This window comes from Sturnira hondurensis, unplaced genomic scaffold (genome assembly GCF_014824575.4).
Source record: "Sturnira hondurensis isolate 20B ecotype Veracruz unplaced genomic scaffold, ASM1482457v3 Scaffold0008380, whole genome shotgun sequence".
Lineage (NCBI taxonomy): Eukaryota > Metazoa > Chordata > Mammalia > Chiroptera > Phyllostomidae > Sturnira > Sturnira hondurensis.
The window spans coordinates 1,293,468-1,437,646 of NW_028081011.1; the positions used below are offsets into that span (position 1 = coordinate 1,293,468).

General features: G+C 43.5%; 3 protein-coding genes across 4 annotated transcripts; 1 reads left to right on the forward strand and 2 right to left on the reverse strand.

Moving 5' to 3' along the window:
- Window positions 1–11,195: 11,195 nt before the first annotated feature.
- Window positions 11,196–90,306, forward strand: BAZ1B (bromodomain adjacent to zinc finger domain 1B). Of its 2 annotated transcripts, XM_037054754.1 has the most exons (20): window positions 11,196–11,668; window positions 27,197–27,313; window positions 30,966–31,110; window positions 35,631–35,832; window positions 37,173–37,294; window positions 40,137–40,334; window positions 50,297–51,998; window positions 57,191–57,329; window positions 58,194–58,327; window positions 61,265–61,370; window positions 62,088–62,186; window positions 69,369–69,546; window positions 71,249–71,431; window positions 80,403–80,550; window positions 81,624–81,771; window positions 83,416–83,531; window positions 86,386–86,534; window positions 87,678–87,781; window positions 88,070–88,442; window positions 88,975–90,306. In XM_037054754.1, exons 1-19 carry the CDS (start codon window positions 11,562–11,564, stop codon window positions 88,425–88,427), a joined length of 4,455 nt encoding a protein of 1,484 aa, XP_036910649.1. In that variant the 5' UTR covers window positions 11,196–11,561; the 3' UTR covers window positions 88,428–88,442; window positions 88,975–90,306. The 2 variants fall into 2 exon arrangements, with proteins under 2 accessions (XP_036910649.1, XP_036910648.1); XM_037054753.1 differs by having other exon boundaries at window positions 88,070–90,306.
- Window positions 65,939–67,204, reverse strand: LOC118992793 (glyceraldehyde-3-phosphate dehydrogenase-like). Its single transcript, XM_037054766.1, is given in 2 exon segments — window positions 65,939–66,427; window positions 66,430–67,204. Coding segments are annotated over 2 exon segments (999 nt in total). The 5' UTR covers window positions 67,133–67,204; the 3' UTR covers window positions 65,939–66,131.
- Window positions 90,307–94,064: 3,758 nt separating the features above from the next.
- Window positions 94,065–96,443, reverse strand: FZD9 (frizzled class receptor 9). The gene has a single exon (XM_037054778.1). The coding sequence runs from the start codon at window positions 96,186–96,188 to the stop codon at window positions 94,413–94,415; it is 1,776 nt and encodes a 591-aa protein (XP_036910673.1). The 5' UTR covers window positions 96,189–96,443; the 3' UTR covers window positions 94,065–94,412.
- Window positions 96,444–144,179: the final 47,736 nt, after the last annotated feature.

Genomic DNA, 144,179 nt, shown 5'->3' on the forward strand with positions numbered 1-144,179 from the left:
GACGCCCTTTGAAGTTGTGCTGTAGTTCAATTGGTACATCTGTTCCTTTGTGCACTGCATGCAACCAACTGGTGTGTGTTCTACAGCTCCGGGTCCTTAGGGGGCATTCGCCAGTTCTGTGTTTTGTTTACTGCAAAATACACATAACATAAAGTTTATAATTTTAACCATTTTAAAGTGTACAGTTCAGTGGTACTAAGTACATACACTGTGCAATCATCACTGCTTTCTACCTCCTAGCTATTCACTACCTCAAACAGAAACCCCATAGGTATGGACCTGTGAAACAGTTGCTCCCCATTTGCCCCTTCCCTGAGGTCCTGGCAATCACTAATTTGTTTTCTCTCCATTAGTTCCTTTCTGCTCCTGGTTTCTAAGGAAAACTAAATAGAGTCATGGTTGAAAATAATTCTATATTCTGTATATTCAAGAATTTCATTTCAGTATTTTCTAAAGTGATTCCTCAAAAAGATTTTATTTTTAGAGAGAGGGGAAGGGAGGGAGAGAAAGGAAGAGAAGCATCAATGTGTGGTTGCCTCTCATGGGTCCCCTACTGAGACCTGGCCTACAACCCAGGCATGTGCCCTGACTGGGAATTGAATCTGTGACCTTTTGGTTTGTAGGCAGGCACTCAATCCACTGACTCACACCAGCTGGGGTCATTTCTCTCAGGGGCTTCAGGTTTCTGAGGTGAGACTTGAACCCAAAATCTGCTGTCCTATTTTGTTATACCTAGTTTGCTTGTTTTTAAAAAATTACTTATTTTTATTTATTTATTTATTTATATTTTATTTATTTATATTTAGAGGGGAAGAGAAGGAGAGAAATATCAATGTATGGTTGCCTCTCGTGAGTCCCCTGCTGGGAACTGGCCTGCAACCCAGGCATGTGCCCTGACTGGGAATCGAACCGTGATCGAGTGGTTCGCAGGCCCACACTCAACCCACTGAGCTACACCAGCCAGGACAAAAATTACTTATTTTTAGAGACAGGGAGGGAGGGAGAAAGAGAGAAACATCAATATGTGGTTGCCTCAAGTGCACCCCCTACTGGGGACCTGGCCCTCACTGATTTTAGGCCCTCAACCCAGGCATGAACCCTGACTGGGAATTGAACTGGCAACCCTTTGCTTCGCAGTCTGGTGCTCAATCCACTGAGCTACACCATTTAGGACATGCTTAAAAAAAAATTAGCCCTGACTGGTGTAGCTCAGTGGATTGAACGCAGGCCTGTGAGCCAAAGGGTTGCGGTTTGATTCCCAATCAGGGCACATGCCTGGGTTGCAGGCCAGTTCCCAGCAGGGGGTGCATGCAAGGCATCCATACAATGACATTTCTCTCCCTCTCCCCTTCCCCTCTAAAGATAAATGAACAAAATCTTTAAAAAAATTTAATGTAATGTACTATAAAGTTGTCAAATTATCACAGATACTGGAATTGTACATGGTACATAAAATAAGTATGCTTTAATGTGTTTAAACAAAGAAAGTTGCTCTGGCCAGGTAGTCCACTTGGTTAGAGCATTGTCTCAACACACCAAGGTTGTAGGTTCAGTCCCTGGACAGGATGCATACAAGAATCAACCAATGAATGCATAAATAAATTGAACAACAAATCGATGTTTCTCTCTCAAATCAATCAATAAAATCTTAAAAACAGGAAGTTATTGAAAGTATAATAAGTAAGATCATAAAAAATGACCAGATTTGGAAAAGAGCCAAAATAGAGTTTCTATAAACGAGAAACAATTTATTGAGATCAAGTGTCACAAAAGGAAGGCAGGAGAGAAACCTAAGAGAAAACTTGTTAGAAAACTAACAAGATAGTGATTGACATTTGTAGTTACATCATGACTAGGGGCTAGGACTGGGAATGGGAGGCTAGGAACTCCATCCCTCAGGGGGCTGAAAGACTGGCTCAAGGGCTGGACTTCTCCGTGGAACTACGTAGTGCAGGGGCCCCCAACCTTTTTGGCACCCGGGACCAGTTTGCTAGCTCACCTGCTGCTCACCTCCTGCAGTGCAGCCCAATTCTATGTGGGGACCCCTGACGGAGCACAGTGTGGTAAGTGCTGGAGTAGAGCCCACACAGGAACATGTAGAAGGATGGAAAAGGTGCAATGGAGACCACTCTTTTCTTACATTGACTTCCATTTAATTTTTAATTTTTTTTATTTTTAGAGAAAGAAAGGAGGGAGAAACATCAGTGTGTGGTTGCCTCTGGTGCACCCCAACTGGAGACCTGACCTGCAACCCAGGCATGTGCCCCTTACTGGGAACTGAGCTGGCGGCCCTTTGGTTCGCAGTCTGGTGCTCAATCCACTGAGCCACACCAGCCAGAGATGACTTTTACTTTAGCACAACTTAATTAATATTCTGAGAAATTCAGGCTAAGACTCTAATACCATCCTAGAATCTTGATGCGGGTAAGGGTTAGGAGGAGGAGTAAAAGAGAAAGGGAAAAGGCATGCTATAAACAAATAACTTGTAAATTTCCTCAAGGTAATGATAGGCCTAATATATAGGCATATTTGAATTACTAAGAAAAATCTATATGAACCCAGTCACTAAGTTCATTGAACATGAATAAGCACTGAAAATCAATAGAGCTTGATGGATTTTTACGCAAGAGAACTTTGGAGTGTGGAAAAGGTAAGTGCATGGGAGCAAATTTGCTCATTATCTTGGAAAACAGCATTTGTTTTACAAATGTTTGTTGAAAGCATGCCCTGGCTTTTCTGTAAAGTACAGCTGGTGGACACATGGTCTCCGCCGTTCTGGAGCTTGTGGTCAGGTGAGGCAGAGAAGCTAGGTAGGAGCTTGTGCTGTGGGTGTGGTGAGGGTAGAGTACTGCTGGGGCTCGGAGAAGAATCTTGGAGACTTCGAGATCAGAAAAGTGTTGGTTTTTTTTATAAGAGAAAGTTAATTGAGAAAGTCACAGAAGTGGAAGTGAGCTTGTAGGTTTTGTCAGTTTGTCCCCTTACTGGTGATGAGTTTGATCAGTTAGCTAAGGTGATGTTTTCCAGACTTTTCCACCTTTAGGATGCTTTTACGTAAGTAATCTGTAGGAAGTGATCATTTTAGGTGGTTCCCCAACAACCTTTCACCCACTGATTTTAGCACACACTGATGATCTATTTCTGAATCAATTACCTCATTGAAGGTTGCAAAATGGTCATTTTTGTAAATCATTCTTTTCACACTCACTGACAGCATTCTGTAAAAGATTTCCCTTCTCTTTCACTTTTGTCTTTTTTCTCTGAGTTTCATTACGGGCCCATGGATTCCTTTTATCTATCTTTTTTATCGATTTTATTTATTTTTAGAGAGAGGGAAAGGGAGGGAGAAAGAGGGAGAGAAACATCGATGTGTGGCTGCCTCTTGTGCACCCCCCACTGGAGACCTGGCCAGCAACCCAGGCAAGTGCCCTGACTGAGAATTGAACTGGCAACCCTTTGGTTTGCAAGCTGCCACTCAATCCTCTGAACCACACCAGCCAGAGCGTGGATTCCTTTTATATTCAATGTGTATTATATTAAATTCATTACTGTCAACTTTTTAAATGTTCAAACTCCTAGAATCAGCCAGTTTGTGGCTCCTGTGTCCTTTTGACATGTCCCCATCATCATTTGAGCAATTCCTTTCTTTTAGGCACAAGATATTCCTGAGTCACCTTGAACTTTGCTATCCCCAATCATTTTTCCAAGGAGCCCTACCTCCTTATAGTGGGAAATGGTATTTAGAAACCTAGATAAGCCCTGGCTGGTGTAGCTCAGTGGATTGAGCGCGGGCCTGCAAACCAGAATATCGCAGTTTGATTCCCAGTCAGGGCACATGCCTGGGTTGCAGGCCAGTTCCCAGCAGGGGACATACGAGAGGCAACCATACATTGATATTCTCTCCCTCTCTCCTTTCCTTTCCCTCTAAAGATAAATAAATAAAATATTTTTTAAAAAAGAAACCTAGATAAACCTGGCTTTGCTGAGTAAGGAGTTTGAGGGATGTAGTAGAAAGACCTGACAGAGTGTGGAGGGCCTTAAAGGTCAGGCTAGATAGTTGTGTTTTACTCTGTTGGCTTTAGGGAGCCAACCACTGGAAGCCAAGACCAAGAGAGTGACGTAATGTGCAAGATCCTATGGAAAGGAAAGCAAGGGAGGTGGGGGCACAAATTGGAAGGACATTGCCCACATGATATTTTTGCACATATTGAGAGGAGACATTCAGTTCAGGAATACAGTGAGAAGGTATAGGTACATAGAAAACGAAATAAAAATAGACTGAAAGCAAACCAGGGAAAATTAAAAAAAGGAAATAAAATCAGTTCACCATGTGGATCATATGTGAATAATACATAATTATGAGTTATACACAATTTTTATTTAAGGAACTACAATATAATTATTTTGAGAATATCCTTATATATGTATACATGTATATAGTGTTTCTGGGGGAAGGAGAGGGCTAAGTTCTCATCTTCCACTGGAGAAAGTAAGCAGGTAATATTAAAACGGAAAAGTTAGCCCTGACCCATGTGGCACAGTTGGTATAATGTCATCCCGCAAAGCGAAATGCTGCAGATTCGATTCCAGATCAGGTCACCTGCCTGCGTTCTGGGTTTGATCCTCAGCTGGGGGCGTGCAAGAGGCAACCTATTGATGTTTCTCTCCCTCTCTCCTTTCTCTAAAAATAAATAAATAAAATCTTTAAAAAACCTGAAAAACTAAAGAATAGCATTATATATGTTATTTAGAAATATGGAGGTAACACCGGAGGAAATAGCTTTACAAATCAAAAATGGCTGCCCCGGGGGAGCAGGAAGTAGATGAGGATGGGCTGCTGGGCTGCTTTTTGTAGAACTATTTGGTTTGTTGTTGTTGTTTTTTAAACTGTTGATATGTTTCCTTTTTGGAACTAAGTACATTTTACTATGAAAGACATAATTTTAATATAATTTAAAACATTTTAAAACGAGGAAGTGATAGTAGTAGTTTTGGCTAGAAATAATAAAGGCCTGAAGTAGGAGGGTGGGGATAGATCGGGATCTTAGGCAGGTAGAGTTGGTTTTATACTGGGTTTTGCTTTCCATGGTCTCTGCTACCCAAGGTCAACTATGGCCTGAAAATATTAAATGAAAAATTCCAGAAATGAATTCATAAGTTTTAAATTGCATGCCTTTTGGAGATTGTTCTGTCTCTCTTGGGACAGGAATCATTTTTTTGCCTAGCATACCCATACTACACACTGCTCGCTGGTTAGTCACTTAAGTAGCCCTCTTGGTTACCATTGAAGTATTTGTATTCAAGTAACCCTTATTTTACTTAATAATAGCCCCAAAGCACAAGAGCAGTGATGCAGGTAATTTAGATTTGCCAAAGAGGAGCAATTAGGTGCTTCCTTTAAGTGAAAAGGTCTGGCCTGGCCTGGTAGCTCAGTTGGTTGGAGTGTACCCCATGAACCAAGGTTTAGATTCAATCCCTGGTCAGGGCACATGCAAGAATCAACCAATGAATGCATAAATGAGTGGAACAACAAATTGATATATCTTTTTCTCTCTTCCTTCCTCTCTCTCTCTCTCTAAAAAAAAAAAAGAAGAAGAAACAAATTGTTTTTTTGCCCTGGCTGGTGTGGCTCAGTGGATTGAATGCCAGCCTGCGAACTGAAGGGTTGCCCATTCGATTCCCAGTTACGGCACGTGCCTAGGTTGCCAGCCAGGTCTCCAGCTGGGGGGTGTGCGAGAGGCAATTGATGGATGTATCTCTCACAAATCAATGTTTCTCTTCCTCTCTCCCTCCTCCCTTTCCCTTCCTCTAAAAATAAATAAAATCTTTAAAAAAATAAGTATTTAAAAGTGATAAGGTATATATGTATAGGAAAAAATGTGGGGTGTGTTAAACAAAAACTTTTATGGCCGAAATTTTTTTCTAAAAGAAAGGTTTATTAAGCCAAATATAACCAGAAAAAGGACCAGATCCTGAAACATGAGTTCTAAACCACCAGTAGCAGTGCTAATTGGAGAAAAACATATTCACAATCTTAGGGTTGATGGCTGCCTCTTTTGTGCAAATAGTTTGGAAAAGACAGATGTACATTGTTTTGAAAGAATTTACATTAGCTGTAGATAGTGGGAGAAGGTGAAGCTGGGGCTAGTTCAGACTCCATGAGGAAGAAACATTTGTTACTTTGTATTGGTTGTGGGTGATCAGGAAAGTTCAAGTGTAAACAAGAAGTTGAACTTCCTGGTAGGAATTACTCAGCTATTCTCTTTAGATAATCCAGTGGAAATAGCCACCTAGAGGTTCATTCAAAGTTTTAACATATATTTAGGAATGTAAATAGTCTTTTGTTGGTTTTGCCCTTTGTCTGTTGACTGAATAATCTCTAGTGTCTCCTCCTTCCACTCTCAGGTCTACTGTAATTTAATTTAGGACTTCTCAGAATCTTCTCTCTGTCATATATAGGCTTCGGTACTATTTGTGGTTTCAGGCACCCACTGGGGGTCTTGGAAATTTTCCCCACATATGGGGTTAGTGGGGACTACTGTATCTGGTTGACCCTATGATTGTAGAGCTCAAGAGCTATCAAGGCAGAGCCTAAGAGGTTGTGAGGAAGGTGGGGTCCTTAATAGAAATAAAACAGCCCTGGCTGGTGTGGCGCAGTGGATTGAGTGCCTGCCTGTGAACTGAAAGGCTGCAGGTTCGATTCCCAGTCAGGGCACATTCCTGGGTTGCAGGCCTGATCCCCAGTTAGTGGCATGTAAGAGACAACCACACATTGATGTTTCTCTCCCACTCTTTCTCCCTCCCTCCTCTCACTCTGTAAAAATTAATAAAATCTTTAAAACACAGAGCAGATATTGGAGGAAAAAAGATAATAAACTATGGTTTGGGGATGTGTTGAGTTTGAGGAACCAACAGGATAGTCAGGAAAAGACTGGCCAGAAGATGGAACTGTCTAAGCAGGGCTTTATGTCTGCATCAGCAAAGGATGGGTGTCTGGCAGGGCACAGCTCCACATGACACTGACCACAAAAACAGACCCTGCCGACTGAGCTCATGTCATAAAGCTATCCAGTGGAGATCTGCATAGGGAAACGTGCTACGTTTCTGCAGTGTTACTCCTGCTGCTAAGCTTTCCCAGTCGACTTTGACCAGTAAATACTCTGGTGTACATTCCTGGAAACTACACATTTTAATCTCTGCCCTTTATTATTCCTTATTCAAATGTTGGGACAGAAAACACACTAAACAACAAATTTTGCTAAAATTATGATTAAAACTTAAGAATTCAGCAAATACATTATATGGGCTGGAACAATCGGGAAAAGGTATTAGGAAGAAAGTGTGAAATTCAAATGCACACAGGAGAAAGAAATATACTTTCAGCAGTGGGGAATTCTGGGAATTAGGAGGAAGTGGTTTACTTGGGGCTTGCCTAGACTTAGGCACCGCACCGAAGACTGGATAGGATGTGTGAACTTGGAAGAGTCAACTCAGAAGGTATTGTAGGCAGAGAGAGTCAATGAAAATATTAGAATAGAAAACTGTTAAGTTGCATTAACTTAGTCTCTCCCCACTTTTTGACTCCTTCAGGACAAGATGTTAAAATATTATGCAAATCGGTTACATTGTAAATTTGACCCATAGAAATCGAGGAAATCCGCCCTGGTTGGGTAGTTCAATTGGTTAGAGTATTGTCTGGATAAACCAAGGTTGTGGGTACAATCCCAGGTCAGGGAACACACAAGAAGCAACCAATAAATGCATAAATAAGCGGAACAACAAAATCAATGTTTCTCTCTTCCTCCTTCTACATCCCTCCTTCTCTTAAAAAATAAATAACAGGATATCCACCAAGGAAGAGTCACATTAAAGTTTTTTTTAATACTGTTTCTTCATGTTGTTTTCCTTTTATAGAGGTGGGTGGAGACAGAGAAAGAGAGAAAGAGAAACATTAATTTGTTGTTCTATTTATTCATGCATTCATAGGTTGAATCTTGTGTGTGTCCTTGTCACAGATGGGCACAGGTAACCAGGTTCTTGGTAATCGTGGACAAAGACTTGAACCGAACACACAAAGAGTTTATAGCATAAAGAGAGAAGGCAGATTTATTAGGCAATAGTACACTCCACAGAACATGGGAGTGGGCAGACTCTGAGCAGAGATTGACCTCAGGGGCTGGAGGGATTCTATTCTTTTTTTTTTTTAAAGATTTTATCTATTTTTAGAGAGGGGGGGAGGGAAGGAGAAAAAGAGAAAGAGAAACATCAATGTATGGTTGCCTCTCACACACCCTCTGGGGACTTGGCCTGCAACCCAGGCATGTGCCCTGACTGGGAATGGAACCTATCACCCTTTGGTTTGCAGGCTGGTACTTGATCCACTGAGCCACATCAGCCAGGGCTGGAGGGATTCTATTCCTATAAGGCAGATATTTCCTGGCAAGTTTGGGTGGGCTTTTATTGTGCACATACAAGTAGTTATATTACTTTAAAGCTACTGTGAATGTGGCCTCCCCAGATTTTCCTTGATTGGCCACCAGAGAAGGGGGTCCCACAATGTTATATAATAAATACTATTATAATGAAGCAGGGGTCATGTAGCATCTTCTGTTTAGGTGCATTCATGACTCACCATGATTCAGTGCTTTTCCAGATTTGGAACAACGGGGCTTAGAACAGGGTCTCCATCTGGTATCGAGGTCCTTTATCTTAGCCCTGGGGCACCTCGGAAGTTTCCTCCTTCCTGTCTCCTGCCTTACCCTGATTGGGGATGAAACCAACCCACAACCTCAGTATATTAGGATGACTGAGCTACTGGGCAAGGACCTTAATATTTTTGGTTTAACTCTTTCTGTTTTTGGTCTTTACTATGTGTATAGTCTACTATTAGGTATCTAGTCCTCCAAATGTCTATCCCATTAGTCATGGAGTCTGTGCCTCTCAAATCTGTCAGCCTGTTTCCACTGATCTTGTTACATTTGAGGCCCTTGGTTATCACCGCCATGAACTACTGCAGTTGTCTTCTAAGTGGCCATTCCAACCACCACAAACCATGACCGGGGTGATCACTTCTTTTGCCACTCCCATCTTTTGATGTTTTCTGCCTCAAAACCCCTACTTTATAGGCACATGTCCTGAATTTACTAAGTCTGACCTGCTGATCCCTCTGCCTACGATGTTTGTTATCTCATTTTTCTGCCAGTGCTACTCATCTTTTCATAATCAACTCAAATGCCACATCCTCTGAAGTTTCTTCTAATCCTCTTAGAAGAAATAGCTACTGAAGAAAGATGAGCTCTCTTCTCTGCTAGGTGATCAGAGGAAGGTTCCTACAAGTGGCCTCTGATCTAGAACTTACCTTATACTAGGGGTATATTTCTCACTTCAAGGTGAGAAGAAAAGGAAAAAATGTCTGGTATTAGCATGCTGCATTCATAGACATCTAGCAGTCTAGACCTGTTGAACAACCTGCGAAGGATGTTCTGGGGCCACTGAAATCTTTGACTCAAGGTAGACAATTTAACAGGGAGACAGTGTATTTCTGATTGCATTGACTAGCTAAACAGATTCTGGACTATGTTGGTATAGTCTGCCTGGAGAAGCAGCCAAAATGTCCTCACTCCCCAAGCACAGTTATTGCTGTCTTACTGGGCACTTTGGTGAGCACTCATCACAATCAAATACAACTAGATTATTTTTTTTCTCTTTTGTATTTATACATTTTTAGAGAGAGAGAAATATCGATGTGCAAGAGAAACATGGATGGGTTGCCTCACACATGCACCCCAACTGGGGATGGGGCCTGTAACCTAGGCATGAGCCCTGACTCTGACTCTGGGATCGAACTTGTGACCTTTTGATTTAAGGGACTACCTCCAACCAACTGGCCTGGACATTTGTCTCTTATTTTTTCAGGGAAGTCTGTCTTTTTAAAAAGATTTTACTTATTTATTTTTAGAGGGGAAGGGAAGGAGAAAGAGAGAGAAATATCAAATGTATGGTTGCCTCTCTTGAGTCCCCTGCTGGGAACTGGCCTGCAACCCAGGCATGCACCCTGACTGGGAATCGACTGGTTCGCAGGCCCTTGCTCAATCCACTGAGCTACACCAGCCGCGGCCAGGGAAGTCTGTCTTATNTGTGACCTTTTGATTTAAGGGACTACCTCCAACCAACTGGCCTGGACATTTGTCTCTTATTTTTTCAGGGAAGTCTGTCTTTTTAAAAAGATTTTACTTATTTATTTTTAGAGGGGAAGGGAAGGAGAAAGAGAGAGAAATATCAATGTATGGTTGCCTCTCTTGAGTCCCCTGCTGGGAACTGGCCTGCAACCCAGGCATGCACCCTGACTGGGAATCGGACCGCCATCAACTGGTTCGCAGGCCCTTGCTCAATCCACTGAGCTACACCAGCCGCGGCCAGGGAAGTCTGTCTTATTTCTTTCCCTCATAGCACCCAACACAGAGCCCTGGATGTTTTAGGTACTAGTAAAGACGATTTGAAGAAATGGATGTCTCTTTAATAGGTATGTCCTTTACTAAGAAGCTTCCACGTTATCCTTTCCAGCAAGCCCCTAGAAAGGAGCATCACACTAATACCCATATCCCAACCACACTCTCATCCAGCATTAACCTTTGGGGTTGGCAAGGCGGGGGCTCAAGTTGTTCTTTAGTTGAACCTCTTTGCTTGGGCAAGGTTTTGGAGTTACTTACCGCCAACCCCTCCTCCCATCTGCTCTACCCGCGCATCCCCGGGCGTGGCCGAGCGCTGCGCCTTTAAGAAGGGGGCGGAGCACAAGTGGAAAGACAAAGCCCCTGGCCGCGCGCTCCCCCTTCCCCCCTCTCCAGCGCACCACACGGACAGTGGTGCCCGGATGTCGGTGTCGCCGTCGGTGACAGATGGCGCAGTGTCTATGTGTTAAGGGGTTTCTCTAGCCTGCCCGCCTTAAATTCCTGACTTTACGATTCCCCGCTAACCTCACTTTCAACTCCAATGCCGGACGCCCGCACGGCTGTCACCGTCGCTTACATAACGTGACCTTTCACCTCTTCGTACTGCCCTATAGTGCTCTGCAACCCAACTACGCGGTCGGGGCAGGGGGCGGGAATCCGAGTGCCGAGCGGCAGCTCCTCAGAGCCAATAGACTGTGAGCCCGGACCAGCTTCCCGCCTATTGGAGCATTCGCCAGCGGCGCAACAGGGGAGCAAGTTAGTGTGTATGCTGGCCCGGCGCGGGGGAGGAGGGGAATCTCCCGCCATTTTTCAATAATTTCCTCCTGTGCAGCTGAAGAGTCGTGACTGCCGAACGCGGGACCGGTAGCGGAGGTTGGCTGGAGGTGCCAGGCGGCGCATCGGTGTGTGTTGGAATTCTGCGCCATTGCGTCCGGCTCCATGGCCTTCGCGCTGCCGTGCCAGTAGTGAGGGAGCCGAGTTCGCGCCGCCCTCTCACCCCTCCCCTCCCCCACCCTACCCCCAGGAGCCAGGCGCTCGCTCCGGGCCGCGGGGCCTAGTGTTGCGCTTAGGGCTCGTGGAGCTGTTGTCGCCTTTTCTCCTGTCGCTGCCGCCGCGATGGCGCCGCTCTTGGGCCGCAAGCCTTTCCCGCTGGTGAAGCCGCTTCCCGGTGAGGAGTCGCTCTTCACCATCGCGCACACTCAGGAGACCTTCCGCACTCGGGAGTATCCTTTTCTACCCGCGCCGGCCTGGCCGCCTGCGGGGTGGGGCGGGGTGGGCCGGGGTGGGCCGGGGGTTCGCCGGGCCTGGGGGCCACGCAGCCCCACGCCCGTGGCAGCTGTCAGCGTGCCGGACGCGGGCGGGCCTACACCCGGAGCCCGACTCTGCGGTTCTGAGGGGTGGGCGGGGGTGCGGACCGGCTTCGTTCAGGGCGCCACGGAGCCCCGCGCCCTCCATCCCTTCCCCGGCTCGGCACTTTGTGCCCCGGCCTCGGTGTCGGGGAGCGACGCCCCGTACGCGCACACACACACATGCACTGGGGTTGGTTGGCCTTAGGCCCAGGTACCACGGAGAGAGGGGTTTCCTTTGCTCTTTAATTTTAAAATTAAACCTTCAACTTAAGTTTTTGAAATTGTACCCGCGTGGTCTCGTGGTCCGGCTTGTACAAGTCTCGACTGCGTTATACCCTGGTCTGTGCCGGGGGCACTTGTGCTTTTCTCTTCCCGAACTGATTCTAGGCTGTTGATGAACTGACAGGATTGTGAGGCACAAAACCAACCAAAAAGTTCCAGACTTAAGAGTAGAGGAAAAGAAGAAAAAAGTACGTTGGAGGAGCGGATACTTTCTCTAGGCAGGCACAGGTTTGAAATGTTGACGATTTAGGAAGAGATTGGTATTTGTTTTTAAGTAAAATTAAAAACATACCAGGACCCACTTAAAGTTTTTTTTTGATGTAATTTAGGAGCTTGAGGCTAATGTTTTACATTCTAAGCATTCTTTTTAATGATTGTTTCTTGCACGAGCTTAATTTCTTGGTTAAAAGTTGTACAACTTTTATTTATTTTATGGATACAAGTTAAGTCCTTTTTGATGCGTGAGTGTAAAAAAAGGTTTTTGAACAAAACTTTAATGTACAAAAAACTTCAAGAGTGAAGGCTGATGAATTTAGTTTTTTCAGCCCTTTCCCTTTGGAAGGACTTGATTTCCTTTTTTCTTTTTCTTTTTTTAGTCCTCACCTGAGGACATGCTTACTGATTTTTAGAGAGAGGGGAAGGGAGGGAGAGAGAGGACGGAGAGAAACGTCTGATGCGACAGAGATAAATCTGTTGGTTGCCTCTGCAATGTGCCCCAACCGGAACTGAATCCACAACCTAGGCAAGTACCCTGATGTACTGGGAGACCCTTCAGTTTACAGGACAACACTCCAACCAACTAGCCACACCAGCCAAGGCAGAACTTGATTTCTTGTAGTTTCTTACTGCTTTTGTGTAGAAGAGGAAGTGTCCATGTAGGGATATCATTTGATTTTATTTTGATCACCCCTTTAGTGTAATACTTTATAGGACAATCTCATTCTTGTTAGAGTGCAGTTTGTGACTGTTGAGTGTTTTATGTATAAAGGGGCCTGGAAAGTGAGTCCTTGCTGTTAAGAAATCTCTTGAAATATAACTATAGCGTCTTGGAGCTGAATGGGTCTTGGAGATTCAGGTGTTCCTGCCTGCTTTGCTAGGTGGTCCCAGAGAATTGAGGTTGACACAGTGTAAATGATGAGTGCTTACAGGAGTAGAATTCAGTGCTTTTCCTACCTCATCCCTGTACGTAAAAAAAAGAAAAAACATGGACCCTGACGGTTTGGCTCAGGGCGTCATTCTGAAAAGCAAAAGATGGCAGGTTTGATTCCCAATCAGGGCACATGCCTAGGTTGAGGTTTCAGTTCCTGGTCTGGTTGGAGTGTGTACCATTGATGTTTCTCTCTCTTTCTCCCTTCCCCTCTCTCTAAAAATAAATAAATAGAAATTTAAAAAAAACAGTGCTATTCCTTCCTCTTAATAATGTCACCTTTGTGTCAGTTTGTGGTATAAGGTCCATTTAAGGGTGAGGTGGGGGTGGTAGTCTGCTATTTTTTTGTCCTGTTAGGACTTTTGGATTGCTTTGGAGAAGTACTCTAGCTCTACTAAGTATAGCATTATTCTAAAGGCGCCCTACTCTAAGAAAAAACAATACTCCAAACATTGGGAGTAAAAGAATTACTTGCAAGAATCTTTCATATCCTTTTCAGATGTCTTTCAGATATCTTTTGAGCAGTTGAACTATTATCAAATGTTAATTTTTCAGGTCTGATTCTAAAGGAGTATAGGCATAAATTCTAAGTCTGTAGTAGGTACATCAGTACCTACATCAGAATCATGTAAAAATGGCAGTAGCCACCTAATTTAGAACTGGCAGCACAGGCTTTTTCATATCATTTACTGAAATCATTGAAATAAAATGATATATATGAAGAGTTCCTCTTAATGATGACTATTGAAAACTGAGGGCTGAAACTTTTTTTAAAAAATTGATTTTAAAAAGAAGGAGAGAGAAACAGACTTTTGTTATTCCAGTATTTTATGCATTCATTGGTTGATTTTTTTAAAAAAATTTTATTTATTTCCCTGGATGGTGTGGCTCAGTGGGTTGAGTGCTGGCCTGCAAACCAAAGGGTCACTGGTTTGATTCCCAGTCAGGGCACACACCTGGATTGCCAGCCAGGTTCCCCAGCAGGGGGTGCTAAAGAGGCAACCACACATTAGTGTTTACCTCTCTCCATCTCCCTCTAAAAATAAATCAATGAGATTTATATATTTTTTAAAACAAAGATTTTTAAAAGATTTTATTGATTGATTGATTGAGAGGGAGAGAAACATTGATCAGTAGCCTCTTCCATGCAAGCTACTGCATAAAACTGGTGACCTTTTCAGTTCACAGGCCAGTTCACAGGCTGGCACTCAAATTCACTGAGCCACACCAACCAGGACTCATTGGTTGATTCTTGTATGTGCCCTGGGGAGTTCACCCATGGCCTTGGTGTATTGGGACAACACTAAACAACTGAGCTACCTGGCCAGGGTAGAAGCCTGAAACTTAAAAACTGGTATGTATTTAATAGAAATCTGCATTAAAAAATTCCCACACCAGTACTTACAGGATGCTTTTAACAGGAATTCTTAAAGAAAAAAAGACATTTTTTGTTTTTAGAGAGAGGGAGAGAGAAAGGGAGCAAAGAATCGACATGTGAGAGAAACTTTGATGAGTTGCCTCTCAATAATGCCCCCAACTGAGGATCTACAGCCCAGGCATGGGCCCTGCCCATGTGGCCCAATATGGAACTGAACCTGTGACCTTTAGGTTTCAGGCTGGTAGTTAATCCACCCAAGCCACACCAGCTTGAAACGGGAATCCTTAAATTGTGTTACATGTTGGGGGGGTGGGAAATTGCTCACTTGGGAATGTCTACAAGTAGAAGCACTTTAAATTGTGTTGTGTGGTTAGCAGGTTGGCATAGTTCTTTATTAGGCAATCAGATTTTATAGAGGAGAACAAGTATGTGGTTGGGAATAGCTGCCTTTGAAATACTGTTATTTCTAGTTCTTAATTTATATTTACAATTATTTTTAATGCTATTGATACTTTAATTTTCTAAGTACTACTTTTGACTGCATGTGATCCTATAACATATTTATATGATTTTTATTGACTTAAAGCTGTGAGTGTTGGTATGTCCTTAAAGGCATTATTGTATATCTTTATTAAACTTACAGTGGTAGTTGTGAATGAGGCATACATTTAATGACTAGGTATTATATATTATTGATGACTATGTTTATTGTACTGTGTCTTTGCATGTGTGCTACATTACTCCCTAGGCAGCACTACAGGCAGGACACTAGATCTTAGTTGGAAAATTACACTTTATCAGAGTTGGTTTTTTTCTTCAAAATATTTTATTTATTTATTTTTAGAGAGGGAAGGGAAGGAGGGAAACATAAATGTGTGGTTGCCTCTCGTGCACCCCCTACTGGGGGCATGACTTGGCTCAAAACCCAGACTCACCCTCAGTAGGAATTGAACTAGTGACCCTTTGGTCTGCAGGCTGGTGCTCAGTCCACTGAGCCATACCAGCCAGGGCAGCAGAATTTTTTTTTCTTCTATTGATTCTAGAGAGAGGGAGGGAGAAAATGAGGAAGAGAATCACTGATGTGAGAAAGACATCGATTAGTTGTCTCTTGCATGCACCCCTTCTGGGGACTGAACCTAACCCATTACCCATGTGTGTACCCTGACCGGGAATCAAGCATGACCTTTCAGTTTACATGATGACACTGGCCAGGGCTATCAGAATCAATTCTTTTTTAAAAATATTTTATTTTATTTTAGATCAAGGGGACAGGATGGAGAAACAGACTGGGAGAAACATCAATGTGTGGTTGCCTTTGGCACACCGCTTATTGGGGACCTGGCCCACAACCCAGGCATGTGCCCTGACTTGGAATCGAACCAGGAATCCTTTGTTTTACAGGCTGGCACTCAATCCACTGAGCCACACCAGCCAGGACCAGAGTCAATTCTTTTTTTTTTTTAATACTAATTTTCTTTTTATTTTTTTAAAGATTTTTTTAAAAAAGATTTTATTTATTTATCTTTAGAGAGGAAAGGAAGGAGAGAAGGAGAGAAACATCTGTATGGTTGCCTCTCGTGAGTCCCCTGCTGGGAACTGGCCCGCAACCCAGGCATGTGCCCTAACCAGGAATCAAACCGTGATTGTGTGGTTCTCAGGCCTGTGCTCAATCCACTGAGCCACACCAGCCAGGGCCAGAGTCAATTCTTGGTGTGATTATTTGACAGTAGGATGTGACACTGACTGTATTTAAGTGAAGATGGGTTCTAAGGAGGAACTGAACCTATAAGCACCCTGTTAGATTAATATTTTTGTTGTATTGTTTTAAATAGACTAGTTTCTAAGCCTAGAAACAAGTGGTTAACTTTTAGTTGGTGTAATGAGGAAGGGCTATTAGAATATGGCCAGAATAGTTTGACTTGAATAGAAAAACATGACTAGAGCATGTTTTAAGAGTTGGAGTTAGGTTGTTCCAAGACCGGATTTTATTGGACAGTGAAATACTGAGCTCTTATATTGATTTTTTTATTATTTAATTTTTTAAAAAGATTTTATTTATTTATCTTTAGAGGGAAAGGGAAGGAGAGAGGGAGAGAAATATCAATGTATGGTTGCCTCTGGTGTGTCCCCTGCCAGGAACTGGCCTGCAACCCAGGCATGTGCCCTGACTGGGAATCCAACCACGATTGTTTGGTTTGTAGGCCTGCGTTCAATCCACTGAGCTACACCAGCCAGGGCGAATTTCTTTAAAGTAACATAAGAGTTACTTAAAAATATTTTACTTATTCTTAGAGGGGGGAAGAGAGGGGGAGAAACATCAGTGTGTGGTTGCTTCTTGCACACCCCCCACTGCAGACCTGGCCTGCAACCCAGGCATGTGCCCTGACTGGGAATTGAACTGGCTACTCTTTGATTCTCAGGCCACTACACAATCCACTGAGCCACACCAGCCAGGGCCATAAGAGTTATTTTTAACTTAATGACAGACTGGTCCAAAGAGAAAAATAGGACAAAAAGCAAATCTTGAGTTGGCGCTTTGTTGTCTCCCCTAGAACTCTTATAGTTGTGTTTATTTAACCTCCATACTTTTACAGACTACTTCCTTGAAGGCTGTCAAGTACTTTATTGAAAGAAACAGCCCTAGCTGGTGTTGCTCCATGGATTGAGTGCCGGCCTGTGACCTGAAAGGTGGCTGGTTTGATTTCTAGTTGGCACGTGCCTGGGTTGTAGGCCAGGTCTCCAGTTGGGGGTGCATGAGAGGCAACCACACATTGATGTTTCTCTCCCTCTTTCTCCCTCCCCCTCTCTCTAAAAAAAATAAATAAAATCTTAAAAAAAGAAAGAAAGAAAAAGTCCTACAAGGCTAAATAGAACAAAGAAGCAGCATATTGTGGTAAGGAGGTAGCCCTTGAACTCATGAAAAAGTTGATGTTTAATGAGATAGTCTAGAATAGTCTAGAACTTGAAAATGTCTTATTTACAGCTTACACAGCCTTTGGAGAATTGCTTTGACATTTTCTCTGCAATTATATGTGCAGCAGCCACTGGAGCATAAAAACCTTAATTGGCACTTGCTCTCAGTGGTTATTTGAGAGTGAGTGAATTATTTTGGTAATCTGAAATAGGATTTAGAGGTAGCTGACTCAATAGCCTTCTAGTCAACTTTTTCTCCTTTCATATTCATCATATTCTCTCACTTTCTTTTAACATAAGTCAGAGTAATAACCAGAAGAAAATTATATAAACTTAAAAATACCCAGTGTTAGAGGTTGTTGTAGGGATTTGTTTTAGACAAATTTGTTTGAAATTAATCTAATTTTGATGATTAATTAAGAATTTTGTAGCCCTAGCTGGTGTAGCTCAGTGGATTGAGCGCGGGGCTGCGAACCAGACGATTGCGGTTCGATTCCCAGTCAGGGCACATGCCTAGGTTGCAGGCCAGTTCCTGGCAGGGGTCAGTTCCCAGCAGGGGATGCACGAGAAGCAACCGTACATTGATGTTTCTCTCCCTCTCTCCTTCCCTTCCCCTCTAAAGATAAATAAATAAAATATTTTTTAAAAAAAAGAATTTTGTATTATTGTCAGGGCATTCATTTCTAGATATAAACCTTAGGTTTTTAGTGTTGTCCAATTCGAAATATAATGTGAATCACATGAAATTAAAATTTTTCTTGTGGTCACATTAAATAAAGGTAAATGGGTTAAAAAAATGAGAGACACATTTTTCTTATTCTAATACCCAGGCTGAAGGAGCAGTCCCAGTCTGCATGTGCCTTTCTACTGGTTGAAATAGCTGGAGGAAACCCTGATGGCTTTTTAAGCTTATTCCTGCAAATGGCATCTATCACATCTACTCACATCTGTTGGTTAAAGCAAGTCATGTGGACAAGCCCAGCATCCACATGGAGGAGAAATTTTTTCTCCCTTTTTTTTTATTCTCACCTGAGTATATGCTCATTGATTCTAGAGAGGGGGAGAAGGGGACAGAAAGAGAGAGACAGACAGACAGACAGACTTTCATGCCAGGGAGAGAAACATTGGCTGCCTCTCATAGATACTGTGACCAGACCAACCGGCAACCTAGGTACGTGCCCTGACTGCGAATCAAACATGTGACCCTTCAGTTTATGGGAGGATGCTCTAACCAACTGAGCCAGGGCTTTTTGTTTCTGTTAATTCCTCACCCAAAGGTATGTTTATTGATTTTTATAGAGAAAGGAAGGGAGAGGAACATCAATGTGAAAGTGAAACATTGATCGGTTGCCACCTATACCTGTCTCAACTGGGGATTGAACCTGCCCCTTTTTGGTGTATAGGTGATGCTTCAACTAGCTGAGCTACCTGGCCAGGGCTGTTTTTCCTCTTCACTTGAATTATTGCAAACCACATGGCAGTGGGTGGAGATGTAAAATTCTCTGATGGAAGGGAGGTAAATATTCATAAAAAATACAATCTACCCTATTTCAGGGTTTCAGGGGATGTATTTTGGGGAAAGTCACTTTTTAAAGAAATGACAATATTTTTTTAAGATTTTATTTATCTTTAGAGAGGAAGAGAAGGAGAGAAATATTGATGTGTGGTTGCCTCTCATGGGTCCTCTGCTGGGAACTGGCCTGCAACCCAGGCATGTACCCTGACTGGGAATCAAACTGCGATATTCTGGTTTGCAGGCCCGCGCTCAATCCACTGAGCTATGCCAGCCAGGGCGGGAAAGTCACTTTTAAGTTGAGATCTGAAGGATAATTAGAATTTAGCAAGATGAATAAGAGTGCACTATGTTCTTAGAAGAGTTTGTGAATTTGAAAGTTTCTCTATTTAAAAAAATTGAAAGATGACTAGAGCAAAGAAGTGGGAATGGAAATGGAGTTCTCACCTAGTGGTGAGATACAGAAAAGGGTTCCATCACACTGATCCTTGTAAGATAGGTTGAGGAGTTTGGGCATTACTTTACATTTAGTGAAGGCTGTTGGAAAATTTGAACAGGAATGAAGCAAGTGTTTAGGTTAGGAAGATCACTGTGGGTCAGTGGTGAGAATGGATCTGCCACTAGATTTGTGAAGTTGTCATTAGATAATTCAGCCAATAGATAATGGTGGTCTGAATAAATTTACTAGTCCTTGATGTGTAGAGAAGTACAATAGGTAAATATCAGAAATAAATCATTATAAATAGGCTGGACAGAATTTGGTGATTGGGAAGGAGTCAATGATAATATTTTGGTTGTTACTAGGTTAGTGGTGTCATTCTCTGAACTCTGGGAGAGGAACAAGTGTTTATTTCTTTTTTTGGCTGGGAGTGGGGAGGATGGGATAGGAAGTGAAATGTTTAGTTTGCATGTTCTTTTTTTAAAAAAATATATTTTATTGATTATACCATTACAGTTATTCTATTCCCCCCTTCATTTCCCTCCACCCTGCACACCCCTACCCCACCATTCCCCCCCCTTTAATTTATGACCACGTGTCTCAAGTTCTTAAGATTCTATATTTGCCCTCCTATTCTTGCCCTCCCCCCTATCTATTTTCTACCTACTGTCTATGCTCTTTTAGTTTGAATGTTCTTATATTGAGTTGCTGTGGATATCCAAATGGAGATGTCTGTGTTACTAGTATGTATGTGGTCCTGGAGTTCAGAGAGAGTAGACTAAACTGGTGATAGAAGTGATGAGTGTCTAGATTGTGATTGCAGTAATGTAATGGAAATGGATGAGGTCAGCCAGACTAAGATTGCTATCCTGATAACAATGATTTTCAAAGGAGGGTGGGAAAAATATGTATCTGGGAGAAGGGACTTTAATTGTTTGGAAAACCGTAAATCATTAATATTTGGTATTTAAATATGTACTGCTTGAAAAAGGTTTCCCATTTTTTCCCTTAAAATAATAAAAGTAACCAAATACACCTCAACAAAACCTTATTTGGTGTGAATCAGGATTGTTTCCCTGTTTGGAAACATGTTTGCATTTCAGGGGGCCTGAGGGCAAATGAGATTTGTAAAGTAATCAGAAGAAGAAATGGCTTTAAAAACAAACAGAATTGAGAAAAATGGACATTAGGGTGAGAAACACAAAGGACCAAACAAATAAGATTGAGATGCAGAAAGGACCAAACAAATAAAATAGGATGTTATGGTGAGAGGCACAAAGGACCACAGAAGAGGAGGATTACCAGTGAGCCAATTAAAATGTTTTGTCTGGATGAGAGATGAGTATCAGAGAGGCCGGATTTAGTTAACGGCTCTGTTGTTGGAGAGAAAGGACTGAATTGAGAAATACGTGAGTGGTTGCAGTTAGGGACTGAAAAAATGAAGATGGTTTTCTGATTTCTTATTTGGGCATTAGGGCCATTCAGTGAGACTGAAAATACCTATTAAGAAATAAAGTTTGGGAGAATGAGGTGTGGTTAATAAGAATTACGCTTAGCCCTGGCTGGTGTGGCCCAGTAGATTGAAGATGGGCCTGTGAACCACAGGGGAGCTAGTTTGGATCCTGGTCAGGGCACATGCCTGGGTTGTGGGCCAGGTCCCCAGTTGGGGGGTGGTGTGTATGAGAGTCAACCAGTCAACATATCTCTCACACGTCAGATGTTTCTCTCCCTTTTTTTCTCCCTTTCTTCCTATCTTTCTAAAATAAATACATAAAATCTTTCTTAAAAAAAAATTAAATTTAGCCCTGGCTGGTGTGGCTCAGTTGGTGGGGCGTTGGCCAGCAAAGTGAAAGGTCTGCAGCGTGAATGCCTGGGTTGCAGGTTCGGTCCCTGATTGGGGTAGGTATGAGAGGCAGTTGATGTTTCTCGTCCTCTTCCTTCATTCCCCTCTCTCTAAAATAATAAATACATAAAAATCTATAAAAAGAACTTAGAAAAAGTTGGGTTTGAGATATCACTGCGTCATCCAGGTGATCCCAGTACATTGTTGACTATATGGGTCTAGATCAAGGTGAATGGACTGGGCACATTTACTTCTAAAAATAACTAATTAAAAAATGTAATGTTCGTTGTTTAGGATATATTCGTTAATATCATTTACATTCTCTGGTTACTCAGTGAATTTCTTCAATGAAGCTGAATAACTATTAAAATGTTAAGCTTTTTATATTTCAAATAAATCCACTTACTGGTTGTCTTTACCTCCCTTCCCCCAGTGTGAAAAGACAAATAAAAACAAAACACATCTTATTGATTAATTAGTTATGGTAATAGGAGCCATGCTATTGCTATCTTTCTCTATACTGTAGTCGCACCTTTCCACAGGGAATTAGTTCCAAGACCCCCAGTGGATGCCTTGAAACAGTATTGAAATACTGAAGCAGTACCAAACGACTGTCCAGAAAAGCCCAGCCATTGTCAATATAAGGAGAACAGTTTGTGTACTACCTATGTAACCTGGCAGCCAAGGACAGTGGGTTGGAATATACATGTGTGAACTGTAATAACTTTACTAGTCAGTTAGGGCATAGATGCCATTGAGTAAGCATGTGTACTGTGTGGTTGTCTCATTCAAAATGACTGAATGAGTAGAGCCTCGAATCTGCATCAAGTTTTGTGTTAAGCCTGAACTTCCTCTGTGGAAACCATTGGGATGATTCAGTTGTCCACCAGCCGCTACGGGCATCTGGTGATTGGCAGCCTCGTCAAAGCAACACACCTTTCGATCATAATATCTCGTGCAGAGTTTTTTAGTGAAACATCAAATCATCCAGGTGACTCAGCTCCGCTACAGCCCAGATTTGGTGCCCTGTGACTTCTGGCTTTTCCCAAAACTAAAATCACCTTTGAAAGGGAAGAGATTTCAGAGCGTCCATGAGGTTCAGAAAAATACACAGGGCAGCTGATAGCGATGGGGAGAACTGTGTGAGATCTCATGGTGCCTACTTTGAAGGGGACTGAGGCCCTTTTGTCATTGTCCTGTGTACAGTGTATCGTGTATCTTCAGTAAATGTCTTTTTCTTTTTTCTTTTCTTTTTTTAAAGATTTTATTTATTTATCTTTTAGAGGGGAAGGGAAGGAGAGAGGGAGAGAAATATCAATGTATGGTTGCCTCTGGTGTGTCCCCTGCCGGGAACTGGCCTGTAACCCAGGCATGTGCCCTGACTGGGAATCGAACCACGATTTTCTAGTTCGCAGGCCCACGCTCAATCCACTGAGCCACACCAGCCAGGGCTAAATGTCTCTTTTTCATATGTGGCTGAATGCCTTCTGGACAGATCTCTCGTATGCTATGTCTTGCTATGTTTTTTGTTATTTACATACATCTGATAAATTTAAGGCTTCTCTTTGGTAGTGAATTGCCCGCAGTATTTCTCTTGTGCTTTAAAGCCATTATTAAGTAAAACAAAAGTTACTTGAACACAAACACAGCAATAACCATGATGGTCGATCCAGTAAGAGATGGCTACTGACTGACTAATGTACCTGAATACACTGGACAAAAGAATGATTCAGGGAGTGGGATGGCACAAGATTTAAAATGTATAAATTGCTTATTTCTAGAATTTTCCATTTAATATGTTTGAACCACATTTGACAGGATAGCTGAAACTAGAAAGCAAAACAGCTAAGGGGGACTAACGGGTTTTTATAAATTTTCAATGATTGGATTTATATAAATTTGTATGGAAGTCTGACTTCTGGTTTTTACTTTTTCTGTATTTTAATTCTTTAAATATTAGCGCGAACCCCAGTGAGAAAAAGAGACTTGTTGCTTTGTTTCCATCAGATCTGGAAAATGATGCAAGAGAAGGTGTTTTTACTATTGGCTAAAATAACTATTTTGGATTACCTCTGAATTTGTTCCTGTTAGTCTTTTTATTGATCATAACCCTGGAAAACCAAGAATCTTCACATATTAAAAAGGAATTACTAGCCCTGGCTGGTGTAGCTCAGTGGATTGAGTGCAGGCCTGCGAACCACACCATGGCAGTTCGATTCCCGGTCAGCACATGCCTGAGTTGCAGGCCAGTTCCCAGCAGGGGACTCTCCAGAGGCAACCATACATTGATATTTCTCTCCTTCTTTCCTTCCCTTCCCCTCTAAAGAAAAATAAATAAAATCTTTAAAAAAAAAAAGGAATTACTGTCCTGACTGGTTGGTTTGAGTCAGCTGGTTGGGTGCTTGTCCTGCAAAGCAAAACGTCTCTGGTTCAATCCCAGGTCAGGGCACGTGCCTGGGTTTTTGGTTCAGTTCCTGGTTGGGGCGTGTATGAAAAGCAGCCCACCAATGTTTCTCTCTCACATCAATGTTTCTCTCCCTTCTCCCTCCCTACCCCTCTCTCTAAAAATAAATAAATAAAAATTTACAGCAATTCTTTATTTGTGAGGTAATATTACAGAGGGAACTGTTCAAATACTTTCATTTCAACCTCTGTAAAATAAAGTCACTTGGAAAGTACAGAGATTGGCAGCTAATTCTCTAGTTGTGGTGTCAGTTTATTTTCTTGCATAGTATTTGTTGTGCATAAAAGTGTATTAGCTAATTATCATTTGAATTTAAATGTGGCTGGCTGATAGTGAATTCAAGTTGGGATGTTGTAGAAAGTTACCATATATATGGCACTAACTTATGACGTCCCCTTTCATCTCTCATGATGACTAGACAATGACTGGTAAATGACTTGTGAATGTATTACTATTGTAGACAACATAAGACTGAATAAGGGGACTTCCGCCAAGATGGAGGCGTAGGTGGAAACACTGGGCCTTCTCCCACAACCAAGCTTGAATACAACAAAGGTTTGTATTCAAACCTTTGCAGCCAAAGAACAGAAAATTGAACTATATGGAAGTCTGGCAACAATGAACCGCTTAACTGGGACTGGTAAGAGGGGCGGAGCCAGCAGTGGAGCAGGGACAGGCAGGAAAGATCCCCCAATCCCAGGCGCCTAGGCAGCCAGGGTAGCATCGGGTGGACCCAGTGAGGGTGTGGGGCGGCAGGCTGACCACAGTCACACATTTGCATGCAGATAAACCAGCAGAGGAATGAGCAGTGAGACGGACTGCACAGGCCCCAGCGGTGAACCCATTGAGGATGCAAGGCAGCAGGCTCACCGCGGTCACACATTTGTGCGCACTGAAACAGACTGTGCAGGCCCTGGTGGCCAGAGGCAGCAGGGGGGCCCGCTATTGCTGTCCTTTGACCCTGCCCCCACATACAGTGTCACAACCCAGCGACTAAGTGGTCTGGCCCTGGTGAACACCTAGGGCTCCATTCCTCATATGTAATAGGCACGGGCAGTTCAAAATATGGCTCAAGAACTCAAAGCCCCAGAGCCCATAACTCTAAGCAAAAAAGAAATAGCCAACCTCTCAGATGCACAGTTCAAAAGACTGGTGATCAGGATGCTTACAGAACTGGTTGATTTTAGTCATAAGAGGAACATATGAAGGCTAAACTAATTGAAATGAAGGGAAATGCACAGGAAACCAATAGTGATGGCGAGGAACCTGGACTCAAGGGGGTGGACCAGAAGGAAGGAAGAAATGACCAAACAAAAAAGTGAAGTTACAAGAATTCCAAAAAACGAGAGGCTTAGGAAACTCCAGGACATCTTTAAACGTTCCAACACCCGAATTATAGGGGTACCAGAAGGGGAAGAGGAACAGCCACGAGTGGAAACTTAATAATAAAGAAGAACTTCCCCAATCTGGCAAAGGAAATAGACTTCCAGGAAATCCAGGAAGCTCAGAGAGTCCCAAAGAAGTTGGACCCAAGAAGGGACACACCAAGGCATATCATAATTACATTACCCAAAATTAATGATGAGAGAATCTTAGAAGCAACAAGAGATAAGGGGACAGTCACCTACAAAGGAGCGCTCATCAGACTGTCAGCGGATTTCTCAAAAGAGACCTTACAGGCAAGAAGAAGCTGGAAGGAAGTATTCCAAGTCATGAGATCCAAAGAGCTACATCCAAGACTGCTCTGTCCAGCAAAGCTTTCATTTAGAATGGAAGGGCAGATAAAGTGCTTCTCAGAAAAGATCAAATTCAAGGAGTTCATCATCACCAAGCCCTTGTTACATGAAAATGTTAAAGGGACTTACCTAAGAAAAAGAAGATAAAAAATATGAATAGTGAAAGGATAGCAAACTCACAGTTATTAACAACCACACCTAAAACAAAAGCAAACCAAGAGGACAGCTAGATCAGGAGCAGAACCATAGAAATGAAGATCACATGGAGGGTTAGCAACAGGGGAGTGAGGGAAGAAGTGGGGAAGATACAGAAAATAAGTAGCATAGGCGGTAGGTAAAAAGGAGGGAGGGCGAGAATAGTAGGGGAAATATAGAATTGAACTTGAGACACGTGGTCATAAACTAAAGGGGGGGAATGGTGGGGTAGGGGGTGTGCTGGGTGGAGGGGAATGAAAGGGGAATGGAACAACTAGTGGTATAATCAATAAAATATTTTTTAAAAAGACTGAATAAATATTATATCAAAATTATTTTTAGGACTTTATGGAGTTTTTTAAATCCCAAGAATCAACAGGTATTCCAAAAGGTAGACTAGAAGACTTAAGTGGAACATTAGCAGATGCACAAGGTTATTTCAGACTGCCTGTAACACTGGTCTAGTCAGTCTCATCTTAGTGTGGAAATGATTCTTTTTTTAAATTTTTACTTTTTAGATTTTACTTATTTATCTTTAGTGGGGAAGGGAAGGAGAGAGGGAGAGAAATATCAATGTATGGTTGCCTCTCATGTGTCCTGTGCTGAGAACTGGCTTGCAACCCAGGCATGTGCCCTGACTGGGAATCGAACTGCGGTTGTTTAGTTCGCAGGCCCGTGCTCAGTGCACTGAGCTACACCAGCTAGGCCTGGAAATGATTTAAACTTGGTGAGCATCTGAGTTGTGTAATAATTCCACATACCTTAAATTCTTATTTCTTAATGACTTTGTCTTATTTCACCTTTATTCTTTCTTACAAATTTTTAGTACTGTGTGTGTCTTGTGAAATGAAATTTGGATGAATTGAAAAAATCACATTTGTACTATAAAGTATTAACATTTTTTAATTTGAAAAACCCTGATTTGTTGTCCCACTTATTTTTTAAGATTTTATTTATCTTTTTAGAGAGAGGGGAGGAAGGAGGGAGGATGAGAGGGAGAGAAACAGATGTGAGAGAGAAACATGGGTCAGTTGTTCTGACTGGGACCAAGCTGCAACCCAGGCCTGTACCCTGACTGGGAATCCAGCTGGTGACTTTTTGCTTTGTAGGACATCACCCAACCATCTGTGCTATACTGGTCAGGGCCTACGTATTTTTGTATTTATTAGTTTATTCTTGTATGTGCTCGGACCAGGGATCAAATCTGCAACCTTGGCATATTGGACTGACTCTTTAACCATCTGAGCTACCCGACCAGGGCTAAAGGTATTATTGTTTTATTTGTAAAATGTAGCAAACTGTTCTGATCGTAATTTAGTCTTATTCATCTTGTTTGGATTTACCATTTGAAAACTGACTTCAGTTTTATCTTGTCATGCTGTATGTCATAGAAAGAATACTATATGTTTTTTTCTATATATGGTAAGTTTGTGGGGTATGGATTAGTTGTCTCTGTTGCTTGAATATTGTTTTCCTGAGCCCCCACTAACAGAGAATATGAAGCCCGCTTGGAAAGGTACAGTGAGCGCATTTGGACGTGTAAGAGTACTGGAAGTAGTCAGCTAACACACAAAGAGGCCTGGGAGGAGGAACAGGAAGTTGCTGAACTGTAAGTAATAAAAACATTGCTATTCTAGTACCATCTTTGAATTATTAGGAAAGGGGGGATAGTAACAGTAAAGCAATGTTTGTGTTAAAATTTATGGGGCATAAATTGGAATATATTACATTAGTATACTGGGTTGGTGTTTAAGTGCCCTTGCCTAGTGGAATGTTGCTAGTAACAAAGGGTGGAATATGTAGTTGTATATATACTTATGTAGGTATTTACTAGGCTTTTGAGTGCTCTTGCTCTATACCTTTATCTTGTAAATATTTTGAAAATGTGGTTCTAAGCAACAGAAACGAATATATATATTTTAGAAGTAATGTGGAGGTGTGAATAAGTGGCAAGTTTTTCTTAATTTTGTGGTCATTTGAAATTTGAGATAGAATTTACAGCAGCTATCAAAAATAAATATGGAGTTCCAAGGCCATTTATTTAAGTGGGGCTGTTGAATGAGGAGTCTTAAGAAATACTGTCTCTATTCAGAGTGCCTGCTTGACTAGGTGTTATCTCAAAGGAAAATACTCAGAATTTGGGCAGTAGAAACATGCAAAAGATAAGTAGAAAATATGGATGATAAATTACTCTTGGGAATTTGAAATAAACTTTTTCTGTGGACTTCTCATTTACTTGTCTTGATAGCAGATAAGTAGAGAGCGTATAATTCTGTTCTTCTGGTTGTATTATAATAACACTGGGTTTAGTTGAGGTTTTAGTTCTAGTTATGGCTAGAGCACAGACTAATAATTAGTCAAGGTTTTTAACCTGGTGCCTGTTTTTTCTTTTCTTGGGTCACTTACTGTCATTCTGTTTTAGATTAGTGTTATTTATGTATGTGTATCTTTTAGTGTACTAGACCAGCGGTCAGCAACCCTTTTCTGTAAAATGGCAGGTAGTAGATATTTTAGGGTTTGTGGGCCATATGGTCTTTGTTTCAGCTATTTAGTTCTGAGGTTATAAAGTGAAAATAGCCACAGATAATAATACATAAATGAATGAGAATGACTGTTCCAATAAAATTTTATTTACAAAAACTGATAGCAGTCTGAATTTGGCCCATGGGTTGTTGCCTCCTATAGTAGCCTCTAAACTTCTTGAGGGCAGCTCTCATATTTTACTTTTTGTTGAATTTGTTACAGTACCTAGGCACAATCCTCTTCACTATGTAAGTACTATTTGCTGTTTGCAAATAGAGATAATACTACTTTCTTTTACATGTGTCTTTGGGACAAAAAAGAGACTAACCCGGAGTTGTTAAGGGAAAACTTCATGGGACTTTATGAAGATGGTAACATTTGAAGGATAGTTTGTGCCATATTATAGAAACGAGATGAGACATTTGTATTTAATTCAGTGAGTAGTGCGAGGATAGCAATAATTTTGAACAGAAGAACAAATGACAGTTTGGATGATTGAGGTTGGGCTATGAGAAGATTAATCCAGAAGCAGTTTGTGGGATGAGTAAAAAAGGAAGAGACAGGTGTGAAGTCTGTAGGCTAGCTAGGATAGTATCATGGTATTGAGAATAGAAAGAATGAGGTGGGTTCTCTAATTCTTCCTGAAAAGAGGGTTGTTTTTGGCTGTAACTTTGGCAAATTGCTGCATACTTTGTTCTTAATACACATTAGTGTATTAGATAGTTTTCAGAAGACCTGTAGTAAAGAAACTAGCTTGGTTTAATGTTGTGGCTTTCAAACTTGACCTTAGAACTGATAACATTAGAGGGAAGTTCTGAAGAAGAACACACTTGGGGATTGTTTTATGTGATTTGATAGCTCATAGAAATAGTGGGTGGTGGGAATAATTACTGACTAGTTGTAAAAATATAGGTTTTACAACTTTTAAAATAGTAAACTTTTCTGATTATAAAAATAATGCATACTTGTTATAAGAATGTAAGTAATACAGTTAGTAAAAGAATCTGAACGTCATTGTCCACCTTCTTAGAAATAACCACAGCCAGTGACGTTTTCAGTTAAGTAACTGGGAGACTTAAAGAGAGTGAATTTATAGGGGCCAAAAAAGGTCTCATGAAATTGAGGAAGTCTGAGGACATCTGGGAAGGGTGATTAAGCTGAGAGGCAGGACAGCGGGGAGAGGACAAAGGTAGGTGAAGGCAGGGAGACTAGAATCTTACTGATGGTGACTGGGGAATGGCAGATAACTGGGTTAAATAATTGTAAGGGAGTATTATGATAAGAGATTTTAAGTCTAGCAGTCATTTGGTGCAACATTTGTAGTTACGAACATCAGAGAATGATTGAGAATATTGGAATATGAAAATAAACCCTTGCCCTGGCTGGTGTAGCTCAGTGGATTGAGCACAGGCCTGTGAAGCAAAGGGTCACTGGTTCGATTGCCAGTCAGGGCACATGCCTGGGTTGCAGGCCAGGTCCCCAGTAGGGGACACATGAGAGTCAACCACACATTGATGTTTCTCTCCCACTCTTTCTCCTTCCCTTCCCCTCTCTCTAAAAATAAATAAATAAAATATTAAAAAAAAATAAAATAAACCCAATACTTGCATTTGCCTGAATGTTCTTATGACTCTTCCTCCCTTTTCCCCACAGCACATATATTAAACTCTGGGGGGAAGGAGGGTGCAAGGCGACTAAATAGTAATGGGGAAAAATACAATAAAAATTAAATTAAAAAAAAGACAAATGCTAAACTCCTTAGAATTAGAATCTAACTGCTATCCTCCATTAAGTTTGCTTCCTATTTGCTGCTACCATCAAGAATCCAGCAATAAATATATTTCTGTACACATGATGGTTTTGATAATTGTTGCCAAATTGCTTTCCAAAAGAGTTAAAACAGGCTATCAGCAGTGTATAAGTGTTACTGTACACTGTTTATTTGCCCATATTGGGTATGATAATTAAAATTCTTTTTTGCTAGCTTATCAAGTGAAAGTAGTATATCATGGTTTTACTTTGCAAGGACTTGGAGTTCAAGTCATGGTTCTAGCATGTTAACTCTTCCTGATTTATTTTCCTTAGTCATAAAATGAAAATCTAGACAAAATTTAGGAGAACTAAATGAATAAATGTATGTGAAAACATTGTTGACTCAGACATAATATAAATAACAGTCATTAGGGTGTCCTAACTGAAAAAATGGGAAAAGGCAATGAGTAAAATAATTTGTACCTACAAAGGGAAGTCTACCGCAAAAACAAACTACTGGGAAAATGACCATCGTTACTAATGATGTGCCTATTATTTTCACTGTATAGATGAGAAAATTAACCTGGATAGGTCTGTCTGACAAAGCTGTTTTTTTTTTTTTTTAAGATTTATTTATTTTTAGAGGATGGCAGGGAGAGAGGGAGAGAAACATCAATGTGTGGTTGCCTTTTGCATGCCCCCCACTGGGGTCCTGCCCGCAACCCAGGCAAGTGCCCTAAACTGGGAATTGAACTGGTGACCCTTTGGTTCCCAGGTCAGCACTCATTCTACTGAGCCACATCAGCCAGGGCTGACAAAGCTAGTTTTAAGTTCTTTCTTTTTCCTTTGTATCACTTAGTTTTTAATCTTTGTATTCTCTAGTGCCTTGCATATAGTCGCTAAAGAAATGTTTGAATGGACCGGAATTAAAACTCTGGATAGGTTTTTTTGCATTTTCTTTGGTAATTAATACTGTATTTGTTTAGTTTGAAGGAAGAGTTTCCTGCCTGGTATGAGAAACTTGTTCTAGAAATGGTTCACCATAACACAGCCTCCTTAGAGAAGTTAGTAGATACTGCTTGGTTGGAGATCATGACCAAATACGCTGTGGGAGAAGAGTGTGACTTTGAGGTAAGTGTCTTTTTTTTTTTTTATGTGATTTGACTTACCATATGTCAAGGTTGGAGCTTCTGATGTAGATTACAGAATACATTTCTGTATGTATAAAATTGTGTTATATGAAGTCTTCTCAATATCAGCATGAGGACCAAATTTAGAATACTAGGCTATTCATTTTATATAATGTCTTACAAAGTCTGCACAGATATGTTGAGGTTGTAAACAGGCTCAGATATTTAAATGGATTGTTCACATTGTTATGTAAATTATAGGTGATTTCATCTGAATGTAATGAAATATCTAATAGTGGCCAGTACTTTTCAAACTTCAGCCTAAATAAAACCAATCATCCTTAAACTTTGAAAAAACTGAAGAGTAAGGAATGCTTCCAAACTCATTTTATGGAGCCGTCATTACCCTGGTACCAAAACCAGATAAAGACATTACACAAGAACGAAAATGATAGGCAAATATCCTTGATGAATATAGATGCTAAAAATTTCAATGAAATATGAGCAAACTGGATTCAATGATATATTAAAAGGATTATACATCATGACCAAATGGGATTCTTCCCAGGGATGCAAAGATGGTTCAACATCCATAAACCAATCAATCATTGTAATACATCACAAGAAAATAAACGCTAAAAATCAGAATGGTCTCAGTAGGAAAAAGCATGTGACAGAATTCAACATACGTTCATGGTTAAAACTCAACAGTGGTTATAGAAAGAACATCTCAACATAATAAAGGCCATATGCGGCAAATCCACAACTATCATACTCAATGGTGAAAAGCTGAAAGCTTTCCCTCTAAAATCAGGAACAAGGCAAGGATGCCCAGTCTTACCACTTATAGTCAACATAGAAGTGGAAATGCTAGCCATAGCAATCAGACAAGACAAAGAAATAAAATTCATCTAGATTAGAAAGGAAAAAAAGTAAAACTCTCATTACTTTCAGATGACATGATACTATGTATAGAAAACCCTAAAGATTCCATCAGAGAACTATTAGAATTAATGATTTCAGTAAAGTTTCAGGATACAGAATCAGTCTACAGAAAATTGTTACATTTCTACATAGCAATAATGAATGATCAGAGAAAAAGTGTCTTTTAGATTTTATTTATATTTAGAGGGGGGAAGGGAGGGAGAAAGAGGGAGAGAAACATTGATGGGTGAGAGAGAAACATCCATCTGGTGCCTCTTGCATCCCCCCAACCAGGGACCTGACCCCATACCCCAGGCCTGTGCCCTGACTGGGAATTGAACTGGTGACCTTTTAGTTCACAGGCCAACACTCAATATACTGAGCCACGCCAGCTAGGGAAACAAGAAATTAAGAAAAATCTCACTTACAGTTATATCATAAAGTATAAAATACTAGGAAGAAATTTAACCAAAACGATGAAAGACTTGTATCCTGAAAACTATGGCACTGACAAAAGAAGTTAAGATACAAATAAATGGAAGGATATACCTTGCTCATGGATTGGAAGGATTAATATTATTAAAATGTCCTTACTATCTAAAGTAATATACAGATTCAGTGCAATCTTTATTAAAATACCAATGTCATTCTTCTCTGAATCAGAACTACTAATCTTAAAATTTGTATGGAACCACAAAAGACTCCAAATAACCAAAGAAATGTTAGAATAAAACAAAGTGGGAGATAATTGTGCACCCTGATGATATCAAACTAGATAACAAAGCTATAGTTTTGTAGTATAATCAAAATAATATGGTACTGGCATAAAAACATATGGAAAACAATGAGATAGAATAGAGCCCAGAAATAAATCCTCACTTACATGGTCAATGAATCTACAACAGAGGAGGCCAGGATATGCAGTGGGATAAAGACAGTTTCTTCAATAAATGATATTGGCAAAACTAGACAGATACATTAAAAAAACTGAAATTGGACCACTTTCTTATACCATAGACAAAAATAAACTCAAAGTGGATTAGAGACTTGAATGTTAGACCTGAACCCCTAAAACTCCTAGATGAAAACATAGACAGTAAAGTCTTTGGTATGAGTCTTTGCAGTATCTTTTTATTTTTTTATTTTATTTTTAAAGATTTATTTATTTATTTATCTTTAGAGGGGAAGGGAAGGAGAGAGGGAGAGAAATATCAATGTATGGTTGCCTCTCGTGCGTCCCCTGCTGGGAACTAGCCTGCAGGGAACTGGCCTACAACCCAGGCATGTGCCCTGACTGGGAATCGAACCTCGATCATGTGGTTCGCAGGCCCGCGCTCAATCTGCAGTATCTTTTTAGATGTGTTTTCTCAAGTGAGGGAAACAATAGAAAAAATAAACAAGGGGGACTACATCAAACTAAAAAGGTAGCATTACTAGTAATAGCCAAGATATGGAAACAACCTTGAGTAGTAGATGAATGGATAAAGATGATGTGGTAAAATATACAATGGAATATTATTCAGCAATAAATGAAATATTGCTGTTTGCAACTACATAGATGAACCTAGAGGCTATTATGATAAATGAAATAAGTCAGAGAAAGCAATTCTGTACGATTTCATAAGTGGAATCTAGAAAAAGACAAAATAAGTGAACTGACAAAATAGAAACAGACCCATCGATATAGAGACAAAGCTGATGATTGACAATAGGGAGAGGGTGGAAAAGATGGAAATTTTTAAAAAAGAGTGCAAAACAAATGAGTTGTTTAAAAAAGAAATAGGGTGGTACTGTATTCCTATTTTGGATAGAGTTTTATTCACAAGTTTGATGTTATTACGATAGGTTGACAAAGAATCTCACATAGATAGACACACATAGACATGAGGATAGACAGAGAAAAACAAATCAAGAGAGATATATGTAAATATAAGGATGCTTTTCTTAAAAACCTGTCAACCTTGCCAGTCTGCCTTTCTTGGGAAATGATAGCTGGTTCAGCCTAACAGGGAACAGCTGACTAATTGACCTTGAATGATTCCTTGTCCAAAAAGTTTGACTATATAACCACTGCTTCAGGCAAGGAGATGATAAAGCCTCATATCAGGTGCCAACTTGTGGGTCCAGTTAACCCTCAGCTTTGGAAAAGGGACAAAAATTCTTGCCAGCCTGGTCTATCAATCCTCTATGATTCCCCCTTAAAAAAACATTTGGAAAACTTCTGAATATACATTCTTGGGCTCTATCTCCTAAGAGTTTGGTTCAGGAGATTGAGAGTAGGTTCTAAAGATTGCCAGTTCTACCAGATCCAGGGAGTGGTGATGCTAACATTCTGGAGACAACACTTTTTGAGTAGCATCAGTTCAAGCAATGAAGACACTTGATAATCTCACATAAAAAGCCTTGGAGGAAGGCAATTCCTAATTTGGTATACAGGCTGAATAATTTTGTGAAGGACCTAGACATTTTATGGGCTCTGGCCAGGTAGCTCAATTGTGTAGAATATTGGTCTGATACTCCAGGCTTGTGGGTTCAGTCCCCAGTCAGGGCACATGTAAGAATCAACCAATGAATGCATAAATTAGAAGAACAATAAATTGTTTTTTTTTCTCTTTCTGTCTCTCCCGTCTTCTCTCTAAAGAAAAAAAAAAAGAAAGTGTGAAATTGTTTTGAATTTTGATAGAGGTGGAAAGGTAATTAAGTGAAGAAAAGATAGTCTTTTCAATACATGGTTCTGGAATAGTTGTATATCCATATGTATAGTTGATTTTTTTATAAAATGGAAATTCTTGAACAATAATTGCACATATTTGTGATTTGTGTAGTGATTGCCCTTCAGCTTAGTACATTGATAGATGAATTTTAAACTAGATTGTGTGCATTTTATTTTTATTTTATTTTATTTTATTTTTTAAAAGATTTTATTTATTTTTCTTTAGAGGGGAAAGGAAGGAGAGAAATATCAATGTATGGTTGCTTCTCGTGAGTTCCCTGCTGGGAACTGGCCTGCAACCCAGGCATGTGCCCTGACTGGGAATGAACCTCGATCGTCTGGTTCGCAGGCTCACACGCAATCCACTGAGCTACACCAGCCAGGGCTGCATTTTATTTTTTAAGATGTCATATTTTACTGGGTGAAAAAGGTAAAGGGATTAAGAAGTACCAATTGGCAGTTACACAGAATAATCACAGGGATATAAAATAAAGTATAGGGAATATAGACAATAATATTGTCATAACTATTATGATGTCAGGTGGGTACTAAACTTATTAGGGGATTGCTTTGTAATGCCTAATCACTATGCCGTACACCTGACACTAATACAATATTGAATGTTAACTAATTGAAAAGTAATAAAAAGAAGTACCTGCCTATTGTAGAAAAAGAATAAATAAATGAATGCATGGGAGCAAAAGATGTCATTTTAAACCTAGAAGTCTAAGAAATAAAATTTTAAAAAATCACTGTACTTAGTACCTTAGAGTTTCATTGAATTTTTCAGTGGGATGGAATACATAGGACAATATAGTCTAAACATTATCTTTAGGTTTCTAGTTCTTATTTATTATCTCTGAATCTCACTGCTGTATTTGTAGGTTGGAAAGGAAAAAATGCTCAAGGTGAGGATTGTGAAGATTCATCCTTTGGAGAAAGTGGATGAAGAGGCCACTGAGAAGAAATCTGATGGTGCTTGTGATTCTCCCTCAAGTGACAAGGAGAATTCTAGCCAAATCGCTCAGGAGCATCAGAAGAAGGACGCAATTGTCAAAGAGGATGAAGGAAGGAGAGAAAATATTAGTATGTATGATGCTAGCTTTCCTATGTGACTATTTTATTATATACAAATATTTTAGGTTCTCTAGCAATTAAATTTGTAATTGAGTTTTGTGGCTAGACATGCTTTTTTATGATTCAGAAAACAACTAAAATATCCACAAAGTGAGTCAAGACTTAAATCACCCTACACAATTAAGACCCCCAGGAAGTCATTTTCTCTTATTAGAAATCTGTGTTCACAGACACAGAAACAGAGATCACAAGTAGCTAGGTCAGAGTAGAAGGAGCAAATTGTAATCTGTTTCTCTTTGCACTGCAAGCCAATTGTGGTGGTTTTAAGATACTTCCTTTTATCTATATTCTTTACCTCAAGTCCCTGTCAGATGGGGGCTGCCAGTTTGGTTAGTTAGATCAAAATCCTGTTTCCATAGTGCCTACAAGACAAATTCTGATCTCTTTAAAGGGTATACAAGGTTTTTTACATTTACCCTCGTACTTACGGGGAAATCTTCCTCTTTAATTTAATTTATTTATTTAATTAATTTCTTTTTGAAGATTTTATTTAATTTTTAGAGAGAGAGAAAGGGAGAGAAACATCAGGGTGTGGTTGCCTCTCCCATGCCCCCTCATTGGGGACCTGGCTGGCAACCCAGGCATGTGCCCTGACTGGGCATCAAACCTGCGACTGACTGACTGGTTCATAGGCCAGCACTCAATCCATTGAGCCACACTAGCCAGGGCTCCTAATTTGATTTTTTTTTACTGTACTCTAGATTATATTCACCCATATCTCATTACTTGCAGTGTCTGGACAAGTCATATTTTCATTTTCATCCTCACCTGGGCATATGCTTATTGATTTGAGAGAGTAAGGAAGAGAGGGTGGGGGAGAGAAACATTGATGTGAGAGAGAAACAGTTATTGATTGTCCCATACATGCCCCTACTAGGGACTGAATCCCCACGCAGGCATGTGCCCTGACTGGGAATTGAATTTGCAACCTTTCAGTCTATAGGATGACAATCCAACCAACTGAGCCATGTTTGCCAGGCCAAGTCATATTTTTTGTAGACCTTTTCTGTCTGTCTCCCTAAGTTAGACATTGCTGCTCTTCCATGTTATTTTTCTATATCCACGCCTACAATAGAATTTCCACATTTTATTATAATTATGATAGATTCAACCCATAGACTTTAGCTATTTAGCTAGTTGAGGTAAGAATTTTATGATTCATCTTGGTGCCCCATCAGTCAGTGCCTGGTGCAGAGTAGGTGTTCAGGAAAATAATTCTTAATGAATGAATGAATGGGTAGAATTAAAAGAATTAATGCCTTTCACTAATTTTCTGTTGGTTTGACTAGATGACAGAGCACGTAGATCGCCACGAAAACTACCTACTTCATTAAAAAAAGGCGAAAGGAAATGGGCTCCTCCAAAATTTCTGCCTCACAAATATGATGTGAAACTACAAAATGAAGATAAGGTTAGTTGGCACTTTATATTAATCCTCTTTCATGTAGTAGATGCTGTTTAAGGAAATACCACAGGGTTAGTTTTGTCAGAAAAATTTGCTAAATAAAAATGTACTTTTACAATACGAAAATTCTGAGTGTTTTCTAGTCGTAGTAATTATGACTTTAGATTGTATTTTATTTACTAGGAGATTACACACTTTTTCCTTTTGATAGGAATTATTAGGGTTAAGAGTAATTTGCATTTGAGCTTCAAACTTAGTTTTAAAAATAAGAACTTGTTTCCAGCAGTTACAGACTTTCCAAGGTAGTAGCTCTTCCTAGTTAAAAATAGAACAATTTGTAATGTAATTAAATTCAGAAACTGAGTCAACAATAACCAATGTCTTTACAGGGAATCTGTGGAATTAATAACCTAAAATAGTAAATACCCTTAAAATAATCAAGTGCTGTGTTTTATTGATTCTAAGGTGTTCATGTTTCATATTACTTTATTTATTTTTAGAGGGGAAAGGAGGGAGGGAGAGAAGGAGAGAAACATCAATGTGTGCTTGCCTCTCATGTGACTCCACTGGGGACCTGGTCTGAAACCCAGGCATGTACCCTGACTAGGACTTGAACCGGTGAGCCTTTGGTTCACACGCTGGCACTCAGTGCACTGAGCCACATCAGCCAGGGCTGTTTAACTGTTTTATGGAAGAAAGAGCTAAGGCCTGAGAAATTTAATAATTGAAGTTTCTAATTTAGTAAATGAGATTGGGAAGGATTATAACCCAGATCTTTTGCCTCTTTAGGGTGTTGTTTTTCTACCTTGGAATGTTGACAGATCTTGTTCCATTTTGACTCTGTTTTATAGATAGTGATCTGAATACATACTTGGATTGTTAGGGTTTTTTTATGTTTTAAAATTAGATCGTAAGTACAATTATTTACTAAGTTTCTTCCCTTCTATTCAGCAAGTTAGCTAGTTGAAACATTCCTAATTACTATTTGTATTATTGTTGAGTGTAAAATGTAATAAATACTGTTCAAAGGAAGACAGAAAGTACAAATAAGAAAAAAGTAGCCTTGGCTGGTGTAGCTCAATGGATTGAGCATGGGCCTGCGAACCACACAATCGCGGTTCGATTCCCAGTCAGGGCACATGCCTGGATTGCAGGCCAGTTCCCGGCAGGGGATGCAGTTCTCGGCAGGGGGCTCAGGAGAGGCAACCATACATTGATATTTCTCTCCCTCTCTCCTTCCCTTCTGAAGATAAATAAATAAAATATGTTTTAAAAAAGAAAAAAGATATCTCTGATCCCATACTCAGAGATGATGATTGATGAATATGGTGGTTTTAAAAGTCAGCTTTTTACTGACTTTTAAAAGTAGGAATAGTTTATATATACTATTTTATAGCTTGCTTTTTTCATTTTCTGTCTGGTAAGTATCTATAATATAATTACATGTTCTTCCAAAATAATATTCTCAGGATGTGGGGTTTATGATAGTTATCATGGGGGTTTAAGAAAAATGGATTTCTTCCCCAAAGCAGCCAGGAGTTACCTTTGAAATGGTTTGCTGTTCACTTGACCCAGAAAACCCCACAAAAATCATACAAAATCAAGAGGTTCAGATCTTTATGTTCACTTTAAGAACACTCGTGAAGACGATCGAGGTTCGATTCCCAGTCAGGGCACATGCTTGGGTTGCAGGCCAGTTTCTAGCAGGGGCCAGTTGCCTGCAGGGGATGCACAAGAAGCAACCATACATTGATGCTTCCTTCCTGTCTCCTTCCCTTCCCCTCTAAAGATAAATAAATAGAATATTAAAAAAAAAAAAAAGAACACTCGTGAAACTGCCCAGGCCATCAAGGGTATGCATATCTGAAAAGCCACCAAGTATCTGAAGGATGTCAGTTTAAAGAAGCAATGTGTGCCATTCTGTCCTTATTGTGGTGGAGTTGGTAGATTTCCCTAGGCCCAACAGTGAGCCTGAACATAGTGTCAGTGGCCCAAAAAGTGCTGAATTTTTGCTCCACATGCTTAAACATGCAAAGAGTAATGCTGAACTTAGGGTTTAGATGTAGGTTCTCTGGTTATTGAGCACATCCATGTGAACAGATTTCCCAAGATGTGACACAGCTTACAGAGCTGATGTGTAGTTTAACCCACGTGGGAGTTCTCCCTGCCACATTGAGATGATCCTTACTGAAAACGAGCAGATTGTTTCTAAACCAGAAGAGGAGGTTGCACAAAAGAAAAAGCTATCCCCGAAGCAACTGAAGAAACAAAAACTTATGGCCTGGGAGTATATTTAGCATAAAGTCAATAATAAAAGTAAAAACAGAAGAAAATTAAAATGTAGAATCCCAGGTTCCTCTACCAGAGATTTCTCTGATTCAGTAAGTTTGTAGTGAGGCCCAGGTGTATGCATTTTAATTGCACCCCAGATGATTCAGATGTTTGTCCTTATTGAAAAATGTGTTTTTTCCTCCCATGGCTGCATGGTAGCCATTATATGGATATATTTTAATTTAAAAAAGGAATCCCTTATTAATGTACTTTTTTAGTCTCCCCCCCCTTTTTGTTTTTAATAAGCAGTTAATGATGACTATCCATTTATTTCTAAATTTTTAATAAGAGAAATTGTTGGTTCAGTGAGTATACACATTTTTAGGGCTTTGATACATATTGAAAAATTGTCTAGGGATTAATTAACACTCTGAAAATTATTTCTTCTCTTTACCTATTTTATACCCACGTTTTATAGATGGAATTGCGATTTTTCTGGGGAGAGCGCAAATTTTTATTCTCATTGATTAATTGCTTTTTTACCCCTGTGATGAATTATTTATATTTGTTAACCTAGATCATCAGTAATGTGCCAGCAGACAGCTTGATTCGTACAGAACGCCCACCAAATAAGGAGATCCTTCGATATTTTATACGACATAATGCCTTACGGGCTGGAACTGGTGAAAATGCACCTTGGGTGGTAGAAGATGAGCTGGTGAAGAAATATTCCCTGCCGAGCAAGTTCAGTGACTTTCTACTTGATCCATACAAGGTAAGGTCACTATTAATTTTTAGACAGCAGGATAGAACTCTTACATGAATTTATTTTCTCAGATGGGTTCAGTCATATTAGATTTATAGCAAATTTTGAACTCTTAACATCAGATAAGGAATTTAAAAATTTTTGGATTTAATCTATTTCATGTAGGTCGTGTGTTGTGTGAGGTTGGTAGGGGAGAGGATACATTGAGTGTCTCCCCTAGTTCAATTTATTTTTACTATGATTATCTAATTAAAAAACAAACTACATACATGTGCTTTTTTGCCTCAGATCCTTCTTGGAATGAGGTATGGTATAAACACAAAAATATTTTGCAAATTGAATCCCAAAGATGAAAACTGATTTTATACATCAGAAAAGATGATCAAATAGACTGCCCACCTTGAAAAGGACTTGGAATGAGTATTGCTTTGTATAACAGGTTAGTGGGAAATCTAGCATTTCCCTTTTGAAACATTATTTTTTCTTTAATTATCTTATTTGATCTTCAGAACATTCTTATGAAGTTCTGTGGTATGTATAAATACATTAGTCTTACTTTCTAGGTGGGGAAACGTAGGCTGGTCTAATTAAAAGCAATAGTAAGTAAATGACAAAAGACAAGACGTTGGCCTCCAATTTCTGATTGTCTTTTCCATCTTAGGGTTTTTCTAGTAAGATTTTAATGTAGGTTATGCCAGTATTTATGCTTCTCGTGTTGGTAAGTTTCCTTATTTGCATACTGATGTTTTCATCTGGGTTTCTGGGCCAGAATGCAAACAAGAGAGCTGCTGGTCCATTAAAACTAAGTGAGGTGCAGGATTTCTCCCCCCTCTCTTGTTTTTAATTATGAAAAACAAAAGATATCTTGAGTCATAACTAAATTATTTCAATTACCTTAGTTTGATTTTGCTGACAAAAGTGTGTTGAGAAATAAGTTTATTTCTCCAAACATTGATAAAGTCCTCTAATCATGCTTTAACATTAAACATGTTTTTGTATTCTAGAACAGCATGATTAACCATTAGCTTTTTTAAAAAATATATATCTTATTGATTATACCATTACAGTTGTCCCATTCCCCCTCTTCATTCCCCTCCACCCTGTACACCCCTCTCCCACCATTCCCCCCTTTAGTTTATGTCCATGTGCAACAAGTTCTTTAGATTCTATATTTCCCATACTATCTTGCCCTCCCCCTCTCTCTGTTTTCTACCTACTGTCTATGCTACTTATTCTCTGTACCTTCTCCCCCCTTCTCCTCCTCCCACTCCCCTGTTGCTAACCCTCCATGTGATCTTCATTTCTGTGTTTCCGCTCCCGATCTAGCTGTCCTCTTGGTTTGCTTTTGTTTTAGGTGTGGTTGTTAATAACTGTGAGTTTGCTGTCCTTTCACTATTCATATTTTTCATCTTCTTTTCCTTAGATAAGTCCCTTTAACATTTCATATAATAAGGGCTCGGTGATGGTGAACTCCTTGAATTTGATCTTATCTGAGAAGCACTTTATCTGCCCTTCCATTCTAAATGAAAGCTTTGCAATTTTCCATGGAACTATAGTAAACCTAAATTTTTTCCTTCAGTATTTAAAAAACTTTTTTTTTATTTATTGATTTCAGAAGGAGACAAAGGGAGTAGAGAGAAAAAAAGAAAAATTTGTTGTGCCACTTATATATGCACTCATTGGTTGGTTCTTACTATGTGCCCTAACCAATGGGCCAGGGTCCTGGGATTGAACCCACAAACCCTGGCATATCAGGTACATGTGATAATCAGCTGAGATACCAGGCCAGGGCACTAATATTTTTATTTACTGAGGGGGAATTTTAATTCATTGTAATTTCATTGCTGTTATATTTATAACTGGATACAGCTTTTGGTAGTTATAACATGAGGTTACTATTTTTACTATATGAGAGTCCTGTATAAAATCATGTGAATGGGTTTTAGACTCTTAGGCCATTTGAGTCCTTTAATATTTTCCTATTTTTTATTTTATAGTTGTCTTTTATGTAATTTTAGTAGTAATTCAAGTATGTGAAAGACTGAGTATTTATGGATCAAAAATCTGTGGTTTATTAGAGTGAAAAAACTGATTCATACTTTTTGTAGGAGTCACACTAGAATTATAGAAACTTGTATCTTGAAAAGCAATTTTTGAAGAAATCAGCTACTCAAATTTTCTTTTTTTTTTTTTTAAAAAAATTATTTATTTATTTTTAGAGAGAGGGGATGGGAAAGAGAAAGAGTGGGAGAGAAATATCAATGTGTGGTTGCCTCTCTTGTGTCCCCTACTGGGGACCTAGCCTACAACCCAGGCATGTGCCCTGACTGGGAATTGAACCGTGATCCTTTGCTTCACAGGCCTGCGCTCAATCCACTGAGCTACACCAGCCAGGGCTCAAATTTTTTAATGAGGGCTTAAAATATTACCTTAATGAAATTTGGCTATAATTCAGATTGAGACTGTGAAGTACAAACTTGTATAGACTAAATTGTTATGGGAAGATAGTAATTCTACTTAGTAAGAGAAATTGAGACTCATGTAAAATACCCAGTCTACAAAATTAAGAGTACATACGCATTATCTTTTTACGTATTTTTTGTGTCTTCAACAATAACTTATTATTTCTCAATAGTAACTGTTGGATATTTCTCTGACTTTTGTCTCCTGAGTTTTGCATAAAAGTTTTTTCTTCTTCTTTGTAAAATAAATTTTCTTAAAGGCCCTTTGGCATCTCAGCTAAGACAGGAGGATACAGTAAAGGATGCATAGAAAAGTAGACCATGAAACAGTGCTTTTGGATACTTTCCTCATTTAATGCATTAAAAATGAGAGTGATCACACATGTCCACTTACCTTAAAAGTAGTAGGTTAAATAAAAAATGTTTTCTGACTTTGTTGTCTTTGGGTTTTGTAGAATTTAATGTTCTGTTAGGCTGCTGAACTATAACTATTGTTCAGAGAGATGAGGCTTAGAGGAAGCGAGTTCTGAGTAATTTTTTTTAGGAAAGGAATGGTGGGGAGAGCTTAAGTGGCAGAGGAAAATCAGTTTAGAGGTATGGAATTTTGAATTGTCATTTGTGTAGGGTTGAGTGGGATGATGAGGGTGTTTGTTGTCTTGCAAACTGAAGAATATAGATTACTTGAACAAGTAATCAAGTAATCTGAAAGAGCTTGTCAGAACAAGCTCTTACTCATTTTATATTCTGTTACGTCTAAAAAAGAATAGGTGAGTGGCTGGCAAATTCATTTCTTTAAGACATTCTGCTTGTTAACGAGAAAAATGCTACTGACAGAGTTTAGGGATAACAATTTTTTGTAGGCCTAATGACTTGGAGGAATGATTAATAAAGTAGTTGGGTAATAACTCATTTAAAATGAAATCAGCCATCTTAGCTCATTTCCCCCTTGTAATACATGCAGCTTTAGTGTTTTATTCTATCCATAATGTTTGAACTCCTAGTTTTAACTGTTATATCCTGGTAGGGAAGCTTTTGGGTAGAGACATAACAAGAAAATAACACTTTTAAAGACATTTGGAATCCTGAAATAATGTGGGCTAATTTATTATGGTTCTTAATACATTTTATCTATTCATTTCTTAATTTAATCTTGCTTGTATTTTTTCCCATTACCATTTAGTCCCCTTATACTCCCCTCCCACCAGCAATCACCACACTGTTGTCCATGTCCATGAGTCCTTCTTCCTTTCTGCTCAATCCCTCCACTGCCTAATACTCCCCCACTCCCCAACTGTCATCCTGTTCTCCATCTATGAGTCTGTCCACGTTTTCTTTGTTAGTTCGATTTGTTCATTAGATTCCACATATGAGTGAAATCATAAGGTATTTGTTGTTCTCTGGCTTATTTCACTTAGCATAATGTTCTCAAGTCTATCCATTCTACTGGAAAGGGTAAAATTTTCTTCTTTTTTATGGCCGAGTAGTACTCCTCTTAAAACATTTTACAAACGTTTTATTTTGCAATAATTTCATATAGAAGAGTTGACAAAATACAATAATTTCCCCTAAAGTAGATTGTACTCTTCACCTCAATTTGTCAAATGTTGTTACCACATTTGTTTTATTATTTTCTCTTTATCCCATATACACATTATTTTTTTGAGACATTTGAGAGTAGGTTATAAGACAGGATGCTCTTTTATACAATACTTCATTATGTGTTTCTTAAAGATAAGAATATTTTCTAATACAGCTCAAGTACAGTCATCAGAATCAGTAGACTAACATCGAATCAATAGTGCTATTATTTGACCTACATTTCTTACACAGATTTTGCCATTTATCACAGTTAATGTCATTTTAGCCAAAAAAAAATTTTTTTTGTTTTGGTTTCAATGAGGATCCATTTACTTAGCCTCTCAGCTTCTCTTTGTCTTTCAAAAACCTTGATGTTTTTCAAGAATACAAACCAATTATTATACTCCTTAATTTGGGTCTATTTCCTCATGATTAGATTCAGACTATGAAATTTTGGTAGAAATACCACAGAAATGATGTTGTATTATTCTCAACTGAGTTATACCAGAAGGCACATGATGTAATTAGTATGTATTTTATTTTATTTTTTAAATATATTTTTTAGAGTTTTATTTATTTATCTTTAGAGGGGAAGGGAAGGAGAGAGGGAGAGAAATATCAATGTATGGTTGCCTCTCGTGCGTCCCCTGCCGGGAACTGGCCTGCAACCCAGGCATGTGCTCTGACTGGGAGTCGAAACATGGTCATTTGGTTCTCAGGCCCGCACTCAATCCACTGAGCTACACCAGCCAGGGCAGGGCTAATATATATATGTATGTATATGTATATGTATATATATGTGTGTATGTATGTGTGTATATATATATGTATGTATATGTATGTATGTATATGTATATATGTATGTATATGTATACACACACACACACTTTTTTAAAATTTATCTTTAGAGGGGAAGGGAAGGAGAGAGGAAGGAAACATCAATGTATGGTTGCTTCTCCTGCATCCCCTGTAGGGAACTGGCCCCTGCTGGAAACTGGCCTGCAACCCAAGCACGTGCCCTGACTGGGAATCGAACCGCAATCGTGTGGTTCGCAGGCCTGCTCTCAATCCACTGAGCTACACCAGCCAGGGCAGGGCTAATATATATTTTAAAAGACGTTTCTTATTTGCTCTGGCTGGTATGGTTCAGTGGATTGAGAGCTGACCTGCAGACCAAAAGGTTGCTGGTTTGATTCCCAGTCAGGGCTCATGCCTAGGTTGCAGGCTGGGTCCCCAGCTGAGGGTGTCTATGAGAGGCAACCAATTGATGGTCTCTCCTTCTCTTTCTCCCTCCTTCCCCCTCTCTAAAAATAAATAAAATATTAAAAGAATATTTTATAGTAATTTAACAAACTCACTGATTAAGGCATCTAGAGATTGAGACAAGACTAATATGTGGATGTTGCCTTGAAACTCCTCTAACATGATTCCTTGGGTAAGTGAGAAGAATGAAATAAGAGTTGAGTTACAGAGTGCCAAATTTTTCTAATTTATGGTTCTTGCTGCTTCTATTAAGTTAAATTTAGCATCTGAATGAACTGCTATAAAGATTTTTTAAAAAATTTTTATCTTACTTACTAGATTTTCTTATTTGTTGTAGGGATTTGTTCCAGGTAACAGGGAACAAGTATAGTATATGCTGTTTTTCTTACATCCACTCATGTTGCTAAGACAGAAACATTTTTTCATGTTTAGCAATGAGGAAGGGAAAACTGTAATATTGCCAATCCAGCTGCCCATTCTTTTCTCCCTTCCTAGTCACTATTCTAGTAGATTACTTATGCTGAATGGGCATTAGGGAAGACCCTTAGCACATAAGTGGTTTTATACTTTTTCAGATCCCCCTGAGTCCAGCCATGCCAGCTCCCATTTGGCTGTGATTGTCCCCAGTATTCCCTATGCTGAGATCCAGTTACTGAAGGACTGCTCACTCAGGGAGCTGGCCTGTTGGGAGGGGGTTGGGTGAGTTAAATTTCTTTCATTTTTAAGAGAAAAAAAATTACACAGTGTGACTTGGCACACCTTATGAATGAAAATGGGTAGCTGGACCCTTTCATGGTTAAGACATCCCAGCTATTTCTTGCATCGTTTCTGAATAACACAATGCTTCTAAGTAGAAGAAATTTAAAGAAACTTTAATATTAAATTTGATTTTTTAAATAGAAAGAAATGTAACCAGTAAATTAAGTGGCCCAATTATAATAGATTATTTTAAAACAGTAAAAATGAAAGTCTCACATTAGTCTTCTTTTTAGTGATAAATTTCACTTTAGAATGACTTTAAATATAACCTGTCACCCTGATCATTAGAAAAATGGCAATCTGTGTGTCTGTACTCTGAAGATTTTCCAAAGCTATTGAGGCAAATGGTTGGTTAACTCTTGGGAGGCACATATTTGTTTTTAATTCCTGGCAGGGTAGTGTTCACGGCAATTTTCAATCTATGTGCTGTGGCACACTGGTGTGCCAAAAGAATTTTTAAAACATCCAATACTTGACTAAGAGGTCAGGGTCACTGAACTCTTTTCCCTTAGATGTGAAATGAAAAAATGACAACCAACACAATAGCTCTCTGGTGTGAATGAATCAAAATTATGCCTACTTTTTTGTTAAATTGGCAAGAAATGTATTTTTTGGTGTGCTGCAGAAATTTTAGTAATTAGTTTATGCGTGCTATGAAATGAAAAAGATTGAAATTAGCTGCTCTGTGATTTTTTTAAAGATGTTATTTATTTATTTTTAGACGGGAAAGGAGGGAGAAAGAGAGGAAGAGAAACATCAGTCTGTGGTAGTCTCTTGCACACCCTTATTGGGGACCTGCCCAGAAACCCAGGCATGTGCCCTGACTAGGAATTGAACCAGTGACCCTCTGGTTCCAAGGCTGGCACTCAGTCCACTGAGCTGCACCAGCCAGGGCTCTTTGTTTTTTAGAATGGTCTTGAAATCTGTTTTTCTTTGGAGTATTGGTATTGTCATTATCCAGGAGGAAAATGGAATCTTGCATTAGTTATCTTTGCTTATTGTTTTTGACCTTTTGCAATTTATTTCTGGGGAACAAGAACTGGGGAATTCTACTTCTGTGAAAAACATCCCTTGAAGCACTGATAGTGTTTCTATTTTGTAAACTACAAAATCACTTTGTCGTCCTATACTGAGGGTGATAGTTGAGGAACAACCAATTTTAGTCAGGCACCAAAACCAGCCAGCTAGAGGAACAATAACCTGCAGTTGACTGTAATTCTTAAAAGGCAGGTTGGCATTTAAAGTTATAGAACTTGGCCAGAAGAAGGATTTTTTAAGTATAAGCCCACTTACTGGAATTGTGTATCATATTTATACCTCTTGTGCTGCCTTGGTTCTGTGAGTTTGTTTTTCTGGTTATATTCTTTTCTTTGTTAAAGAATTTTTTAAAATCTTTACCAGAACATACATGTTTTTATTGATTTTGTTGGGGGAGGGAGAGAAACATTGATTGCTTCCTGCACATGCTCCAACCAGGGATCAAACCTGCAACCCAGGTATGTGCCCTAATCCAGGATTGAACCCACAACTTTGTGGTTTACGGGGTAGTGCTATAATCACCTGAGCCACCCAGCCAGGGTTCTGATTATATTCTTAATGTTTGTAAAATTAGCATTGTAGTGTAGCTTATTAAGTTTTACTACACCTGTTTGTTTACTCCTAACAAGAGCATTAGGTGTTCTTCTATATCATCTTTGGGATTTATTTCATCATAGCCATTTCCCTATAGCCTTTTTAAAAGGGCTCATAATTTCATATTCGATAGCCTTTAGGTGTTTCCTTGCCTACAGTCTTACTTCACACTAATTTGTCTTACCCACTACCTCCAGAATGCTTCTTTACATGTTGCTGTTATTACGTTAGTTCCTTCCACTCAAAAACCTGAAGTTTTTAAGAATTTAAGTATTTTGGATGTTATCTAGTCTTTCTCTTAATCACTTGAGACAGTACATTTTTAAAAAATTGTCTGTACCTTTTCATTGCTGGCTGTTATTTCATTTAATTTGTGTTTTAGCTGCCAGTTGTTTGTTTTCTTTTTAATTGTATTTTTTAAAGCATAGAAATCAAGTGTTTTTTGTTTGTTTTGTTTGTTTGTTTAAATACACAGGAACAGTGGTATTACGACAAGTTGACTGGTTCTAACCCATTAACAAATTCTATGTAATAGGAATAAGGTGCAAGGGTGTCCAACCTTTTGGCATCTTGGGGCCACACTGGAAGAAGAAGAGTTGTCTTGGGTCACACATTAAATACATCACAACACATAATCACAAAAAAATCTTATAATGTTTTAAGTAAATTTATGATTTTGTGTTGGGCCACATTCATAGCTGTCTTGGGCTGTGGGTTGGACACCGCTAAAGAGGTTTGAGGAGACAGAAGATGCGTATCTAAGAAAGTGTAAAATGAATGGGCTAAGGAAATATACTGTGATTACTGGGTGGCATTTAAGACCCATTTGAAGTACTTGGTTACGACTTTAAATAGTACTACATGCTGTGATTGTATGTTTTTCCTAGTCATGATTAAGCTGAATACGTGCAGGCCAAAAGCAACTAGATAAAATAGAGCAAGGGAGACAAGGAAAGTGTAGTTTTGTGCAAGATTGATTATAATGATTAACTGTGGAATTTAACCTGGGCAAGAAGGGCTGGGAAGTGTGAACATGATGAAAATGTGATAAAATTCATAGATTTAAGATCCTTGAGAGATTGAAGTATTACAGAGTTGGGGTACTAGAGGGAGTGAATTAGAAAGATGTGAGTGGATCATCGAAGAGAAAATTATATGAACTTGAGAGTTTAGAGGGCTTATAAGTTACTCATATATTCATGGGTATGAGTTCTTGAGTTATGGGGAGAGGTCAGAGGGGAGTTTGAGGACCTGTGAGGCCAGGATCATGAGGGTTCTTTATTTGTGAGCAGTGTGTCTTTGTTGTTGTTAGTATACTTACTGGTATAAGAAAATATGCTTCTGAATTTAGACAAAAATGCTTAAGTGGTAAATTTTAAACATAAACCTTAAGAACATAGAATACTCCCAGCTGGAACAAAGGCTTAAAGATAAAAACCCAGTCATCTTAAGAGCAATGCTTTTTATTTTATATATATGTATATTACATATGTGTATGTGTATATTTAAGTCTTTATTATATTTTTTCCATTACCATTTAGTCCCCTTATACCTCCTTGCTCCCAGTAATCACCACACTGTTGTCCATGTCCATGATTCTTTTTTCCTTTTCAGAGCAATGCTTTTTTTTAAAAAGTTTTATTTACTTTTAGAGAGAGGGGGAGAGAGGGAGAAAGAAAGAAAGAAAGAAAGAAAGGGAGAGAAATAGCAATGTGTGAGAGATAATACCAGCCAGTTGCCTCTCTGTCGCACCCCTAACTGGAGACCTCGCCTGCAACCCAGGCATGTGCCCTGATTGGGAATTGAACTGAATAGACCTTTTGGTTCGCAGGCTGGCACTCAATCCACTGAGCCACACCAGCCAGGGCTGTAGAGCAGTGATTTTTAAATTTCTTACGTGTTCCCATTATTCTTAATCTGGAATCCATAGAAGGATTCCGAAATTGTATGCATAATGTTTTTTTCTGGGGAAAGAGTTCACAATTCATTATATTTAAGAACTGCCAATCTGTATATAAACAGAAAACTAGTTGCATAACAAAACTGTCTGGTGGTGAGTGTAGACACTTAAGCCTGGGTATGAAGAAAATGTTGTATTGGTATGGCTAAAACATTAGCTAACTTCGTTGCTTTGATTTTTCAGGGATATAGTGTCTATGAAGAGGAATGAATGTGTAGTTTTACCTGAATTCCAGAAAGAGGGCCTTTAGGATACTTAAATATTGCTTCTTTAAATTAGTTTTTAAAATTAACTTTGTTCCTATTCTTAAATTCTAGTATATGACTCTCAATCCTTCTACTAAGAGGAAGAATATTGGATCCCCAGACAGGAAGCCTTCAAAGAAATCCAAGACAGACAACTCTTCTCTGAGTTCACCACTAAATCCTAAGTTATGGTGTCATGTACACTTGAAGAAATCCTTGAATGGTTCACCACTCAAGGTGAAGAACTCAAAGAATTCCAAATCTCCAGAAGAGCATCTGGAAGAAGTGATGAAGATGATGTCAACCAACAAGCTCCATGCTAACTTTCACATTCCTAAGAAAGGCCCACCTGCCAAGAAACCAGGGAAGCACAATGACAAACCTTTGAAAGCAAAAGGCAGAAGCAAGGGCATCCTAAATGGACAGAAATCCACAGGGAATTCCAGATCTCCAAAAAAGGGCCTGAAGACTCCTAAAACCAAAATGAAGCAGATGACTTTGTTGGATATGGCCAAAGGCACTCAGAAGATGACACGAGCCCCACGAAATTCTGGGGGTACACCCAGGTCCTCTAGTAAACCTCATAAACATCTGCCTCCTGCTGCCCTACACCTTATTGCCTACTACAAAGAAAACAAAGACAGGGAGGACAAGAAGAGTGCCCTGTCCTGTGTTATCTCCAAAACAGCTCGTCTTCTCTCTAGTGAAGATAGAGCTCGTCTCCCAGAAGAATTGCGAAGTATTGTTCAAAAACGCTTTGAGCTTCTAGAGCACAAAAAGAGGTGGGCCTCTATGTCTGAAGAGCAACGCAAAGAATACTTGAAAAAGAAACGAGAGGAGTTGAGAGAAAGGTTGAAGGAGAAAGCCAAAGAGCGGAGAGAGAAAGAAATGCTTGAGAAACTAGAAAAACAGAAGCGATATGAGGACCAAGAGTTAAGTGGCAAAAACCTCCCAGCATTTAGATTAGTGGATACTCCGGAAGGGCTGCCCAACACACTCTTTGGGGATGTGGCTATGGTGGTGGAGTTCTTGAGCTGTTACTCTGGGCTGCTCTTACCAGATGCTCAGTATCCTATTACTGCTGTGTCCCTTATGGAAGCCTTGAGTGCAGAAAAGGGTGGCTTTTTATACCTGAATAGAGTGTTGGTCATCCTCTTACAGACCTTATTACAGGATGAAATAGCAGAAGACTATGGTGAATTGGGAATGAAGCTGTCGGAAATCCCTCTGACTCTACATTCTGTGTCAGAGCTGGTACGGCTCTGCTTGCGCAAATCTGATGTTCAGGAGGAAAGTGAGGGCTCAGACGCAGAGGACAATAAAGATACAGCACCATTTGAGGATAACGAGGTACAAGATGAGTTCTTAGAGAAGCTGGAAACCTCTGAATTTTTTGAGCTAACATCAGAAGAGAAGCTACAGATCTTGACAGCACTCTGCCACCGGATTCTCATGACATACTCAGTGCAAGACCACATGGAGACCAGACAGCAGATGTCTGCAGAGTTGTGGAAGGAACGGCTTGCTGTATTAAAGGAAGAAAATGATAAGAAAAGAGCAGAGAAACAAAAACGGAAAGAAATGGAAGCCAGAAATAAAGAAAATGGAAAAGAGGAGAATGGATTAGGCAAAACTGATAGGAAAAAAGAAGTTGTGAAGTTTGAGCCCCAGGTAGATATGGAAGCTGAAGACATGATTAGTACTGTGAAGAGCAGACGACTGCTTGCCATTCAGGCTAAGAAGGAACGGGAAATCCAGGAGAGAGAAATGAAAGGTAAAATCTTGTCTTAAGAGAAAAAGGGAAGCCCTTTAGAAGATAGTAAACATAAGGAAATTACTGAGGTAATGGTAGAATCTCTGTTTGTCATACCTACTAGTAGTTACTTCTGTATGCAATAATTCAGACCTTACTATGTATGTAGTATGCTAGCAGAAGTGTTCGGCTTAGCATTCTGCAGTTAATGATAGTTTGACTTAGATTAATGTGATGTTGACATCTTTTCTGGTTTGGACCAAATCCACAGATAGGTGTAGTGGAAGTAACATGACTTGGGAATTGCTGATATGGGTTCAGACTCCAACTCTGACTTAGTTATATTCCTTTGGGCCAGTTACTTATGCCTCATATGGTTGTAAAGATTATTGTAATAATTGAACGACAAAGTCTTTGAAGTCTTCTGCACAGTTGCCAAATTAGATAATAAATGTTTTGGACTTTGGTAGCACCATCAAACTTGAACTTTTAAATAAACAGCTTTATTAAGAAATAATTAATATACTATGCAGTTCTTTCATTGATAGTGTCCAATTCAGTGTTTTTAAATACATTCAATAGATAATATGCAATGTTCACAATTTTAGAACATTTTCACTATCTCAGAAAATAAACTGCATACCTTTTAGCTATCATCACCCCTCCTACCCATCCTCTCCAGATCTAAGCATCCACCCATCTACTACTGTCTCTCTAGGTTTGCCTATTCTGACATAACATATAAATGGAATCTTATAATAAGTAAGTGATCTTTTGTGACCTTCTTTTACTTAGCATAATGTTTTTATAGTTTATATTGTAGCATGTTTTAGTAGTACTTCCTTCTTTTTAATAGCAGAATACCATTCCATTGATTGGATGTACCACATTTTATCAGTTGATGGACATTTGATTTGTTTCCACCATTTTTGGCTCTTAGGAATGATGCTGCTGTAAGCGTTGCTGTACAAGTTTGGGGGTGTGTGTATTTTTTCATTTCTTTTAGGTATATCTGTGGGAATGTAATGGTTGGATCTTATGGTAACTTTCTATTTAACCATTTGAGGATCTGCCGGACTGTTCTTCAAAGTGGTTACAAAATTTTACTTTCCTACGAGCAGCAGATATGGGTTCTGATTTCTCCACCTGTGTGCATCCTCACCAACACTTGTTATTCATGTGATTTTCATTATTGTGAATTGGTATCTTATTATGGTTTTGATAAGCACTTCCTGATGTTGAGCATCTTCATGTGCCTGTTGGTCATCTGTATATTTTCTTGGGAGGAAGGCTAATTCAGATCTTTTGTCTATTTTCAAATTAGATTATTTGTCTTTTATTACTGAGTTGTAAGAGTTCTTTGTGTATTTTAGATGCTAATTCCTTCCCTGTCAGATACATGATCTGCAAATATTTTCACCTTTTTTATGTGTTGTCTTTTTACATTTTTGGTAGTGTTTATTGAAGCACAGATTTAAAAACTTTGATGAAGTCCAATTTATCTTTTTTTTTCCCTCCTTTGGTTGCTTGTGGTTTTGGTGTCATATCTGTTGCCAAACAGATCCATTGCCAAATCCAAGGTCATGAAAATTGACCCCTATGTTTTCTTCTAAAAGTCTTAAAAGTTTTAGCATATACATTTAGGTCTTTGATTCATTTTGAGTTAATTTTTGTCTATGGTATGAGGAAAAGGTCTAGCTTCATTCTTTTGCATGTGGCTATCCAGTGATGTCCTATTACCATTTGTTGAAAAGATTATTCTTGCCCTGGCTGGTGTAGCTCAGTGGATTGAGCGCGGGCCTGCGAACCAGATGATTGTGGTTCTATTCCCAGTCAGGGTACATACCTGGGTTGCAGGCTTGTTTCCGGTTCCCGGCAGGGGACGCACGAGAGGCAACCATACATTGATATTTCTCTCCCTCTCTCCTTCCCTTCCCCTCTAAAGATAAATAAAAATAAATAAAATATTTAAAAAAGAAAAAAAAGATTATTCTTTACCCGTTGAATGAGTTTCACACTGTTGTCAAAAATCATCTGACTGTTGATTTATTTCTGGACTCTTGATTCTGTTCCATTGATCTATACATTAGTATTACAGTGGATTGATTACTGTATTTTTTTTGTAATAACTTTTGAAGTATGAGAAGTATGAATTCTCTTATTCTTTTTTCAAGATTGCTTTAACTGAGTTCTGGGTTTCTGGCAATTTCATAGTAATTTTAGAATCAGCTTGTTAATTTCTACAAAGAAGTCATTTGGGATTCTGGTTGAGATTGCTTTGCATCTATAGATGAGTTTGGGGATCTATACATTAGAACTATAGATTTGTTGCCATCTTAATGATATTTTGTCTTCTGATCCGTGAATATGAGATGTTTTTCATTTATTTAGACTTTAATTTTTTTTCAACAATTTGTAGTTTTCAGAATGTAAATTTTATACTTCTTTTGTTAAATTTGTTACCAATTAATCTTGACACATAAGGTTTCAGGTTTGCCTTTCTCATTCAATATTTTATCTTCCTTCTTGTATCATGAGACCCCCTGGCAACTATCAGTCGAGGTACTTACTTATTTGATTAGTCTTACAATGCACACAAAATTTGTTCAGAATTGCTGTTCCCCACAAAAAAATTAAGTTTAATGGTTTTTTGTCTTTAAGACTAAACTATTTTGATCTTTGTTACAGTTTTAAACCTTATGAAATGATGACAGTAAAAACTATTTGTCAAAATGGGTGCTAAGGGTTAAGTAGATAGGTACCCAGAAATAGTCTTAAATTATGTGTGAAAGATTTTAGTCTGAGTTAAATAACTTTCTTAGTTCTTTAATTAGAACATATGTAATATTTATTTTAAAGCAAATTTTAGGTTACACTACTTGAGGTCATTGGAATATGTATGTATATGTGCGTATTGTGTGAGAATGTGTATATATATACTTTTTAATTTGAAAGTCAGTATAATTGCATCCCATATAAAATAGCCTGTAGATGAACTCTATTTTACATTTCAGCGTATTTTACCTGAAATAATGTTTCTTGAGTTTCTGAAGTATTACTCTGTTATATTTATCTTAACCTAGGAAAAAGGCTAGAAGGTGATACTTTCTCCTTGCTCTTTTAATTGTTGTTCAAGTACAGTTGTCTCCATTTTCCTATCACTACTTTCCCCCACTCCACTCACCCCCACCTCCCACCCTCAATCCTTTCCCTCTTTGACTTTGTCCATGAGTCCTTTATACATGTTCCTTGACCACCCTCCCTTTCTCCGCCCCCACCCCCAACTCCCTGGCCTCTTCCCTCTGGTTACTGTCAGTTTGTTCTTTATTTCCATGTCTCTGGTTCTATTTTGCTTGCTTGTTTGTCTAAAAGATTAGGTTCCACTTATAGGTGAGATCATATGGCATTTGTCTTTTACTCCCTGGTTTATTGCACTTAGCATAATGCTTTCCTGTTTCATCCATGGTGTCATGAAGTGTAGGAGTGCCTCCTTTTTTAATACTGTGTAATATTCCATTGTGTAAATGTACCACAGTTTTTTGGTCCACTCATTTACTGATGGGTACTTAGGCTGTTGCTTCCAGCACTTGGCTATTGTAAATTGTGCTGCTATGAATATTGAGCTGCATAGGTTCTTTTGAGTTGGTGTTTTAGTTTTTTTAGGGTGTAATCCCAGCAGTGGAATCACTGGATCAAAAGGCAGTTCCATTTTTTAGTTTTTTGAGGAAATTCCATACTGTTTTCCATGGTGGCTGCACCAGTCTCTGCATTCCCATGATATTCTGTTATTGATATAGAGAAACAAGGGACAAAGAGTATTAGCACTTTCCCAAAGCCAGTTTTTGAATAGTAGAGTTCAGGTCTTTCAATATATAGTTTAGTGTTGTAACTGCTGAAACTAAATTTGGTTGTCTTCTGATTATTTGCCCTAGATTGCTTTTTGTTTGTAGCTGCAGGAGAAAGAGCTTTTTCTTTATTGTGATTCAGTTGTCACTTTTTATCATTTACCTTTGTGTACTGCTCTCTACTGTATTGTTGCGAACATAGTTCCATCCAGGCTAGAAAACTTTAATAAAGGTAACATGCCATGGTGGTTTTCAATAGATGAGATTTGTTTTAACTTCTTAAAAATAATATTATTAGATTGATACATTTTTCAGATTCTAATATTGTTAGATTGATACATCTTTCCAATATTGAAGATGTTGTTATCAGTAGAGGATCAGGGTTAAAAATTCTGGCATTGTGCCTGGCTCGTGTAGCTCAGTGGATTGAGCATGGGCCTGTGAACCAAACAACCGCGGTTCCATTCCCAATCAGGACACATGCCTGGGTTGCAGGCCAGTTCCCAGCAGGGGGTGCACGAGAGGCAAGCATACATCAATATTTCTCTCCCTCTCCTTCCCTTCCCCTCTAAAGATAAATAAGTAAAATTTTTTTAAAAATCTGGCATTGTAAATAGCAGTGCTTTGTATAAAAATTCGTTATAGTTATGGAAAAACTTACAAGGCAAGTAACTGGGCTTTTGTTGTTGAGGGAGATTTCTGTCTGGGTAGAATAAACCTATATAATGAATGATCAGATGTAAACTGATTAAAACTTTCAGTATGTGTTCTTAACAGTGCTAATTAGAAAAATAGAATTTAGTATGCAATAATTGTTATTTTCCTCCAGTGCTATTCTGCCCTTGCTTTCTCAATTCTTTTTTCTTGTCACAAGGCTAGTAAGCTATCAAATTCCTTAAGACTGAAATCTGTTTTTTTTTATTTTTTAATATATTTTATTGATTATATGTTTTTATTTTAAATAGATATTCTAGTTGTATTCATCCCACATTTTGAGGATCTGATAACTGATCCTGTCATAAAATGTTTCAATTAATTACATTTAAGGACTGTTTTGAGGTTACATTTTAAAATATAAATAAAATCAATTCCGTTATTAAAATTAATAAATCAAGTTTCAGAGAGGCAAGATTTTGCAGGGAGTTGATGGCTAAGATAGCACCCAAATTCAAAGTACATAGGAAGACCAGATCAAAATTTCTGCCTTTCTGTGTCATTTCTTATAACAGCTTAGAATTAGGGGAAAGAAACTAAGGTTTGATGAAAGTGTTCTTTATACCAGGCACTTTTTACTCCCTATGTTATTTAATTTGTAAGAGTGGGATTTACTAGAAAAAAAATCTAGTTGATTCTTTTTGTCTCTAACAGTGAAGCTAGAACGAGAAGCTGAAGAGGAACGAATACGAAAACACAAAGCAGCTGCTGAGAAGGCATTCCAAGAGGGAATTGCCAAGGCAAAACTAGTCATGCGTAGGACACCTATTGGTACAGATCGAAACCATAATAGGTAACTTACTTAATTATTTGTCATCTTGTAGGGCCTTTATATTTTTACTACTTAGGAAACTGTCTACAGTGCTAAGAATACGTAAGCTTCCCTTTTCATGGATTTTGGAAAACAGAATTGCTTATCACATATTCATTAAATATTTACTGTGCAGATGGTATGCTTACAAAATTAAGTAAGACGTGTCCCTGGTCTTAAAATACCACAAATAAAATTACGGTGATAGGTGTAGAGGTCTTTGAAAATGGTATTATAGGCCCTGGCTGGTGTGGCTTCAGTGGATTGAGCTCTGGCCTGCAAACTGAAGGGTCACTGGTTTGATTCCCCAGTCAGGGCACATGCCTGGGTAATGGGCTAGGTCCCCCGTTGAGGGCATGTGAGAGGCAACCACACATTGATGTTTTCCTCCCTTCCCCTTTCTAAAAATAAATAATACCTTTAAAAACATAAAAATGGGATTTTATTTGTTTCTTCATTCAAATTATAAGAGAAAGTTTATTTAGAAAGTCACAGAGGTAGAAGAAGTGAACTGTGGAAGAACTGGCTCAGGAAACACATTACAGAGGCCTTTGGCCTTAGAGTTTAGGAGAGAGAGGCAAGGAAAATATGCCTGCAGGAAGTGAGTAGGGAAATATGTGCTCTGTAGAGAGAGCTGCCAAAAAAGTGGTACTATATTTTAAATACATACATTGTATGGAATCTAAAGTCAAGACATATTAGAAGTTATAAAAATTATACATGTTAGACAAGTCTTAAATTCTAAAAAGTTTGGGATTTTTTGTTTCATAATTTTTATATTTCTGAATGTTTAGTAATATTCTATAATTGTGCTCATGATCTATCGTATGTGGTTGTGATTTGTAGATACTGGCTCTTCTCAGATGAAGTTCCAGGATTGTTCATTGAAAAAGGCTGGGTCCATGACAGCATTGACTACCGATTCAACCATCACCGCAAAGAGCATGCTGACTCTCTTGATGAGGATTACTGTCCCCGTAGTATGTATATCTGTTATTTTACCTTGCTCAAGTAGGGTAAACATTAAGGGCTGTCTGTCCTCTGTCACCTTTTCCATCTGTAAAATTTCTTTGTTGCCTTCTTAGGTAGATGTATTTGAGTTGGGTAGGGGGATGTGAAATGCACAGAAAGGAGGGAGGAAACTAACAGATGAGTACCAAATTTATTCTAGGCATTGTGTGAAAAGATAGAGCTTGAAAACTACGTGTATAAAATCTATATGACTATGATAGTTGTTTGGGCATTAGATTTTGCATGCATAGTTTTCAAACTTTGTTCCTTAGAAACCTCTTTGTAGGTACCTCAAGGGTTAGAATTGAGATAAGGGGGCCAAAAAAGGCTGTGTCTTCTCTCCAGTTTAAAAATTCATCTATTTAATATTTATGGATCATCATTTATGTGCCTTCCAATTTTTTCATGTGTTGCAATATAAGGTAGCAAACAAAACATGTAAAGTTTTGAACTAAAAGTTTGATAATTTAACTAAAATTCTAGTGAGGAGAAACAAGGATTATCTAACTAAAAATAACTGAGGGAGAGGGGTCATGAAGGGGGTCTGATAATGTTCTTTTTCTTCATCTGGGTTCTGGTTATGTGGGTATGTTCAGTTGGCAAAGTAAATACAGAAGTGTACTTTTCTAAATATATAAATATGTAAATGTATATATTTGTTGAGAGGGAATATAGTTGACCTTTGAACAACACAGGTTTGAACTGCACAGGTCCACTTAAATATGCAGATTATTTTTCAGTAAATACCTGCACTGTTTTTCCTCTGCGGTTTGGGGTTGATGGATGTGGAGAACCAACTTTACACATTGATCTACCCCATCTTATATAGGGAATTTCAGCCTCTGCAGATTTTGGTATCAGCTGGTGGGGGTGCATCCTGGGATCAATCCCTCATGGATACTGAAGGGAGTCAAGTTTGGGGGAAGACAAAATTATATATGGATTTTGGGGGGCAGGGGAGAGCAATGGGGAAAGATGTGGGACCACTATAATTGAACAACAATTTTTTAAAAAGTTATACATGGATTTTCAATTGCCCAGGGGTCTGTGCCCCTCATCTTTGTGTTGTTCAAGTGTCAACCATATAATATTTCAAGGAAGAAATTAAAAATTTTTACTAATTAAAAAAATTCAGATGGTTAGCTTAGATCAAGCTTTCTCAATCTCAGCTTTATTGATATTTTAAGTCAGAATTCTTTGTAGTGACAGGGGATCAGGGTGTTGTTTTATGCATTGTAGGATATTTAGCAGCATCCTTGGTTATCTGCCCCGTAGATGCCAATGGTGACAACTAAGTATGTGTCTAGACATTGCCAAATGTCCCTGGTAGGCAACACGACTTACTATTGAACCATTGGGTAGGTGATCAACAAGCTTCCTTCTATTTCGACTTTCTATAATCTAATAAAATTTGCTTCTCAAATAATAGATTATGTTTGGGGGGAAAGAAGGCTTCAGTTTTTTTAAAAAGTAGTTTTTCAAGCCCTATTTGGCATAGCTCAGTGGATTGAGCATGGGCTGCGAACCAAAGTGTCACTGGTTCAATTCCCGGTTAGGGCACATGCCTCGGTTGTAGGCCAAGTCCCTACTTGGGGGCATATAAGAGGCAACCACATATTGATGTTTCTTTCCTTCCCTTCCTCTCTCTCTAAAATATAAATAAAAATAAAATATTTTTTAAAAAAGTAGTTTTTCTTCATTTTAGATAAACTTAAAACCTAAACCTTAAACTCACAAAGTTGAGCCCTGGCTGGTGTAGCTCAGTGGATTGAGTGCAGGCCTGTGAACTAAAGGATTGCAGTTCGGTTCCTAGTCAGGGCACATGCCTGGGTTGCAGGCCAGTTCCCAGCAGGGGACACACGAGAGGCAGCGGTGCATTGATATTTCTCTCCCTCTCTCCTTTCCTTGCCCTCTAAAGATAAATAAATAAAATAATTAAAATAAACTCACAAAGTTGATAATAAGGAAATAATACATAGTCCCAAACTTCAAATGTAAGACATTTTTCTGTTAAATTATATTAAGTATTAGATCTGCAATACATAGTAGAAAAATACAGTTCTGGTGGACTGTGAATACCTGGGTGAAAGCAGTTATGTTTGAGAGTAATAAATGTGAAGTCAGTATCTTCAGGCATGAGAGATTCCAGTGGGCTGTGAGACCATGGCTGTTTCCAAAGCTTAGTGGCTGTCCCTAGAAATCGGGCCTACACAGTTAGAGCTTCCTGAGAGAATGTTGGCATCCAAGTCCCTTCACTTCCGTTACATCCTTGTGGATGTTGTTGCTTTCTTCACATTTTCTAGTCCCAGCATGTCAGGGTCTCTCCAAAATTACCTGACTGAAAAGACTGAAAAAAAAAAAAGATTGTGTTAGTATTTCAGGGGAAAGAATGGGAGCAGGGGAACAAACCAATTGTAGTATGAGGTAAGGCTTCAAATATTGGCTTAAACTCTTTTATCTGTACTAACATCATATATTAGTATATAAGATTTGGTTTACAAAAAAGTTAATCATACCTGACATTTGAAGCTTCCAGGGGTACGTTTTTAGTAGTTGATATATGTCAATTGATTTTCCTTCACCATAGATAGATGTCTTTGGGTTAACATTGGAGTAAATTACTGGCTTTTATAAAAAGTTATTTAGGTATTTCTCTCCATGTTAAATTGCTAAACTCTTAAAATTTGAACTGTATAGCTGTTCACCTGTATAGAGAACAGATAATCTCAGATAATGTGCTAAATGTCAGATATTTAGGAGAAGTTAGCATCTATTGTACGTGTGGATGGATTTTAATAGGCAGCTCTGTGTTATTAGTTGTTAGTTTTGGCACTGTGCACTGCTTAGTTTTGAAACTAGGAATTGGATATTTACTATATTCAACCTAATGTATTAATTTTTCTTAGGTAAGAAAGCAAACCTAGGCAAAAATACAAGCATGAATACACAACACGGACCAGCAACAGAAACTGCCGTAGAGACCACCACACCTAAACAAGGACAGAATCTGTGGTAATATGAGCGTTCATCTGGCTGCTCTTTCTTTTTACTTTTAATGTTAAAAGATTATTTAATATATTAACACCAGTGAGTTACTGATTATCTATTGAGATCATTGTGTGCGACTTTGATTTCTTAGGTAGGTAAACTCATTGCTTTAAAAGCAGACTTGACATTGATAAATACTTGTTTATTCTAAGGGTTGGAATTATAATTTTTCACCTGTGATATAACCTTGTATGTGATAGATACCACATATCATTGGAAATGTTTTTCAGTCTGTTTGCAAATAGAAGTATTTAGGATTTTTATCTTTATTAATTAAAAAATTAAAAATTGTATGCATAGCCATTAATCTTTTGTGTTGATTGTGCTTTTAGCAGGAGAGCTAGGTTTTGAAAGGGCAGTTACTTTGTGATTACATTAACTGCTTTAGCTGTGATCACCTTTGGTTTAATGATGGTTTATCTTTTATTTTTTGATAAGTTCACTCTTTGAAGATGTGTGGACAAATGTGTCTATTAACTTTATGCAGTTTGTCTCTTTATATTTTAGTAGGAAACATTAGCTCCAAAGTTCAAGGATATAGTTAACATTAGACATAGAAATAATAAATTAGTTCTCCCTCTGAGGAAGTTTATAATTTTGCTCTCCCAACCTTAGATCCCTTTCTTAATGGTTGACTTTTTTCCCTCCACTCAATTATTCAGGTCTCTTTTGTCCCTACAGGTTTTTATGTGATAGTCAGAGGGAACTGGATGAGTTGCTAAGTTGCCTTCACCCTCAGGGAATAAGAGAAAGTCAGCTTAAAGAGAGACTAGAGAAGAGGTAAGGATTTTCATCTTGTTCCTCACATCTTACTTCTCTTTAGCATTAGATATTATAAAGGTCTTAGGTGTTTCTGTTTATCCATAAAAACAATTAACTTTTTATGAATGTCTGTAATTTTATATCCCTTTTGTGTGGCATATTCTTGGCACATCATACTTACTTGGAAAAATATTTTCTTAAACCATGTATATGCAGAGCAGCAGAATTAGTCATTGAATAATGTATGCCATGTACCACACCGAGAGCCCCTTGCAGTTAGGTAGCCTTGCACATGCAGTTCCACATCAGTTGGTAATCAGAAGTATTCTGTCAGTATTCAGAGTAGTCACAAATGAAAACAACCTAAAAGTTAATGAATAGATGCAGTTTATATATCCATAAACTCAGCCATAAAAAGGGACAAAGTACTGATATATCCCAACAATGTGGATGAACCTAGAAAACATGCTGGATCAGAGAAGCTAGATATAAAAGGTTATATATTGCATGATTCCATTGATATGAGACATCTAGAACAGGCAAATCCATAGATAGAAAGTAGATTAGTGGTCCCAGGGATTAGGAGATGGGGAGAATTAGGAGTGACCGTTAACAGGTATAGGTGATGAAAGTGTGTTAGAATTTGGTAGTTTTGATGATTTCACAACACAAAACCACTGAAAATGAATGCTTTAAAATGGAGAGTTTAATGTTATGTGAATTATATCTCCAAAAGAGAAAAAAATACCGAAACTCCAAATAAAAAACATTCTGTCTACAAAATTCGCATCGACTCTATCTAGGTTTGCTAGTGTCCTTTCTGCTCTTAGACATTGTTTCTATCAAAGCCAGGGCAAAGTTTTGGCTTAAAGAACTTTTAATTTCTGACTATATACTTTCATGGTTGAATTTAGATTTGATTGAAGAGAAAAGAAAAATACTACTTAGTACCTGCTCTGCAATTTTGCCAGACTTTTATGGGTACATCATCATTGGTTTTAGCCCACTCCTTAATGTGAAAAATTAATTAATATTTATCAGAATCATGCCGTATTAATATCATTGCGACAAGGAAAATTAAGAACAGATAAGGGAAATTTGTCATACATAGAACCACAGAAATATATATTTCTATGATGTTTTTTTCTGTTTAAAATATTTGCGTCCAGGCTGGTGTGGTTCAATGGATCGAGCACCATCCTGAGAACCTGAGGGTCACAGGTTTGATTCCAGGGTTGGCACACATTCTTGGGTTGTGGGCCAGGTTCCCAGTTGAGGGTATGCAAGAGGCAACCAGTTTATGTTTCTCTCCCTCTCTCTCCCCTCTCTCTGAAAAATAAATAAATAAAATTTAAAAAGTGTGTGGTACCAACCACCACCATACCATACTATATACTTGAATGAATGAATGAATGAATGAATGGATGAATGAATGAATAAACAGATAAACAAATAAATAAAATATTTGGCCCTGGCTGGTGCAGCTCAGTGGATTGAGCTCGGGCCTTCAAACCACACAATCAGTGGATTGAGCTCGGGCCTTCAAACCACACAATTGGGGTTCGATTCCCAGTCAGGGCACATGCCTGGGTTGCAGGCCAGTTCCCAGCAGGGGACTCATGAGAGGCAACCATACATTGATATTTCTCTCCTTCTCGCCTTCCCTTCCCCTCTAAACATAAATAAATAAATAAATAGGTAGGTAGGTAGGTAGTAGGTACATGCATAGGATTGAAAGGACTTCTTCCATTCATTAATATGAAAATATGGATAGATGAAGTCCTTCCAGTAAAAGATTACAAATTGTAATAGTTAAAAAGAAAACTACACACACGTATTTGGTATTGTTGAACATTAGAAAAATATCTACCGTGTTTTGTTCTACTTGGTTTTGAACATTTTAATAGCTCTCAAGTAGTATAGATTAGTTTTCAGGACTTAGCTGCTCTTTACTTGACAGTAAAGAGCCATCCATTTTTTAAAATAACTGAACTGTATTTTTCTTTCTACTATTCCATGACTGCAGTGTTTGTGAATCTGCCCCAATTTATCTATTTGTTCTCTTGTTGGTGGTTGAGTTGCTTCTTCTGGGGATGGCCAAGGGGATAGGACAATAAGTCACAAACCATTTTAGGTTCAAATTTATTTTTAAAAATGCTTTTTAGTCCTGGCTGGTGTGACTCAGTGGATTGAGCACCAGCCTGCAAACCAAAGGATCGCCAGTTTGATTCCCAGTCAGGACACATGCCTGGGTTGCAGGCCAGATTCCCAGTAGGGAGTGTGCGAGAGGCAACCACACACTGATGTTTCTCTCCCTCCCTCCTTTTTTTTTTAAGATTTTACTTACTTATTTTTAGAGAGAGGGGAAGGGAAGGAGAAAGAGAGGGAGAGAAACATTAGTGTATGGTTGCTGGTTGCCTTTGGTGTGCCCCATACTGGGGACCTGGCCCACAACCCAGTTATGTGCCCTGACTGGGAATCGAACCAGCGACCCTTTGGTTCACAGGCCTGTAGTCAGTTCACTAAGCCACACCAGCCAGGGCTCTTTCTCTCTCTTTCTACCTTTCCCTGTCTCTAAAAGTAAATAAATAAAATCTTAAAAAAAAATGCTTTATATGAGAAAATGTGTAAAGCAATGAAGGATCTAAATTAAAGGGTTTGCAGTCAGTTGTTAAAGCTCAGTTAAAAAATTTAACTGTACAAAAGAATATTAGGCCAGTTGGAAACACAAAGAAGTAAGTTTTTGGTCACATCCATTTAACTTTTATAAAAATTGGTCATACACATAGCCAAAGAAACAATCTCAAAAAATTCAAAAAGCTTCAGTATACATTCTCTGTTCAGATTGCAATAAAAAATTAGAAATAAATTCTTTAAAGGTGATTAAAAAGATCTTAACTGGTAGTAAGTTAAATATATTTAGGAACACTTAAAGAAGAAAATGGAAATTATGTTGTATATGGAAAGACTCCTTTATAAGAAAACATGGGAATGCATTGAAGTTGTATGTAGAAGAAAATAATATCAAAAACCTGCCCTGACTGTGTGGCTCAGTGGATTGAGCATCAGTCTATGAAACAAAGGGTCTCTGGTTCGATTCCCAATCAGGGCACATCTGGGTTGCAGGCTAGGTCCCCAGCAGGGGGTGTGTGAGAGGGACCACACATCAGTGTTTCTCTCCCTCTTTCTCCATCCCTTCCTCTCTTGTCTAAAAAAATAAATAAGATCTTTTTAAAAATAAAAAATAACATTAAAAACCCTTATTATTGAGAAAGAATAGGGAACTTAGTACTCAACTTAGATGACTTGCGTTTTAGTTTTCATTTTGGTATGGGAAGCTAACAGTGAAGCTTAGGTCCCATTCAGGACAGAGTGTCTTATTGGAGTCATTCTTGCTGGGACCTCAGATGGTTAACCTTTACTTTAAGAACGAATGTGAAAGTATGTAGATTTTCAGTTGAAATCATTTGTCTTTTGTGTTATGAAGAATTTCAGGCAGATAATTTAAAATTGTCTTGGGTTGGTAGCAGCTCCTGGCAACTGACATAAGCAAATGCACATTCTCTCTTGGAGGAGCACAGCATCAAACCAGGCCTCAATGAATTGCTGTAGGTAAAATTCTAAGAAACCCATAGTAAAAAAGAAAAAGTTTAAAGTTATACAAACTAGGTACCATGAATAAGAGCTAGGAAAAGCAACCCACTTCATATATTGGAATTTATCAAATACAAGATAAAATAAGTTTTTTGTTTTTGTTTTTTTTTTTTTTGGCTGGGTGCAGTGAACTTTATTGATGGTGCGTGACAAGGCAGGACTCCCTTAGCCCCTCCCCTCTTCAGGGGCTCTAGGATGGAAACTGGAGGTCAGGAGATTCTCAGCGTGTTGGGGGATCAATTTGGGGCAAGGACTCCCCAGCAGCTGAGGGTCTCTTCTTGTCGCTGGGGCTGGTGGTCCATGAGGCTCTTACTCCTTGGAGGCCATGTGGACCACAAGGTCCACCACCCTGTTGCTGTAGCCAAATTCATTGTCATACCAGGAAATGAGCTTGACAAAGTGGTCATTGAGGGCAATGCCAGCCCCAGCATCGAAGGTAGAGGAGTAGGTGTCACTGTTTAAGTCGCAGGAGACGACCTGGTCCTCAGTATAGCCCAGGATGCCCTTGAGGGGGCCCTTGGATACTTGCTTCACTACCTTCTTGATGTCATCGTATTTGGCAGCTTTCTCCAGGTGGCAGGTCAGATCCACAACTGACACATTGGGGTGGGAACACGGAAGGCCATGCCAGTGAGCTTCCCATTCAGCTCAGGAATGACCTTGCCCACAGCCTTGGCAGCAACAATGGAAGCAGGGATGATGTTCTGGGCAGCCCCTCGGCCATCACGCCACAGCTTACCAGAGGGCCCATCCACTGTCTTCTGGGTGGCAATGATGGTGTGGACTGTGGTCATGAATCCTTCCACGATGCCAAAGTTGTCATGGATGACCTTGGCCAGGGGGGCCAAGCAGTTGGTGGTGCAGGAGGCATTGCTGACAATCTTCATGGAGTTGTCATACTTGTCCTGGTTCACACCCATCACAAACATGGGGGCATCTGCAGAAGGAGCAGAGATGATGACCCTCTTGGCTCCACCCTTCAAGTGAGCCCCAGCCTTCTCCATGGTGGTGAAGACACCAGTGGACTCCACAACATATTCAGCAGCAGCATCACCCCATGTGATGTTGGCGGGATCTCGCTCTTGGAAGATGAAGATGGACTTTCCATTGATGACAAGCTTCCCGTTCTCAGCCTTGACTGTGCCTTTGAACTTGCCATGAGTAGAATCATACTGGAACATGTGGACCATGTAAGTGAGGTCAATGAAAGGGTCATTGATGGGGACAACATCCACTTTGCCAGAGTAAAAGGCAGCCCTGGTGACCAGGCGCCCAATACGGCCAAATCCGTGCACTCCGATCTTCACCATCGTGTCTCAGGGTTGAGGCTTCTGGCAGTGCGCAGGAAGACGCAGCTGTCTGTTGTACAGGAGGAGCAGAGAGCCAAAATAAGGTTGTTTTTAAAATGAAGCCAGGACTTCCGCCAAGATGGAGGCGTAGGTGGAAACACTGGCTTCTCCCACAACCAAGTTTGAATACAGCAAAGGTTTGGAGAACAAAGACACAGCCAAAGAACAGAAAATTGAACTATACGGAAGTCCAACAACAACGAACCATTCTACGGGACGGGTAAGAGGGGCAGAGCCAGCAGCAGAGCAGGGTGGGGCAGGAAAGATCCCCGGACCCCAGGCACCCAGGCAGCCCTGCATCGGGCAGACCCAGTGAGGGCGCAGGGCGGTGGACTGGCTGCAGTCTGGCTGCGGTCACACGGCACACGCAGATAAACCAGCAGAGGAGTGAGCAGTGAGACGGACCAAGCAGACCCCAGCGGCGAGGCAGCAGGCTGCCCCAGGTGCACATTCACAGCGGTGGGAGGTAGCAGAGGGGACCGCCATTGCTTTCCTTTGACCCCGCCCCCACATAACGCATCACAACCCAGCGACTGAGTGGCCTGGTCCTGGTAAACACCTAGGGCTCCGCTCCTCGTATGTAACAGGCACGAGCAGTCCAAGACATGGCTCAAGAAGAACTCAAAGTCCCAGAGCCGATAACTCTAAGCGAAAAAGAAATAGCCAACCTTGCAGATGCACAATTCAAAACACTGGTGATCAGGATGTTCACAGAACTGGTTGATTATAGCCACAAATTAGAGGAACATATGAAGGCTAAACTAATTGAAATGAAGGGAAACGCACAGGAGATCAATAGTGATGGAAAGGAAACTGGGACTCAAATCAAGGGGGTGGACCAGAAGGAAGGAAGAAATGACCAAACAGAAAAAAGTGAAGTTAAAGAATTCCAAACAATGAGGAGAGGCTTAGGAACCTCCAGGACATCTTTAAACGTTCCAACATCCGGATTATAGGGGTACCAGAAGGGGAAGAGAAACAGCAACTAGTGGAAAACTTATTTGAATAAATAATAAAGGAGAACTTTCCCAATCTGGCAAAGGAAATAGACTTCCAGGAAATCCAGGAAGCTCAGAGAGTCCCAAGGAAGGTGGACCCAAGAAGGAACACACCAAGGTACATCATCATTACATTAGCCAAGATTAAAATGAAGGAGAGAATTCTAGAAGCAGCAAGAGATAAGGGGACAGTCACCTACAAAGGAGTTCCCATCAGACTGTCAGCTGATTTCTCAAAAGAGACTTTACAGGCAAGGAGCTGGAAGGAAGTATTCCAAGTCATGAGATCCAAAGACCTACATCCAAGATTACTCTATCCAGCAAAGCTTTCATTTAGAATGGAAGGGCAGATAAAGTACTTCTCAGAAAAGATCAAATTCAAGGAGTTCATCATCACCAAGCCCCTATTACATGAAATGTTAAAGGGACTTATCTAAGAAAAAGAAAATGAAAAATATGAACAGTGAAAGGACAGCAAACTCACAGTTATTAACAATCACACCTAAAACAAGGAAACCAAGGACAGCTAGATCAGGAGAGGAACCATAGAAATGAAGAACACATGGAGGGTTAGCAACAGGGGAGAGGAGGAGAAGGGGGGAGAAGGTACAGAGAATAAGCATAGATGGTAGGTAAAAAATAGATGAGGGAGGGCAAGAATAGTATGGGAAATATAGAATCTAAAGAACTTGAGACACGTCATAAGCCAAAGGAAGGGAATGGTGGGGTAGGGGGTGTGCAAGGTGGAGGGGAATGAAGGGGGGAACAGAACAACTGTAATGGTATAATCAATCAAATATGTATTTAAAAATAAATAAATAAAACGAAGCCAGAATGGCTTACTTGGTTGAGCATTGTCCTTGCAAAGCTAAAGGTCACCAGTTCAATTCCCAGTCAGGCACATGCTTGGTTTGTCCTTGGTTGGGGTATGTGTGAGAAGCAACTGATCGTGTATATCTTTCTTCCCCCCCCCCCCCCGCTCTTTTCTCTCTAAAAAAATAAAATCTTTCAAAAATAAGAGAAATTTGAAAATTCTTGCAAGAAACATTAAGAAACATTTGTTAAAAATTACCAAGGAGAGATTTTAAAAATCTAAATATATCTTACAGAAATAAGACATTATTCAAGTGATTGAAATTTATGGACCATCTTCAAAAGTTTTTGTATTTTTTCCCTTCCCACTCATCCCAACTTTCTAGGTACCAAGACATTATTCATTCTATTCATCTGGCCCGGAAACCAAATTTGGGCCTAAAATCCTGTGATGGCAACCAGGAGCTTTTAAACTTTCTTCGAAGTGATCTTATTGAAGTTGCAACAAGGTTACAAAAGGGGGGTCTTGGTTATGTAGAAGAAACATCAGAATTTGAAGCTCGGGTAAGAACCTAGAAAACACCCTCTGAAATCTGTTACTCATGAAAACCCAATTTGGAATTGTTCCCTGATAGTGTTCTTGATTCCCCGTGATGGTCCCGGAACTCATATTTTGGTTTATCTTGAAAGATGTGTGTAACTTAAAACTTCTCTATACACATATGGTATTTTTACTTTGTCATCTTTCACTGGTATCCAGAAAAATCTAATAATTGGGTCAGAGCCTTTGTTCAAAAAGAGGTTTTTTATTAAGTTGAATGAAAACAGGTCCTGGAGCCATAGTCCTATGACATTATTTAACATGTTTATTCACATGTGGTATCTGTGCTTTAAGGTCTGAAATGTTTCTGTGTACTCTACTTTCATTCATTCTGTCATTATACCAGGTTAGCTCAGAAGCATTATGCTTATATTAAAGCAACAGTCATGCTGTTAAATGGGTACCTTTCAGAGCTTCTTTATAGTCCTCTCATTTACTGGTCAGTAGGACCCATAAGTGCTATAGGTGAAGCAGTTCAAGAGACCCAACATTCCACTTTAGGTTTAGGCGTCAAAGTTGGAGAGATTGGAGACTATTTTCCGTCAATTACTATTGTAAAATGTTTTTTACTGATTTTAAATAATAAAGTCCATATTAACTCCAAACAGTATTTGTGGGTCTTTTTAATTTATTTAAATGCATTATTGCATGTGTACTATTGTATCATCAAAAAAATTTTTCAACTATAGTTGACATACAATATTATGTTAGTTTCAGGTATAATTGTGTGATTTTTATGAGCAGTTACATCTTTTCCCTCAGTTTTCCTAATTTATAAACATTTTCCATTTCTTTATATCACTTCAGGGTATAAAATAACCCATGGAGTTGATACGATTTTAAATCTTCCACTGTGAAGAGTTTGTGTTTCATTTTCTTTGCTATTAGAATTAGCAAATTATATATGCATCTTATATGTGCTACTTTTTTCTTTTTAATTAGTCTGGTTATGAATTCTTGGTATATTTCCTATGGAAAAGAATTCGAACCTTATGTCTTTTAATGATTTTTTTGAAGAATTGCCTAACCCAGTGACTGTCATTTTCAAATATTATATTTACTCTTATTTATTTTGCAAATATTTATCCATTGCCTACTTTGTACCAACTATACCTTACTAATATTGGGTTTTCATCATTCTTTATTTCTTTGTGATTATAAAATAGTGCTTTTTAATAGACATATCTTGCATGACTAAGAAAGTAGTGTTCGGTATTTAAGAGTATGATTTGGGTCAAAGTGATTTAGCTTCTGTTTCCTCATCCATAAAATAAATGTGAGGCTTAGATGAGGTCAAGTATGTAAAGCATATTATCTGGCTGGTAACTTGTAAGCCAGTTGCTCAGAAAATTTTTATTTTTTTTTCTCAGGTTTTTTTTTTTTTTTTTTTGCCTTGAGACTGTAGTTTGCACATAGTTTATGGAGCCAAAGAATGATTTGCATAACTTCCTTAAGTAGACCAAGTTTTAGTATTTCGTGGATCCCTTCACTGAGGAAAAAGAACTGGTCAGCTACTTTTAAATGCATAAGCCATCCAGTGAACTGAGGAAGCCCATTAAATTAATGTCACCAAGTGACCCATTGGTTGATTTAAATTTAGTCAAGGATAGTTTCATTTTTCTCTTGACCTTTCTGTCAATCTGATTTTTAAATCAATTCCTTTAGGTGGTCTCTTTAGAGAAACTGAAAGATTTTGGTGAATGTGTGATTGCCCTTCAAGCCAGTGTCATAAAGAAATTTCTCCAAGGCTTCATGGCTCCCAAGCAAAAGAGAAGAAAACTCCAAAGTGAAGATTCAGCAAAGACTGAAGAGGTGGATGAAGAAAAAAAAATGGCAGAGGAAGCAAAGGTATCTAGTTAATGAAGATGTAGTTTTATGACTGTTAGAAGAGTGTGATTTGGTTTTAAATTAGTCTAACCCTGTGCTTTTTAGCTACTGTAAGTGTTATAGGAGAAAGTTGGTTCTTCTTGCTGACGCAGTAAAGAGCTACAGGTCAGCAAGCCTATTAGTGTGCAGGCAAACTTTATTGGTGCTAAGTTCTAATGGGAGAGCAAAGCAAGGGTGACCAGAGAGAGGGTAGCCACAGGGTCCCTGGCCAGAGGCCAGGTGATCAAGGGTCCCCTGAGTGGCAAGAGAGCAAGTCCTTGGTTATGAGGACTTGCATAGTTGGTGGGATGTGAAGAAGTTTCCATATTGATTGACAGGTAAAGGTGGTGCCAGCTTTTCCCCAGGGAGACATGGCTACCCAAACATAGGTATTTGTAGGTGTGTTAACCCGAATCTTTTTTTAATCTTTTAAAATGATTTTATTTATTTACTTTTAGAGAGAGGGTAAAGGAAGGAGAAAGAGAGGGAGAGAAACATCAGCGTGTGGTTTCCTCTTGTGGGCCTCCTATTGGGGACTTTCCCTGCAACCCAGGTGTGTGTCCTAACTGGGAATTGCACCAGCGACCCTTTGGTTGGCAAGCCAGCACTCAGTCCACTGAGCCACACCAGCCAGGGCCCAGATCCTTATCGTGCTCTAGACTCTATTTGTTTATTTTGCATATGTGATAGGAGGCAGGCAGTTAACCTAAATTGTTTTCTGGGCTTTTTCTTTAAGCATTGTGGACCTCCTCCTTTCCCCACTTCTAGGCCTTGGGGTGAATACACAGCCTCAAGGTTTTCCTTTTCCCAGCGAGTGGAGATGATACACAGACTTTCAAGGGCTCCCCACCTCCTACACTATCATAATTTTGCTTGTGTTGTTGGAAATGCCAAGCAATATTACCGGGCCAGGCTCAGGACTGCTGAGTTGGGGGGGGTACGCATCTTCCTTCGCTTCCAGCCTCTTATATTAAGTTCTTTGTTAGATTATAATGGTGAGGGCCCTGCTTTTGTCCCCCATTCTCCCAACCCCCACTGTTAATTCATAGCCGCTATTTAACAAAAGCACTATGAACTAGTGTTCCATTTTTGTCACTTTCACTGAAGTTTTTGTTTTTCAAGCTGTTCTGTGGAGCACAGCTCTGCCTCTAGGGCTGGGTAATGGGTCAGAATGTCCCCCCCCCTTCCTCTTTCTCAGAGCTGATTTTTTTTAAAGGTGATAGTGGTTTTTAAGTTTTTAAGAACTGTGGTAAAAAATACATAACAATTAAACATTGTAACCATTTTGTTGTGGTATATTTCTGTCATTTTAGTATATGCACATTGTTCTGCAACTGTCACCATCATCCATCTCCAGAACTTTTTCATCTTCCCAACTAAAACTGAGTTCATTACAAAGACTAAACTGCCCATTTTTGTACCCAACCCCCACTCCTGGCAACCATTTTCTTTCTGTGTCTATATATTTGGTTGTGTCTATAGGTACTTCATATAAATGGAGTCATAGAATATTTATTCTTTTGTGACTGGCTTGCTTGGCTTAATGTCTTCAAAGTTCATCCACATTGTAGTGTGTGCCAGAATTGTCTTCTTTTTTTAACCCTTAATAATGTGTTGTTGTACGTAATACCTCATTTTGCTTATTTGTCTGTGGATGGACCCTTGGGACACTTCCACATTTGGCGATTGTGAATAGTGCTGCTGTGAACATGGCTGTACAAACATCTGTTTCAGTCCCTACTTTTAGGTCTTTGGGGTATAGACCTAGAAGTAGAATTGCTGGATCATGTAGGAATACTATTTAATTTCTCAAGGAATTGCCATAATGTCTTCCATAGAAGTTGGACCATTTCACACTCCTACCAGTGATGCATGAGGGTTCAGATTTCCCACATCTTTGCCAGCACTGGCTATGCTCTGTTTCTTTGATAGTAGCCTAGGGTATGAAGTGGTATCTTGTGGATTTGATTTGCATTTCCCTAATGATTGGTGATGTCGAGCATCTTTTCATGTGCTTATTGGCCATTTGTCTATGTTCTTTAGGCATAATCCATGTAGTCATTTGTTTATTTTTTAATTGGGCTTGGAGTTTTTTGTTACTGAGTTGCGTGGGTTCTTTATATGTTCTAGATATTAGTCCTTTATCAGACACATGATTTGCAAATGTTCTCTGCCTTTTTTCCATTGATAATGTCTTCTGACGTACAAAAGTTTTACATTTTAATTTTCAACTTACCTTTTTCTGTTGTTGCCTCTGCGTTTGTTGCTGTCATATCCAAGAAATCATTGTCAAATTCAGTTTCATGAAGCTTTTCCCCATTTTCTTCCACAAATTTTATAGTTTTAGCTTTTGTGTTTAGATCTTTGATCCATTTTGAGTTAATTTTTGTAGATAATAGAGTCCAACTTCATGTTTTTGCATGTGGGTATACAATTCTCTTGTATTTTAATTTTAAAAGTAGTATGCTCATTGTAAGTAAATCACATGTGAGAAGTAAATAACATATAAAACAACTCCCACCCTAATTTCACTCCCCAGTAATACTGCTCTTCAGTAGTTTGATATGTTTTCTATATACATACAAATATGGGTTTGTGGGCTTTCACAGAATGGAAAGCATAATGTTATACAGTTTTTCACTTACCATCATGTCCTGAGCATCATGTCCTGAGCATCTGTCCTCTCTCCCTCTGAGTTTATATAGATGTTAATTTTTCTAACATCTTAATTTCATACTGATGAACATTATGTTGTCTCTGGTTTTTCTTTTTTCTTGTTTATATATTTACTTATATTTAGAGAAGGGAAGGGAGGGAGAAAGAGGGGTAGAAACATCAATGTGTGGTTGCCTCTCACACACTCCCAACCAGGGAACTGGCCCACAGCCCAGGTATGTGCCCTGATCAGGAATCAAACTGGCAGCTTTTCAGTTCTCAGGCCAGTGCTCAGTCCATTGAGCCACACCAGCCAGGGCTCTTTCTTTTTAAAAAACAAAACAAAACATTTTTAGTCATTTAATCATTTAAATTTTTTAAAGATTTTATTTATTTTAGAGAGTGGGAAAGGGAAGGAGAAAAAGGGAAACATCAATGTGTGGTTGCCTCTCATGCGCCCCCTACTGGGGACCTGGCCTGCAACCCAGGCAGGTGCCCTGTCTGGGAATTGAACTGGCAGCCCTATGGTTCTTGGGCCCGGTGCTCAATCCACTGAGCCACACCAGCCAGGGCTAATCTTGAAATTTTTTAATTGAATTTATTTGGATGATATTGGTTAGTGAAATTCTATGAATTTCAGTTGTATAATTCTATAATACATCATCTCTGTATTCTGTGTTCACTGCTCTAAGTCAAGTCTCCTTCCGTCACCATTTATCCCTCTATAACCTCTTCTACTTCCTCCTACCCTCCTTTCCCTCTGGTAATCACCATACTGTTGTCTGTGTCTAATGAGTGTTTTGTTGTTATTTTTGCTTAATTTCTTGACTTTTGTCATCCTGCCTGGTTTTTCTTTATTAGAATAATTAGCAGCTCTATTTCTGTATCTTTTCTGTATTCGATTTCTGTTCAACATTATTTAAGAATTTGAAAACACTACATTATGGGAGAGGTCCCAGCCATTATCCAGTGGCTTATTTTTCCCTATTTTTGATTTCTCCTTTTCTTCCTTCTTTTTTTTTCCATAAAAAACTGGTAAAAGCTTACTTTTGCCAGTCACTGTGTTTAGTCTAGAGATTACAATGATGAGTTGAAGCTAGAAGTCTGTGCCCTCAAGGAACTCAGTTTAAGTGTGAGAGACAGTTATAGTAGTGTAACAAGTAGTGATGATGAAGGGCAGTACCAGCTCACCAGGGATACCTAGCGGCAAATTAAAGAGAACTTCCCAGAGGAGAGAGCATGTTAGCTGGGTTTTGAGGAGTGAGTTGGAGTTAATCAGGTCATGGAAGGGTGCAAAGGTTGAACATGTCCTTCTTGTCATTGACAGTTGCCCTCTCATTTACACAGAATAAGTCTACTCTCTCAAGCTCCTCAGATATTTGAACACAGTTGTCATGTACCCCCTAAGTTTCTTCCTGAGGTCAAGGGTGATAATGTGGTACAAGGAAGATCATTTTGGGGAAGAGGTAAGCACAGCAGAGAACTTAAGACTCAGTTAGATAAAGGTTTAACTATTCATGATAATAGGCTCAGAGACTTGACACATGTCATTATTGTACTAGCATTTAGTTCTTGCCTTCTTACATTCTTTTTTTTTAAATTTTATTTTAATTGTTGTTCAAGTACAGTTTTCTGTCTTTTACTCCCAGCCCACCCACCCATCCATCCCTCCCCACCTCCCTCCCATCTTACGTTCTTTTTAGTGGTTATATGGCATACAGGTAACCTTTCAGATGAAGTCTAAGGCATTAGATAGTTAATATTCTCCTTTGCTAAATCACTTATCATCAGGCATAATTTCTAGCTTACTGCATACTATATGGGTTTTGTTTTTAACTCAGTTTTATACAGAAGAGTCTCTTTCTAGATGTGATCTTTCTTTGCCATTTCTTTATCTGTAATGTTTTCTTATTGAGAAATAGATGTAGATTTTTTCTTTTTTTCTTTTTTAACTCAACCCTATAGTGAAGTAACCTCTTCTAAGCTTGTCATGTGATGAGACTTGATTCTTAGCTTGATTAGGGAAGAAAATAGGAGCACTTTGCAGGTTTAACCTTGGAGCCCAGACACATAGTACCCAAATGGAAAGCATGGGAAAGTTTCATGGAAAATCAATTAGGTTGCCTACTGAGCAGTTCAACAGTGTTCTCAGTTAAAATGGCATTATGCCCTCAGTTCTCCACCAAAGGTCAACTTTGCCACAGCTCTGAAATTTTCCACTGTTCTTTGCTTTGAAGGTTACCACTCAGCATGGGCAAGGGTTGTTTTTTCATTTGGCACTAGGTTGTTATATGAGCTAATATCAGTCTCTAATCTGAGCTTTAGTTTCCTGATTTATAAAAGTATATTATCTCTCAAATCTTTTTGTAATAGTGATTTCAAATATTTAATGCCTATTTCATTTTCTTGTATTAAATGGGAAAGACATTGTGTAATTTGGCAAAATCCTGGGTTCTTTTAGGCCCTCTGTTTACTTTGGATCCATTTGTCTTGACAACCCGATTATTTGTTTCTGCATTTTATATATTTTTCATGAAAGAATATGGTCTGAAGCCTCATTAAATTTTTGCCAAGATACACTGTTTTTTTGCTGTTAGGTAGAAGGACTTGAATGTAAGGCAGCTTCCCCTTGGTTCTGTTATACTCACTTCTTGCTAGGGACCGACTTCATTTAACTTTTTAAAAAAATCCTGACCTGAGGATGTTTATTAATTTCAGAGAGAGAGGAGAGGGAGAGAGCAAGACATTAACATTGAAAAACATTGATCTCTTGGTGATTTGAACCCACAACCTTTTGTTGTATGGGATGATGCACCAGCCAACTGAGCCACCTGGCCAGAGTGGGACCAACTTTATTTAAATGTGGAAGCAACTTTATTTAAATATCATAGAATTTACCAGGATAGTGTGTCTAGCCTTGCACAGAGTATTTACTAGGTTCCACCAGTGTCTAATGCCAAAACTTTTTCTTGCTGCTGTTGATGTTTTTAAAAACACTGTCTTGCCCTGGCTGGTGTAACTCAGTGGATTGAGCTCGGGCCTTCAAACCACACGATCGCGGTTCGATTCCCAGTCAGGGCACATGCCTGGCTTGCAGGCCGGTTCCCAGCAGGGGACTCATGAGAGGCAACCATACATTGATGTTTCTCTCCTTCTCTCCTTCCCTTCCTCTCTAAAGATAAATAAAATCTTAAAAAGAAAAACAAACCACTGTCTTGACTATGATAGGGGTTTTTTTTTCTTTAATGTGCTGGACTGTTTAGAATTTTGTGTAGTAAGAGATACCAGATTTTTTTTTTTAAGTCTTGAGTGCCTCATGTTTTTGTCCTTAAAATTCAAAGCTGGTCGTGATGTATAATTTAGTTAGCATACAATAGGACACTAATGATTAGTATGTAAAATGCCAAGAGCATTGGATTGGGATAAATTGCTGCTAAATTGCTATGAGACCTTGAGTAAGCTTTCTTTCCATGAAAAATAATAAGTGAATGTAACCCAGATGTGTACACAGTTCATACGAACATTATTTACAATGGCCAAAAAAATGGAACACTTACGTTTTCATTAACTGATTAATGAATAAACAAAATGTAATATATCCATACAATGGATATTATTCAGTAATTAAAATGGAATGATGTACTGTTAGATATGGTGATGTCAATGAACCTATAAAACATGTTCCATTTTTAAAAAGCCAGTCACAGAAGGCCGCATGTTATATGGTTGCCTAGGGCTGGGGAAGTGTGGTGGGTGGTGAGTATTAGGGAATGGGGAATAACTGCTAAGGGGTAGTGTTTGTTTTGGGGGTGATAAAAACGTTCTGAAGTTAAGATCTTTGATAGTTGTACAATCCTGTAAATATATGAAAAACCATTGACTGTACACTTTACAAGGTGAACTTGTTAATATAATTTTATTTCAATAAATGTTTTTAAAATGAGGTTAAATAAGCCTATTTCCAAGATCTCTTCAAGTTTTTTATTATAATGAGCCCAGTTATTGAGTGCTCAAATTTATAGGCAATAACTTCAGGAAGTGAAAAGCAGTACTGTATTCTCATAAGACTTTTTCTTAAATATTTCTTTGTATCTGAGTATCCACTAGGGGACAGCAAAGCCCATTGTAGCCATCTCCTCCTTGTTCTCAATAACACTCTTCATGGACTGAATCTAAAAATCTTAAATTTATATTCCTTTTGAAGAATTTGGGTTGTTGCAGTAAGAGAGTCTGTGGTACTGTACAGCAGGGGAGAAAACCAGCAGGTGTCATAATGGGTCTCATGTTTTACTGAGCAGCTCTGAACAGGGAAGGAAGGAAATTGTGCTGTGTTTCAAAGGTGGATATTGAAATATCTGTAGTCAGAGGTTGGAGTAAGGGATGAGTCAATGTCCACTAGAACGTTAGCAGCCTCTTAAGTAGATTTTTTTGATGTGTTTAAATTATCCTTGCTATTCATAAATGTATACCTGTAAGGCTCTCTCTATGGTTCTGTATTTCTGTAGGAAAGAGAAAGAACAGCATTAGTTTCTCTCCCTCACACGACAGCTTCAGAAGTGGTTGGACTACTATCTTTGTCCCTTGACAGCTCTGTTGTAAAGCCTGTGGCCTTCTAGAATAACTGGCCTTTCCTATAGGAGGAAGACTATATTACTTAAAATGGACCTCTTTGCCTAGAGCAAGGCAGTGAAATCCAGCAGTGGTGTTGTCAGCTAGAACTAGCTGGACTTGTAAAAGTAGCAGGGATTGCTAACCTACTTTAGTTTAGTCATGAGTGAGTCAAGCAGTGTGGCCTCCATCCACAAGGCTGATGATACTAAGGTAACCTACCTAGTCTTTCAGCTTCTGGTGAACTGCCTTAGCTTTACCGTGTCCATCTCAGTTGTGTTTTCTGAGTTTAATACCCCCAAGTTAGCCTTTGTTTATGTAGGTGCTCACCTAATCATTTAGGCAAGAAGTGGTAATACAAGTAAATGAATTATTGTAAAATGGCATTTCTGTTTCTCATTAGAGTGTATATTTTATAGGAGAGAGGGTTGTATTTATTATCAAAACTCCAGATTATATTTTCCACCACACCAACTAGGTTTTGCTTTGCTGAATCTAAACTAATTTGCATTTTATGATCATGGGAGGAGACAGTGCAGGTTATACTGAGGTTACCTGCCCAGAATAAAATCAGGCTAACTCCTAGGACTTTGAAATTTTCACTTAACTTAGAAATTGATGATGAATTTACAAGGAATATTTTGTCAGTACTTCATACTTATTAAGTGTATAGAAAGAAGTACTTTATGTCGGGTTGGCCAAAAAGTTCTTCTTTTTTTTCCATAAGATGACTCTAGTAGTGTTGTTTACTTGTCTTTAACTTCACTCCAAACAATTTTGTTAAGATTGTATTTGTGACAACTGTCATATCGGTGTACATTTACAAATAACATCAAAATTGGTGAGTTTTTGTGTAGCCACTGTAATATTGGAGATGGAAAAATAAGCAACATTTTCAGTATATTATGCTTTATTATTTTAAGAAAGGTAAAAATGCAACTGAAATGCATAAAAAAAGCGATTTGTGCAGTGTATGGAGAGGGCGCTGTGGCTGATCGAGCATGCCAAAAGTGGTTTATAAGGTTTCGTGTTAAAGATCTCTCACTGGACGATGCTCCATGCTCAGGTACACCAGTTGAAGTTGATAGCAGTCAACTTGAGACATTGAGAACAATCAGTTTTATACCAGGTGGGAAGATAGCTGACATACTCAGAATATCCAAATTAATAAAGTTATTGGTGAAAATGAACAATGTGTCTTTCACTTTATGCAAAAAACTAAATGAACTTTTTGGCCAACCCAGTAGGATTTTTAAAATATTTACTTTATATTTAATATTTAGGATTGTGGCACATATTAGTGCAGAAAGTAATAATCTTGTTAACCACAGTTTTATTAGCTATGTGACTGTTGCATATCAGCATTTGCACAATACAGTGGTTCCTGCCTTTGAATGATACTGAGTCTTGAAATAGTTTTCACCAGAAGAGATGTGTCTTTAGTTATTTCCTTCCTTTAATTCCTTGTGTGACCTTTGGCACATATTTTTCACTCCCTTAGAGCTTTGATTTCTTCTATAAGATAAATGACTTAGATAGGAGGAGGAGCTCTGTGAGGTAAATGTACTCAGAATTCTCTTGTATCTTTACCTATTCCTAGTCTTCTTTCAATGTATACTCAGTATTATGTGAAAAATCCATGTTTTCAAGGTCACTGTGGTAATGCTGGCCTGATTTGGTCTCTGTTTAGGTTGCATCTGCTCTAGAAAAATGGAAGACAGCAATCCGTGAAGCTCAGACCTTTTCCAGAATGCATGTTCTGCTTGGGATGCTGGATGCCTGTATCAAGTGGGATATGTCAGCAGAAAATGCCAGATGCAAAGTTTGTCGAAAGAAAGGTATATTTAGGCCAATATTGCTTACCTGAGTGTGTATCAGGACCTCGGATTTCCATTCCCCAGGTCTTTTCTCCTCTAAAGAATTGTACATACACAGGTTTTAATGTGATGGGATAGATTTTACCTTCTGGAGGTATGCAAAATGCCATACTAAAATCACATGCCCGCAAGTCAGAGCAGACCCTTTGTCCCTCAGTTTTGAGTGTAAAGTAAGAGCAGTTGCTGTTTCCAATGTTTAAATCTTAGTTATACAGGAAACAAAATTAGTTAACCTAAACATTTTAATCCCTTTTATTATCTGTGAAATAAGACGGATGCTACCACCAGAGGGCAGTACTTATACATTGTGAAGACTATTTGGGTTTGAGTGTTTCAGCACTGAGTTCTATAGACAGGTATTTGGGAACTTCTTAATGCCGAGAGCTTTCAGAGTACATATGTGTAAAAGGAACTTCATGGCTAAAAGCCTTTTCTGGTGATTAACTTTTCAGTGGCTAAAACTGTTTTGTGAATTTGGCAAGAATTTAATTTCCAAGTATGAAAAGATCTATGTAAAGTCATTCAGTTGCTGTAAAAACTGATCTACAGTAAAGGTTGGGGAGGGGAAATGACCATGTTAAATTGGTTCAGTGTATTTTCAAATGTAGGGAAACTTGAGTGTTAGAAGAGAAACGTACCAGGTGTGAGGTGGGAAGTGTTTAGGGGGGTCCAGAAGAAGGAGGGGCATTAAATGTAATACTTCATGGGGAGTCATTTCTTAGTGGGAAAGGAGCAGCAAAATTTCCTGCTATCACTTGGTTTTTGCTGCCTCTTAGTAAATGTTAACTGTCCTGTTCTAGCCCTTGGTAGATTTGGAGATATAAGTCAGAAGACCTAAGCCCTAAATTACCTACAGACTAATTTCTGATACATTTCTTTTCAGAAAATTACTGCATTTTTTAAAAATATGGGATAGCATTATACTAGAATGTTTGTTCTGCCATGGTATTAATTGAAGTTGAGCGGCTTGCTGTTATAGCTCGTTGACTGTTGCCGTGTTCCTGGCAGTGTTATATAAGTTTATCTCTTTGCAGGTGAGGATGACAAACTGATCTTGTGTGATGAGTGTAATAAAGCCTTCCACCTGTTTTGTCTGAGGCCAGCCCTCTATGAAGTACCAGATGGTGAGTGGCAGTGCCCAGCTTGCCAGCCTGCTACTGCCAGGCGCAACTCCCGTGGCAGGTGAGAATTCTTTTAAAAACAAATAAATGAATAAGTAGCTATTATAATTATGCTGCAGTTACTCAAACTGATTGATTCTAAGGAATTTAAGTTCATCTATTGAGAATAGAACATGTGACCATTTAATGTATTAAAATAGGAACTCTGATTTAATTTTAGCTTAATGCTCACATTTGTACTTTCCACTACCATGCTCTCTGTCTTCTTGACAATACCTCTGCCCCCTGCTTCCAGTTTGCAACCACCAGATCCAGGTCCTCCTTACCCAGACATGTTACTTTCCTTCCTTATAATGATAATTAGAATTTGGGTGTCACTTGGACATCTTCCTCTCCCTCCCCTTCCATAGTCGTTTATTTGCCAGCTGTAAACAGTGAGTGTCCAGGTGTCTTAGGAATCAATCTGCTGTTCATTCTCTAAGGTCCCTATTGTCATTGGTCCTCCTTCATCTCTCACCTTGTCTCCTTCAGTGGCTTCTCAACTCCTCACCTCGTATCTTTATCCTCTTAGCTTTCCCGCTTTTGTGGTTGATACCAGAGTGGTTTACAAAAGGCTCTTAATGTACAACACTGGCATATTTTTATGAGCCCTTCTTCCCATATTTGTGTGCTTGTGACAGACTATCCAGTGTGCATCCTTCTCTCTTGTGCTTTTGTCCCAGCTTCCCAGAAGTCCCTCATTTTACTGGGTAAAATACCAAAAATTTTGTGCTCTTTTGAATTGTCCTCACATCCTTAGAATGAATTGTTCCTCTCTGTGTTCCAGTTGGCTGTTCAATCTCTAAAACAGTATTTTGCTGCATTTTGCCCTTACAATTCGTCTTATACCTGACTGTCATCCTATGACATTGTTAGTGTCCTGTGAGTAGAGGTGGTGCTTTGTTATTCAGTCTAATCCCAACAAGGCCAAACACAGGGCTTCGTAAAAAGGAGGTGCCTAATATTTGCCAAGTTAATACTGTTGTTTTCCATGTCAAAACTTGAGGTTGTAAAAGGGCAGCTTATAGGCATTCTGGCTTGATCTCTCTTTGAAAGGGCAGAGCTGTTTGATCCTGACTCCACCTAACAGTATTACTCGGCTATTTCTCACTCCATTCCAGCTACACTTAGAGAGATGAGGCATGCTATTCTGAAATGGTGGGGCTTTGGACCAGCTGTTCTGAGCTGGGATTACCATTGCTTTGATGTTATGGTCATCTGCAAGCTGTTTCAGCTCCTGGAAGGGGGCCATCAAGGTGGAGTAACACCTGTCTGGGCTTTTATTCTTTCAGTCTACCCCAGAGTTGGGGACACATTTTAATACCTTAAATGTTACATTATCTGGCTGCCTTTGCGAGATAGAAGGAATAGAGTTTTGTATTGTTTTGTGTGGGGGAGGGATAGGGGTTGCGTTTTGCCCTTGATTTCCATTGCCATTGGTATCTCATCCAAAGCATTTGGGGCCTGGTGGAGGAGGTATGCAGTTGAAGTTTACGTTTTTATTCTCTTTCCCGTGTCCTGGCCTAGATTCAGTTTCCCTCCCCTCATCATCAAATCTTTGTAGAGTGTGAAGAAGAAAAAGTTGCTGGGATCCCCGTGGGACTTTATACCCTGGGCACACTTTGGCCTAGAATCACATTCCCTATGTGCTCTTCCCACCCCACAGGAATTATACTGAAGAGTCTGCTTCCGAGGACAGTGAAGATGATGAGAGCACAGAAGAGGAAGAAGAAGAGGAAGAGGAGGAAGAGGAAGAAGATTATGAGGTGGCTGGTTTGAGATGTAAGTATTTAGTTTGCCTTCATAATTAACTTCATAGTCTTTTAGGCTGATTGGAAAGACTGGGTCGGCTGGCAGTGGATAGTCATTGTTGCTGTGGTGCCTTCCTTCTCTCCCATGTTGTGGCTGCTGGGGTGACTTCACTGCCATGGCTTTATTTTATGTATGTATGTATGTGTTTATAAAAATTCCCAGAATATACTGTCTTTTGGGGGAACATGTGAATTTTCCTTTATGTCTTTTTTAATTTTTTTTTTTAAGAGGGGAAAGGAAGAAGAAAGGGAGAGAAACATCCGTGTGCCAGAGAAACATTGATTGGTTGCCTCTCACATGCCCCCAGCCAGGGGCCTGGCCCACACACCCAGGCTCAACTAGGAATCAAACCGGCAGCCTTTGGTTCATAGGCCAGAACTCAACCCACTGATCCACAATAGTCAGAGCCACTGCCATGGTTTTAAAAGGGTTTTCAAGATGCCATTTAACTGCCTTCCTATTAGGAGATCGGGCAGCTTGATCTCAAGAACATCAATTTATGGCAGATTTACTTGATCCAAGACTTAATGGAATTCAAGGTCCCAAGTATGTTTTATGACAGGTATTCTGGTTCCGAACCTCTCAGTGTCTGGGGACAGTGGGTAAAAACAGTCTAGGCCCATTACCATCCCCTAATGGTTCTTTTGCCTTCTGATGTAGTTATGCTTCCTGAGAAGTTCTTTTTCTCCGGTTACAGGGGTTTTTCTCTCCCGTGTAGTATGTAGGACCACAGCTTTACCAGCTTGAAGAGGGAAGACTGGTTTTTCATGGCTTTAGGTGTAAAGTTGTTAGGAAGGTTTCGATCTGGTTCACAACACACTAGGTGCCAGGAGGCGGGGGTGGGCATCATTTATACTTATCTCGTTGACGCTTACTCTCTCGTGTTTATTTTGTGTGAGTCTTTAAGAGCCTTGTTACTGTCATGGTTAAACTTAAAGTTCTGCAGTTTACCCTTTGAATGGCCTCCCTCTTTCTAATACATACCCTTCTTTGTAGGTTAGTAGAAAAAAAGACCACAGATCAAAATTTTGATGAGCTCTTGAAGAGATGGTCTGATTCCCAAGCTCATAGCCTTCTGCATGACTGGGCTTTTGTATGAGGAGAGAGCGGATGTTGTGCATGACCAGTCCCTTACTGCAATGGTGCTGCCAAACTTGAGGGCTTTGGACATGCACACCTGCTCCTGTCTCTCCAGTCCTGCAGGCTTTTAAGTTGGGACACCTCAGTTTCACCCATTCCTATTGGGTTTCTTTTGTTTATTCACTAGGCACGATCTTCCAGATATATAGGGTGAGGAAACAAGCAGTCCATTAAACTTGTGTTACAAAAAGACCAGCATCTACCAGCGGAGAATTGTGATTCAGATGCACGTTTATCTGGGAACAGATTCGGAATAGAGCCATGTATTGCTTTTGTTTATTTTCAAACTAGAGATTGCTTTCCACTTCTGAGTTGTTGCTCTGTTTCCAAGGAATTGTTTTCTTTCCAGGTTTCAAGGGCTTTGTCTGCCAAAAGGATATAGGGGGTATATGATACTTTAGATTTTTTTGTCTACTCTACCTTTTAGGCCACCAAAGATGCAGTTTCCTAGTTCAGTGCAAATCCTTGGGTTGGTGGCTGTCCCTAGCATCCCAAGTTTTATCCTTGGCATCAGCTTCTGATTCTCTATTCCTAGCCTAATCTTGAGCTTGAGATCCTGAAATAGCTGACGAAGGGCTATATCATGGTCTAGAAGTATAATACAAAACACTGTTTAGCCTTGGCTGGTGTATGTAGCTCAGTGGATTGAGCGCGGGCCTGCAAACTGAACAACCGTGGTTCAGTTCCCAATCAGGGCACATTGCCTGGGTTGCAGGCCAGTTCCCAGCAGGGGACGCATGAGAGGCAACCAACCATACATTGGTATTTCTCTCCCTCTCTCCTTCCCTTCTAAATATAAATAAATAAAATCTTAAAAAACCAAAACCAAAACACTGCTTATTCTTGGTGTCACTGCATCTATGTGCCCCTGTCTTTGTCCAGATGTCACCTCCTTGCTTTCCAGAGACATTTGTTTAATGGAGAAACCTTGAGCTGGTCCTTGCGGAGCATTGCTCCCCGAGGAGATACTAAGGAATGTTGCTTTGTGTGGCTTGAGCACCTGTCATAAACCTGCGACACAATTAGTCTTGGGTGCTTTTGTATTTTTTCTCTCTTTGGGGATCCTAGGCAGGGCTCTTATGGAACTGGCCTGTCTGTGGTTTTCAGAAATGCAAGAAGGCAGGACTGGGGCTATCCCTAAATTGTATTCAGTGAGGAAGACTTGGCATAAGTACTTCACATAAATATCAGCTTTTCTCTGAGAAGACTGTGATGGTGAATTTAGGATAAACTGGGAATTATGAAACAGGATCTCTTCTATAGTCAGATTTCATCTCAAATGTAAAATAAAATACATTATACTCTTTCAGCCTGAGTGTGGGCTGCAGGAATTCTAGGCAGACCTGTAGCCAGTGTCCTCTAGGTAAGTCAGTTTACAGTTGAGTCCTTCAAGGGCCTCGATTCCAGGAGTAACTGAACAGGGTGGGGCCAGCGGATAGAGGAACTGAAGGAACTGACCTTCTGAAGAAGCTCTTAAAAAGTGTTTGGCAGCTTATGAAAGTGGTCCATTCTTCATCTACTGCCACCTTTAAGAGGTCCTGTTAGGTAGGGCAAGAGATTTATTAGCAAACAGCACCCTGTAGCCCAAGGAAGCTGTTGCTTTGGTTGTCCTGATTATCTCCCCATTCCATAATGTGCTTCTTTTATTCTCAGTTGTTCTCTCAGTCTGTGCTTTTCATTTCAGTGAGACCCCGAAAGACTGTCCGAGGCAAGCAGGGTGTGATCCCCCCTGTGGTAAGGCCAGGCCGACGACCAGCCAAGAAGCCACATCCTTCTACCAGGAGGTCTCGGCCAAAGGTACCACCTGTGGATGAAGCTGAGGTTGATGAGCTGGTAAGAATTATTTATTATTCTGCCTCTAATGTTTGTTTCTTAGCCCCACTCCAGCAGTAGGAATTCATTTGACAACAGGTGGGAGCCTCCCCCTCTCCTCCTTCCTCCCTGACTTTGGAGGCTGCTGGGTGGGCCTGTAGCAGACGGAGGCAGTAGGCCCTCCAGGAACAGCTATGTCCGGCATTCCCCTGCTGTAGCCTGCAAACATTGTCTCCTTTAGTTAACGGGCAGCCTGTGACTTGTTACGGATTTTAAAATAGTATCCATGTGTCTCCAGTGGCTCAAAGGGGCTGGGTCTCCATTGTGGGAATGTCAGCAATGTCGGAGCCTCACTTACTCACTGGTCTTTGCTGGCAGTTGTTATGGGAGGGACATTACCCTCCCCTCTGCTCCTCAGCCAGTGTGATTTTAGTGGTTTTGTTTTAGATTTCACTTGAGCTTTAAAGAACAAAATGAGGCCTTTGAAAACTTTGTTTCAACAGGCCAAATTGGGGTTGGGGTGGGCTGGGGTCATAAAGCAAACTATTATGGGAGCTCAGAGGGCACTGAGAGATTCTCCTACTTAGCCCTAACCCCTTCAACTCTGTAGCTCCTTCTGCTTCAAGTCACAGCCTGTTGTTGGGCACCTGGGAGGGAGGCCCCCTCTCTTTTTTCCTTAGTCACTTAGCGCCCACACGCCTGCAGCAGGCGAGCATAGGGAAAAACATTGTACCTCTTCTTCCCTGGGACTACCTACCCCCACAAAATTGTTTGCCAGTGTCCCCATAACCCCTCTGGCTTTCTGCAATTGCTTGCTTATACCCAACCACAGTGTTACCACAGTCCCAGGTCCATCTGCTCTCACTGGGCTAGCACCCTGTTGACAGTGGCCTTCTCTAGCTGCCCTCCATCAGGACTGCTATAATACGGCACCTGCTGCCTGCCCTCTGCTGCTTTGATCACTGTCTACCAGGCAAGATGCCATTCCCTGCCTGAGAGGGCTTTCTGACTTAAATGTCAGATGATTTTGACTGTGTCTGCTCCAAGAACATTGTTGAACTCTTTCTTTCTTTCTCTCTGTTTAAAGCAGACAATACATTTTCTGCTTTGTCTACTCTTCCCCTCTTGGACCCGTAATAACATATCTTCCTCCTTTGGCACCAGGTGCTTCAGACCAAGCGGACCTCTCGGAGGCAAAGCCTGGAGTTGCAGAAGTGCGAGGAGATCCTCAGCAAGATTGTGAAGTACCGTTTCAGCTGGCCCTTCAGGTGAGCTCTGTGTTCCCAAACACAGAGGGGTAGGACCCACCTAGCAGCTCAGGGAGTGCTTGTTTGAACCCCAAGGAACTAATGTGATCCCTTCTTTTCAAGATGTCTCAGTGGTGGGGGATTAGCTCTCCAAACCAGTAGAGACTTGGTACCAGGTGAACACACCTTCTCTGTGCCTGCCAGTTGGCTGATCTCGGCAGGGGCGGGCCTTCTGTAGCTGAGGGTTGAACAGCAAAGTTTGTTGTATTTAAGGCTGTGCTGATAGCTCCTTTTGGTTCTTCTCTACAGGGAGCCTGTGACCAGAGATGAGGCTGAGGACTACTATGATGTGATCACCCATCCCATGGACTTCCAGACGATGCAGAACAAATGTTCCTGTGGGAACTACCGCTCTGTGCAGGAGTTTCTTACCGACATGAAGCAAGTGTTTACCAATGCTGAGCTGTACAACTGCCGAGGCAGCCACGTGCTAAACTGTATGGTGAAGACAGAACAGTGTCTGGTGGCTCTGTTGCATAAACACCTTCCTGGCCACCCATATGTCCGTAGGAAACGCAAGAAGTTTCTCGATCGGTTTGCTGAAGATGAAGGGGACAGTGAGCCAGAGACCGTTGGACAGTCGAGGGGACGAAGACAGAAGAAGTAGAAAGGCGGGGCCCTGGTAAGGGAGAGGGAGCTGATGTTGGGGGAATAAAGGGGAGAGCAAGGGAAGAGTGGAAAGGAGGTGAGAGAGCAACGTAGAGAAGAACGTGGAAGGGAGGAGGGCATCGCAGGGAGTCCAGAAATGCCTGTCATCCCAAGTTTGTGGTTTTTCTAAAACTCTCCATAGGGCCTTAATCAAGCAGAGCTCTTTAGAGAGTGTAATATTGTGTTGGTGGTCTCTGCCTAGAAATATGGGTGGTAGATGGCCTTAAACTCCCCCTCCCCCTTCCTGAGAGTTTCCAGGAAGAGCCATGGGTCCGAACCCAGTTTCTTTCCTTCTTTCCTTTTTTCCTAAGGCCCCTTCCACTTTGGCCACCACAATAGTGCCAAGCCCTCTGGTCTCCAGGGGCGGGATTACTGTATTTCATAGCAGGAGCGAGTGTAATCAGGCCAGTTAGGGAGGTGGTGTTGGCTTTTTAAAATCTATATTTATATACAGCCTCATTTCTTTTTAAGCCCATGCTCTGTCTCTTCCTCCCGCTCCCTCTCAGGTGATGATATCAGTGAGTGCCATACCGAATTCTGTATTCACCAGCATCATGAAACATTTGTGCTCTTTTGAGTTGATCTTGGCAGAGTAAAGGGACATTTCCTGGAGCCATTCCTGAGTGCCCTTCCCCTTCCCCTTCTTTGTGACAACTCTCTTTCCAGTCCCACCCCACCTCACTCTCTCAAACAAACAAACAAACAAACAAAACTAAGGCACTTCACTTAGAGACTGGAGTCCTGCTTATAATCATGCATATATAATCTTTACTTTGATGGGTCTGGCTAGAGGGGTGTTGGAGCCCAGCCCACCCACATACCAGACAAGCTCTTAGGGGAGCAGAAGAAAAGCAGGAAGAATTGAAATGTTTAATTTTTTAAAAATCGACTTTTCTAGTTATTAAAAGTTGCTTGTTTCAGCAGTGATATTGTATAAAGAACATCTTGTAAAATATTTGTCATCTTGCTTTGGCACATGTACAGTACAATTTATATGATAATGTGTTTGCTTTCCTTTGCCCCATCTCCTCCCTCAGCCCGTTCTCTCCTTTAGAGAAGTGGGTTGGAGGTTCATCATAGCAATCAATGTGACCTGGTGGGGGCAGGGGCACCCCCTGCCTGCCCTTGTGGCTGTTCCCCTCCTCCATGTCCATCTGCACTGCCCTCTTCCCATGCCTCTCTGGCCTCAGACTCTGCTCCCTGAGAACCTGGGTCTCGCAGTGGTGTCAGTGGGAGGAGGGATGGGAAGAGAAGTTAGACGGCCCCTCCCCTCAATGACTCTAGCGCTGGTAGTTACATTTAGGTGAAACTTTGTAGTCTTCTTTCCCTTTTATGAAAGATTTTGATAAAAATGCAAAACAGGGTTTAATTTTTTTTTATCAACTTTGAATTTGGAAATTTTGAGAACTTAGGTTCTTCTCTACCTATTTAAATTAAGGGAAAAGAATTCCACGAAGGGGATTGCAACTTATAGAACTTGAGAATAAAGCCTCTTAGTATTAAACTTTTAAGGTGTGATCCCTGTCTCTCCGTCCTCTTCTTTCAAGGACTTTGGGGATTTGCTCCAGTGGCTGGTGGATAGGTTTACCGTCCCCTCTCCCACAGGCTTGGAATCAGCACTGACATGACAGTTTCATAATCCCAGCCACCGACGCCTTTTCCTGCCTCTTACCCTAGAGCCAGTCTGTTCTTGTTAACAGTAAGAATCCTGTGTTCCCACTTCAGTGACACCTGAATTGTTTTTTAATTGTCTTTAAGGAGGAAGGGCCCCATTGAGGGGTGAACTTGTAATAAATTGGAATTTCAAATAAACATTATGTACTTGTGTTTATAAAGAAGAAACCGTTCTGGTGAGTCTTTATTTCTGCAGGTGGTAGTGGGTAGTATATGTCCTGAGCAATTGTTTTCCTGTCCACTCTTGGAACCAGTTTTTCCTCAGCATCGAGAGGACCCCTGACTTTTTAGCCACAGGTTAGACCCGCTTCTGACTTCCTTGCCTCCAGAGACATTTCCGACGCCCTGGGCACCAGAACATGGCCTTCAGGTTTCTCCTAGCCTTGCCTGTGTCTGAAACCCCCTGAGTTTAATTTGAAATTTCTAAGAGTAAGGGGAAGTATTTTTTTTTAAGACTTCACTGTGGAAATTTATGTACTCCTTCAGTTAATTTTGGGGAAGTTCATGACCTTTTTTAAAACACTTTCAAGGAAAATTTCAAACTATACAAAAAGAGAAAGCATAGTGACTTGTCATGTATATAGCTTGAACAATTCTACCACATAGCTAGTCTTCATTTATTTTTTATGCTGGGACTTTTTATAAAGTCTCAAGTGGTGGATTTCGAGTAGGAAACTGCTGGGTGGCAGCTCAGCTGTGGAATTCAAAGATTTTGTAGAGCCACAGCGCGACCCCGTTTACTGAGAAGGGAAACTGCCAGTGTCTGCCCAACGGAACCAGAGGCAGTGTGTGGTAAGGTGGGGAGATTGAGGAGGCACATAAACCCAGGGCGCGCCTTCTGCCACTGACGCGCTGTGTGGCCTTGCTGCTGCGTGTGGGCGTGGAGCCAGGCCTGCACTGAGCACTTGGGGGTTTTCAGTCTCGAAGGGGAGGAAGCAGTTTGCCCCAAGGTCAAACTGGATTTGATCGGCCCTAAGGTTCTGGATAAAGGAGGGTGCTACTCGGAGCATTTTCTACACGCAGTTGGACTCCCAGCTCACATGTTCGCAGACCTGTTCCTTAGGCCACACTAGTGCCTGTGGGGCCATGTGACTTCACGCAGGGTCTGTGTCTTGGTCCTGTCCAACTTCTCAGCCCCATTCCTCCCTACTCCTGCAGTGGTGTGACCGTGCGGGGAGCCACCTGATTTTGGTCAACTACTGTAAACGGAGATGAGAATTTTTGAAGATGGATCTGAATGATTACTTCTGAGAACCAGTGAAGACCTCTCCCTCATCCTGCTCTTTTTCCTCAGGAGACGAGGCACTGCAGGGGTGGCAGTGAGGTGGCATCTGGATTCCAAAGCCACCACTTGGGCAGTGCGGTGTCTACAACTCGCCAGGGAGCCAGGGTCTCCTTAGCAGGGGTGAGAAAACTCAAGGTGGAAAGAAGGTTGCTCTTGTTACCGATTCCATTACTACCCCTGCCCAGGGCCTTCAGGCCTTTTTACACCCAGGATTGCCCCAGAATCCTGGAGCTTTCTCTTTCAGGACTGATAGCAGCTACTGACACCCCTGAGGCCTCACCTCAATCTGACCTCTGTTAAGACTCCTGTGAACTTTGAATTGTTTCCGGGGAACTAATACCGACTGAGAAGTTCCTTTAACTCGGGCCAGGCCCTCCCACGTATGAGTTCTGACTGGCCGTGTGCATACCAACATGCTGTGTGGCTCTAAGACCCACCTGCTGAGCCACCAGGGCCACTGAGGGTAGGGGCAGGAGGCAGATAATGCACAGGCTAGCAGGTGTTGGTTTCTGAGGAATTTGGGGGGCACTCGAATTACTTTCGTAGGGGTGGGGGTAGATTCTGCTTTAGGAGGGACTTCTGGACAAAACCACCCCAGGTTACAATGTCTGCAGTTGTCCCTCGGGAGGTGGTGGTGGTGGTGGCGGAAGTCACAAAAGCTCTGGAGGCTGCAGACCACCTGGCTCTCTGCTCTGGAACCCACCAAGTCCTCCACTTGCCACTGTCTGGCAAGCGGGGAGAGGACCACATCGAGGACTTTGGTAAAAGGTCGTCAGTGGATGTTTCCTTCCTTTTCCTCTAGGGTCTGGGACATTTCCATAGTGGCTTCCAGTGCTGAGAAGCCTTGGCTGGCAAGGCCCACGCTCCCTCCCAAGTGAACCATCTCAGCCTCAAAGCAGACAGAGACCCACTGCACTTTCCCCACCATCCCCCACCCCCTCCCAGTTCTGGAAGCCAGTCTGGTTTCTGCTGAGTGGGACATAGCCAAGGACCACCCCTCCTTGCTCCAACGATTGGCAAGGAATAGGGCGAACTGGTGCCACGATAAAGCTAACCCTCCACCGGTACAACCTGCCTTTCTCTTCTTCCCTCCTGATCCTCCCCTTTTTCTCTAGCTGCCCTTGCCCTATGCAGGCCCTCAGAGTTTCAGCTCTACTCCCTGCAAACCTGGCCTACTAGCCCAGCTTGGTGCAGCCACTGCCCCTCCCACTCTGAACTTGAGGCCCCTGTCACCTTTAATAAGCCCATCTTGTCTCAAGGACGCCTCGTAGGGAGAGTTACAAGGTGTTACGGTCACTTGGTGCATTGGTCAAAGAAGGCACGGGGACCTCCTGTGTGTACTCCGTGAGAAGGGAGAGACTGGACAGGGAGGAGGCCACATGTAGGACATGCAGAAGCAAAGGCACAAGGGTTGCAAAATTCCCCCAGCAGCCAGTACTGTGCCTTGCAGTGAGGGACAGCCCCAAACCCCTCTCAACCGGTAGCTGTCTTCTGAGACATTGACATTACTGCTTTTGTTTTCATTCTTGTCCTTTGAGATGTGTGGTTGGAGCAGGGTGAGAGCTCTGGCTTGAGAGGCCCTGGGTTTGGGGGCTGAGACCTAGCAATAAAATGAACCAGTTGACCTGGGGCCTCCATTTGGCTTTAAAGTGAGGCTGGCCATGGGGCTGGATCCTCGGGGTGCCCTGGCAGTGACCATGGTGTGTCTTACACACCCAGGGAGAGTACCAAGACCTTCAGCTTGGCTAAAGCTGAGGCCAAGATAGGGCCCTGGATTCTGACCCCAAGCTGATGGGGGTCTCTGGGGCCTGGCACACAAACACAGGGACCTTTTCCTATCCTTCAGCACAGAAATCTGCAAGATGCCCCAGGGATCCACACAAACCCCTGTCATTTCTCACTGCTGCTCCCAGCACCTCAAATCTTCCCACAGCCCCTTAGGAGCTGGAGGCCCAATACTCACTGTGCTCAGGGGGTCCCATCTCTAAGCCTACGTCTGCTACCAAGATGCCAAGATACCAGTCCAGGCACATCTCCACTCCACCAAGAGAGATGACCGGTGGGGTGGGACGCACTGACTGGGTTCCCAGTGAGTGACACGAGTGCACGGACAATCTTTGAAGGCAGTGAGGAGGGTCAGAGTGTAGCCTCAGGGCCCAGGGAGGAGATAGATGGCTGGGCTACAAGAGGCAGTAGGAGCGGGTCCCGAACCTTTGAGAGGCTGATGCCCTCATTTTCTACACAAATGAGGAATGCGTCTGAGAAAAGACTTACCCACAGCCCCTAACAGGCTAGACTCTTCAGGGCCAGAGGTAGGAGTGGCATCCCAGGGGGTTCCCTGAGCACCTCAGCAGGCGTCCCAGTACTCACTTCGGGAAGCAGGAGCCCAGGCCTCAGAGGGAGGCAAGTGGGTTGCCAAAAGGAGCAAAGACAGGCAAAAGAGAAACACACACACAGAATCTGGGACTCCAGCAAAACAGCTGTTCCATGGGGCACGTTCTCCTGATTGGTGGGGAGCCAGAGAACAGGGGCAGGGGGATGAGCCCAGCACCCACCCTAGCTCTGCTCACCAAGGAGCCTCCTGCAGAGCACCCACCCTCCTACTTTCCCCCTTCCCAGGCCAGAGATGACTCAGGGTGCAACAAGGGGGTTTATTCCAGTCACAGCTTCCAGAGAAACTCAACAATAAATTACATCATTAAATAAACTCCCGCCTGGACCATGCCCCCTTCTGCCCCTTCTCCACATGCTCCCCCAGGAGGCCGTGGAGACTCAGCCAGCCCCACCCCCTGCACTAGGCCATAGGGGAGTGAGCCTCACCAGGACCTCACATGCGAGGGCTGAAGGAGAGTCTCCCCGCCCTGGTCCTTGGCCCCCTTGCACTCACTTGCCTGACCTTGACAGCTGGGCAGCTGCTAGTCAGCTGTCTCCTCCGGAGGGTGTGTGTAGGAGGGGGCAACAGCCGCCCTGCACAGGCCTGTGTACCTAGAGGTGTGTGGGGTTCTCCAGAGAGGGGTCCGTCTTAGTCATGTGCAAGACCACGGTGGGGGCCTTATAGTGGCAATGAGTGCCACGGCCATAGCCCCCTGGGGCCCGGCAGGCCTTTGTGCGGGCCCGGTTAGCTGCCATCTTGCGGTGGCATAGACTCTGCCAGGTCTGGAAAGTCTTGGAGCTCCATACCCAGACACCGCTGGTGATGCCCACCACCAGCGACATGAAGATTTTGAGCATAAAGACAGCCACAGTGGGCACTGAGCCCCCTTGCAGTGAGCAGTCCCTCCGGCCGCCAGGCATGCTGGCTGGGGAACATAGCTGCTCTGTAGCCCGAAGGCGCCAGAAGTCCATGTTGAGGCGTTCATAGACATAGCACACTATGACGCATGTGGCTGGCACTGTGTAGAGGATGGAGAAGACCCCGATCTTGACCATGAGCTTCTCCAGCTTCTCTGTGTTGGTTCCTCCTGTCTTCATGATCTTGCGAATGTGGAAGAGGGCCACGAAGCCAGTCAGGAGGAAGCTGGTGCCGAGCACCAAGTAGCAGGAGAGGGGCACCAGCACGAAGCCTGTGAGCGCAGCCGCGTCCATGCTGGCCACGTAGCAGAGCCCCGTCAGCTCATCCCCCGCCACCTTGCGCAGAGTCAGGATAATGATGGTCTTGAGGGCTGGCAGGCCCCAGGCTGCCATGTGGAAGTAGCTGCCGTGGGCCTCAATGGCCTCGTGGCCCCATTTCTTGCCGGCTGCCAGGAACCAGGTGAGTGTCAGCACAACCCACCACAGGGAGCTGGCCATGCCAAAGTAGTAGAGCAGCAAAAAGACGAGGGTGCAGCCCGTGTTCTCTAAGCCCTCCTGGATCACGTAGAGCGCACCCGCCTCTTGGTCACAGGCTACGCTCTGGGCCCCGGCCACCGCGCGGATGAGGAAGGCCAGCGAGTAGACGTTGTAGCACATGGAGAGGAAAATGATGGGTCGCTCCGGGTACTGGAAACGGTGAGGCTCCAGCAGGAAAGTGAGTACGGTGAAGGCCGTGGAGAAGAAGCACAGCGCTGACCACACGGCCATCCAGACGAGCGCGAAGTCTTTGTCACGCCGCGACCAGAACACCTCGACACCCGGCCCGCAGCGCGGCGCGCAGGAGCGGCTCTTCTCTACGTACTGGAACTTCTCCGGGTTCTCGCAGGTGCCGCCGCCGCCCAGGCCTGGGGCTGCATCTCCGGGGGGCCGCGCGGGCCGCGGCGCCACAGGCAGCATGCCCAGGCCCTTGTGGGGTTCGGCGGGGCCGGCCGTGGCGTTCTCGGGTGCCTCCATGCAAAGCGCGTGGGGGTCGTTGCGCGTGGGCAGCCTGGCGCAGTCCAGCGAGTCCGGCCAGCCAAAGTTGAACTGCTCCATGATGGGCGCGCAGCGCAGCCGCGCCTGCTCGCACATGGGCCGGCAAGCGGGTATGGGCGTCGAGACCTGGTCGGTGCACATGGGCGCGTAGAGTGAGCACAGGAAGAAGCGCAGGTGGCTGTGGCACCCGTACTGCACGAGCGGCGCAAACTCGGTCAGCTCGGCGGCTGCCTCGCCTTGCGACGTGTGGCCCAGCAGGTTGGGCATACGGGTCAGGTTGTAGCCGATGCCGCGGCACATGGGGATCTCCACCGCCTGGCACGGCGGTGGCCCGCGCCCGCGCTCCGGGTCGAAGCGGCCGATCTCCAGCGCCGCGCCGCCCGCCGCCAGCAGCTGCCACAGCAGCAGCGCCCGGCGGAGCGGCGGCACGGCCATCCCGGGCTGCCCTGGCGGAAGGCGGGAGGTCGGCCCCGGCTCACTCGGGCAGCGCCGTGCGCCCCGGTGCCGACCCGCCACGTCGCGGGGCGCGGGCCATCGCTGAGCCGCCCGCGTGTGTCTGGGCTCAGCTGGCCGCTCTGAGCAGCGCGCAGGAAAAAGTCGCCCCAGAGAGAAGAGGCGCCGAGCCGCCACCGCCGCTGCCACTCCAGCGGCCGCGGAGCTAGAGCCGGCGCCGCCTCGGGAGGCCGCCGCTACAAGCCTCGGGGTGGGGCGCCGGGTGGACAAGCCCAGGGGCGGGTCCTCCGCGTGCCGGGCCCGCCCCTGCCCGGGCTTTAAAGGCGCAGCATCCCGCAGCCACCCCGGGGCGCCCCGGGGGTGCGGTCCTGTGGGGCGCGTTGTACGTACCACATCCTCTGCTCGCTCACTCTCGGTTATTCTCCTTCCCTTGCTGCCCAATCTTTCCCCGCGACAGGACAGTCAGCGGGAGATTCCTCCTTCTCCACACTGAGTTGTCTCTTCTTGTCCCGCGTGGAGAGACCCTTTCTAATGCTTCCAAGCGTGGGAAACCGCGGCCTTGCACTAAGTGACACTTCAAGTGCTGCCTCTGCCTTTTCATAGTTATATGTAACTGTGAGTTCTCTCTAAGCCGCAATTTTCTTTTCTGTGAATCCGCCAGTAATCCTGTAAAAATTAAGAACACACTTTTTGCGCATGTGCTGCTTGTGGGTCACAATGCATAGTTGACCTCATAGTCTCTCCTGGGTTCTCCTTTTTTCCAGATGGGGAAACAAAGCTTCAGAGAGGAGTGACGTGTCCAAGGGCATAGGGCTGTTAAGTGCTACATTTGTTATTGTCTGGTTCCAACCTTGCTACATTCCTAGTGCCCCCGAGCTCCCTTCCCAGAGGTGTCGTTACCCCATCATCCAGGAGGCCCTGCTCTCTCAGGTAACCCCTCGGCACCTCTGGGACCCGCTTAGAAACCGCTTCCCACAGGACTCTTGAACACCTCGGTCCCCCCTCCCCTCCTCCCCACCCCGGCCCCCTCCTCTGAGCTCCCTCATGCAAGGTTTGCTCACACATCTTCTCTGCCCAGGGAGCCAGCAGCCCTTTGGTGCTGTCTGTCCCGCCAGCCTTCAGGCCCCAGAGAGACCTGCTCTCCTTCCTGTGCCTGCAGAGCCAAGGGCGGTGTACAGTGACACCCCAGGGACATGCTAGTCTCTCCCCACCGCTGTCAGAGTGATACCAGATTATTCCACCTGCCGCTTCCGTGGGCTGCACCTAATCCCTGAGCAGAGGGAGGACTGTCCTTCCCGTGGTGCAGATGGAACCACCAAGACAGGGCACCCTGCAGTAACCGTGAGCCCCCCCACCAGGATATGGTCCAGCCTGCCAGGGACAGCTAACAGTAAATGAATGAGGTAGGAGGCTGTGATCCCTTCCTGCCCACCCCATCCACCTGTATACACCCAGGTTGGGAAGGTGTTTCTGGGGGACTGGGGTTGTGGGGGCTCCTTAGGTTCCCAGAGCACCTCAGATCAGTATCTTCCGTGGTTACCAGGGGTCTCTGTGGGTGAAACCCAAGCACACCCAGCAGGCCACCCAAGGGACTGTGCTCTCGTCCAGGGCTCGCTTTGAGACTGCTGTCCCCACTCCCTTGCCTACCTCCCATCTGTCTTCACCCTCTCACATTCAACGTGTGTGCTCAGTGCAAGTCCACTCATCCTGGCAGCTGCCCAGGCACCCTTCGCGGAAGACTGGCCGAGGGGGCGACCTGCACTGCAGGGGCCGGGAGACCGACTGAGGACCTTCGGTGAGCCAGGCAGGCACAGGCCAGGCATTATTCCACAGTGATCTTTTCACTCTCATAAACAGTCCTACAAAGAATTCTGTGCCTATTTTACAGATGAGAAGTTGAGGCTCAGAAAACTCAAGACATCTGTCCTAGATGACAGAGTTCACAAGGGCCAGGGGTGGCATCCAGGTTCTTCCACTGCACAGAGTTGCCTGACACCACCAGGGGAAGGGCACCTGCCCAGCTGGCCCAGCTCGGCCAACACCGCCCTGCTTAGAGCCTGGTGAGTGGTGGGGACTCAGGAAGTCAGGGCAGTGGCTGCAGTGGGTGCTCAGCCCCTCTTAGAGCTGTGCTGGAATAAGGAAGGGGAAAGGAAAGAAAGATGCTCTTTGCAGGCATGCACCCAGCCTCTTGCTCTCCACAGGTACACCACCGATCGGGCATCTGTGGAGATTCGGCCAGCACTGTGCCCAGCACGCAGTACACACTCGGCTCACCTGAGCCCTGGGAGGTGCTGCTGCAAGAAACTGAACCTCCCAAGGAGGTAGCGCAGGAAAAAGGACCTGGCTTTGATCATCTGGTCCCCAAAATGCTAGTGGCTGCTTCTCATTACACAGGGTGAAGCTCTTGCTCCTGGATGTGGCAGCAGAAACTCCCCACCGGTCTCTTCTTGCCCTGCCGAGCCCACCACCCATTCCAGCTCCTCCAGGGAAAGAACGTGTCCCTCTGTCGTGCCTCCAGTCTCCCTAGCTCAGAAGACCCTTCTCTCCTGCTCCGCTGGCACTGCAGCATCATCTCCTGGGGCAGCCCCTCACCTGGATAGAGCTGGAGGCTCTGCCCTGTTGGCCCAGGGCCCTCTCCCACCCAGTGTCCACCCTTGTGCACTCACGGGTCATCCATCAGCCCTTCATCCATCCCCCCCTTCTGCTCCACACTAGCAGCCGCTCAAGGAACCGAGGGAGCGTTTTATTTTCTCTGTAACTTGCCCCAAGGAGGTGCCAGTGTGCGGTGATAGTGGAGCGTGGCCCTGCCATCTGAGCCCCTACATTCCGGTGTTGGCAGGAGGTGGGAGCTCTGGAGCTGTCCCCTCCGCTGGCAGCCAGATCGGGAGTCTCAGACTGCTTCCCATTGTGAGGGCTGGCCTGGGAGCCAGGCTTTTTGTGCCCCTTGCCCCCTCACTGCCCCTTTCCCCACCAGAATGGGGAGGAGTCAGGGGCCCTTCCTCTGGCAGCCATAAGGGGGAGGCCGCCCCAGGAGCTGTGGGATGCCAGGCCTGTCACCATAGCAACAGTGTCACTGCTCCTGGGAAGCCAGAAGTAGGGAGGGGGTGTGGAATGGCCCCTCCCCCATGCAGATGCTGCCTGGGAGAGAAGAGGCCTCTTGGGCCGCCTGCCCACCCATCCGGCTTTGTCACTTGATCCCCCCCTTTACAAAGGCTGAACAATACCCAGGCCCTCACTGAAAGGGAGACTAGGAGGAGGACCGGCGGGGGCTGCGAGGAGGGAGATTACCATCAGTGCTCAGTCCGGCTCCTGCTCTACTGAGCAGAAGGGCCAGAACGGGGTGGGGGTCGGGGGACAAGGTGGAAGGTGGGAATGGAGCCCCTCTCAACTCCTCCTCCCAGGGGAGACGCCTCCCTCCCTGGGGGCCCTTGGCTGTGAGCCGAGTTTCCCTGCATATGTGGGAAGGGACATCTTCCTGACCTGTGTCCCCTTCCTACCATTTCCATCTCCCCAGACTCCCTACTCCTGAGGCCCTTCCTACCATAGCCTCCCCGACGGTAGCATCACTCACCCCCACTGGACACATGCTGTCCCTTCCTTTCCCACCTCGGGTCCGATATTGCCATTTACAGGACAACCCCCACCTGATGGCCCTGGTGCCCACCTCCATGCCTCGCATCCAGCACACCTGTGCCTGTCTCCCCGCAAGCCTCGGAACACCTAGGAGGCTTGTCACCTGGCCTAGAAAAGGCTCTCCTAAGTGTTTGTTGAATGAAAAGAATGTTGTAACAAGGAGGAGGCCATAGATCCTTCCAGAAGAGGCTGAGTGCAAGTGGGGCCTGAGGTTGGGAACAGGATGTTGATTGGACTCTGGGGGACAGCAGTGTCTGTAGTTAAATAGGAACTAGAAGGAGGCCATCCTGCATCTCTGCCAGGGGCCCTGGACACCCCTCAGGAGGCCCTGAGGCTGGCGACAGGGGAACCAGCAGGCACAGTGACATAGCTGCTCCTGGGCAGGGTCAAGGTGCGCAGTGTCACTGCAGCCTGGGCACACAGAGGTGGGCCCTGGCACTTGTGTGCTACATTGGGGTGGAGGGGATCAGGGTGAGCTGAGTGTGTGTGCACACCCGAGCACATGCAGCGGCCTGGTCATTCCCATGTGTGCACACCCCCACCCAGCCAGGGCTGGGTAAGGATCTGGGGTGGGCCTCAGGGAATGGGCCTCCCTCCAGACTTCTGACTCTATCAGTTTCCCTCTATGGGGATGTCAAGGGCTGGACTATTCCATTCTTACTAAAGAAGTGTTTTAAAAATTCCTTCCTGAGAGCTCCTACCCTTTGTAACAGCATGGATGGAACTGGAAAGCATTATGCTAAGTAAAAAAAAAAGCCAGGCAGTGAAAGACAAATACCATATGATCTCACCTTTAACAGGAAGCTAAACAACAAAACAAACAAGCAAGCAAAATATAACCAAAGACACTGAAATAGAGAACAGGGGGACAGTGACCAGAAGGAAGAGGGGAAGAAATTTCAGGGGAAAAGGGGAAGGATTTACAGGAACTAGTATAAAGGACACATGGACAACAACTAAGGGGGGTGGAAATGGGAGGGAGGTGGGGAGCATGGGGGGGTGGGCTGGGATGGGAGTAAAAGACAGAAAACTGTACTTGAACAATAATTAAATTTAAAAAAATTTTAAATAAATAAAATTAATTCCTTCCTGGGGCTTTCACAGTTTCACAACTAATTCAACATTAGAGATGAGCAGAGGAATAAAATCATTTCTTCTCCCTCTTACAGCCCCGGTTCTCGGGGGATCAGTGTGAAGAGTTCAGGCATCTCTTTTGATTCTCATTCTAGACGTCACATAGCACTTGTGCCGTCTTGTATTTCTTTTACTAAAGTGGAATTAATCCAGTACATGTCACACCTCATTTTTCTAACGTAATAATCTATCATGAGTAGATGGATGAATATGCGATAAAAAATAAGTAAAGCATTAATGGTAGAATCTAGGTGGTGGGCATTCAGGGCATTCAGGTGTTCATTATAGGTTTTGTTCAATTTTTCTGTATATTTAAAATTTTTCACAATAAGATAAATATATTTAAAAACTACTGTGGCCCTGGCTGGTGTAGCTCAGTGGATTGAACATGGGCCTGTGAACCAAACGACTGAGGTTTGATTCCCAGTCAGGGCACATGCCTGGGTTGTAGGCCAGTTCCCAGTAGGGGATTCACAAGAGGCAACCATACACTGATATTTCTCTCCCTCCTTCTCTTTCCCTCTAAAGATAAATAAATAAAATGAAATAAAATAAAATAAAATAAGCCTACTGTGAATTTCTTTCCATCTCAATACATAGGGTCCAACCATTCTTTTTTCGTAGCAATCTGATTTTCACAGTGAGAATTTATTATAAATTATTTACAATTTAATAATTTAGATAGTGAGTCCCCTTTGGATAGACAATTAGGTGGCTTCTGTTATGATCCAGATTAGCCATGCAAGTACTTGGGTATATGTATTTATATACTTGGGATCTGCAATTTGTGGTCCACAAGCCAAATCTGGCCCACTGCCTGTTTTTGTAAATAAAGTTTTATTGAAACACAGCCATGATCATTGGTGTAGAATCTACTGTTGCTGTTGAGCTACAATGGCAGAGTTGAGTAATTGTGACAGAGATGAGATGGCCCACAAAGCCGAACATATTTACTATTTGACCCTTCAAAGAAAGTGTTTGCCAGCCCCTAAATGGACTTGTGTTTTTGTTTCTGTAGCAAAGAGTCTGTATCAATGGATATGTGGATTTTTATAGCATCATTGAGGTATGTTGTTGATGTAAAATAAACTTACATGTATTTAAAGCATACTATTTGATAAGTTGTTTTTAAAGATTTTATTTATTTATTTATTTTAGAGACAGGGGAAGGGAGAGAAAAAGAGAAGGAGAGAAACATCAGTTAGTGGTTGCCTCTCGTGCACCCCCTGCTGAGGACCTGGCCTTCAACCCAGACATGTGCCCTGACTAGGAATTGAACCGGCGATCCTTTGCTTCACAGGTCGCCACTCAGTCCACTGAGCCAGACCAGCCAGGGCCCATTTGGTCAGTTTTGACATATGGATACACTTGTGAAATCATCACCATAATCAATTCAGATAATGACTATCTTTCAGTTAAAAAGCAATTATCTTACTGGGAAGTAGCATGCTACAAAGTTAATAACTGGTGTGTATATGATAACTGGTCAGTACGGTGTGAAATGAGCTTAATGATAACTACCACTTTTTAAGTATTAATGTGCATCTCATTTAATCCTCAAAATACCCTATGAGGTGATTATTATTTATTCTAATTTTTAGATAAAGGCAAAAGCTTAAAGAGAGTTGAAGCAACTTGCCTAAGTACAAGCGATAGTGCCAGGGTTAAAAAATAATAATAATAAATTCTTTACCCCCAAAGGCTTTCTTGTAGCCTTTTTCCCCTTCCCAGGCGACCACCGAACTGCTGTCACTGTAGATCAGTTTGCATTCAGTGTATGCAAATGGGACGTGCATGTGATGTGATGGGCATTTGGCTAGCAAACCCGAACTGAGCACCCTCTTGGCGTGGGGCACTGCTGCCTTTGCACTTTGCACAGCACACGGCACAGACAGGGCTGGGTGCTGGGGACACAAGATGAGCAAGACAGGGAACCCGCCCTCTGGTTGTTCGGGGTCAGCTGGAGTCACAGACGGAATAGTGACAACTCTGGGGTCAGCTGATGTCCGTGATTAGAGGGGGAACTTAGGGGCGGCTTTCACAGAAGGTGATAAAAAGCAGAGTCTCGAATCCAAACGGGAGCCAGGTCAATGAGAAGGACGAGTGTTCTAGACACAGGGAACAGCCTTGTGAGAGCATGGAGAGAAAATGGAAGCAGCTTGCCAGGGCCCACGGTGAGGCTGGAAAGCCAGGGTTTACCCTTGGAGATGGGGAGCCTTGGGAAGGCTTCAAAGGAGGGAGTGTTTTACATGGTCTGTGCACATCAGCAGGGGTGGAAGACGAGGGCTCTGCTGGGGGTCAGCTGGGACCCGAAGAGGTGACGAGAGCTTGCGTCCTAGAGCGGGAGGAGGCACTTTACGGGCAGAGAGGGGAGGGCAGGAAGCAGGCCCTTTCATTGTGGTGGCTCGGACTGGGGAGGAGCTGCTGGGAAGGGACATGGTGCCTGTGTATGTGGGGGCAAGGGGCACCCCACCCCCAGGGAGCCCCCATCTGTGTCCAGCTCCAGGCCTGCCAGGGCCGCTGCGGCCACCCTGTGGCCAGGACGCCCAGAGGCTCCTGCTCCTGCTGAAAGCTGCTTTTGTGCAGCAGCTCCAGCTCCTGTTTCGTTGACGTTGGAACCTGCTGCTTATTTATCCAACTCGAGGGGAAATTCGGCAGCGGCAGAGAGGAAAAAAATAACCTCAGTTGCCGAGCAAGGAGGAAAGAGGCCCCGCCACTCTCCTGCCACCCTGCCCAGGCAAGAGAGGAGCCTGCCCCTGCCCCCCAGGACGGAGGCCTGGCAGGTCCACCTCAGTGCTGGGGCCTGTGGCCCTCATCCACTCTGAGGCTGCTGGCTGTGTGGGGCCCCCTGTGTGGCCTCTCCCAGGGAAAGTCACCTGCCTTCCTGGCAAGCTGGTTCCCATTCCGCCCCTAGGGGGGCTAGAGGTGGACGCCCCAAGTGTTCCAAGCCGTTCTCCCACCCCACCCCAGCTCGGCCGCTGCAGCCAACCAAGAAGCCTGGATCTAACCACATTGGCCTCTCAAAGTGTGAGAGCAGAAGCCCAACAAGCCTGTCAGAGGCGGAGGTTGTGACCTTGAGCCACTCCAGACCACTCCTGCCTCCCCCAGCCAGATGTAAACACGTGGTGGAAAAGGTGTGAACTTTGCCCCCAGGCCCCACCACACCCCGGACCAGGGTCCCAGCTCTAGGCCCACCTGCTCTAGTGTCAACTCTTTTGGATTATAGTCTGTCCCGCATCCGTGTGTCCTGGGAGGCCCTTGCACACCCACGACCTCGTCAACCCCATTTCACATGAGGAAACTCAGACCCAGGGATGGAGCTGGACCCCAGGCCTCCTGACACCAGGCTTGCACCCTTCTCTGCCCTAGGCGGTTGCATCAGACAGGCCTATCTTCCTCCGTGGCCTGGTCAGCCCGTGGGAAACCTCGTTGGCCTTCTTCCCGAAGAGAGCTGCACCAGGAGCTCCCACAGGCAGGGAGCGTGTCCATCCATCTGGGCTTACCCTGGTCCTTGCCTGTTCCTGGCCTCTCTTAGGGGTGTGGTGGGGAAGGGGCAATTATTCCCTGTGAGGGACAGAAGCACCTCCCACGCACGACTCCTCTTGTCCTTCGCTTGTACTACCGCCTTGGCGGGCACCCACTCGCACAGGGAAGACCTCCTGTCTTTCTCTTGAGGAGCTCAGGCCCTGGGAGACGATGTCATCGGACCGTTTGGGGATCCAGATGCCTGGACTCCTGTCGTGCGCCACAGCCGTCATCTTAGATCATCTGTCGAGTGACTCTGGGCTGTGGTTTTCTCAGCAGGTAACCGAGGCTCTGGTGGCGCCAGCCTTCCAGGGAAGGTGGATGACCCGCAGGTGCTGGCTCCGCATAATGTGGGGCCTTCACCCCTGACCCCTGCTCCCCGTGCCCCCCTCAAACCACATTCTTCCCTCTCTCCAGGACTGGGTAAACTGTCGTCTCAAGTTGTCACTCGAAACCCCCACTGTCACCAGGGCAGCATTTTGACTTTTTTGGTCCTCAGGCACTTTGCTTTCCTGGCCCCTCCCTTCATTAAAACAACACATTAAACATTGTATTTTATGGCTGACTATATGAATTATATTTTATGAGTACATTATATTTTATGAATATATTAATATTTTATATAAAAACACTTTTTGACCTAAACCTTTATTTTTTTCTTCTGTTTTTAAAAGAAGGCATTTTGGTGGGTTCCTGACAGGGTTGTGGGCCTTGGCATGGTACCTGCTGAGCCTGGTGGGTAAGTCAGGCCTGGGTGTTGGCCTCCCCTCCTCCTCTGGGACAGCCGTACTTCCCTGGGGAAACAGACACACTGACAGGAGCATCTCTCCTTCTCTTCTTGCCTGGAATTCCATCCTCCTTTCTTATGCCTGGGCACAGGACGCTGCCTTCTGTGGGCCTGGGAGGCTGGCCCAGGAGAGCTCAGCAGGCCTTCTCGCAGCCTCTGCAGATGGGAGCTCTGTGTGATTCCATGCTCCCTGCTGTCCAGATGCGCTGGCCTCCGGGCTACCTTGCTGCAGCCCTCTCCCCTGTCCGCTGACCCCACGTGGTTTCCCTGTAAAAGAGGCAGATCTTCCGGACGCGTCAGGCTGCTCCGCTCCAGCACCTTCACTGGCACCCAGCTTCTGCAGGGTCACACCCAGAAGCTCCAGCCTGGCCATCAAGACCCCTTGCTCTGGGCTCAGTGTCCAGCCTTCCTGACTGGAGCCCCTCCCACTTCTAGAGCCCAGGGCCCCACACTCGTGCTCCTCACTGGCCCCAAACGCCCCACAACCCCTGAGCTCGGGCCACACCTCTGCTTAGGACAGTCCCTCTGCTGACTGTCTTCACCATTGTCTGAGTTTCTCTTTTTAAAGAGAAAGAAAATGATATATATATATATAATTTATAATCACATATACTTTAAAATAACAAGTATGATGTGCCATGCCAACTTTAGACTATGCATGAGGTTGAATAATAAAAGTGAAAACCCACACTCCAGGCCGACACCTCTCCCCTGGGGAGGGGGCCCCTCTCGGCAGCTGGCAGTGTGTCCCTCCAGGCCTTTGCAGGCCCGAGCACGTGTGCTTCGTTACAAGTGAATAAAATGGGGATGCGTTTACTGATTTAGAATTAATTTTGTAATCAGCCCTGGCTGGTGTAGCTCAGTGGATTGAGCGTGAACCACATGATCGCGGTTCGATTCCCAGTCAGGGCACGTGCCTGGGTTGCAGGCCAGTTCCCGGTTCCAGTTCTCGGCAGCGGACGCATGAGAGGCAACCATACGTTGATGTTTCTCTCCCTCTCTCCTTCCCTTCCCCTCTAAAGATAAATAAATAAAATCTTTAAAAAAAGAATTAATTTTGTAATCAGAGTAATACAGGCGTATAGTTTTTTAAAAATGGAGAAGTGATTTACATTAAAATACACAAGTCTTGAGTGTTCAGCTTGATCAATTATTAATAGTGTAATCACCACCCCGATCAAGACCCAGAGCACACCGATCACCCGGAAGGCTGGTCTGTGTCCCCTGGCAGCCCGAGGCTGCGCGGTCCACTCTGCCCCGCCTCGGCTCCACCGCGCCAGCTTAGATGTTGTGTAAATGGAACCCTGCGGTGTGTGCTCTTCTGGGCCTGGCCTTTTTGGTTCGGTGTGTTGTGAACTTGTCTGTGCTGCTGGCATGTATCAGTGAGCTGTTCCTCTTAATTGCTGACTCGTGCTCCTTTGCGTGGGCGCGGACACTTCGTGTTTTCATTCTCCTGAGGACGATGTTTGCGTGGTCTCCTGGGCGGCGCTTCCTGATGGCCTGAATGTCCATGTCCTCCTGGCCCAGATTCCTAGGTTGGAACTAACCCTCAGTGTGACAGTGTTAGGAGGTGATTTGGTCATGAGGGGAACATGACCTTCGCTGATCTTCACAAATGGGATCAGTGTCCTTATTTTAAAAGAACAAAGTTCCAGAGAGCTTCCGAGCCCCGCTTCCCCATGAAAAGACACGGGGAGAAGACGACCATCCATAAGCTGGGGAGTGGGCTCTTGCCAGAGAGCAAATCTGCCAGATCCGTGACCTTTTTTTACGCCATTCTGTTCTCGTTTCCTTATAAAGAAAATGTAAGTCCATTGAGTGAGGATTGATCAAGCAAGGACAGTGAATGAACGGCAGTTACGTGCACCAGCGTGGTGGGTCTTTAAATCACAAGGTTGGGTAAAAAAGGCCAGGCCTGCACTTGTTTATATAAAGTTTGAAAACAGGCAAAAAGAAAAAACCCGACCCTAGATTGATATTTATGATAAATGTTAAAAATGCAAAGATGTGAACATTAAAATTGTTAGGCAGGAGGTGGCCGTCGGGGTGGGGCGGGTGCCTGATTGGGAAAGGGCAGGCAGGCGGCCTCGGGGGCAGGCCGGCTTGTGTGTTCTCCTTCTTGACTGTTTTAATGAGAGCACTGAAGTTTTGGGCACTTTTCTGCAGGTTACATTTTACCTTTAAGACGGAAAAGGTACATGAAGTATATGAAGTAAAGAGCAAAGTCCCCATCCCTTTCCTCTCTGCACAGGAACACAGTGGGTCTCCTCTGCTTTCCTTCCAGCCAGTTCATGCCTTTACATCCTTATGTACACACGTGCACAGGATACAAGTTCTCTCGTTTCTCTTCAGTGCTACAAGTATCATTCCGTAACCTGCTTTCACCGGATGCGTCTTGGACCCATTTAAAGCTCAGTCTGCCTTCCTCTTTACAGCTTCGGCACAGCACTTCCCGCAGTATGAATGCATTGTAGCTGGACTGAATTAATGGCAGTACCTACCATAGGGGGTGTTGGGAGGCTTCAGTGAGACGGATGTTAGATGCAAGGTGCTTAGGACAGGGCCTGAGCTGTGCCAGGTGGGCTTCAGTCGCTTCACTCCCCTTGTCTGGAAACGATAGTAGCCCTAGAGCGGGATTCACGTGAGGGTCACGTGGGTCAGGGCAGGAAAAGCTGTTCCTCACAGCGCCTGACGCGTGTAAGCCTCGGCCGCAAGAACAGTTAGGTGCTGTGCCCTTGGTTTTATTGCTGGGAGCGTGCATTTTGCCTTCATGCCTGGAGGGGCAGGCTCCCTGTCTTTGTTCTTTATTTGGATCATTGTTTTGGCTCTTCTTCCTCATTTTCTCTTCTAGATGAATGTTGAGATCTAGTTTTATAAATAATCCTATTGGATTTAGAGATTACTTTATTGAAGTTACAGATTAATTTGGGGAGAACTGATGTCTCTACGATAATGAGCCTACCCATCTGAAGGCAAATCGTTTCTCCCTTTATGCCAGCCTTTTCCTCCCTCCCTCCCTCCCTCCCTTTTCACTTCCTTCCTCCCATACACACTGAGCACCTACTACACAGTGAGGGAGGCGGACCTGGTGCCTGCTGGTGGAGCTGATGATCTGGTCGGGAGAGGGGCACCGGCTGAGCGCATATGAAGTGCCACGTCCAGCTGTGAGGACAGCAGGGGTGGGGGCTGACAGCGATGCCCTGATGGGCATAGGAGGTAGTCATTCAGCTGGGAGGGGCAGTCCTGAAGGGACAAAGAGGCTCCAGACAGGTGACGGTTGTGCACATGTCCTGTCCCAGAGTCCTTTGGACTCTCTTCCAGCTGGAAGGACACATCCGTCCTGAAGGCCCCTGAGTGCTGTGTGGGAGGAATCCATAACACCTCTGACGTCGCCCGCCTGCCCTCGGGCCCTCGGAACACGAGTGACTATACCCAGTCACTCGTGTTCCGAGGGCCCGAGGGGCAGATGGGGCTGAGCTCACAGAGACTGTGAGCATCTTAACCTGGAGATTAGTAGGAAGTCCCCGAGACTGTTAGAGAGACAGGAGCAACAGAATCGGATCTGCGTTTCTCTGATAGCAAACACCCTGGGAACTGGAGGGGGGCGTTTGGAGGAGGCTGTTGCCTTCGGTCTGAGTGGCAGGGATAGAGGGGGAGTGTGCATCCTATATTCAGGAGCCATGTGAGTGAGTGAACGAACGAGGGAAAAAGCAGCCTGAGTGGATACCGGCGTGCTGGCAGGGAAGGCCCAGGGTCAGAGATCCGCCAGCCCTGCCCAGGTACCACCGTGGTGACGTCACAGCCCACGCCAGCCAGGCCTCGTCAGCTAGGGCAGGGCCCTGACCGCAGGACCTGCCAGCCTCCATCCCTCCCTGGGTGAGGAGGCTGGAGGTCAGGTAAGCTGCCTGGCAGGAGTTGGAACCCAGGAGGGGGGCTGAGAGCAGGATGTTCCACCACCGAGGGGTGGCATCCGCCCACGACAGGCTGGGGGCACCAGGGCCAGCAGTTCCTGGGTCTCTCCCCCAGCCTAGGCTGGCAGGTTGGTGCCAGGTGGGCTCTAGGCTGCAATGAGGGGCCACCCCCTGCCCTGTCCCTGCCTCATCCACTCCCACTGCCCCCGCACAGAAGCCCTTTCATAGGCAGGCTGGCTGGGAGCGCTGGCTGCCCCTCAGCCCCACGCCTCCTTCCTGCCTGGGCCCCCACGCAGATCCCCCTCTTCGGGCGCTGCAGCAGGCCCAGGCTGGGGAGCGGCCGGCGGGGAGCACAATGTGGCTCCTTGTTCCCCAGCCCGGCCCGGCCTCCTGGAATTGGCCCGTTTCCTGCCTAGGCCATGGGGCCTTTTCCAAGGTAAATAAACAAATACAGAGAAGTTGGGGCCTGGGGTGGAAAGTGGGGTGTTGGGGTTTTCTTTCCCTTCCCTCCAGCCCCTGGTCATAGCTGCCGTGTGACCACAGGGGCAGGATGGCGAGGCTGAGCCCCCAGCCTCCAGTCCTGTTGGTGCTGGGAGATCAGCAGCCGCCGCAGGTTCGGACAGCTCTGGTCCTCCCGTCCCACCTAATCCCATGGCTGCCCCCAGAGAGGAAGCTAGGAGCCAGGGAACCCTGGCAGGCACCCCCAGCAAGGGAGACAGGGGGCGGACAGTGGGCGGACAGGGCCCTGGGGTTCCCTGGACTCCCTTCCCAGCTGTGCCACTTTGGAGGGCTGTGCCTTCAGGGGAGGAAACGCCCCTCCAGCTGCAGGAAGGCGCTGCCTGCCTGGAGGGCCACGTGCCCCAGCTGCCTGGTCTGGACAAGTCACTTAAGCCCTCTGGGCCTTCGTTTCCACACTTTAAAATGAGGATATCACCTTCTCACAGGAGCCCTGCATTTGGGAGAAGGAGACTGAGCTTGACCCCGCAGCCTCCGTTCTCTGTACCATGAGAGGAGTGAGCAAGAGCAGACCCTCAGCTTCCTCCAGGGCTGAGATTTCAGACTGAGCCCCCAGCCCCACCTCTGCCCAGGCTCCTTCCACCCTCTAGGTCCCCACGGAGCCCACCCTGGACTTGTGTGAGAAAGGCACAGCGCAGAGACCGGGGACAGTCAATCCGTTCCTCACACTTGCCCCCTCCCTCTCTTCCTGCCGCTCTGTTCCCAGCACACCCACTTCGTAACCAGCAGTGAGAGGCGCTCTCTGAACCGGAGCGGATACTCTGCCTTTGTCTCCACCACCTCGGATCTCGAAGCCTCTCCTTCTTCACTAGGCCCATGAAATGTGAAAGCAGCTTGCGTGGTGCTGAACCACAGACATTGGGGGGCTTGCTGTGTGGGGGTGTTTCCGGCAATGCCTCTCAAAACGGGAGTCTGAGGATGTATTTGCAGAGATCAAACTCCTTGAGAATTTACAGTTTTAGTTTTCATTTCAATGATAATTTTAAAGATGACTTTATCAGCTACAATGAAAAACCTCTCTTGCAGTAATCCTCTGCAATTACAGAAGTACCCCTGGTGTATGTGGTTTTGATTTCTGAGGTTTCAGTTACCCTCGGCCAACTGTGGTCCAAAAATATTAAATGGAAAATTCCAGAAATAAACAATTCAAGAGATATTTTGAGAGAGAGAGAGAGCACATTCATATGACTTTTATTACAGCATATTGTTATAATTATTCTATTTCGGTATTAGTTATTGTTAATCTATTACTGTGCCTAGTTTATAAATTAAACTTTGTTGTAGGTATGTATGGATAGGAAAAACATAGTATATACGGGCTTTGGTACTATCTGGGATTTCAGGCATCCACTGCGGGTCTTGGAAATGTACCCGCATGGATAACGGTGACTACTTTCTGTAAGCTGAAGCGTTAGACCCTTAGTCAATGTTCTCCGCACTTCAGTGCTGTGGGAGTTTGGGGGCTTTTTTTTTATGGTTTCTCACATGTATCTTTTTCCCTTAAAAGAGGTATATATAGCCCTGGCTGGTGTAACTCAGTGGATTGGTTGTGGCTTGTGAACCCAGAGTTCACACTGGTTCGATTCCCTGTCAGGGCACATGCCTGGGTTGCAGGGCGTGTAAGAGGCAACCAATTGCTGCTTCTCTCCTGCCTTCCCCCTCTCTCTAAAAATAAGTAAATAAACAAATAAATTGAAAAAATAGCATGTAGTACAGCAAAACTTGCTTGATGCTCCCGTCAGCTCTGCCTTGGAGTCTGGAAGGCTCCCGGGGGCCGAAGTAGGGGAAACAGACAAGGGGCTTACACTCCGGAGTCCCCTGCAGGCCTTCGGCTCCTGACCATGACCCGCGCAGGTGCGCTCTGCAGGTGGCCTCAATTTCCACATTACTTTCTGAACCCTTGAAATCAGCACCATTTTTCATTTCTGTCAGTGACCTCTCTCATCGGCATGCCTGTGGCTGCTGAATTCTCCTCTCCCGCCAAACCTCGCCTCTGAGTTCCGACACCCAGTGTGTGCCCGGCACTTGTCTCCACTGGGATGTCCCGTGGGCATCGGACACATAGCATGGCTGGGGCAGAACTTTTGCCTTCCCCCCACTGCTCCTTCCTGACCGTCCACCCCTACTTCTTGCCCTCATTTCTGTGGATGACGTCACATCTAGCAAGTGGTTTGTGTTGGGAAGCCTGGGACTACCTTTGGCTTCCTGCACCCAGTGCGTCAGCCTGTCCTGTGGGCTCCACTGCCTCCAAGAAGTGTCCTGCGTCCATCCTCGCAAACAACCTTGTGGACATGGTCCATCTACCTAACTAGTTACTCCGTACAAATGAACAGTAAAATTGAAATTTTGGGGACAGATGGATTTTCTCCCTCGCACATAGACTTCAATGGGGTCCCCTGTGAGCACCTTCAGACTAGCAGGGCTCAGTCTGAAGTCGGGGCTCCACCTGTTCACAAGGTGTGCGGCTCCAAGGCCAGACACCAGGTGCTCACCACGAGTGGCTGGGCCAGCCCCTGCCTTCAGCACCAGGGCCAGTCCTTGGAGTGGGGGCAGCCAGCTCACTGCTGGGCACAGACAGATGAAGAGTCAGGAGAGCAGGGCTTCCCAGGGGGACCCAGCACTCTGACAGTGTCACTGCTGGGAAGGACGCTGGCTACAAGAGGGCTGACCTGCCAGCCAAAGCCCTGGAGAGCTGGGAGCAGAGATGGCCCGCCCGAGGCCTGTCCACAGCCGAAGCAGCGATGTCTGGACTGTCTGCCTGGCTGGGAAGTGTGAGTTGCCGGGGTGGGGGTGGGGGGTGGGGTCCACACTTCTCTGGCGTACCCTTTCCTTCCCTCCGCAGCCCTGGCACCCAGACCATCACACACAGCCCTTGTCCGAGGCCTTGGTCTTCTCTGTCCAGAACATCTTCCCAGAGGCCTTCCGAAGACAGTGGAGGCCCCCACGTGGGGTTCCCACTGCCCAGGTGTGTGCCCCTGCCCGCCCTTGGCCTGGGCTCTCCCCTTATCGCCTTCCCTCTCTCTTGCCAGCCTGGGGTGGGTGCGAGGGTAGCAGAAGGATAAAAAGAAGAAAAAGCAGGGCCAGATTGGGACTCAGAATCAACCCACCGGCCTCTTTCCCACCAGACCCTACAGATGAATTAAACTTCATGAAGGACCAGGAAGGTAACAGCGCACTGGGCTGAGGAGCATGCTGGAAGGACAGGCCGCTGCACGGTGCTGACCAGAGGGGGAACCCGAGGGGAGCCCTCGGCCGAGAGCGGCTCACTGGAAGTTTGGGAAGGCTTTGCAGGGAAGATGATGTCTGACATGAGTTTCTAAGGGTAAGTGGGTGATGGCCAGGCTGTTGGGTAATAGTGGGGATGGAGGAAAATGCATTCCGGAAAGAGATGCGCATCTGCGAAGACCTGGAGATGGGGAGGAACGTGGCCCATTCTGGGAACGGTGAGAAGTGGGAGGTGTTAGTTATAGAGACACGAAATGGCAGTGGCTTCAACAAGATAGAAGAAGCTTCTCCCTGCCCCACCCCCACCCCCTTCTCGTGCAGACGGAGGCAGCCGGGCCTGACGCAGTGGCTCAGGCCGCCCTAGCTCCCCCCGACCCGGGCTCTCAGCTCACCACACACGGCCTCTAGGCCCAGGATGGTAGTTGGACTCTCGGTCACCACACCGCACCCCGGGCGCTGGCATGGAGGGAGAGGTGAAGGAGAAGGGAGCAAAGGGCGCACGTTGGTGCGTTGAAGGAAGGCTTTAGGACGCTGGCCGGTGACAGCCTTTATAACTTGTTGGCCGGAACTTGCACCCCAGCTGCAAGGACAGCCAAGAGATTATTCTGGGCGGCCACATGCCCAGCTACAACTCAGACATTCAAATGCCATGGAAGAAAGGGAGGAAAAACATTGAAAGACACCCAGAGGTCTCTGCCACCCTCAGTGTGGCGGAGCCAGCGGGAGGAGGGGGAACCAGAGAGCCAGGCAAGATCGAGGAGCGGCCTGCAGCCCCATGGGCGAGGGGGTGGCCACGAGTGTTAAGCAAGAGAGTGAGCTGCTCAGGCTTATTTTAGGAAAGGGTGGTGCTAGGAGTCGCAGTGTGGGGGGCTGCATTGGAGGATGGACAGGGGCTGGTGGCAGGGGGAGCCCTCTGTGTCTGCTTTGATAATTTCTGAAGACTCTTTAAGGGGCTGTTAGCCTGTCACAGATGAAAACAAACCCTGCCTCTCTGAGAACCATTCCTTCCATGCGCCTCTCACAGAGAGTGGCCTGGACTCAGGCGGGAGGGAGGGGTGCAGGGCTCAGCGTCCTGCTAGCCCAGGGCCTGCACTGGAGCCTTGAGGTGTTTGCCAGTCTTCAGGACACAGGCCTGGTGTCCGCCACCTCCTTGCCCTCAGCTGAGGTGGCACCTTGTCCACTGCAGTGGTCCCTGTGGATGACCCACGAGTCTCTAACCCAGGGACTCTCCTCCTGCAGGACCCACCCTGAGGAGCCTTGGAGAGCTCCGCCTCCAGGGCTCCCTGGCCTGACCACAATGGCCACGGGTCTGCTTTAACTTGGCTGAGCCCAGGGCGGCACAGGCAGCCTGTGAGGGTCTCCTCCCCAGCCTCACAGGCAGCAGGGACGAGCACCCTGTCTGTGGTGCCTCTCTCTGCTGATCCCTCACAACTGCCCCCCAAGCAGAAGCCCAGGTTGGGGTGCCCAGTCTAGGCACTTTCTCTCCAGCAATTCCCAAGTCCAGGAGGTGGAGGGCCCCTCACCTCTTCTTCTCACCGGCATCATCTTCCTCATGATAAACTCTGTGGCCCAGTGCGGTTCACCAAGCCTGGACCTTGGTAAGTTACAGTGGGAGATATTGGCATTAAGCCGATTCTTTTTCAAGATGGCAGCGGTGTATGTTTGAATGTCAGGGGTCCCCTCGTGGCGTCTCCTCTTTCTCTTTACATTGCATCCTCCATAACAAACCCTGGTCTTCCCTGCGCAGACCAGACAAAGGACAGAGGTGGCTCAGAGATGTGAAGAGTAGAGTGCACAGAACACTAGGTGCAGTCCCCCACGCCCCATCTTCAGGACAAAAGCCTCTAGGCTCTGGATGGGGCTGGTGAGACGCGTAGCGCCCAGTCCCTTCCTTCTCGTTGCCCCAAAGCATGGCCTGGAACCCCCGCCGTGGCCCAAGGTGGAGACAGAAAGTCCGTTTGTTAGATATCGGCAGCAACAGTCATGCTCTTACCTCCCACTCCCCTCCGTGGAGCACCCCCCAGCCGGTACTGCTGGGCTTGGCCTTGGGACCTGCTTTCTCCGATGCGATATTGGCAGAGATGAGGGGAGTGGAGGTTTGAAAAGTGCTGAGCAACTGGGCTTGCCCCCGGACTCCTGCCTTAGCCTGGTGCCCAAGCCAGCCCATCGGCCCAAGGGGGCCGAGAGGTGCAGGGAGCTGTCCTGAGCCCTGCTGAGATTTTGGCCACGCCCAGCTGCCCGACAGAAGCATAAGCAAGAAATAAATGCTTATTGCTTTAAGCTTCAGGGTTTTTTGAAATTTATTTATTTATTTATTTATTTTTACAGAGGGAGAAGGGAGGGAGAAAGAGAGGGAGAGAAAGATCAATGTGAGAGGGAACCACCAGTCGGCTGCCTCTTGTATATGTTGGGACTGGAACCGAACCAGCAACCCAAGTGTGGGCCCCAACCAGGAATTGAACCTGTGGCCTTTTGCTCTGCAGGATGACCCGTACTGAGCCACACCAGTCAGGGCAGTTTCTGGGTTTTTGATTGGTTTGTTATACAGTGTTATTGAGGTCCCTTGTAGCTGTTAGTGTCAGCGAGGGGACCAATTCTGGCCCTCGATCAGCCAGGTTTGGACATCACTTCTCTGGCTTGGATGCTGCCTGAATGATCTCCGCCTCTTATGAACAAAGGAACCGAGCACCCCCAGAGCTCAGGACAACCAGCTCCGTCTCCCCCACGGGGGAGAAGAGGTATGGTCCTCTGACCGGTGTTGCCCCGTGCCCCCGCTTCACGGATGAAGGACAGGGTGCTTCAGAAGAGGGTGATGTCAGACAGGAGCTGCTGGCCCTGGATAGCTCCCTCGTCAGCCCAGCCTGGCCTGAATCTCACACACGTCAATCTAGAGGTGTACACGTTTGCACCCATTTTCAGAAGGAAAACTTGAGGGTCAGAGAGGTTGAGGGACTCACCCCACCCCTTGTAGCTGGTAAGTGAAGTGGCCCAGCCTGTGTTCCCAAGCCTGGGGCCTCTCTGTGGCAGGGAGCTGCCTGCCTTTCTGCGGCCGAAGGAGGGGCAGGACCAGGACCAGTCCTGGGCTCCAGGGGCCCCTGGCACAGGTGTTGGGCACCCTCTCCGTCTCACCCTCCACTCTCCAGGAGGAGATTCTGGCCTGATGGGCACATCCGGCAGAGAGGCCAGGTTTCTCTCGGGCCTGCTTTGCTGCCTGTGCTCCTCGCCCCTCCCTATCACTCAGGCCCGTCCCTTGAAGGAAGTGCAATGCTCAAATTCAAACTCCTTTCCCCTCATCAAAGCCAGCTCCCAGCCAGCTGTCACTCCCAAAATCATTTGATAAACTCACTCCCACCGAGGCCCTCACGGGTGAGGAGAGTGGGCCGTCACAGGGGGACAGCCACATAGAGCAAGGACGCCCCAAGAGGGCCACACACGTGTGGACACAGCTGATTGAATCAGGGAGAGAGGCAGGAGAGAGGCCACGCAGGACAGGCCTGAGCTTCCGCTCCCAGTGAACGGGAGTGTGGGGCCAGGTGTATTTATAACACAGCCCTGAAGGGGACCAGGCCTCACATAAATCACACTATTTCCTTGGCAGGAGTAAAAATAGACACATGGCATCCTGCACATGCTTGTGCATGGAACAGAGCTGGCCCAGCCAACCCCTCCACCCCCCAGGCCCTGCCCTCTGGTCATACGTCTTTTGACCATTGGGACGAAGTTTCCACCTCCTCCTCCCCACCAGGCACCAGGCTTGCTGCCTGCCCTTCATTTCCATGGAGGGGGTGCCCCTGAAACAGAGCTGCTGGGTGGGTGTCCCCTGCCTCTCTGTCCACCAGGCTGAGACTGCTGAGGGGCCAGCCACAGAGAGGACAGCACAAATCCTCGGCCAAGTCAAGGTGGGGAAAGAGCCAGAGCTGAGCAGTAGGTGAGGAAAAGGGGTCAGAACCAGGGGAGCTTGGGAAGAAAACCTGAGATAAGCATCTACTGCCCCAGGAAGCCTCCCATGGTCCGACACAAGGTGACACTGAGGCAGGATGGGAAGCAGGGTCTTAGGAAGACCCTGAGACCCTGGGCCGGGGTTGATGCTGTGGGGTGACCCCTCAGCCAGTACACCTCAAAGAGCAGTCTGAGGTCTGCACCAGAGCAACTTGGGGAACTACTTAAATGGAGATTCCAGGGCCTGGCCTCTCAGGGAGGGGGCTAGAACTGCATTTTAAGCAAGCCCCCCGCAGCCTCTGAGGCCCACGGTCTGTGCCCTAATCCCAGGCCTCCCCACTCTGATGTACCCCCCAACACAAGCCTGGGGCCGTGGGAGGTGGGAGGCAGGACAGGGCCGAGGCCTTTGCTTCGCTGCCCTTTATCCCACCTCTCCTCCTCCCCAGGCAGCCAGCTTTCCAGCTGTCTCTGGGTCAGCAACAGCGGGAAAAAGTGACTGGCTGGAAAGTGACCTATTTGAGGCACGATCACACCCTGCCAGCGTCCCAGCCTCTCTCTGGGAAATCCACTCCTGGCTGGGGGTGGAGGAGGTGGCCTTCCTGCGGATGAGGCCCTGAGGGCAGCTCTTGGAGGAGCCGCCAGGGGAAGGATCTGCTGGCATCACTCACCATCACCTTCACCAGTCTGCACGATGAACTGCCCCAGTAGGTAGGCTCCCTGGTTTAACACTCAAGGAACCATGGTGTTAACCGGGACGTGGCCCTCGGTCTCTCTGACAGCGATCCATGGTCTATCTAGGTCACAGTGGAAAACCCCAGATTCTTTCTTGCGTCCAAACTCAGTATATTCACAAAGCTGCCTCCAATGCCCGTCTCTTGTGATGTCTAGGATGTGGACATTGGCCTCTGTCAGACCAGGGGGCAGCAGGTTGCCCTGTCCCTACCCTCCCCGGGCACTGTCCCTCCCGGGAGCCTGGCCCTTTCTGGCCAGAACCTTGCCATGCCCTGGGTGCCGAGGGGAGAGGCTCTCACTGTGGCAGAGCCTGCAGGCACTTAATTCACCTAATTAGCCCAGGACAGTGGTTCTGGCCACACCACACCTTAGGGGACCTCAGAGGAGTTACTCTCCTCGGAGCCTCCTCTGTGCAACCAATGCTTGATGGGTCCGTATCCAGCAGCAGCCTCTGCTTACTGGCTCCACATTGGGAATTTTTTCATTCATTCTAAAAATGTTAACAGTACCTCCTAGGGGTAAGGCACTGTTATAGGGCTGGAGGTACAGCAGGGGGTGAACAGGCAGAGTCCCTCTCTGCATGGCACTACGTTCCAGGGAGTATCATAGTGCCACAGAGTCGGAGTTAAGAGCAGAGACTCTAGAACCATCTGGGTTCAAATATGGGCTCTGACTTTTAACAAGATGTGACCTTGAACAAAATGCATAACCTCTCTGTGCTTCAGTTCCCCCACCTGCCAAGTGAGGGTAATAATGGTACCTGCTTTGTTGTGGGGGGTGATAAACAGGTTAATGGCACATGACATAGAGTACTGGTTATGGTCCCAGTCCGTGCCTGACCCGAGGACTTCCCAGGGAGCCATGGAAGGTTATGAGAAGATAGCAGGCGTCGATGCCTAGAATACCCTACTCTATCCTGTGGCAGCCCCAGTATTCTTTCCCTGTTATGAGTTCAAAGGGCCCACCCTTGCCTTTTACTGTGACTGTTTCCTCTTGGATCACAGCCTCTTAAATAAGTGGTGACTCCCTGATTCCTTATGGTGACTGGAAGGACACAAAAGAAACAGAAGAAAACATGGACACTTCCTCCCCCCTGACTTGGTTTAGTTGTTATTTTTCGAGAAAGAAATGTACCATTTGCCCTGAGCAGCATGGCTCAGTGGTTGGGCATCGTCCTGTGAAGTGAAAGGTCGCCAGTTCAATTCCAGGCCAGGGCACAGGTCTGGTTTGTGGGCTGGGTCCCGGTTAGGGGCATGTGAAGAGGCAACCAATCAATGTTTCCCTGTCAACATCGATGTTTTCCTTTCTTTCTTTATCCCTCCCTTTCCCTCTAAAAATATATAAATAAAATCTTAAAAAAAAAAGAAATCTGCCATTTATTTACCATCTTCTCCCTTCTCATTAGCCCCCTTCGGGGTCTAGCATTGGGTGCTTACACTTCCCCCCAAATGAGAACCCCTGGTGGGGACAGAGGGGAAGCGCGATCACAAAGCCCAGGTCCTTCAAGCAGGGAGAGCAACAGAGCTGCCTTCAGCTCTGTAGCGGTGAGCGAGCGTGCTGACAGAGAAGTGGGGAAGATTATGGTGTCTAGTTAACAATCCTGCCTCGTGACTCTCTTTTCTCAGCAATTGGTCTGAGCTATAAGTGGATCAAGAAGTAATAAAAAGAGACAGCTGAAAATGCTGGAAAGTCTAGTCATGTGGGTTATTTCAGTAAAAGGCCAAGTAGTATTAAAATTTAAACACCTGAGGATATTTTTATATTAAGAAAATCTTGGGACATATTAACAATAATACTGAGGCTGTCTGTGTGCCAGACTCTGTTCTAAATGATTTGCAGATGTTAATGCAATAAGCCCTACAACTCTCTAATGAGTTAAAAACTATCGCACCATTACTTATCCTCAACTATCAGAGAGGACGGCTGGAGCGGTGGTTCTCCAGGTATGTTCCTGGATGAGCAGGAGCGTCTCTGCCTGGGAACTGATTAGAAATGTGCATTCTCTGGCACCAACTGAGATCTGCCGAATCAGAAACTCAGGGGTAAGGCCCAGCACTGTATTTTAGCAAGCTTTCTGGGTGATTCAAACGCATGCTCAGATTTGAGACCACTAAGCTAGATTTGCTATGCTACCAAAAAGCTCTTGACTCTCAGTGGCTTAAAACGACAAAGGAGTATTTCTCCCTCACACTGCTTATCCCCTGGGGGTGGGAGGAAGACATTGCTCGTCATAGCCCTCAGTCATCCTTTGGAAATTGTCCTAAAGGCTTATAAGAAAGGAAGAAACATTTATTCAAGAAACTCTACTAAAACCTGGTAAGAACAGAGAGCCTGTGCTATTTGAACAAGGTCTTCCCCCACCTCCACTCAGCAAGATGGAAATTCCACTCCAGACTGATACAGCCCAGAACACAGAATTTCCTTTTTCTCTAGCTCCCAGTCAGAAGGCTGTCTTCCCAGAAGGGGCAGAACATCAACATTTCTCAGCCTGCTTCAAGCTACCTGTCATTGAGGCATTGCTCTGGGCAAGTATGGCTGTGAGGCAGGGTCTCCCTTTTCCCCCTTTTCCCCAGCCACCACTCTACCATGGACATGGCCCCACCAAGAATATTTGGGCCCCGATATTTCTGCCCTTGCTTTTAAGGCAGAGGTTATGTCCTGAGAGAGGCAAGCCAACAAGACCTGAGGCTACTTCCCTCCCCTCTCCATCTGCCCCCTCCCACTGACTGATAAAGCAGGGGTGTCATTTAGGGGAGCAGACCATTGTCTGCATCTGCAGCTCCAGAGCTTGGCACAGAGACTCTTCCCAGAGGAAGAGGCAGGCTTCATTTCCAACAGAGCGTGGGGAAGTTTAAGCCTAGAGGTCTCTCAAAAACAGTAGAGGTTATGCTGAAAGGCAATTGGGAGGAGATTGGTAGATTTATTGGAGAAATAGGCTAAAACACAGACTTGCTAATTTCTATGATAGAACCAGGGAAAAACATAACTGGCAGAAACCCTTCTGGGGTCACACCAAATCTCAAACACAACCTTGGGAACAATCTCTTCAAATGAGCCCAAATTTGATGGGATCAATTCGGAACAATTTGTAACACAGGGCATTGTTGAAAACAATAGAGCAATTAGCCAATAAGTAGTGAAGCTTAACAGATGGGCGTGGTCAGAAAATGAGAAACAGAGAGCCCTGCCAAAGCTACTGTCACTCCAGGGTGGCTATAGGCATACTCAGAGCTGCATCTCCCGAGGAGCCATATCAGAGGTTACACACTGAGAAGGGGAGAGACAGGGTGGAATAAAACTCACTTAATACTCCATTCAGTAACTAGACAAATAACCAACCAAATAACAATAACAAGCCTCAGGGAAGGGGCAATACTGAGCTGTTACAAGATATAATCTAAAATGGCCAATTTCCAAAAAAAAAAAGAAAGATATGCAAAAAAACCAGGAAAATATGACTCATTCACCAGGAATAAAAGCAAGTAACAGAAATTGACTATGAGAGTGACCAGATGTTGGATTTAACAGACAAAACCTTAAAAGTAGCCAGAACTAAAGGAAACTGCCCTGACTGGTGTGGCACAACTGGTTCAGCCTTGTGCTGCAAAATGAAAGTTCGTCAGTTTGATTCCCCATCAGGGCATATGCCTGGGCTGTGGGTTCTGTCCCTGGCATATGTCCTCTGTTCCTCTTGTATGTTGAGAGGCATACAAGAGGCAGTTGATCAATGTTTCTCATCCTCTCTTTCCTCTTACCTTCTCCTCTCTCTAAATAAATAAATAAAATATTTTAAAAACAATAAAAGGAAACCATAATAAAAGAAGTAAAGGAAGGTATAATGAAAAGGTGGCATCAGATAGAAAATATCAATAAAGAGAAATTATAAAAAGAATCAAATGGAAATTCTGGAGTTGAAAAGTACAGTAACCAAACTGAAAAATATACTAGAAAGGCATAGCAGTAGATTTGAGCTTATAGAAGATAGAATTAGTAAATTCAAAGATAAATTGATAGAAATTATACTGTCTGAAGAATATTGATAAAAAAGAATGAAGAAAAATAAACAGAGTCTCAGAGAAATATAAGACATTATTAAACCCACCAACATATGTGTAATAGGAGTACCAGAAGGAGAGGAGAGAGAAAGGAATAGAAAATGAATCTAAGAAAGGGGGACTGAAATTTTCACAAATCTATTGAAAAACATTCTACACATCCAGGAAGCTAAACAAAGTCCAACTTGGATAACCACAGATAAATCTACAAAAAGAGGCATTATAGTATAACTACTGAAAGCCAAGACAAGTGAAAAATCTTGAAAGCAACAAGAGAAAAACAGCTAATCACTTACAAGGAAAGCTCAATAAGATTAACACTTGATTTCTCCTCAGAAATTATAGGGGCCAGAAGGTGATGGGATAACATATTCACAAGGCTCAAAGGGAAAAAACCTGTCAAGCTAGAAGTTTATATTCAGCAAAGCTATCATTCAAAAATCAAGGGTCTGAGAGGGAACAATGCCACTTGCTCTGCTCTCTGCTGGATTTCAGTCACTTCTCCTGCTTCCCACAAGCAAATTGAACCCTTCTGGTGCTGATTCTTGTGTGGGTGAGATGTGTGCATTCTAGGACCCTGTGGGTCTCTCCAACAAATTCTCCTGTGAGGCTGGGAGTTTCTTCCAGCACCTCAACCCCCACAGGTGTTTTCAATCAGTGGTTTGAGGCTTTATTTCCCATTGCCAGGGCCCTGGGTTGCTCAGTCTGTCCCACTGCTCAGTTGTTCCTCCTGGTTTATCTGCGCAAAGTGTGGGACTGCCCAGTCTGCAATCTGCCGCCTTGCCGGGTTTGCCCGCTGCTGCCTTGTGTGCCCTGCTTCACAATCCTCTACCTAACTGGGTCTTCCACTGATGCTTTGCCCACCCTAGTCATCCAACCACTGCCTTGCTGCAAGTCCTCTCTGCCCGATTGCCTGTCTCCGCCTCTTCTACCAGTCTGGATAAATGTGCTTTCTTTAACTCCTTGGTTGTTTGACTTCCATACAGTTTGATTATCTGTCAGTTCTGGTTGTTTTTTGTTTTTAAATTGTTTTTGTCCTTCTTTTGGTTGTGCGAGGAGGTACAGTGTGTCTACCTATGCCTCCATCTTGGCCAGAAGTTGTTTTTAACAGGATTACAAGAGGTGGTCTGGAGCAAGATAAAAATCTGAGTTAACAGACCTCCACCCACACTCATGCTTAGGAGGTCACACCTTCCCTTGGAAGAGTTCTGTGCCACCTTCTCCCACCAAATTGATATGCAGTTGCCACACCCCACCCCACAAATTATATAAGTCCCCAGGACAAAGAGACTAAGCATCTATGCTCTTCCCACCCACTCTGGCTAAGCCCATTCTCTTCTCTGAGAACATGTTACTAATAAAACCCTGCTCGCACACTAACCAACTTGCTGATCAGAATTTTTTTTACTGTGTCAACAAGGAGAACCAAGCCTCCCACAACAAAACTGTGTGTTGTTGGGCCTATAAAATGTAGAGATGCAATATTTTTGCCAATAATAGTAAAAGTAAGATGGGTGGGAGCAAAGTTGGTCCTATAATTATATGGAAATATCAAGAACCCAAAATAGCAAAAACAATCTTCAAAAAAGAACAAAGTTGGAAAACTCACAATTCCTGATTATGACTTACAAAGCTAAGTAATCAGGGATAGACATATAGATCAGTAGAACAGACTTGGGAGTCCAGAACTGAACCCATGTGTCTACGTGCAACTGATTTTTGACAAGGATGCCAAAACTGTGCCATAGAAAAAAAATAATCTTTTCAGCAAATGGTGCTGAGACAACTGGAGAGCCACATGCAAAATATTGAAGTTGGATCCCTACCTCACACTATGTACAAAAATTAATTCAATTCAAAATGGATCAAAGATCTAAGAGCTAAATATGAGAGCTAAAATCATAAACCTCTTAGAAGAAAACATAGGGGTAGATCTTCGTGACCTTGTTTAGGCAGTAATTTGTTAGATATGACACTCAAAGCATGAGCAATGAAAGAAAAAAAATAGAAAATTCTACTTCAAAATGGATCAAAGAAGCCCTGGCTGGTGTAGCTCAGTGGATTGAGCGCGGGCCTGTGAACCAGACAATTTCGGTTCAATTCCCAGTCAGGGCACATTCCTGGGTTGCAGGCCAGTTCCTGGCAGGGGCCAGTTCCCAGCAGGGGATGCACAAGAAGCAACCATACATTGATGTTTCTCTTCCTCTCTCCTTCCCTTCCCCTCTAAAGATAAAGAAATAAAATATTTTTTAAAAAATGGATCAAAGATCTAAGAGCTAAATATGAGAGCTAAAATCATAAACCTCTTAGAAGAAAACACAGGGGTAGATCTTCGTGACCTTGTTTATGCAGTAGTTTGTTAGATATGACACTCAAAGCATGAGCAATGAAAGAAAAAAATAGAAAATTCTACTTCATCAACATTTAAAAAAATTGTGTTTTAGAAGTTATTATCAAGTAAGTGAAAAGAAAACCTACAGAATGGGAGAAAATTTCAGCCAATCATATATGCTGAAAAGGGAGTTGTATCTAGAATATATAAAGAACATTCACAACTCCATAATAAAGAGATGAATAATACAATTTTAAAATGGGCAACGGATCTGAACAATTTCTGAAAGATACACAAATGACCAATAAAAGGTGGTCAGCTACACAAAAAAAGGTGGTCAACATCATTAGCCATCAGAGAATTGCAAACTAAAACCACAACTAAACATTACTCCATACCACCACTATGGTTATAATAAACAAATCAGATAGTGACGAGTGTTGACTAGGATATCAATAAATCAGAGGCCTCACACACCGTAGGAAGGAATATAAAATGGTACAGTCACTTTGGAAAACCACCTGGAAGCTTTTTAAACAGTTAAACAGTCACCATATGAACCAGCTATTCCATTCCTAGGTATATACCCAACACACATGAAAACATACATTCACAGAAATACTTCTGTACAAATGTTTATGGTGGCATTATATTTATAAGACAAAAGATGAAAACAAACCAAACACCCATCAATTGATGAATGGATACAAAATATTTGGTAGACCCATACAACAGAATACCATTCAGCTATAAAAAAGGAAAAAAGCACTGGGACATGCTACAACATGGATGAATCTTGAAAGCATTATGCTCAGTGAAAGAAGCCAGTCACAAAAAGCCACATATTGTAGGATTCCATTATATGAAATCTCTAGTATAGACAAATTTATAGAAAACACAAAGTAAGTTAATTTTTGCTTAATTTTAGGAGAGATAGGGAATAGGGACATGATAGTTAAAGATATAATATTGTTGGGTTTTTTTTAGGTTTTAACATGTTCTAAAGTTGAGTGTGGTGATGATTGTATGTATCTGTGAATATACTAAAATCTATTGAATTAAATACTTTATTTATTTTTTAAAAAGATTTTATTTACTCTATTTTTAGACAGAGGGGAAGGGAGGGGGAAAAGAGAGAAAGAAACATTAATGTGTGGTTGCCTCTGGTGAGCCCCCTACTGGGGACCTTGCCCACAACATAGGTGTGCCCTGACTGGGAGTTGAACCAGCAGCCTTTGGTTCACAGGTTGGCCCTCATCCCACTAAGCCATTCCAGCCAGGGCTGACCAGGACTGATTTAATTACTTTAAACTTTATGTTTTGTGAATTGTATCTCAATGAGGTTTTTTAAGAGTACTTTTCAAGGAGTTTTTTTTAAAGATTTTATTTTTTATTTTTAGAGAGAGGGGAAGAGAAGGAGAAAGAGGAGGAGAGAACTATCAGTGTGTGGTTGCTTCTTGTGAGCCTCATACTGGGGACCTGGCTCACAACCCAGGCACGTGCCTTGACCAGGAATCAAACTGGCAACCCTTTGGTTCGCAGGCCATTCTCAGTCCACTGAGCTACACCAGCCAGGGCTCAATGAGATGTTTTATGATGCAATTTCTAGTAAGATTTGTGTAAGTTTTTTTTTTGTATGAGATTCTCAATACACAGAACAGATAGAAGTGGTATTTTATTAGTATACTTTTTATAGTGTGAAATGTATTGACTTATAAAATAGCAATAATTTGTTAAATTAACTTTAGTTATAAGTTTTGCTTTGTGTAAACACTTTGTATAAAATACATTTGAATATGCATTTGATATTTTGTAAATAGCCAAAAATGTTATTTTTGAACAAATGTGTCAAGCATTCAGAAAAGGATTCAGAAAATAAACTATATAACCAACACCTAACACAATCTATCTTTGTTAAATCTGCACATTTTACGCCATTTGCTTCAGGTTTTTCTTTTGAAAAATAAAATATAACAAAACCAGTTGAAGTTCTTTACTTCAATCCCATTTCTTCCTCTCTTTCCTGAAGTTGGTGTTTATCACTCATGTGAATTTTTTTACCACACATGTATACATATGTATCATTATGCAACATAAAGCAGGATTTTGTGTGCTTTTAGATTATATAAATCCTGCAACTTGCTTTCTTTTCATGCTATGTTTTCCCTCCCAAATCTATACAAAAGAACAGAATAAAGTAATGAATCCCCACATACCCATATCCCAACTTCAACAATGACCGGTTATGGCTTGACTAAAACCGCTTCCTACTTCCTCTCACTTCTTCGAATTATTTTAAAGCAAGACAGACATCATGCAATTTCACCTGCAAAAATTGCAATACATATCTCAAAAAGATGAAGACACTTCTTAAAAAACCAGCATGTATTTTAGACCCATTCAGGTGGATGTAGAGCTCTGCCATTTTAATTGTAATGTAAAAGTTGATTGCTTTAACTATTGGCTCGTTGATGGGTGCTTAGGTTGATTTCACATTTTCATTGAACACCATAATGAGTACTCTTGTACATGTCTCCTTGTGTATGTAAGCAAGAGTTTGGATATTTACCTAGAATTGGAATAGTTGGGTCATAGGTAGGGAAACCATATGATTTCCTTTCATCCTGAACAGTATCATATTATTTTGATTATCTTACTGCCATGGCCAGGCATTTCAGTGCAATCTAGAATCAAGGCGGTGGGAGTGGATGTTTTTGTATCATTCTTGATTGGAAAAGACTTTCTGATTTTAAGGTAATGTTTCTAATATTCCACTATCAAGTATAACAATTATCTTAGGCTTTCAGTAGACATCCTCTCCCAGCTTTGTTTATTTGGGATTAATTTCAGCTGTAAGTAACAGAAACCCCCAAATAGCAGGACTTAAGCAATATAAACACTTACTTCTCTTTGACACAGCAGTGTGGATGTAGGCAACCAGGAGCTAGTATGACATCTCTTCTACAAGGAGTCCTCAGGGACGCAGGCATCTTCCTGCTCACTGCTCCGTGTCTTTCCACCGTGGCCCTTGTCCTCATGGTCCAAGGTACACACACTCTGAGTTCTACACAAGATGAAGGAAGAGATGAAGCAGAGGCAAAGGAGGCACACCAGCTGTATGGTAAGGAAGGCTCTGGAAATTCGCCCTTGTCCTCCCCTGCAACAGAGGTTCACGGCAAGCCTGCACGGGGAGCTGGGAAAGTTGGTCCTTATGTGGTGGTGCAGGAGCCCAGCTAAAATTCTATTAGCAAAAAAGGGATGAACAGATTTGGGGGAACAATGAAGCAGTCACTGATTAAGAAAATGCCCTTGTGTCTGTAGTTTACTGAGAGTTTTTTAAAAACATAAATGCTGTTTTTATCAATTGCTTTTTCTTTATTTATTGAGATCATATGGGTTTTCTCTTTTAACATGGTAAGATGATAAATTACATTAATAGATTTTTTAAATATTGAACAATCTTTGTATATCTGGTATTATTCCCAAATTGGTCATAATGTCCCATTTTTAATTGCTGGATTTACTATTCTAAATTTACTTAAGATTGTTGCATTTGTGACATATTCTATGCTATTAAGAGAGATCGATTTATAATTTACTTTTTTTTACTACTCTTTCTGTTTGGTATTGGGTTTAATACTAGATCAGTCTATAAAAGACATCAGTAAGCATTTCCTTTTTTTCTCTTCTCCAGAATATTTTGTTCATAAAATTTGTATTTTATGTTCCCTGAATAGCTGAAAGAACTCACCTAAAAAGCCACTTAAACCTCGTGTTTTATTTTTGAAGATGGGAAACTTATTGTATTTTATGATTATAGGTCTTTGAGCCTTCCTAGTTTTCCAGGCATCATCTTTGCCTCTAATTTTTGGCTACTGTAAATGATATCGCTGTGAATATTTATGTCCATGTTTTGGGGTAAACGTGTGTTTTCAGTTCTCCTGGCAATGGACCTAACAGTGGAATCTCTGGGTCATAGGGCAACTCTATGTTTAACTGTTACTTATCACAGAGTCTGCACCACGTTACAGTCCCACCAGCCATGGACGAAGGTCCAAGTTTTCCACATCCTTGCAAACATTTGTTATTTTCTTTTCTTTTTAAATTATAGCCATCTTAATAGGTGTAAAGTGGCATCTCATTGTGGTTTTGATTTGCACTTGCTTAATGACTAATGATGTTGAGCATTTTTTATGTGATTATTGTCCATTTGCATATCTTCTTTGGAGAAATGTCTTTTTAGACCCTTTGCCCATTTTTAATTGGGTTGCTGGTCATTTTGTTGTTGAGTTTTTAGGGTTCTTTGTATATTCTGAATACTAGTCCTTTATCATAGATACGATTTGCAATTATTTTCTCAGTTATTTTTTATTTTTGTTTTATTTTATTTTTGTAGAGAAAGAGAGGGGGGAGAGAGACAGAGAGAGACACAGAGAAACCTGTTGTCCCACTTGTCCACGGATTCATTGGTTGCCTCCTGCACGTGCCCTGACTGGAGATCGAACCCGTAACCCTGGCATATAGGGACGATGCTGTAACCAACTGAGCCACCCAGCCAGGACCCTTCAGTTATTTTTTCATTTTTTTGGTAGTATCCTTTGAAACACGAAAGTCTTTAATTTTGATGAAATCCAATTTACATATTTTTCTTTTGTTGCTCATGCTTTTGATGTCATTTCAAAGGCACCATTGCCAAATCCAAGTTCATGAAGATTTATCCCTTTGTTTTCTTGTAAGAGTTTTGTCATTTTAACTCATATTTTGATACATTTTGAGTTAATTTTAACTGTTTCATTTGTTGAACCATTCTTGACTTTCTTAGATAAATCCCACTTGGTCACAGTGTATCATCTTTTTAATATGCTAATAACTGTGTTTGCTAATATCTTGTTGAGAAATTTTAAATTTATATTCACAAAGGTTATCAGTTGCAGTTTTCTCTTCTTGTCTTTGATATCAGGGTAATGCTGGCCTCACAGTGTGAATTAGGGATGTTCAGACCCATGGATTATTTAGAAGTATGTGGTTTCATTTCCAAGGGTTTAATATTTTCCTGCTATCATTTTGCTACTGATAATCTATTTAAGTCCACTCTGGTCATATCTTGTATGGTTTTTACTTCTTTTGCATTTGTAAGGTTAGTTTTCTGACCCTGAACATGGTCCTTCCTGGTGACTATGGGGCACTTCCAGGGGCACTTCGTTTGCCATTGTGGGGAGAGTGTTTAAAAATGGCCACTAGATCCGGCTGTCGAAGATTCTGTTCAGCTCTTCAAAGGTCTTTCTGTTTTCTGTCCATAGTGTTGTTACTTGCTGAGAGAGAAGAGCTATAGTTTCTAACTATAATTGTGAATTTGCCTTTCTCCTCTCATTTCCATCAGTTTTTGCTCCATGTATTTTGAAGCTCTATTTTTACCTACACATTTAGAATTATGTCTTCTTGGTCAATTAGCTTTGTCCTTGGTAATTATCTTTGCTGTGAAGTACACTTTGCTTATGTAAATATATCCCCCCAGCTTTCTTTTGAATGTTTTCTGCATGGCGTATCTTTTTCCATTATTCTACTTTTAACTTATTCATACCATCATATTTGGAGTAAGTTTCTTGTAGACAGCATGTAGATAGGCCTTGTTTTGTTTTTGTTTTCATCCTTTCTGACAATCTCTCTTAACTGATGTGTTTACGTACATTTAATGTTATTGTTGATCCATTTGGATTTAGGTCTACCCTTTATTAATTTTCTGGTTTTTTTTCCTGTTTCTCTATTTCCCTTTTCCTGTCTTCTCTAAGGTTATTTAAATGTTTTTTGGTATGTTATTTAACTTATCTATTGTGCTTTGACTATTTCTTTTTGTACAGTATTTTTTAGTGGTTGCCCTAGGGAGCATGACATACATACTTAACTTTTCAAGTCTAGTTAGAATCAGTGTTTTACTACTTCATGTGGAGTGTAGAAACTACAGTGCAGATCCCTTTATCTCTCCCCGTATGCTGTGGTTGACATATATGACATCGACGTCCCCTGAAAATCTCCCCAAACAACATTATAACTTTTTGCTTTCAACCATCAAATGTGGTTTTTGAAACTCAGGGGAACAATAGTCTATTGCATTTACTAGCTCTCTGCTTCTCAGCCAATCCTGATATTGCAAGTTTCCCTTCATCTAAGGATGTCTCCATTTCACTTTAATTCCTGAGGAATATTTTCACTGGATATAGGGTTGCAGGTTGACTATTCTTTTCTTTCCACACTTGGAAAATGTTGTTTCACTCCCTATTGATGCCCACAGTTTACAATGAGAAACCCATAATTATTTAGGTTGTTTTCCTTTATTATTACATGTTCATCCTCTGGCTTCTTTCATATTATTTTTGTCTTTCAACAGTTTAATTAGAATATGTCTGGGTGTGAATTTCTTTGTGTCTATCCTGTTTGTGGTTCACTGAGCTTATTGAATTTCTAGGCTTATATCTCCTGTCAAATTTTGAAAGTTTCCAACCATTATTTCTTCAAATACCTGTTCTCATTTTATAGATTTATGGGAGAGATAGAACAAAGTATGTTATTCCATCTTATCTGGCATCTTATCTGCAAACGGAACCTTCCACTTTGATTAATATTAATATGGCTATATCATCTTTTTTGGATTAGAACTTGCCTACTAGAATTTTCCCCACTCCATTACTTATAATATTTCTGTATGTTAGTATTTATGAGTCTTTACTTTTTGCTTAATTACTTAATCTGACACTTCCCTTTAACTTGTGAATTTTGCCTATTTACATTTATTGTGATTAATTATATGCTTGGATAATGCTATTTGTTTATCTTCCTTTTTCTTTATTTTATTTTTCTCCTTTATTGTTTTTCATTAGATTTATACAGTTTTCTGCTTTTTCTTCTCCCTAGCACCTGGCTCCTTACCTTGCTGGAAGTTATACATTCTATTTTGCTCCCTTCATAGATTACTCTTAAACCTTTGTCTTGTATACTTGAACTAACATTGTCTATACTCTACAGTGTATGTCTATCCTATTGACTAATGCAAGGAACTTAGTCACCTATTGGTGTTCAGTACTTTAATGACATCTTTTTATACCCCAAATTAGTTATCATTGCTATTATTAAATGTACTCATGTTTGTTCATTTTCATTTTTATTTGTATTTGTATTTTTGTTTATCATCACTTCTTTCTTCTCACCATTTCCTCTTGGGTTAAAATATATATCATATACAGGAGATATATGTCATATGTCATATAGATAGATAGATAGAGATATATAGTCAATGCATAAGAGTCTGTTAGTAGTAAACTCAGTCTTTATTTTAAAAAGACCTTTTTTTTGACCCTTGCTCTTTAACAATAATTTAGCTAAATAATTTCCATATTACTCTTATTTTCTCTTAGCACTTAGATGCTGTTCAAGACAGTCTCCTGACTTCTAATACTTCCATCGACAGATGTACTGGAGGCAATCTGTCTTTTCTCTCTCGTTGCCTTGAAGGTCTTCTTTATGGTGTTTGGCAGTTTATTGTAATGTATGTAGGTGCAGATTTATTTATCTTACATGAAATCAGTGCTTTTTAAAAAAGATTTTATTTACTCATTTTCAGAGGGAGGAGAAGAAAAGAAGAGAGAGATAGAGAAATAACAATGCGTGGCTGTCTCTTTTGTGTCCCCCTCTGGGAACTGGCCTGCAACCCCAACCCTGGTCAGGGCAACAGGCATGTGCCCTGCCCAGGAATCGAACCACGGTTGTTTGGTTCGCAGGCCCATGCTCAATCCACTGGGCTACACCAGCCAGGGTGAAATCAGTGCTTTTTGAAACTGAGGATTTATATTTTTTCACAAAAACTAGAATTTTGTGGACATTAAAACTCTTGACTATGTACTCTCTACTGTCTGCCTATTCTTTTCCCCATGGAACTCCTCTTAGATGTATGTTGGACCTTCTCATTCTACTCACATCTCTTACTCTCCCTGTAGCAGTAAGCTTTTGCAGTATACAACTATTCCCAAAATGTAGTAGCTTTAAACAGCAACCATTTATTTAGCTCCTGATTCTATGCATCACTTACTTGGGCGAGGCTCAGGTAGGTGGTTCTTTCAGTCTCAGCGGAGGTTGCTCATGCACATGTGGTCAGCTACCAACTGGCCTCAGCTGGACGGCACTTCCTTGCTCCACATAGTCCTTCATTCTCTAGCCAACTAGTCTGGGCTAATCCACTAAGGTTTTTAAGAGAGCGAATGGAAGCACGCAAAGCCTCTTTGAGGCCAAAGCTCAGAAGCAGCATAACTTATGCCACATTTTATTGGTCAAAGGAAGTTGCAAAGGCAACCTAGATTAGAAGGGTAAAAAGGGGGCCCTGGCTGATGTGGCTCAGTTGGTGGGAGATCATCTTGCAGCTGAAAGGCTGTGAGTTCAATTCCCAGTCAGGGCACATACCTAGGTTACTGGTTCCATCCCAAATCTGGGCACACATGGGAGGTGATCAATCAATGCTTCTCTTTTGCTTTCATGTTTCTCTCTCTCTTCTTGCCTGTCTTCCTCTCTCTCTAAAAGCAAAGAAAAAATGTCCTCAGATGAGGATTGAAAAAAGAGGGGGACATAGGAGGAAGAGTCCGCTTCTTGATGGCAGGGGCTGTGGCTATAAAATCTCATGAAGGAAAATTGAATTTATAAAATGAAGAAAGTGATATTTATTATACTTCTCTACTTATGGCCTAAGGAAGTGATCTTCATTATAATTCTCTATTTATTGCCTGTACATGATAGTGGATTAGAGAATAAACTGGGATCAGAGTGGAATAACTTTGACCATTTTTGCAAGGAATCTACAATATTCCCTGTCACAGTCAATTTTATTAAGCCCTGTATTTTTTTATGGGGATATTCTCTAGTTCACTAAATTTCTTCTCAGCTATGGATAACTTGCTGTTTAACCATCCATTGAATTTTTAATTTGCATGACTGTATTATTCATTACTAGAAGTTCTATTTGATTTTTCTTTTACCTGCCTATTATTTTTTCATAGTGTCATTTCTCTCTCTTTTTTTTTTACTCTTTCCTATTATCATTTTAAACATACTTATTTTACAGTCCCCACCAGATGGCTTCGGGGTCTTCTGTCTCGCTGTTCGGGTCGATCTCGGTGGAGTTTCCACAGCTCTCAGCTCATCTTCAGCAGGGCTTTGTCTGTGGGATCCCTGTGGGCCCTCAGTGGGGAACCTGTTCTTGAGAGGAAGTTTTGGGCTTGTTTCTGTTGAGTGCCCCACAGACAGGACTAAGCCTGGGACCAATACTTATGTTAAGATCTCAGCTTTAGGTTTACAGGGTAGAGATGATCTGAATCTAAAATTCGTGTTACTGGCTCATGATAACAAACTCCCTTGAGGAATTAAAAAAAAAAATTCTACCAGCGCAAATTTCCTTCTTGCCTTTCTGTGGCTAGAGGTCTCCCCCCCCCCACCCCCAACCCTCTTTTTTTCCTAGCACATCATCTCACTGAGGACGCAGTGCCAGCCTTCGTGGGGCCCTTTCAGTCCTAGCTTTGGGCGGGTCCGAGGCCTCGCCTTCTTCGGATGCAACTCCTGCCCCCCCCCGCCCCACCCCCGTCCCTGCCTGTGCCTCCACCTGGCGTCCCCTTCTCCCACTCGGGGCAGCCGTGGCCGTCTGATTCTCATTTCCCTCTGCACTTCGGGCTCCTGGGAACTTCCTTTTGTTTGTCGGAGGGTTTTGTCCATTTGTTGGGATTTCGTTGTTGTTTTAACCTAGATGCACACGGGCATCAGTACAGAGTATGGTTTCCCCACGCAGAACCTGGGACCCAGGGGTCCCCATCTCCTTTCCCGTCCATTCGGCCACCCCGACCGACAGGGCTCTCTGCCCAGCTCTTGGTCAGGGACCCCTTGAGAAAGCGCCCCCTCAACCCACGCAGACTTTGGTTTCCAAACTGCCATTCATCGTGGGGTGGGTGTGAGGCGGCAGGGGACAGGGGAGGGGGCCACGGCAGGTGGGGGGCCGAGATGGGGGACACCTCAGTGGAGGCGGCGGCCTGGGGGAGCCCCCTGTTCAGGAAGAAGGGGTTTCTGCCTCGCTCTGAGTCCGCCTGGGATTTCGCACTTGCCTTCCCCAGGACAATCCCGACCTTCACCGTGAAGTGCCTTTCGCAAACACACACGCACATGTATTTTTGGAAGAAGGGGAAAAATTCCAAGAGAACCTCTGCTAGGTTAAAAATGAAGTGAAGATTATATTAAGAATGAAAGCCGCGCGGGGCCGCTGAGGCGCAGACAGAGGGCCCTTTCATCGCGCCCGGCCGCGCGCCGCAGGCGGCTGCCAACACAAACGCGGGCGGAACAGAAGCTGCGGAGCCGGGCGGCGCTGCCAGGCCGCGTCCCCGCCGGGGCTGGCGCCGTGCCCGTTTCCGCTCTGCTGACGCGCCCGAATCGCGGAGGCCGGGACCCGGAGCCGCGGGGAGAACGCCCGCGGGGCGCGTGACCTCCAGGCCGAGCTTCACCTGCGCGCCCAGAGCTCCCAGGTTGGCCCCGGAGTTTGCGGGCTCAGCGTCTCTGTCCCCAGCATTGCTTGCCATCTCTCGCTGAGACTGTCCTCTACTCCTGGGATGCTCGTCCTCATCCCAGTCCCCAGAGCATCGTGGGTGCTCGGTGAGTTCAAGGCAGCCTCCTGCGTGAAGCTTGCCTGGGCCACCCCGCACCGCATTCCCATAGCCCACACCTGGGTCTTCCTAGAGGCCCCTATTAGGCTGGAGACCCCAACATGGAGACCCCTGCAGCCCCTCCCCTAGTGTGAATCTCTCTCACACCCCAAAAATGTTGTTGAGTGAAGAAAAGACCCCCCCCCCCACGCCTGCCACCTGCCCTGGACACCCAGTGCTGGCTCCTTAAGGAAACTCCCCCTGGAGAATGGGCAGGCTAGTGCGTTGCCAAATGGGGCCTCCACCTTTCCTTGGTGTTGGGAAAGCCATTCAACCACACCTGTAAAATGGGCACACTCAAGTCATCCCTACCTCTCAGGGCTCATGGGAAGCTGAGGAAAGAGGCTGTGGGGAGGTGAGGACAGCTTGGGATCTGCAACCTGCCGACCCTTTCTCTGGGAGTTGGCACCCCTAGTCACTGCCCTGATCTGGCCCCCATCTCACAGGAGGGTTAATCACCCTGTTCAGCCCCAAGACTCCTTTCTCGCAGTGGGAAAGGTTATTTCAGGCCACAGCCTGACCTCTGAGGGTCCTTCCTTGCTAATTCTTCCTTACCGATTCCCTCCCACCTCAGTGCAGAGGAGGGCACTAACTCTGTGGGCCAATTAGAGGCTACTTCCACCTTCCCAAGTGGATCAGGAGTGGACAGTAACCCAGCCTAAGCCGATCAAAGCTTTCCATGCGAAAGCCATCAGTGAGCTCTGGGTCTTGGTAGCTGGAAGGGCGAGGTTAGGGAGGATTCTGTGGAACCAAGAGGGAAGCAGAGGTGAGAGAGGCAATGTCTGAAGGCCGAGCAGGAAAGAGGAAAACCCAGAGAGCCAGAGCCTGGAAGTCATCCTGGGTGCCCAGACCAAGCTGTGGTACAGACGGAGCCGCCTCTGGGTTGCTCAGGACAACAGCCCACCCACTCTCTTCTGGTGTGGGCCAGTCCAAGTTGGGTTTCTGTCCTCTGGAATAGAAAGAGTCCGACCTGATACCCTCGCCATACCCAAGAAATAAAGCCCGAGCTTTGCTCTTGGTGTTCACGGCTTCCACAACGTGCAGCCTGCTTCCCTTTTGCCCTTGGGCCACCTTAAGCTTATGCAGCACTTTATCACTTACAAAGGACTTTTACAGCCATGAACCCAGGTGATCCCCTGCACAGCCCAGGCGTCAGATAAGCAAACCGAGCCTTCCGTGTTAAGTGCTGTATCTGAGGTCACGAAGACAGAAGGGATGTGGTGAAATGCAGCCAAGTCATCTCAGATCCCAGCTGGAGTCCCGACTGCACCCGTCACGCTCCCACTGCCCTCCTGCACCCTCCCTCCCACCGTGGCTGGGAGTGACTGCTCCCGAACCTCACACTCAGGCGTCTCTGTGGCACGGTGTGATTCTGGTCCGCCCTCCTGCTCTCTGCTGACCTCAGTCCTTCACAGCTCAGTGTGTGCCACTTCCCTCTGCCCCTGCTCCTAGCCTGCGGTCTGCATCGGTCACTTGGCATTTATGCTTCGCATGCTGCAGGCTGGGTGGCTGCACCCCCATCTCGCTCCCCCTGCACAGAGTCAGTGGCTGAAGGCAGGAGCTTGCCCTATGCCAGTGTGGAGATCTCTTTGGAATATTTAGGGGGGAAAGCAAAAGGATGTCACAACTCATGAGATCTGGGAAGTGAAGGCAAGAAAGGACAGTCAAGTATGGGGACCCCTAGGTTTGCTTTTGGCAGGGTATTATCACTAACCAACTTCAGGGACATGAGAAGAAGCCCAGGTTACTGAGGAGAGGGAGCCCAGGAAGCGGCGGCCTTCTGCCCCTGGGGGTACAGCACTGAAGGCCCAGAGAAGGTGGAGCTGGAGGAGAAGGTTTGGGAAGCTCTGAGGTAATGATGGAGGCTGAGGCTTTGGGAGGCAATGAGTTCACCAGCGATGAACTCATTTACGTGGACGAGAAGATGATCACAAACAGAAGCTCGACATTTAAGGGACTGAAGGAAGGTGAGGGAGAGGAGGAAGAAGAGGAGGACAAAAGGAGGAGTAGGGTCAGTGAAGGATACAGGCAGAGCAAAGAGAATGGTTTGTGAAAGCAACACAAGGAGGATTTTAAAGAAAGAAGTATTTGTAAGTGGCAAATGATGTCAGAGTCCGTGGGAAGATTTCTCTCCACAAGGAAGGTGCTCACGGGACAGTCAACTAAGGGGTCGCTGAGTGCCCAGGTCAGAGCAGTGTCCATAGAGTGGGGACGGTAACGGGCCCAGGGGCAACGGACGGAGAAGAAGCTGAGAAAGCCAGTGCAGACAACTCAGGTAAAGCCTGGCAAATGTGAGCTTAACAAAAAGGAGCAAGATACACCGAAAACTACACAACATCACTGAAAGAAGTTAAAGAAGATCTAAGTGGAAAGACATTCACGTTCATGAATAAGAATTAATACAGTTCTCTTTTTTTTGCAGAAATCGACAAGCTGATCCTAAAACTCATATGAAAAAAATGCAAGAGACCTAGAATAGTTAAAACAAAATGGGGAAATAAAGAACACAGTTGGAGCACTCACAATTCCTAATTACAAAATTTACCACAAGTCCACAGTAATCCAGACTGCATGGTAGTGGCATAAAATTGACACACACCTTAGTGAATCAGAACTGAGAGTCCAGAAATAAGCCCATCCACCTAAGGGCAACTGATTTTTGACAAGGCTGCCAAGACCATTCCATGGGTCTTGAATGGTCTATTCTACGGCTGGTGCTGGGAAGCTAGATACCCACATGCAGAAAGAAGTAGTTGGACTCTTACTTCATGCCATATACAAAAATTAACTCAAAACGGATCATCAACCTAAACATAAAAGCTAAAGCTGTACAATTCTTTTTAAAAAATTGGGGTAAATCTTCATGACCTTGGATTTTGCAATGGTTTTTCACATATGACAGCAATAGTGTATATAAGCAATAACAAAAAAGATACAGACTTTTGGACTGTGCCAAGACCTGTGTGCTTCATCTCCGGCTGGTGTGGCTCAATGGATTGAGTGCCGGCCTGTGAACCAAAGGGTCATCAGTTCTATTCCCGGTCAGGGCACATGCCTGGGTTGTGGGCCAGGTCCCCTGGGTTGTGGGCCAGTAGGGGACATGCAAGAGGCAACCACACATTGTTTCTCTCCCTCTCTTTCTCCTTCCCTCCCCCTCTTTCTAAAAATAAATAAAATTTTTGAAAAAACTTTTGTGCTTCAAAGGACAACATCAAGAAAGTGAAAAGGCAATTTACAGAATGGGGGAAATTTTCTGTGATTCACAAATCTGATATGGGACTAGTTCCAGAATATATAAAGAACATTTATAACTCCACAGTAAAGAGACAATGACCCAATTGAAAAAAGGTCAAGGGATCCAGCTAGACATTTCTTTAAAGGCCATATACAAACGGCCAGTAAGCACATGGAAAGATGCTGGACTTCAATTGTCAACAGGGAAATGCAAATTGAAACCACAATGAGATGCCACTTCACATGCACTAGGATGGGGACAATTAAAAAAGTGCTGGTGAGGATGCGGAGAAATCAGAACACTCATACATGGCTTGTGGGAACGTAAAATGTTTGAGAAGCTGCTGTGGAAAACGGTACGGCAGTTCCTGAAAAAATTACACATGGAATCACCGTATGACCCAGCAATTCCATTCTTAGATGCGTACTCCAAGGAATTGAAAACAGGTGTTCAAACAAGAATATGCATGAACGTTCATGGTCGCGTTATCCATAGTAGCCAAAGAGTAGAAACAAACCAAATGTCCATCAACCGATAAATGGCTAAACAGAAGGTGGTCCTCATACAATGGGATGGTATTCGGCCATAAAAAGTAATGAGGCACTGACACTTGCTACGGCATGGATGGACATTAGGCTAAGTGAGAGCAGACACAAAAGGACAAATACTGTATGATTCCACTTATATGAAATATCCGGAATACACAGATCCACAGAGAGAGGAAGTAGATTAGTGGTGGTCAGAGCCTGAGGGGAGAGAAGACTGGGGAGTGACTGCTGATAGGTGCAGCATTTCTTTTTGGGGTGATCAAAATATGAGGTCTGTCCAGAAGGTATCCAACCGTGTAATATGAAAAATAGAGACACTAATTGAAGAAGATACAAGGCAGAAGAAACATCGTACATAGGACAATGAAGCCTCAGTCCCCTTCAAAGTAGGCACCTCAGGATCTCACACAGTTCTCCCAATTGCCATCAGCTGGCCCATTGTATTTTCCCGAATCTCATTGATGGTTTGAAATCTCTTCTCTTTCAAAGGTTATTTTAGTTTTTGGAAAAGCCAGAAGTCACAGGGTGCCGATTATGGACTGTAGTGGGGCTAAGCCACCCGAGTGATTTGATATTTCACCAAAATACTCTGCACAAGATGTGATACATCTACGGGCGTGTTGTCACGATGAAGCTGCCAATCACCAATTGTTTATAGACAGGGCCTTCTAAATCATTTGAATGGTTTCTAGAGAGTAATGTTCAAGCCTAATGCAAAATTTGATGCAGATTCGTAGTTCTATTTGCTCAGTCATTTTGAATGTGATGGCCATACAGTACACATGCTCATTCAATGGCGTCTACCACCCCCTTTGACTAGTACAGTGAAGTTGTCATTGTTCACGCATGTGCATTTCAGCCCACTCTCCGTGGCTGTCAGGTTACATCAATGTCATGCAAACCATTCTCATTATATTAACAATGGCTGGACTCTTTTCAGACAGAACTTGCATTCTCAAATTAGTTAGGGTGATGTTTGTGCGACTTTGTGCATATGCTAAAAACAAAACTCACTAATTGTATTCCCTAAAATAGTGAAATTCATGGTATGTGAATTGTATCTCAATTTTTTTTAAAAGGAGAAAGAATATATGAAGATACCCTCTTGTAAAAATTGTTAACTCTCCTGGAAGGATAACTAGGAAATTTCCGACAGTGAGAAGGGATGAGGAATAGGATGAGGGGCAAGGACTGGTTGAATGGACTACATTTTCAAGAAATAAATAGACTAAAATAAAAGGGGTCTGGCTCTGGCGGAAAGGAGGAAGGAGAGACTGGGCCAGTTTGGAGGCAGAAGGAAAGAAACCGGTCACAAACCGAGGATGGCTGGTGAACCTGATGGGCCAGGATCAGATGCACAGAAAGTGGTGAGGGGTGGGCATTTCTACCCCCGAAGACCCAGGGAGGAGGTGAGGGGGGCAGATACAGAAGAGGTAGTGGTGAGGGGCAAGGGGGCCTGACTTTGAGCCCATTGGCCTTTGTTTTCTCTGGCAGAGGAGGCCAGGTCACTGGGCCTGGAGAGAGGAGTGTGTGTGTGTGTTGGGGTTGCTTAGGAAGGAAGGGGGGTGAGGTTAGGAAGGGCCTCCTCGTGGAATCAAAAAAGAAACCTGTGACGCAGGAAAGGGCTGCTGAGTAATTCTGAGGTTGGAAACACACCTTGGTGATTTTCAGATCCATTCCGTGGAGCCTGAGTGAGGCTCTTTGTGCGCTGGGGGACACTGTGCCATTGATGGCTGTAGGCTATCGGCCGTGCCCACACAGGGCCAGCCCACCTCGGTGTCTGCTTTACCTCCAAATGCCAAGTGTGGTGGGGGAAGTGGGCCTTCCAATGTGCACAGAAGGGAGGACCCCTGTGGACTGGGCCCCTTGCAGGGGTGCGTGACAAGTGGGGGTGGAGACGCACAGCCCTGGCAGAGAAGCACAATGTGAAGGTGCCCAGGGGAGTGGGACCGTAAGAAGAGGTGCCTGACACCAGAGCGATCTTCAGTCCTCCCAGTCAACTCCAAGTTTTCTGACAACTATTCACAACTAAGTTTGAAACCTCATTGCATTTCTAGCAAACTAGTTGCATTTGCTTTGGTCCCTAGGGCTGTCCTGACCCCGAGGATCAGATTTGGCTTTCACAACCAGCATGGAGAGAGTAGCCTCATCGTTAAGGCAGAAGAGTGAGGCACACAGTACAACTCTGTCCACATGCCCCTGGCCCTGCTCTGGGTCAGCGACCGTCCTCAGATCTGCAGCCTGCAGGCTGGCTGGGGTCCTGTGACGGGTGTGAGCCAGCACAAACCCTGGGCCCCACCTGCCTTAATGGTCACTGTCCTCGGCCTGCCTCCACCAGCCCAGCTGCAGCAGCCCTTTCCCCGCCCTTTTCAGCAGTCACTGCATCCCACGGCTCACACTGAGCTCACAGTCACCCTGGGGTTGTCTTTTTTCTTCTTCATCAAGGGGCCTTAAATCAGGTTTCCCCGACACAGCAACACATGTGCACCTCATCCTAAGCTGCCAGTTCAGCACTGCCTTTCTGACTTGTCCATAGCATTTCATGAGACGTTTCTCATAAATGAGATGCTTTCTCTCCTTCAACAAACCGGGGGTACTATCTATCTGACTGTACTGGACAATAAAGAACCAAAATCAGGTGAAATATTGCCCACGCCCTCGTGGACCTCAAGGCCTTGGGAAAGTCAGGCCAGGCCATCCAATTACTGCGGTGTGATGGGAACCAGGGCCGGGCCTCTCAGAGGCGGCTGTGTCAAGGTGGTCAGGGAAGGCTGCCTGCAGGAAGTAGGGCTGAAGGGTTTTTTTCCTCTTTCCAGTTTATGCATGCATTTTAAACTACCTTATATGTGTGTGTGTGTGTTTTATACTTTATTTATTTATCCTTAGAGGGGAAGGGAAGGAGAGAGGGAGAGAAATATCAATATATGGTCGCCTCTTGTGCGTCCCCTGCTGGGAACTGGCCTGCAACCCAGGCATGTGTCCTGACTGGGTATCGAACCATGATCTTGTGGTTTGCAGGCCCGCGCTCAATCCACTGAGCCACACCAGCCAGACATATGTGTTTTTTATATAAATAAATTTAAAGTGGTTTTTAAAAACAGGAGAAAAATATTTAATACCAAGCAAAGAGGAAATCTGTGATTTTGTTTGCCGTGCTGGAGACAGAGTTCACTCTTGTGCTCAGTGGCCCCTTTTGCATGATCCGGGCAGCCGGCAGCTAGCTGGGGACATGTGTGTGTCTGGACTCCCAGTCCCGCCGCTGCAGGCCTGGGAGCCTTGGGCGCTCCCACTCAGGATCCTGTCTTAAGCTGAGCCTTGGAAAAGGGGTGGAAATGCCGCCTGAGGACAGCCCCCGAGGAGGCACAGAGGCGTGGAGTGGTGTGAGCATTTAGGAACTGCAAGTGGCTCGGTGTGGCTGGAAAGCAGGGAGCCTGGCAAAGAGAGGCTGGAGGGGGGCCAGGCCTTCTGTGCTAAATTAGGGAGTTTGAACTTTATCTCAAAGGCTACTGGGAGCCATGGAAGCCAGGGCAGGACAGGGCCGGTTGCTGGAGGAGGGCTGATGGAGCCCATACTGTGGGGGGAGGCTGGCTGGGAGGGTGCAGCAGTGACCAAGGGGAGGAGTCCTTAGTGTCCGATCCAGGATGGGAAGAGAGATAAAGAGCTGAGGGAGAGTGCGGGGTACAGGGATATTCAGGAGGCAAACCCCTCAGCCTTGGTGACTGATGGTGTGAGGCTGAGTGGGAGGAGGGAGGACAGCTCAGAGGCCTGGGCAGGGGGACAGGAGCAGCTGCAGCTTGAAGGAAGTGGCTTTCACTTTCTCTCAGTGGAGGGTACTGAGGACACTGGTTGTGTGGGAGTCTCACGTGCTCCTTAGGAGTCCTTCCAGACCAAACCAAACCAAAGCAACACAAATGAGTTTGGCAAGCCTGTTCCTCCAGAACAGGTGACTCCTGCATATCCTTGTCTTTTATCCACTTCAGTTTACCTCAAAATGCTCTTAGAAGCCGACGTGAAACTTTGCCCCAGGAATTCGGGTTCAGCTTCAGCTAGCATGCAGTGGCCCCTGTCACCTGGACCACCCCTCCTGGCACAAGCACCCAGTTGGGTCACTGCAGGGATGCCTAGCATCTTGGCAGCAGTAAGTTTGGGGCCCTCTCTGGGCCACGTAGCCTCTTTCAGAGTAGCCATTTGTCCAGAGCCTGTCTCCTGATGCTGTTCTTGTTTCCTGGGATTTCTCCAAGGGCAGCCACAAAGCCACACTCACCCACCAGCTCCTTTCCCTCTGTGGGTAAATTTTCTGGGTCTGGACATTCCTCCTTCCTAGGAGGGCGTTTCTACCTTGATCTGAGGGATGAAGGCAAGCTCAGCAGGAGGGAGCTGGGAAAAGGGAGCAGGATGGAGAAAACGAAGATGTCTCTACTCACCTGCACTTTTAGTTTTATGGATTGTGAATTAAGAATATCACATTTATCCAAAGAAACCATTTCTTGGTTTATTACACTATTTATATCATATTGTATTACTATCAGCTGGCATTTCTCTATCTAGAATGTTTGCCTCCTAGGCCAAAAACATGAGTGAGTGTGCAAACACACACAGGTGTTTCGCTTACTATGTGCTTTGCGCTAAGTCCAACTGCTCACCATTATTACGCCACTATCATGACTGAGTTGACCAAAGTGGCAGCGAGCTCAGCAGAGAGAAAGAGCCAGGGAAAAGGCACAGCCTTTCTCGGCAGCCAGCCCGGCTCCTGAGCCTGACGTAAGAGAAGTCCCCAGAGCTCATTTCCCCAGGCAGAAGAGCCTTCAGGAGGCCCCAAGGCTGCCAGCAGGGTCTGGTTCCTCAGCCCAACACACACAACCTTCTGGAATCTGGTCCCCTCTGCCCACAGGCTCTCCACATGAAAAGACTTACCTTTTCTCAAACACACAGGCAGGGCCGTGGTCCAGGCCTCTGCTCCCTGCACTCTCTCTCCACCTGCAGGAGATCCTTCAGGCTCCTACAGTGTTACAACTCTGCTCAGTTTCCTCCCTGCAAAGCCTCACCAGCCCCTCCCAGGTCTGTGCTTGTGACTGACTACACTTGCTGCCTTCTCCTTCCCTTTGAGCGCCAGGGCCCGACTCTCGGCATTGAGTCCCAACACCAGTGCAGGTCAGTCTTCACGGAGTGACTATTCTGAGCAAGTGGACAGAGAGCGAGCCTGCAAGCCCAGGTCACTTGCCCTGGCACAGGTGAGCCACAGTTTCTGTGGGGCCACCTGGCTTGCCCAGAATCATAAAGTGGGTTTTGTCGCCACCTATTGCTCAGATTGCTCAGCAAAAGCCAGCCAGGGCCTTCTGGCCTTTGTGGGGAGGGAAAAACTCAAATCGTCAGACAGCGGCTGGCCTTAGGTGGAGAGAGAGAGGGGAGAGGCCACTGACAACTTAGTGGAAAGGGCCATGTTCCAACGTAGGACCTAACTCAGCTCTAACTGCATGACCTGGGGCAATTCTTCCTCCCCTTCTACCAAGTGAGGTGGTAAGTTCTCAGTGCTGCTGGTAGAGTCCAGGGAGGGGAGGGTTGGAGTAAGAAAACCAAGGCTCCCAGAGGAGAGGCTGAGCACCAGGCTGTGTGATGAGGATGATGAGCCCTTGGAGAGCCAGAGGCCCCATCCAAACCAGTCCTGGCTCTGACTCTGTGT

Bases quoted from the DNA above. Each gene is read 5' to 3' on its own strand.
- BAZ1B (XM_037054753.1), top strand. From the start codon at position 11,562: ATGGCGCCGCTCTTGGGCCGCAAGCCTTTCCCGCTGGTGAAGCCGCTT. The intron at 80,551-81,623 runs GTATATTTAGGC...ATCTCTTTGCAG, and splicing joins CAAAGTTTGTCGAAAGAAAG to GTGAGGATGACAAACTGATC. The intron at 81,772-83,415 runs GTGAGAATTCTT...CCCACCCCACAG, and splicing joins AGGCGCAACTCCCGTGGCAG to GAATTATACTGAAGAGTCTG.
- FZD9 (XM_037054778.1), bottom strand. From the start codon at position 96,188: ATGGCCGTGCCGCCGCTCCGCCGGGCGCTGCTGCTGTGGCAGCTGCTG.